This window comes from Henckelia pumila, chromosome 2 (assembly GCF_033568475.1).
Source record: "Henckelia pumila isolate YLH828 chromosome 2, ASM3356847v2, whole genome shotgun sequence".
NCBI lineage: Eukaryota > Viridiplantae > Streptophyta > Magnoliopsida > Lamiales > Gesneriaceae > Henckelia > Henckelia pumila.
This window is the reverse complement of record NC_133121.1, coordinates 104139702-104282089: the sequence shown is the minus strand read 5'-3', so window position 1 is coordinate 104282089 and position 142388 is coordinate 104139702. Positions and strand designations below refer to the sequence as shown.

The 142388-nt window shown below is 34.9% G+C and overlaps 18 protein-coding genes and 1 long non-coding RNA gene across 24 annotated transcripts; 7 read left to right on the top strand and 12 right to left on the bottom strand.

Annotated features, from left to right (window-relative positions):
* The first annotated feature begins 14749 nt into the window (after nt 1-14749).
* LOC140882462 (two-component response regulator-like APRR5) lies at nt 14750-18432 on the top strand. Its single transcript, XM_073288478.1, has 7 exons — nt 14750-15214; nt 15915-16076; nt 16167-16297; nt 16411-16566; nt 16667-17112; nt 17227-17800; nt 17998-18432. Exons 1-7 carry the CDS (start codon nt 14920-14922, stop codon nt 18109-18111), a joined length of 1878 nt encoding a protein of 625 aa, XP_073144579.1. The 5' UTR covers nt 14750-14919; the 3' UTR covers nt 18112-18432.
* A 3565-nt stretch (nt 18433-21997) lies between these two features.
* LOC140884786 (NDR1/HIN1-like protein 26) lies at nt 21998-22943 on the top strand. The gene has a single exon (XM_073291645.1). The coding sequence runs from the start codon at nt 22044-22046 to the stop codon at nt 22680-22682; it is 639 nt and encodes a 212-aa protein (XP_073147746.1). The 5' UTR covers nt 21998-22043; the 3' UTR covers nt 22683-22943.
* A 1421-nt stretch (nt 22944-24364) lies between these two features.
* LOC140877105 (uncharacterized) lies at nt 24365-27097 on the top strand. 3 transcript variants are annotated; one of them, XM_073280628.1, is made up of 2 exons: nt 24365-24438; nt 25175-27097. In XM_073280628.1, the coding sequence occupies exon 2, from the start codon at nt 25177-25179 to the stop codon at nt 26710-26712; it is 1536 nt and encodes a 511-aa protein (XP_073136729.1). In that variant the 5' UTR covers nt 24365-24438; nt 25175-25176; the 3' UTR covers nt 26713-27097. The 3 variants fall into 3 exon arrangements, with proteins under 3 accessions (XP_073136729.1, XP_073136730.1, XP_073136731.1); XM_073280629.1 differs by having other exon boundaries at nt 24388-24416; XM_073280630.1 differs by lacking the exon at nt 24365-24438 and adding an exon at nt 24477-24672.
* Nucleotides 27098-27307: 210 nt separating this feature from the next.
* Nucleotides 27308-31739, bottom strand: LOC140877104 (uncharacterized). The gene is made up of 6 exons (XM_073280626.1): nt 31626-31739; nt 30528-31420; nt 28499-30033; nt 28270-28386; nt 27970-28147; nt 27308-27901 (listed from the first exon to the last, which is right to left on the bottom strand). The coding sequence occupies exons 2-6, from the start codon at nt 31408-31410 to the stop codon at nt 27624-27626; spliced, it is 2991 nt and encodes a 996-aa protein (XP_073136727.1). The 5' UTR covers nt 31411-31420; nt 31626-31739; the 3' UTR covers nt 27308-27623.
* Nucleotides 31740-32969: 1230 nt separating this feature from the next.
* On the top strand, nt 32970-35171 carry LOC140878068 (uncharacterized). The gene is made up of 4 exons (XM_073281670.1): nt 32970-33103; nt 33261-33553; nt 33644-34191; nt 34344-35171. The coding sequence occupies exons 1-4, from the start codon at nt 32970-32972 to the stop codon at nt 35169-35171; spliced, it is 1803 nt and encodes a 600-aa protein (XP_073137771.1).
* A 15774-nt stretch (nt 35172-50945) lies between these two features.
* Nucleotides 50946-53874, bottom strand: LOC140882213 (IAA-amino acid hydrolase ILR1-like 3). Its single transcript, XM_073288059.1, has 5 exons — nt 53393-53874; nt 53156-53281; nt 52208-52522; nt 51656-51784; nt 50946-51551 (listed from the first exon to the last, which is right to left on the bottom strand). The coding sequence occupies exons 1-5, from the start codon at nt 53735-53737 to the stop codon at nt 51180-51182; spliced, it is 1287 nt and encodes a 428-aa protein (XP_073144160.1). The 5' UTR covers nt 53738-53874; the 3' UTR covers nt 50946-51179.
* Nucleotides 53875-60143: 6269 nt separating this feature from the next.
* LOC140878067 (pentatricopeptide repeat-containing protein CRR2, chloroplastic-like) lies at nt 60144-63064 on the bottom strand. Its single transcript, XM_073281668.1, has 3 exons — nt 61035-63064; nt 60565-60822; nt 60144-60436 (listed from the first exon to the last, which is right to left on the bottom strand). Exon 1 carries the CDS (start codon nt 63062-63064, stop codon nt 61307-61309), a length of 1758 nt encoding a protein of 585 aa, XP_073137769.1. The 3' UTR covers nt 60144-60436; nt 60565-60822; nt 61035-61306.
* A 2543-nt stretch (nt 63065-65607) lies between these two features.
* Nucleotides 65608-79056, bottom strand: LOC140880109 (polycomb group protein EMBRYONIC FLOWER 2). Of its 4 annotated transcripts, none has more exons than XM_073284223.1 (22): nt 78907-79056; nt 78026-78106; nt 77060-77228; nt 76835-76890; nt 76238-76352; nt 75978-76134; nt 75850-75891; nt 74690-74829; nt 74359-74424; nt 74120-74241; nt 73319-73383; nt 72391-72443; nt 72254-72307; nt 72121-72180; nt 71754-71800; nt 71483-71601; nt 70993-71164; nt 70577-70625; nt 69650-69733; nt 67154-67233; nt 66606-66695; nt 65608-65933 (listed from the first exon to the last, which is right to left on the bottom strand). In XM_073284223.1, exons 2-22 carry the CDS (start codon nt 78058-78060, stop codon nt 65819-65821), a joined length of 1890 nt encoding a protein of 629 aa, XP_073140324.1. In that variant the 5' UTR covers nt 78061-78106; nt 78907-79056; the 3' UTR covers nt 65608-65818. The 4 variants fall into 4 exon arrangements, with proteins under 4 accessions (XP_073140324.1, XP_073140327.1, XP_073140326.1 ...); XM_073284226.1 differs by having other exon boundaries at nt 70993-71161; XM_073284225.1 differs by having other exon boundaries at nt 78962-79036.
* Nucleotides 79057-80344: 1288 nt separating this feature from the next.
* Nucleotides 80345-81971, top strand: LOC140882333 (protein mago nashi homolog 2). The gene is made up of 3 exons (XM_073288278.1): nt 80345-80599; nt 80690-80866; nt 81659-81971. Exons 1-3 carry the CDS (start codon nt 80381-80383, stop codon nt 81716-81718), a joined length of 456 nt encoding a protein of 151 aa, XP_073144379.1. The 5' UTR covers nt 80345-80380; the 3' UTR covers nt 81719-81971.
* A 142-nt stretch (nt 81972-82113) lies between these two features.
* Nucleotides 82114-83252, top strand: LOC140882332 (stellacyanin-like). Its single transcript, XM_073288277.1, has 2 exons — nt 82114-82696; nt 82803-83252. Exons 1-2 carry the CDS (start codon nt 82534-82536, stop codon nt 83183-83185), a joined length of 546 nt encoding a protein of 181 aa, XP_073144378.1. The 5' UTR covers nt 82114-82533; the 3' UTR covers nt 83186-83252.
* Nucleotides 83253-83622: 370 nt separating this feature from the next.
* On the bottom strand, nt 83623-90628 carry LOC140881659 (polyadenylate-binding protein 1-like). Its single transcript, XM_073287138.1, has 6 exons — nt 90317-90628; nt 90077-90179; nt 85438-85511; nt 84423-84614; nt 84217-84341; nt 83623-83998 (listed from the first exon to the last, which is right to left on the bottom strand). The coding sequence occupies exons 1-6, from the start codon at nt 90443-90445 to the stop codon at nt 83953-83955; spliced, it is 669 nt and encodes a 222-aa protein (XP_073143239.1). The 5' UTR covers nt 90446-90628; the 3' UTR covers nt 83623-83952.
* A 4529-nt stretch (nt 90629-95157) lies between these two features.
* On the bottom strand, nt 95158-105522 carry LOC140884818 (uncharacterized). The gene is made up of 5 exons (XR_012150724.1): nt 105395-105522; nt 103862-103944; nt 102863-103556; nt 96107-96205; nt 95158-95274 (listed from the first exon to the last, which is right to left on the bottom strand). It is a non-coding gene; the product is annotated as an uncharacterized lncRNA (long non-coding RNA).
* A 1457-nt stretch (nt 105523-106979) lies between these two features.
* On the top strand, nt 106980-110522 carry LOC140880845 (metacaspase-1-like). Its single transcript, XM_073285669.1, has 5 exons — nt 106980-107471; nt 109038-109368; nt 109782-109902; nt 109991-110203; nt 110310-110522. Exons 1-5 carry the CDS (start codon nt 107075-107077, stop codon nt 110367-110369), a joined length of 1122 nt encoding a protein of 373 aa, XP_073141770.1. The 5' UTR covers nt 106980-107074; the 3' UTR covers nt 110370-110522.
* A 136-nt stretch (nt 110523-110658) lies between these two features.
* Nucleotides 110659-111702, bottom strand: LOC140880846 (uncharacterized). The gene is made up of 2 exons (XM_073285670.1): nt 110966-111702; nt 110659-110875 (listed from the first exon to the last, which is right to left on the bottom strand). Exons 1-2 carry the CDS (start codon nt 111608-111610, stop codon nt 110762-110764), a joined length of 759 nt encoding a protein of 252 aa, XP_073141771.1. The 5' UTR covers nt 111611-111702; the 3' UTR covers nt 110659-110761.
* Nucleotides 111703-112658: 956 nt separating this feature from the next.
* Nucleotides 112659-113937, bottom strand: LOC140885320 (uncharacterized). The gene is made up of 3 exons (XM_073292287.1): nt 113702-113937; nt 113304-113608; nt 112659-113223 (listed from the first exon to the last, which is right to left on the bottom strand). The coding sequence occupies exons 1-3, from the start codon at nt 113718-113720 to the stop codon at nt 112729-112731; spliced, it is 819 nt and encodes a 272-aa protein (XP_073148388.1). The 5' UTR covers nt 113721-113937; the 3' UTR covers nt 112659-112728.
* Nucleotides 113938-114483: 546 nt separating this feature from the next.
* Nucleotides 114484-120259, bottom strand: LOC140881981 (ATP synthase subunit delta', mitochondrial-like). Its single transcript, XM_073287683.1, has 2 exons — nt 119920-120259; nt 114484-115004 (listed from the first exon to the last, which is right to left on the bottom strand). Exons 1-2 carry the CDS (start codon nt 120184-120186, stop codon nt 114660-114662), a joined length of 612 nt encoding a protein of 203 aa, XP_073143784.1. The 5' UTR covers nt 120187-120259; the 3' UTR covers nt 114484-114659.
* An 850-nt stretch (nt 120260-121109) lies between these two features.
* LOC140884892 (cell division cycle 20.3, cofactor of APC complex-like) lies at nt 121110-124303 on the bottom strand. Its single transcript, XM_073291777.1, has 8 exons — nt 124039-124303; nt 123812-123913; nt 123210-123392; nt 122677-122946; nt 122490-122592; nt 122086-122402; nt 121528-121686; nt 121110-121449 (listed from the first exon to the last, which is right to left on the bottom strand). Exons 1-8 carry the CDS (start codon nt 124123-124125, stop codon nt 121306-121308), a joined length of 1365 nt encoding a protein of 454 aa, XP_073147878.1. The 5' UTR covers nt 124126-124303; the 3' UTR covers nt 121110-121305.
* Nucleotides 124304-126781: 2478 nt separating this feature from the next.
* On the bottom strand, nt 126782-129601 carry LOC140883184 (translocase of chloroplast 34-like). Its single transcript, XM_073289550.1, has 8 exons — nt 129413-129601; nt 129081-129184; nt 128575-128682; nt 128346-128470; nt 127977-128253; nt 127572-127640; nt 127324-127485; nt 126782-127087 (listed from the first exon to the last, which is right to left on the bottom strand). Exons 2-8 carry the CDS (start codon nt 129177-129179, stop codon nt 127010-127012), a joined length of 918 nt encoding a protein of 305 aa, XP_073145651.1. The 5' UTR covers nt 129180-129184; nt 129413-129601; the 3' UTR covers nt 126782-127009.
* A 6387-nt stretch (nt 129602-135988) lies between these two features.
* LOC140882480 (uncharacterized) lies at nt 135989-140512 on the bottom strand. The gene is made up of 8 exons (XM_073288518.1): nt 139850-140512; nt 138319-138466; nt 138065-138215; nt 137856-137981; nt 137679-137759; nt 137319-137511; nt 136985-137249; nt 135989-136613 (listed from the first exon to the last, which is right to left on the bottom strand). Exons 1-8 carry the CDS (start codon nt 140045-140047, stop codon nt 136348-136350), a joined length of 1428 nt encoding a protein of 475 aa, XP_073144619.1. The 5' UTR covers nt 140048-140512; the 3' UTR covers nt 135989-136347.
* Between the last annotated feature and the right edge of the window lie 1876 nt (nt 140513-142388).

The following is a 142388-nucleotide window of genomic DNA, read 5'->3' as shown; positions in this document are numbered from 1 at the left end:
TAGGCTCTTTCTAATACGCACCATTTTGAATTATTTATTAGAAATGAGTTTATTGAAATTCCAGAAATCTTTGAAAAATTTGCTCAAGCAATATACCCGAAAAGAATCGAGTTTCCTTTAATTCAGGAAACAGACATTCAAATACAAGATAAACCGGTTCTATACAGAGATCTAAAAATAGAACCCCGAAGGTTAACTTTCCAAGGTGACCGAATAACAAGTCGAAGGTGGGAAAAATCTCCTATTCAGGAAATTTCACCAGAAGAAAAGGAGTTTTCAATAATAGGAAAACTTAGATCTCCAGAAGGATGGAAAGAAGTCAAAATAGTATTCGAAATTACAAGTCACAGGAACCAATTTCCTTGTAACTCTATTTACTATTTAGAGCAGCAGGTAACAGGAACTTACCAAGGATTAATAAATATTGGAGAATTGGAATTTCAAATCTGTGGAATTCTAAGAAAAGAAGTGGATCAGCTCATTCTTGGCCTAGAGTTTCTGGAGGACCATAAACCATGAAAACGCCTTGAAAAAGGAATAGAGTTTATGGCAAAAAAAAAGACTTGGAGGATTCAATAAGAATTCTACGAGATGGAAAACCAAGAGAATTGGATAAGGAACAATCCTTTAATCAGATTCGAAAACTCTGTTTACAAACAGAGGAAGAAGCAATTGTTGAAATTAGTAAGTCATGAACATGATTTACTAGAACACATTGAAGAAGTTAAAATGAGTAACCATACTCTACCTTCTGAGGCCTTAGGAAAACTAAAAGTAAATAGTCTTAATCGGATTACTGAGTTACAACACAGTCTGTTAAAAATGGCGGGGCCATTTAGTAATCCCTTTAAAAAATGACAACAAGTCCTTTTTCCATATACATTCCAATAGGGATGTTGTATGAACAATATAAGGCTGAATATTTTGCAGCTTATATTGACTCGGGAGCAGGAATTTGTACAGCAAAAATGGGAGTCTTCCCTGAAGAATGTGAAGAAAAATTGCCAAAAATTGCTGGACAAGATTTCTCTCGAAGAATTTTAATTCTTTGCAAAGGAATAAAAAGCAGAGATCCTTATAGGAGGAGCAGGTCAAACACCTTGGTACAAGGTAAAGACACCACAAATCTATTTCCATGATACAGGAGCTGATATCCTGTTAGGAAATAACTTCTTACAAATGTTTAAGAAGTACACATAAGACAATGAGTCAAGAATACTTATGTTCACTACAATTTGTGATCATAAAATTATCGTTCAACGACTCAAAGTTGCTTTTTATCGACAAATACCGATAATATTTCGCAGCCAGCGTGGTGATAAAAGACAACTTTTTCACCCAAAAATGAAAGATCCAAGAAGGTTTGGAGAAACCATGTTGAAAATAACAACAGAACAAGAATTTCAAACAGAGGATATGTAGCTTCTCAAAGTAACTCTAAATCACAGAGATATAGAGTTAAAAAATAAAGTATCCTTTGAAGATGTCAAAAAGAGGCTCAAAGAAAGTTACAACGAGCATCCTTTGGCATGGTGGGATATAAATCAACTCAAAGCCAGTCTTACTCTAAAGAAAGGCAAAAAGTATGAATTCGTCAGATATAAGCCTATCCCAATGAACATAACATATCAAAGGGATATGAGAATGATTATCAAGGTACATTTGGACATTGGTCTAATCAAAGAAGGAGTTTCAACATATAGCAGCCCAGGTTTTTTGGTCAGAAATCATGGTGAAATAAAAAGAGGAAAACTCGGGTTAGTTATTAACTACCAAGATATTAATAAAATCCTGGAATTTGATGGGTACTTCATACCCAGTAGAGAACATCTAATTAGCTGTGTACGAAATGCTAGAGTGTTCTCAAAATTTGATTGTAAGTCTGGATTTTACCAGATTCGAATGAAAGAAGGCAGTAAGAAATTCACAGCCTTCTCTACACCACAAGGACATTATATCTGGGAAGTTATGCCTATGAGATTGGCTAATGCACCCCAAATATTTCAAATAAAGATGGATAATCTTTTTAAAGATTATTTCAACTTCGTGTTTGTTTATATTGATGATATTCTTATAGCATCAAAAAACATAGATGAACATATTAAACATTTAGAGATTTTCTCTAAAATTTGTACACAAGAAGGACTGGTTTTATCTTAAAATAAAGCAGTCATAGCAACAAGGAAAATTAAATTCCTTGGAATTGAGATTGATGAAACTGGAATAATTCTACAACCTCATATTGTGGAAAAGGTAAAGAATTTTCCAGATAAACTCAAAGATGTAAAACAACTCCAAAGTTTTCTAGGAGTAGTTAATTTTGCAGGGATGTTCATAAACAATATGGAAATGTATAGAAAGGTGTTTAGTCCTTTGTTAAAAAAGGATGCAAGGTTTATATGGACCGATGAACATACTAAAGGGGTGAACCAATTAAAGGAGATATGTAAGAATCTCCCAAAAATGGCTATACCCGTGGATGAAGATGATCTGGTGTTATTTACAGACGCCAGTGACTAATGGTGGGCAGCAGTTTTGTAGTGACCCTTACCTGGATCACCTACTAAACAGAACTTAGACATGCAATTAACTTAATTAAATGGATATCAGAATAAAACTGCGGAAACCATAAACATTATACAATCCCAAGTAAAGGAATCTGTAAATACCCAAATATTATACAACCAGATCGAACAACTGTATCATAAAACAAGAAATAAAAACCTAGGCGAAACTCCAGCTGACCAACCACCGCCTAGCCTCTCTTGGATCCACCCGCCTCATCCAAATGCAAACCTGCCCCATGGAATAGGGTGTCCAGAAATACAGAGTACGAGACGTGAGCATAAAACGCTCAGTACGAGAGTATGAGTATACATGCATGCAAAGTGAACTCCCTATAAACTTGAGGTCAAGGATCAGATAACAGAGACAGACTGGGCCCTGGTATGTAGCACGCTGTGCCGTCGCTTCAGGAGGTGGCTCCCATACCATAATACCAGTGGATATTTCGGACCCAAATCGATGGAAGTCCAACCACTAACAGGATAGGGAAAAACCCTACTAACAGACATCTCGAAGGAGATAACTCAGTATGCAAATGAATGCAGCATAAATCAATGACATATAAACCATGCAGTCACATAATACATGCATACTCAGTCAGGATATCTCGAACAGTACTTTCGTACCTCAAATCAGTGCAAGCTCTACCAACTCTAGGTCCACGCCTATAGTCTGCTCTACACTGCCAAATGATACTACTATCATTAAAGTGCTCTAAAAGTCTTAACTAAGCTATTGCATACTCCTAAATATTTATAGGAAGCAAAAGCTATACAATCGTCCGTCGTTAGCCCTTTGCTGTCGAGTGTCTCAAAACTAGGCCACAGCTCCGCTACGACGCCTGGATCGCTATGCCACTTTCGGATTCCCCACGGGACGCCTAGAATTCCCTAGATCTGAGTTAGAAGGCTAAGGAATTGAGAGAGAAGAAAGGGATCGGTGCACTAAAAAATGAGCTCGGCACCCCCTATTTATAGACGGAGTTCGGATCGTCCGAACTGGACTTCGGGTCGTCCGAACTGGGCTTCGGGTCGTCCAAACCCGATATTACGTCATTTCTTACGTCAGCATGATGACTTCATCCATGACGACTGTCAGCAGCACGTTCGGAGCGTCCGAACCACTCTTCGGATCGTCCGAACCCTGACTTCGGACCGTCCGAACCTTGACTTCGGAGCCTCCGAACTCGATGACCCTCAAACCATTTTCAAGTGTTCTAAATCCAATTCCGGACTCCGTTAACCCATTAAGAGTTTTACTTAATCATGTTTACTCTTAACTAGTAGGATTAACACTTAATCACTGATTAGGATACAGGCTACTACATTCTCCCCCACTTAAGATATTTCGTCCTCGAAATCAGATTTTAAGTACTGAATGAAATACAGAAATCAGAAACATTCTTTATTCAAATCAAACGTTTACAGAGTTTGCAACTGAATACAACTTAAAGAATGAAATCAAAACAACTCAGGATGGTCTTCACACATCCTGTCCTCAAGCTCCCAAGTAGCTTCCTCAGTGCCTCGGCGCTGCCACTGAACTAAAACCAAAGGAATAACTTTGTTCCGCAAAACCTTATCCTTATAATCTAGGATAAGAATAGGTTTCTCAACATAAGTCAAATCCTTGCTTACTTGAACCTCAGACCGCTGCAGAATATGAGACTCATCCGCCATACTGTCGTAACAGAGATACGTGGAACACGTCGTGAATACTGGAAAGATGCGGTGGCAAAGCTAGTCGATAAGCCAAATCGCCAATGCTCTCCAAGATCTCAAAAGGACCGAAAAACCTGGGAGACAACTTGCCCTTAAGGCCAAATCTGAGAATCTTGCGGAAAGGTGACACTCTCAGAAACACTTTCTCCCCGACATCGAACTGCAAAGGCCTACGCTTAGTGTTAGCATAGCTGGCCTGACGATCATGTGCAGTCTTAATCCGTTTCTTGATCTGATCAACAATGTCTATCGTCTGCTGGATAAACTCCGGTCCCTCAGCCTGTCTCTCCCCCACTTCTTCCCAGAAGAGTGGAGTACGACAACGTCGCCCGTATAACGTCTCAAAAGATGTCATCCCAATACTAGTATGATAGTTGTTGTTGTACGCGAACTCGATCAATGACAAGTGATCCTGCCAGGCTGAACCAAAATCTATGACGCACGCTCTAAGCATATCATCCAAAGTACGGATAGTGCGCTCTGACTGACCATCAGTCTTCGGATGATAGGCAGTACTCAAACTGAGAGTAGTACCCATCGCACGCTGAACACTCCCCCAGAATCTAGAAGTAAACCTGGGGTCTCGATCGCTGACAATGCTCACAGGCACTCCATGAAGTCGAACGATCTTCTGAATGTACAACCGAGCCATACGATCCACATTGTACTCCCGGCTATAGGCAATGAAATGCGCTGACTTGGTGAGTCGGTCCACCACAACCCAGATAGCATCACAGTTCCTCGGGGATACCGACAAATGGGTCACAAAGTCCATTGTGATAAACTTCCATTTCCATTCAGAAATAGGCAGACTGTGAAGCAATCCTCCAGGTCGTCGGTGCTCTGCCTTGACCTGTTGACACACCAAAAATCTCGAAACAAACTGATAAACACTGTGTTTCACCAGAAACGAGTACGTAGATCCTTGTACATCTTGTTGCTCCCAGGATGAATACTCAACTTAGTGCGATGCGCCTGAGACAAGATCTCCTCTCGCAACTCTTCATCCTGCGGAATCACAAGCCTACCAGACAAACACAGAAAGCCATCTGACTGATAATAAAATCCAGACGAGCTACCCTCGTTAGCTAGACGAGCTAAACGCTGGGTCTTTGAATCAGATATCTGAGCATCTCGAATCCGCGAATACAAAGCTGGCTCAGATAATATCGCAAACATCTGGATACTCTGCATACCTTTCTTATGCTTGAAGGTATATCCTGAAGTACAACAGTCACTGATCGCACTAGACATCGAACAAGTCTGAAGTGCGGATAGTCACACTTTGCAACTCAAAGCATCAGCGGTGAGATTAGCAGCTCTCGGATGGTACTTAATCTCGCAATCATAGTCCTTAATCAAGTCCATCCAACGTCTCTGCCTCATGTTCAATTCCGCCTGAGTGAACAAATACTTGAGACTCTTATGGTCGGTGAAGATCTCAAATTTCTCGCCATACAGATAATGACGCCAGATCTTCAAAGCGAACACAATGGCTGCTAACTCCAAATCATGGACTGGGTAGTTGTCCTCGTGAAGCTTCAGCTGTCTAGAAGCGTATGCGATCACATGCCCATTCTGAGTCAGGACACAACCTAACCCCTGAAGAGAAGCATCAGTGTACACCACATACCCTCCAGATCCTGACGGTAATGCCAACACTGGCGCAAAAGTCAACCGCCATCGAAGCTCACAAAAATTCTCTTCACACTCGGAGGACCACTCGAAATCCACACCCTTGCGGGTAAGCTACGTCAAAGGTCGAGCTAGCTGAGAAAAGTTCAGAATGAAGCGACGATAATACCCTACTAGACCCAGAAAACTACGGATCTCAACAACTGTCGTCGGACGTGACCAATTAAGTACCGCTTCAATCTTGCTTGGATCAACAAAAATCCCCTCCCTGGATATGATATGGCCAAGAAAGACCACTCGATCCATCCAGAACTCACACTTGCTCAGCTTGGCGTACATTTTCTCATCTCGAAGAGTCTGCAGTACCAACCGCAAGTGAGAAACATGCTCTTCCGTATTACACAAATACACCAAGATGTCGTCAATGAAGACCACAACAAACTTGCCCAAATACTCCCTGAAGACACGGTTCATCAGAACCATGAACATAGCCGGCGCATTAGTCAAACCAAATGACATCACTAGGAACTCGTAATGCCCATAGCGAGTATGGAATGCAGTCTTGGCTACGTCCTGATCACGGACTCTCAACTGATGATACCCAGATCTCAAGTCGATCTTGGAGTAAACTGAAGTGCCCTGCAGCTGATCAAACAAGTCATCAATACGAGGCAACAGATACTTGTTCTTCACAGTGACTCGATTCAGCTGCCGATAGTCAATGCACAGCCGAATCGACCCATCCTTCTTCTTTACAAAAAGAACAGGAGCTCCCCAAGGAGATACACTAGGAAGAATGTACCCCTTGTCCAAAAGATCCTGTAGCTGATTCTTCAATTCACGCATCTCTGACGGAGCCAGACGATACGGTGCTCGAGAAATAGGCGAAGTACCCGGCATCAACTCTATGCCAAACTCGACTTCCCTAGCAGGAGAAAAACCCGGAATCTCATTAGGAAAAACATCTGGGAATTCATCCACAACAGGAATACTCTCTATCCCAATTCTCTCAGCGGACAAATCAACTGCATAGATAAGGTAGCCTTCCCCGCCAGACTCTAGAGCTCGACAGGCTCTCAAAGCTGATACCAAGGGCATCGGGGGTCACGCTCCCTCACCATAGAAAAACCAGCTCTCACTCCCTTCCGGATGAAAGCGTACTAATCTCTGATAGCAGTCCACTGAAGCTCGATAGGTAGTCAACATATCTATTCCCAGAATGCAATCAAAGTCGTCCATCGTCATGACCATGATATTCGCTAACAGAATGTTCCCTTCGAACTCTAAAGGGCAACCCATCACTAGATGCTTAGCCAAAGCAGATTGGCCCGTCGGAGTAGAAACAGACATCACTACGTCTAGTGCAATGCATGGTAACATAAGCTTCTTAACAAAAGGTGCAGAAATGAAGGAATGAGATGCACCAGTGTCAATAAGTACAAGAGCAGGTATACCATAAAGCAGAAATATACCTGCGATGACTTTCTCATTCTCCTCCACTGCCTGATCATGTCTCAGGGCAAACACCTGGCCAGAAGCTCGTGGCCTCAAATGAGAACTCCCAGCAGGCTGTCCCTGCGTCCTCTGCTGAACGGTAGCCTGAGAACCAGATCCTGAACCAGAACCAGAACCTCCTCCCCCAGATAGTGGACAATCCCTCCGGATATGACCAGTCTCTCCACAACGGAAACAAGCTCCAAAAGCTCTACGGCAACGGTCGGTCGAATGGTTCTTCCCACAATGATCACACTTGTCCTTCTTACCGAAACGGACAACACCTCCAGAACCAGAGGAAGAAGTAGATCCAGACTTCTTGAAATATTGGGCACGGGGACCCAAAGAACTAGCAGACCTCGACTGAGGAAAAGACCTGTTTCTCCGAATGCTGTCCTCCGCCTGGTGACAACGGCTCACCAAACCCTCGTAGGACATGTCGTCGCCAACCGCCACACGGTCATGGATCTCAGGGTTAAGGCCCTGAAGGAACAGATTATACTTCATCCTAGAGCTGTCAGCAATCTCGGGACAATAGGATAGCAGATCAAAGAACTTCTGCTGATACTCATCAATAGACATGGCTCCCTGTCGCAGACTCAGTAGCTCACCTGCCTTTGACTGATGGAGTGCATGAGGAAAATACAGCTTCTGAAAAGCTGTGCGGAACTCGGCCCAGGTGGCCACTCCTCTCGCCGCAATAAAGGGTCCAGAAGTAAACCTCCACCACCTACGGGCTCGCCCATCCAGAAGATAGCCAAGGGTCTCCATCTTCTGCTCCTCGGTGCAGTGGTAAGTCTGAAAAGTCGTCTCCATACGATCTAACCAGTTCTCCGCATCCTCCGGAGACTCACCTCCAACAAGGGGCTTAGGACCCATCTGCAGAAATCTCCATACAGTGAAACGATCTTCATCACGACGACGATGATGACGGTCCCGACGACGCTCACGATCGTCATCTCCCCAACGTCCACCTCTACTACCATGGCTACTCTAGTCATCCTAGTTCGCCATCTACAAAAGCACCTCACGGTTACCTTATGCAGAGTCTAAATCCCAAGAATACTATGCATGCTCTGATACCATAAATGTAGTGACCCTTACCTGGATCACCTAGTAAACAGAACTTAGGCATGCAATTAACTTAATTAAATGGATATCAGAATAAAACTGCGGAAACCATAAACATTATACAATCCCAAGTAAAGGAATCTGTAAATACCCAAATAATATACAACCAGATCGAACAACTGTATCATAACAATAGAAATAAAAACCTAGGCGAAACTTCAGTTGACCAACCACCGCCTAGCCTCTCTTGGATCCACCCGCCTCATCCAAACGCAAACCTGCCCCATAGAATAGGGTGTCCAGAAATACAGAGTACAAGACGTGAGCATAAAACGCTCAGTACGAGAGTATGGGTATACATGCATGCAAAGTGAACTCCCTATAAACTCGAGGTCAAGGATCAGATAACAGAGACAGACCGGACCCTGGTATGTAGCACGTTGTGCCGTCGCTTTAGGAGGTGACTCCCATACCATAATATCAGTAGATATGCCGGACCCAAATCAATGGAAGTCCAACCACTAACAGGATAGGAAAAAACCCTACTAACAGACATCTCGAAGGAGATAGCTCAGTATGCAAATGAATGCAGCATAAATCAATGACATATAAACCATGCAGTCACATAATACATGCATACTCAGTCAGGATATCTCGAACAGTACTTTCGTACCTCAAATCAGTGCAAGCTCTACCAACTCTAGGTCCACGCCTATAGTCTGCTCTACACTGCCAAATGATACTACTATCATTAAAGTGCTCTAAAAGCCTTAACTAAGCTATTGAATACTCCTAAATATTTATAGGAAGCAAAAGCTATACCTTCGTCCGTCGTTAGCCCTTTGCTGTCGAGTGCCTCAAAACTAGGCCACAACTCCGCTACGACGCCTGGATTGCTATGCCACTTTCGGATTCCCCATGGGACGCCTAGAATTTCCTAGATCTGAGTTAGAAGGCTAAGGAATTGAGAGAGAAGAAAGAGATCGGTGCACTCAAAAATGAGCTCGGCACCCCCTATTTATAGACAAAGTTCGGATCGTCCGAACTGGACTTCGGGTCGTCCGAACTGGGCTTCGGGTCGTCCGAACCCGATATTACGTCATTGCTTATGTCAGCATGATGATGTCATCCATGACGACTGTCGGCAGCACGTTCGGAGCGTCTGAACCACTCTTCGGATCGTCCGAACCCTGACTTCGGACCGTCCGAACCTTGACTTCGGAGCCTCCGAACTCGATGACCCTCAAACCATTTTCAAGTGTTCTGAATCCAATTCCGGACTTCGTTAACCCATTAAGAGTTTCCCTTAATCACGTTTACTCTTAACTATTAGGATTAACACTTAATCACTGATTAGGGTACGGGCTACTACAAGTTCTTACTAAGATCACTCCGGATGGAGAAATATCATGCAGATACTGTAGCGGTCTTTTTTCATAATCTGAGGCTATCAGATGGCATATCAACGAAAAGGAATTTTATGCAGTTAAAAGGGCTTTTGAAAAATGACCATTATTTTTACTTGCTAAAAAATTCACTTTGAAGGTTGATAACACTCAGGTAAAAACTTTCCTAAGGAATAAGATTGAATCTAAACCTGATAAGGCTAGGTTATTAAGATGACAAGCTTTATGTCAAAATTATATTTTTGATATTGTTATTATTAAATCTCATGAAAATATTCTTGCAGATTTCTTAACAAGCGATGGAAGGCAGTGACGTAGATTCCATCATGAAAATGCAGAGGTATCTCAGGGAACACCTTGGGTTGCTTCAAACCGAGTTCAACCAGCTTGCCATAAGTGCAGATATGGTGGGCAGGTTATAACAAGCTGATCAGATCAAAGTATCCAATCGAATCACATGATGTATGCAAGCTCAAACTCAACTATGGGCTGCTATTCAAGGGCCAATTATGCGTGTCATAAAAAAACCACTAGTTTCTCAAAAATAAGAAATACAGCCACCTGTTGTAAAACAATATGTTGAGGATTCTAATACTCAAGAAACAAGCGCTAATCTATCATCAGCTTTTGATGATCTAGATAAAGAAACAATTGATGAGGATAACTCATCAAGTCAACCCTCCGCCTCTGGGGTAAAAGAGGAAGAGATCAATTTTAGGCCCCACACTGACAAGGGCAAATCTAATATTGATGCTAACCCAGCTGTAATTTCTCCATTTTGGGTTTATCAACAAAGATGAGAGAAATTAAGTACAAGAAGTGAAATCAACCCGATCACTTGCAGGGTTGATGTTGCAGGAATATATCCAAGGGTTTGGCTAAAAAACAATGTCAATCCTAAGGATGTAAAGCTATGGTATGAATTTGGGGCTCTAGCCTCAGTTTATACAACTTCACCAGGCTTCCAAGAAATATCACAACTACCAAAATGGATTCAGGAAGCAGTCCAAGAAACATGGGCAAATAATGATCATTTGTCAAGAGGAGATGTGCTCGAGTTATACTTCTTTAGTGCTGCTCCAGAACCAACAGGGAAAGGATCACACGAGCCCTTTCATTTCATCAAGCTAAGGAGACCTGACATGAATAATCAAAGATTTATCAAGGATCCTATATCTGAAGAAATACCATTGGTGTCCACCTTTGGAGAAAATGAAATTTCAACCAGAAGGGCATGTGGTATTTGGGTTTGTCTCACCGAGATGGATAAGGTCAAATTTCCGTTCAAATTTTATCAAAATTCTGTGAACGGATCATTTTTGTTAAACACAATGACAGGAAAACTACGGCTTTTGCGGAAGAACTCTTCGAAAAGAAGAGGAAATTTTTGTGGAACAACAAGCTGCCGGGGAGTAAAGAAACTCGCCGAAAATTTTGTAACATGGCTCATATCGAAAGATGGTCAGAGAATATCTGCCCAAAATGTCCAAACCAAAATGAGGCAGAATTCGGAAAAACCTTCAAACCCCGAACGGATCGAAATGATTTTTCCGAGACAAGCAAAGGTGGACAGGGACCACCAAAATCGTGTTTTCCCAGGGGCCCACTACAAAAGCAAAAGATGCCCCGACAACAATAAAGAAGGCATGTGAGGAGAATAAATCCAAAAGAAAAAGTCAAGCATGTGACTCCTCCACTAGTAATAGATGCCACCGGGAATGTGACTCCCACTAGCAAAAGATGTCATCAATAATGACATAAAGAATTCAAGACAGCTGTAAGATTTCCTGAAGTTTCTCGGTGAAACGAGTGGAACTTCGGCTATAAATACAGGATTTTAAGGAAGCTGAAGACATCGATCATTTCCTTCAGTTTTCTTACAAATAAAACATTGTAATATCTCTCTTTCTATTATATTAAAGTTTTACTTTTATGTATTTCAAGAACAAGGCTACTATGAGTAGCTAAACAAGTTATCTCCTCTTCTTCAAAGAATGTTGATTTATGTAATAATATGTTGTCTGAATAAATTTCCGAAACTCTTCTCTATCATGTTATTTTATTTAAAAAATTAAGCTTTTACTATACGCCCTAAGGTAAGAAACGAAATAGGGCTGTGCTAGCTGCTGCTGAAGGAGTCTGTGTCAGGAACCATCGGTTGCGATCGCGTGGTTTGATTGTGAGGAACAACCTATAAAACCCGGTGGACATAACCCGTCAACAGTGTGGTCAAAGAGGTATCCTGCTTTAATTTACTGACGGAAGCATGATGAGATTAATCCTTTAAATTTTAAATCGAGAAATAAAGGGTAGAATGAACATTATTTAGTTTTAAGGACAAATTCAAAAAACCATTTAATGAATCAGGGATATATTTGGAACATGAAAAGTGAAAGGGATATAATACGAAAAATGAAAAAGATACAGGAATATATTTAGGAATTGTCCCTAATATTTTACAAATATAATCAATTTATCAAAAAATTTCAACCTAGAAAAAATAAAAAAAAAAAGTGAAGGACTCTTATATTATTTTGAAACAAAATAATAAAACAACAAATATCCATATTCCACACTCCAACATTCTCTTCCCTTTTTTGTTGAAAATTTTAAGCTATCGAATTATGATGTGTAAAAATGAGAGACGTATTTCGAGAAAAAAAAAATCGTGCTATTATTAGTTTAGAGAAACAAATGGAATTCGAAAACTGAAAACAAACAATTGTAATTCGTTCACACTCACAATTTAAGTCAAACCCACATGCATATATAGATAGTTTGGTTCATGTCATATCTTATAAATATGTTGTTTAAATAAAATAAAACTAAACTATGGTGCTAATTTTATTTTCGCTCCTAATTGTCATAGATATAACTCCGTGATGCAATTAGTATTTTAAATTTTAAAACACACTATTCACAATCACAAGTCTATTAAATATGTGAACACACCCCTGAGATAAAAACGATATGATGAACTCTCGTTTTACATAAATATGTGTATAATTCATTTTTTTTCATACTTTTTTATTGCATATATTATTTAATCTCCTTACAAGTGAAAAAATGGATATAAATAAACTTACATCATAGATATATAACATATTAAAAATAGTATAAGATATATAAAATTATAAACTTGTGTATATATTCTCTCTTTTTTTTTTTATGAAAATAGAACCCGCGGTCGATTGTTGTCTTTCGGTGCGCACCGGATTTTACCAACGCAACCGCCTGTTAGTCAGGTAAATAGCACTAAACAACGAGTGATAAATTGGTTCAAAATGGTGTTAATTTGAAGAATCGAATTTCTGATTTTTTGTCAAAAGCTTACTTACTTCATCAACTCGATCACATGACCACATGTTTATTTTATTGGGCCTAAGGCATCATCCACAGTGTCGGTGCTGTTGGACTTTGAACAAAGCCTCTCCGTCAAAATCGAATGGTTGTGGTGGTTGCCATTTGGATAAAGAAACCACTGGATTTTTATATATATATATTTTTAAAAATCTACTACAAACTTCTTATGTTAATCTATCTATAAGATGCTCCACATTGACATGTCTCATGTGACACATTCTCTATTAAAAATTTCTCATGTCAAATGAACGAGTGTGTCATTAAAAATAAAAAAATATTTATTTTCATCAACATTTTTCGCAACTTTTAAATGCACGACTGAAGTATCATGCTGAAGAAAACATCCCATTTTATCGAGGTCCATTAACTTTTCAATAAATTTTATATATGTTGATAAATGACCTACATAATTATGGTAAGATAAAATTTTCCATCCTCCTAACACATTGCTTGGGGCTCAAATTTATGAAAATCTCCAACTTGGTGTCCACTTTCGAGCATTCAAATACCCGATTTTTAGGTAAAATATAAATCGGTCCATCCAATCACAAATGGACAACAACCATATGTCTATATCTATATATAAAAATATCATGTGCAGCGACGATAAAATATATAAAACATATCTTCTTTTATGTTTATTAAATTTAAACCATACTTGTAAAAAAAAAATAGAAAAAATATTTTCGAGAATCCCAATTTATTTATTCTGACAGAAAATAATAGTAATAAACAAGAGAAAGATCTAAAGAATTTCCACGTGTCGAAGCATTATCCATGAGATACAAAATATATAGGATTGGGACCCAATATTAAGATTTTTTCAAAAACGTGAGGCGAATACCCCCCTCTGCCTACTGGTGAAAATTCACTATCGGCTGTCGATTTCGCCAAATTTGGGCCACCAATTTTAGGTTAATTTCAAATTGCCCACACTTTTTCCAATGGGAAGACTTTGAGCCAGACAACGTGTCCAATCCCATCCCTTCCCTAGATATTTTTTGCATATTATATATTTATTTTTCATATCTACGAACATTTGCATTTGACCCCCCTTCAGCTGTGCCATTCTCCAATTTTACCAATGTATAAATAAATATCTTTTTTTTGAGCACTTATAAATAAATATCTTACTCGTGTCGTGTCTTTTTTTTCCTTTTATAAGGTGATACAATTTTGTTATAAAATAATTTTAGAATTTATTTAATATTAATTCGAGTAACTCGATCCACAAAATTAAATGATTTTAGTTATAGTTTAAAATCTCAATTGGGTCATGGCTGTACCATTGTTGGGGAGGGTGAACTTTCTATAATTTCCAACTTTAGGGGGTTGGAAACATAAATTGACAATATTAGGGGCATGGAAGTGCAAAAAAAAAAAGGGAATTTTTGTGAAGCTTGTTCGACTTCCACCTGGTGAAATAGCAAGATGCACAATAATTATTGTTAATTTTAAATAAATGTGAGCCATTGGATGTGAGGTGGTTAAAGATGAACCAGTAAAAAAGGCCGCCAATAACCATTAATGTACACAAATTCAAGAAAATGGGGTCTCCCAACTTAGATATTTTTGGTTGACGCTATTGGGCAACGATCTGTATCTTTCTACCTTCAAACTACTGTTTGCTCGTTCTTGAAGAAAGAAAGCGGAGATCTTGGGAAATGGGCAAAGTCGTGTTGAGCAGTGAAGATGAAATGGAGGAGATAATGCAAGAAACAGGGCTGAAGCAAGCTGGAAACAGGCCCAAGAAGAAGGATAGAGGGGACGGTGGTGGAGGTGGTGGTGGAGGTGGTGAAGGAGCTCGGGCGGCGGCGGGGGTTGCTACATCTTCTTCTTCTTCAGTTGTGGAGTGGGCGAGATTTCTTCCGAAAGTGGTGCTGAGGGTGCTTTTGGTCGAAGCTGATGATTCCACCAGACAGATTATTGCTGCTCTTCTTAGGAAATGCAGCTACAGAGGTTGGTTTTCGCTATTCAAATGATTTGTGGAATTTTGCGTTTTGAGGAATAAATTTTTTTAATTTATTGGAGGTTTAAAACTCTGATTGTGGATGTGTGGTGGGATTATAGGATGGTTTACTATTTGTGCTTATCGGTGCCTTTTTTTTTCAATTAGATTTCTGAGTTTTGTGTTTTATGGCTGCTAAATGAATGGATGTTTTCTCCTATGATGGTCAAAATTCAGCTTTAGATTTTAGCACGGAATCATATTTCTTTTGAATGATGTCTTGTTTTAAATCTGGGGTTGCCCGAGTTCAATACAAAGATCCTCTTTTTCTGAATTTGACATTGGTTTTAGGCATGGAAACAACCATTATCCTGTCTCGAATGCCCACAATTTTCTCTCCAACGTCGAAAGAGTAGTTTCATGGGTGATTTCAACAAGTCCACAACTCCACACTAAGTTGTGCATCAAATGCATGCTGTATATCTATGACTCTATGTTTTTGTATGTACTGCACAATAATTCTCAGTTGACGATTCAAAAAAAAAAAGCCATGATTCTGTATGTTTTAGATTACGTTTTGTTAAGCCCGAGTAAGTCCACGAGTGTTATTCGAAGGATGTGGTTCTTACTGCCATTTGAGTGTATTGCAATTGGCTTTTTTTTTTTTTTTAAATATTTTTGAAGATTTTAATTATTTTTGCTCTGTTCCAGTCACTGTTGTTTCTGATGGCTTAAAAGCATGGGAGGTGTTGAAAGGAAGCCCCGAAAACATAGACCTTATTTTGACAGAAGTTGAGCTGCCATCAATCTCTGGATATGCTCTCCTAACCTTAATTATGGAGCATGATGCCTGTAAAAATATTCCGGTTATAAGTATGTCATCTGGCAAAACTCAAGTTTGAAATAATTTCATTTAATTTTGTGGTGGAGTAGGCTTAATCGTCGTATTTTCAAACAATGCAGTGATGTCGTCGCAAGACTCAATCAGTACTGTGTACAAATGCATGTTGAGAGGCGCAGCTGACTTTCTTGTAAAGCCCGTCAGGAAAAATGAGTTGAAGAACTTGTGGCAGCATTTTTGGAGGAAACAAGCAGTAGGATCCGTTTTTAATCTCAAACATATAGATTCGTTGAAGTTTTAATTTGTCATGGTTAATAGATTCCATAATTCCATGTATTTTTTTCTTGTTTCCTGCTATGCTTTTAGTCGATTAGTGCTGGCAATGATGTGCCAGATGAGAGCGTCACTCAACAAAAGATCGAAGCTACAACTGAGAACAAGGCTAATAGCAACCATTCAAGCGGTTTCATGGCATGCATTCAAAGAAATAGGGAATGTATTGATAAAGGAAGCGATGCTCAGGTAACATGCACAAGTTTTTTCCCCATTCTTCTAAACAAGTTATGACAATGACGACATGGGGGTTTCATGGAATTTATTAAGCTTCCGTATATATCTGCAGAGCTCATGCACAAAACCCGAGTCAGACGCTGAAAAAATGGATATTGAGCATGGACATTGCCCCCAACAGACAATGAATCTACAGATTTTAAATGACCTTAATACCCCCAAGCATGAAGAATGTCATAGTTTAAGAACTCAAAGGCACAACAATGAGGGTAGAGGTCACGTTATTACCGGCGAGGAACATGCTAATGTTGATGTTCTAAACTCTGAGAACAATCTTGTTGTTGAGAATTTTTCTAGAGAAGCCATTGACTTAATTGGAGCATTTGATAATTACGGAAAAGGCATTTTTGGAAGCTCTGCTTTGAATGTTAGTGCGAACAAGTATGATAGTTTTTCTCATTTGGATTTGTCCTTGAGAAGAGTTAATCCTAGTGGACCTGTCAATCAAGTAAATGAAGAGCATATATTGAATCATTCTGATGCATCAGCTTTTTACAGGTGACTTTTTGCACTCTATATTTTGATCTTGAACTGTCTTTTTAGTGGTATCATTTACTCTAAATTCATCAAAGATGGAAAATTTCAAAAGGGATTTCATCAAACTTATTACAGGTATATTGGAAAGCAGTTGCATCCAGCACCTCGTAATCGCGATCAACAGAAAGACCAACAACCCGAGTCTGACGATGCACCATCTAAACATATCCCTCATAAGAATGAAAGCCCTCTTCCTATCCAGGTTAAGGGTATAAGATTTGAAAATGTAATAAGAACGCGCGATTTTGCAATGCCTACAGCAAACCACTCCGAATCTTTCCGAAGAATGAATCAACTCCATCCATCAAATAGTCCTTCCTCGAGTTCACAGCAAATTAAAAACCTTAAAGATCAGAAAATCGATGATGTCATTGATCTGACAGATACTAAACAGGATCAAAAATTGGAAATCATGGGTGACATGGAGGAGTTATGTCCTGAAAATGATCAGAGTGCGAATAACAGTCTTTGTGTTGGGAATACGAGCCTCCATCCTATCAATGAAGGTTCAGCTATTAAAGCAGCATCAGAACATGTCAACGAAGAGGGCTTTAATGTTTACGAGGGATCCTCTCATCGAACTTTGCAGAGAGAAGAGGCTCTTAAAAAATTTCGGTTGAAGAGGAAAGAAAGGTGCTTTGAAAAGAAGGTATAAAATGTTAGCTCCCTTGGCACAATTGGAAGATGAAAATTAGAGCTTTACTGGAACATGGAATTATCATGGATTATCACATAATTCCTATTTTTGATCATACTTACTGGAAGAAAACTTGGAGTGAAACATATTCTGTCATATTGCCATTAAAAATATTCTATCTTTAATCAGAAATTTTATATTGTACACAGGTGAGATATGAAAGCAGAAAAAAGCTGGCTGAACAACGGCCAAGAGTGAAGGGACAATTCGTTCGTCAAGTGCCTACTGATGATCTGCAGCTTGGAGACTCCTCGGCTTGTTAGACACCGTAAAAACTAATTTTTGCACGAGTTATCGGTTAGATGTCTCGTATATGGTATTCTCTAGGTTCGTTTTGTGTTAGGCATTCTGTATACAGCTTCCTCGTGCAGTTAACAGACACCATCTTTTAACTGTGTAAGATACTTTTGTTTGTTGATTTATAGCGAGTTTAGAGTTTCTTGAATGAGAAAGAGGTAAAGGGATGACTTTTATTTGGTTGATTCAATTCATGTATTGTATAGAAAGGAGATTTACTCTGATCTGTCAAAAGATATCTGCCAATTTAGCAGCATTTTGTAACATGCCTTGTTTATACTTTATATTGTCATATCCATGTTCTTGCAAGGTGCAACACATGTGAAAGGGAAATCTCAAATACCAAGAAAAACCATGAAAAAAGAAAAAGGAAATCATGTTTTTTGACATTTGGTTTGGCAAATAACACAGTCATTCTATCAATGGGGTGGAGATAACACGTCCTGACCGATTTTTTTGGTCTCCGAATCAATCAATCTCGCTCTATCCTTTTTACCTAACTCTAGGGATATATTATATGAGTCCCCGAAATTTTGAATGTATGAGTTTTAGTTTAATTCATTTATAATTGAGCTTTATTTTGAATGTATGATTTTGAGTTTGATTCATTTATAATCGAGCTTTATATAACGAATATATTCATGAATCACGAGCTTATTCGAGCTTTTATGGAGTCTAAACGATCTTAAATAAATTTACAATTTTTTTTGTTTATCGAAAAACATGTGGCATGTTATGACCGAGTTTAATTGGTGATTTAATTAAATTTTTATAAATATAATTTGAAATTTTAAATTAATTTCAGTAGAACTTACGCAATATTTTTATTAAAATAATATATTCAATAAAATTTTACATAGTTAAAATATTAAAAAATAGTTTATCACATTTATAATTTATTAATATTTTTTTCAAAATATTAAGGAGAAAATTATGTATACAAAAATCATAATTTTACCTAAAAAATATTTGTTTATTTTCTATGGTGTCAATTTATTTATTTACAGTTATTTAAATATTGTATGCCTTAATATAATTTATCTAATTTTTCTCGTTGAAATATATAATCTATTTAATCTATCTAATATAATAAATATTATGTAAAAATAAAATTTTTAATCAAATCAATTTTTACGTCTAAAATATAATATACAAATATATCTAATTAAAATTTAAAATAAAATGTGTATTTTTTTTTGTAATAAAGGGTAAATTGGACATTTTACATAAATGTTACCTGAAATTGACCGGAATCCGGTGGACATGTACCAATTAAGCCATTAACAAAAGTTCGTGTGCCAAATTGACATTTAACTAATAGTTCGTGTACCAAATTAATTTTTAATCTAGATTAAAATATTCATTAAATTTCTTAAAACTAAATTATTATTAAAATTTGTTATTTTATTCTAATAAATAAATTTAATAAACTTTTTAATCTTTGTCATAAGTAAAAGCACAAAATCTATAAATTAAATATCAAAATTATTATTTTTTAACCAAGGTCTGACTCATGAAGTTACTAACGAAATTATTCATAAGCTAATTAGTTGGATATTGTAAAGTTTTAAAGTTTGAGCTTGGTTCGTATCTTAACGAGTCTAATTATATCTTGGCATGTGATGTGTGCGTGTAAATAAATCACGTGTAAATAAATAAAAATTATATACATTATTTTTATATGATTTTTTAAATGAGAGATGGTTACTGGAATTTGGATAGGATTTTTAGGAAGAGTTTGCAATTAAAAGAAATGATTAATTATTTTTTATTGAGATAATCAGTTTTATGTGACTTAAACTCAGTTTACTTAATTTAATTGAAATTCAATAATTAGTGGTTTACTGATTCAACTTATACAAAGTGATTCTGGTGAAAAAGTTAGTATTAAAAATTAAAATAACTTATTTATAATAAAAAATTTAAAAACTACTCATTTTGATTTTATTCACTATGTTTCCAAACACTATCAGCTTCTGATTTTTCATCACTTTTATATAATTTATAAATTTAATCAATTCTCTAAAATAAGTCATTGCAATTTTGCAAACCATACAAATTTATAACGGTAACAAGGCTGAATGCTAGATAAAAAAAAAATGCAATATAATATTAACGATTATTGGAATCAAATCCAACACTATATTCTGAAAAAGAAAATTCCAAAATTATACTTGAACGTCCAAATTCCAAACAATTCACAAAATCTATAAGCAAATCAATATTCAAAATTAAATTTAAAACGCTTCCCAAATTAACCAAAAAATTTCCCAAAAAATTTCCGATTGAATCAAATTGATATCCTTTAAATATATATATATATAGGGGAAAATATCTCTTAATATTTTGAGGTCAAAAGTCAAATGATTGAAACTGGGATTGTTTAAACTTGTCCAGTTGTCCCTATCTAGGCCCACCACCAGATCTAAGTCCGTCTGTACTGTTTATTGGTCACAGGGCCCATTATAAATTAACTGTTGGGTACTAATTGACGAGCCTGGCCTTCTGGGGCACAAGGCCCGTTACACTAAAGGGACCATTTTCATTGTGTTGAGATCTAGGCCTCGTCATATTCTCTCAATTATTATAATTAATTATGTACATTTGTCAAAACAGGCTAGTGGACTGAGCATGCAAAGCTATGATGAAATTATCCCGTTGATAGTAATGTACAGTAGCCATGTCTCTAAATGAAAAATTATCCAATTTATTTATTTATTTTAAAATGCTTCTGTTTTCCCTCTTCAAAATATCTTTAATTTACTGCTGTCAATTACTACCATAAAAGCCTATTTCGATCTATTATTAAAATATATTTTCTTTTATTTCCCACTTTCTATAAATTGTCACGATTATATTATAAATTAATAATTATATTTGAGAAGCAGACAAGCTAAAAGCGAAATTCAATATGATTATTTCAAAGTTGTCACTTAATTGCAATGTATGGGACATGCTATTGCTACCTATTGGCTTGTGACAACTTTTAGCACTTTAAAAAAGTATTCAACTTTTCTTCCCAATAAATCTTAAAAAAGCATTCACCTTGGATTCCAAGAGCGAGTGACTTAGATCTCCCTAATTTTATTTTATTTTATTTTTTTGTCAAAATTTCTTTATTATTTATATATAACTCTAAAAGCATGTCTACTACATCTATAATTGTAGTGTGTGCATATTCACGAATCAAGATGGACATACACTAGGCAATGCTAAAGCGACTTGAATATTTTGATTCTTTATTTTCGTGCAAATACCATGAAATATGCTAAATGACAATGAATTTTATTTGACAGTTGTAGATTCATTTAACAATCTAGGCGAATAATTAGTTTTTCCAGTTAACCAAAATCATCAAAACCCACCCTTTAAGACATTTATATATCATCAAATTATATATTTAATTATACGGGAATTTTTTTTTTTGTTCACTAACTTGTCCATGTTTTGATTTGGGTCCATTAACTTTTTAAAGTTTTGTTTTGGTACACTAACTTTTAATTTTCAATGATTTTGATCAAAAATGCATACGTGTCAGCTAGACATTGGCCGAAAAATGATGACGTGGGCCAATGTCTAGCTGACACGTATGCATTTGGACAAAAATCACTAAAAATTAAAAGTTAGTGTACCAAAACCAAATTTCAAAAATTTAATGGACCAAAACCAAAACATGAACAAGTTAGTGGACCAAAAACATATTTCTCCTAATTATACAAGAACCATTGTTTTAAATTACTAATCCAACTATATATATAGCTATGATGATTTTATTTTCATGCATGGGTCAAAAGCAACTAAGTGCTCTCTTTATATATCAACCCTATAACTTCAACTTCTTGAGTCCCCATTTGCACACCTACCTTTGCTTAACACATCTCCCCCCCTCTCTTTGCAAATGTCTCAAATTCATGTGAAATCTCCCAAACACTGCGCTAAGAAACAAGCAATCAACTCCCACAGGTTCCACAAAAAACTCTTCTTTTACTTCACAACAATCATACTCACCCTCTTATCCCTCATACTCCTTGTTTGGCTCACCCTCCACCCCACAAAACCACAATTCTCACTTGAAGAAGCTCAGATAAACCAGCTCAACCTCACTTCTACGCCGCCTCTCGTCAACTCCTCCATACAACTCACTCTCTTGTCCAAGAATCCCAACAACCGAGTCGGGATTTACTACGACGAATTCCGGGTATATGCATCCTACAAGGGACAAAAGATCACTCCTGATTCTTCCATCTCTCCCTTCTATCAAGGGCACAAAGAAACAAACCTTCTAAGCGCGTCTTTGATCGGGAAACAGCAGCCGGTCGCCCCTTCGTTTGTATTCGAAGTTCAACACGATCAGGGCACGGGGAAGTTGGCCTTGAATTTCAAGGTGATAGGCAAACTGAGGTGGAAAGTTGGATCTTGGGCTTCAGGGAGGTATAGGTTAGCTATAAATTGTATTGCTACTTTACAATCGGGACATGTATCTTCCCTGCAACTCTTTACTTCCAAGCAAGCCACGCAGTGTTCTACCGTAGTTTGAAGATCGAAGACCTGATAAACGAGAAATATCTGAGATGATGCAGTATATATATATATATATGAATAAATCATAGTTTATAAAAATTTTTACCGTAAATTCGAGGCCAAATGCCATAACTACTACTTTAATTGTAACTAAAATGCATGGTTTTAGGTTTTCTTGTTATATAATAAAAGCTTGAATTACAGGATGATTCTATGCTACACCGGATGAAACACTCCCTGGTTTTTTTGAGATGTTCGCGCGAACATCTCCTTAAATGAAAAAAAATATCACCCTAAATGACAAAAAAATTACAGGCGGGGTCCACATGATTTTTTTTCAGCAAGATGTTCGCACGAACATCTTAACAAAAAATACCAAATGAGTATATCTTACCCGATGTAGCATAGAATGATCACCTGAACTACATATATAATATGATTTTCTCTATCATTTTCAAGACTTGGTTTTCTGTGAAATTCACCGAGTGTTTAGTAAAATCTGTATTAAAGAAGCAATTGAAAAGTTTGAAACTTTGCATGCACTATAGGTAGCTAGATTTTAATTTATCTTATCTTTCTTCTATCTGCTTTTTGCGCGCCTTTATTTTCATATTTGCATGCTTTTTACAATGGCTGCAAAAGCCTATTGCTTTGACACACAAATATAATATATATATATATATATATATATGATAATAGTTTTGCCATATTATAACTTATGTGTCCAGCATATATAAAACACTAAATTATTATATATGATGGACACAAAAGTTGACACGGTTGATCGGCAGCATATCAAAATTCGATAATACGTGTGTATACAACTTAAAGCGGGTAAAATATTTGCACCCTGTAATATTTTGCAAAATCATGAGTTGAGAAGCTGTAATGTTTGTAAAATGATCAATACAAAGGATATAGACTTAAGAAAGAGAAACAAAATTGTGGAAATTGGAAGGTGAGAGTTTTATGGGAGAGAGAACTGCTAGAAGAGGGGAGAAGTGAGTTGGAGAGTTTTTTAATGACCGTTTTACCTATAAAATTTGTGAATCTCATGGTGACTTTAAGATATTTATGTAAAATTACATTGTTGTAATTAGGTCGGACCAAAAAAATTAATACGAGACCTTATTCATTTATATAATAGAAAAAAGATATTAATTTAAGGATCTTGTAGCATAAGCCCACATGATTTAAAGTGTGATCTTTCAATTTCTATTATTGAGGTAGACTATATTTTTGTGTTTAAAAGAGTCAATTGGAGATACCTAATTTATTTTTATAATCACAACTTGTTAATAATATATTTCGTGTCCAAGATGCCAAATATAATTTCTACAAGTATTTATTGTTTAATTAACACTTGGATAAAACTATTTCGAGAGGCAAAAATAATTTTCTAGAGACCATTGATCATTAAATTTCTATCGTCTCTTTTCAACTAATAAAATTTCAGAAATTTGATTTTTTTTAAAAAAGGCTAAAGTTTACTGAAAAAATATTCAAATTGAATCAAATGGGTATCTTAATGTTTTGAAACCAAACTCAAATACGGAAAACTGTAATAGGCTAAACTCGTCTCGATCCAAGCCCATTTTGAAATATATTTATAATTCGGTTAAGCCCATTATGAATTTAGACATTTACTTATTTGGTATCAGCCCAATTAGTTTGCAATATAAACCGATTTCTTTCCCGCAGCCCTATACGCGGCCAAAATTTGCAGTTCATCTTCCATCTTCGGTCGGCGGTAGGATTTTCTCTCATTTAAGGTTGATTCATATATCTTGCTTGATATTTATCTTAGTTGATGTGTGATTTATGCATATATAATTTTCGAACTTTTGTTAGACTTTTTATTTAGCTCAGATCTTGGTTTACGTTTCTGGTTGAAAAACTTTTGAATATGGTATCGTGATTTTGCTGGCTCTGAATTGAACTATCTGGTTTTTGTTATATATGTAGGCAAACGATGAGATTTATTGGGTTTTGAAAACATTTCAAAGGTGGGTTCGGATTGGATTTGTTGAATGAATTATTGTGTACCTGTGGGACATCTCTGATATCTAGTTTAAGATTTTTCTTGTATTTTTTTGTTTTAAGATAAAGTGGTAAAGTTTTTCTCTTGTATTTTTACGGTTGAATCTATGCTTCATATGCGAAATATAGGTGTGATCCTTTATGGATTTCATGGTGATTCAGGTCCATGTTTCATATTCCTTTAGTAATTTTAGCTGTATTGGTTTATTTCTTCAAAGATCGCATTCCTTTCACTTCTCTTTGCATGCACAAACAGCTGCCGAGCTCCTGTGATAGCTGAATTTTTAGAGTTTGGCAAACTATTTGTGACTTGGAAACTCTTAAAGTCATTTTGGTTGTTTTTTATCCTCCTGAATTGCTGGAAAATTAAGAAATACATTTCTACTTCTTGGCTTATTGTTTGTTAATTGTGCAAAGTATCCTAAATCATTCATACAGTAATTTCTCTTTTATTTTTTGATTGCATAGGCATGGCACAAGACGTGGGCATGTTTACTGTGCCACAGACAATTGGTAGTGTTTTATGCTGCAAGTGTGGCATTTTGATGCAACCAAATGCTGCAAATATGTGTCCAAAATGCCTGCGGTCTGAAGTTGACATCACAGAAGGCCTACAAAAGCATGTCATTATCAACCATTGCCCTGAGTGTGACACCTATTTGCAGCCACCTCGAACTTGGATTAAAGCACAGCTGGAATCCAAAGAGTTGCTGACCTTCTGTGTGAAGAGATTGAAGAACTTGAATAAAGTCCGGTTAGTTCATGCTGAATTCGTTTGGACTGAACCTCACTCCAAGAGGATTAAGGTGAAGTTAAGGGTACAAAAGGAAGTTCTCCATGGGGCAATTCTTGAGCAAGCTTACGTGGTTGAATATGTTGTGCAAGACCAGATGTGTGAATCTTGTTCACGAGTGCAGGCAAACCCTGATCAATGGGTTGCTGCAGTGCAACTGCGGCAGCATGTTTCTCACAGACGCACCTTCTTCTATCTCGAGCAGCTTATTCTTAAGCATGCTGCTGCTGTCCGCGCAATAAGAATCAAGCAGTTGGACCAGGGGATTGACTTTTTCTTTGGTAATAGGAGTCATGGTGTTAAGTTTGTGGAGTTCTTGGGTAAAGTAGCTCCGATTAGGAGTCGGCATGACAAACAACTTGTGTCCCATGACGCAAAGAGCAATTATTACAACTACAAGTACACGTTTTCCGTTGAAATATGTCCAATCTGTCGTGAGGATTTAATCTGTCTTCCACCTAAAGTGGCTGTCAGTATGGGGAACCTCGGGCCACTGGTAGTGTGCACGAAAGTGAGCAACAGCATCGCATTATTAGACCCGTTCACTCTGAGAAGCAGCTTCATGGATGCTGATCAGTACTGGAGATCATCGTTCAAGTCCTTACTCTCCTGTAAGCAGCTCGTGGAATATATAGTGTTAGATATGGAGGTGGTTTCTTCTGAGGTCAACATTGGTGGCTCAAGGTATGTTCTAGCTGAAGCTCAAGTTGCCCGAGTATCTGATTTTGGAAAGAATGACACTATTTTCAATGTGAGAACACACCTGGGCCATCTTCTAAATCCCGGGGACTACGCTCTCGGTTATGATTTATTTGGTGCCAACAGTAATGATATTGAACTAGACAAGTACAAGGGCCTCGTACTTCCTGATGTAATATTGATCAAAAAGAGCTATGAAGAGAAACGTCAGAAGAAGAAAGGTAAGCCGCGATCATGGAAACTCAAGTCTCTCAACATGGAGGTTGATGTCACTTCTAAAGGTAGAGATAACGAAGAAAAGATTAACTCCGAGTATGAACAATTTTTGAGAGATCTGGAGGAGAATCCTGAGTTGAGATTTAATATTTCCTTATACCGGAATAAGGATTACCAGCCATCGGAAATGGCTTCTGTCACTGATGGTGAAGATGTTCCTTCCATTCCAATTGACGAACTGCTGGCCGATCTTGATATAAGTGATGCAGAATACGAAGATGGTGACATGGATGAATGAATGTTGTAGTAGCAGGGATAGGAATCAGAGGGGTGGTCGAGTCCTCCTTCCCTCAAATGCATCCTCGTGACTATCTCCATGTGAAAAAATTTGGGCTCCATCATTGAAATGGTATCAAGACCTTCTGGGACAGAAGACAGGTGAATTTGTTTAAATGAAATAAGGGTAGGGCTGGATAATTTTCTTATGTGACAATGTTATAAATTGTTATCGAGTGAGTTTTGTCTTGGTATTCAAAGGCTTCTTGTGATATCAAGAAGTTATTTTTGTACTCTTTTACCTTCTGCAACTCGTTCGCCATCTGGTCTTTCTATTGACGGGACATTCCAAGATGCCTCGGGCAATTAAAGATGGTAGTCGAGCCTTCAACTTGCAGGTTTTTGGATGATTTTGTAGCTATTTTTTGTTTTCTTGGCCCCCTTATAATATTAAGCAGTGTTTGGATGTTAACTGAGGACTAAACGATCCGGCGAGTGTCGCGTGATGAAATGATAGCCGTGTTGTGTTCGAAATTTTTTTTAGATCATACAAGCATTTTTTTCTTGACATTCGGCAGCTTTGAAAAATACTCTCAATGAGTTTTTGACATGTTAATTTTTATTACATATCAATCTTTTTTTTTCTTTTTTCCAAAAATGAAGTCCAGGTACTTTAAATAGGTTTCAGCAAAACATCCATTTATTATACAAAAATATACAGGGGACGACAAATATATTTGTAATGTCATCACCATGATTGGCAAAAGTAGAGGTTCATGCCATGATTTTACTATTTTCCGGAAACCCGTCGAAAGCCCTCTTCCAATTCTTCCTAGCTGAATGAGAGATTATCAAAATACCCACATCTACTTTGATCAGAATGCCTTATGATATGGGTGTTAAGAGCATGAATGATCCGGTTCATATCCTTTACTAAGCTATAGACAAACCGTGGTTCTCGCCAACTATTGTCTTGGATTGCTGCTCATTTTTCATATCTAATGATTTCAAGTTGTCCTCTCGAGATTTCAAGATATCGAATCTAGACATAACGGGGTCATTTTTATCATCTTGAACTGTGATAGAAACCGATGCCTTCGGACCCTGTGTGGTTAGCTTTGGAAACATGCTATCTTGAGACTCAAGGGTTAGCTTGGAAGATGTGCTCGGAGCAGGTGAAATGTGAACCTTTTGCATCGTTGCTGCGACATCTGCGTGTTCAAAAGTTCCGTGTCAGTTGAAAGCAGAACAAGATTTGATGATTTCTCTAAGATCTAACCTTTTGATGATTTGGGTTTTGCTTGTCCCAACTCAAGCTTCAATCGGTCAAAGCGAGCTTTATAGCTGATGGAACAGAGTGTAGCTTCGGCCTCGAGCCACAAGCTCTTAAAGAGAATTGCTTGAGAATCCATTTCTTCATTACTGAGGAAATTCTCCTCGAGTACCTTCTTTATGGACTATTATACAACAATAGATGATGATGATAGTGACAAATACATGTAATTTAGACATGATACTACCCACAATTCACAGCAATGCTTGCCTCGTTCAGACCTGAATATACAATGAAAGAGCGTACCTTGGTCATACCATCATCTCTTGGTAGGTCTGTATCATCCCTCAAGAAAGAAAAAACAGGTGATTTCTCCAATCTCTCGTCGTCCTTTGCATGCCCTTTTTTATAATCAACAGTACTCTGAAGAAAAAAAACATGCAAATTTATATTTAAGAAACAACTGTAAATTTACCAAAATAAAGGACTAACACGCCCCTTATGCTTGGTCATGTGTGTCCAAATAACGGCATACCATATCATGGTACTCTCCAACATTCTTGGATATGTATCCCTGAGGATCGGAAGGTTCTCGCTTATTTCTTGGCCGAGCAATTTTACTACTCATACAAGTATCAAGATTGCTGACTGTGTGATTCAGAGCCAATATGTCTTCTTCTTCCAAAGCACATGAATCGTATGACAGATGAGACAGAAGCATCTCTGAGAGATAGTGCATTGTTTTAATCATTGTTCTGATTTTCGAATCTGGTTGCACTTCAACATACTCAACGACATCTTCTTGAGAAGAAGGTGAAGCTAGGACCTTCTCAGCCACATGAAATGCAACAACACCACTACTTTCAGCTTCAGAGGCATCATTGAGATTCATCCCATCTTCATCTTTACCACTGACATGCTTCAGGTCGGGATTTTCTGCCTGAGAACCACAATTCAAGTTTTCAGGGAAGTCAAAGTTTAGCCGCGGTATCTCAAGGGCATCCCCTGTCTGAACTCCATTGCTGCTTCTTAAAGTTGAAACCATAAAATCTTCAGCATTTGCATCATCTGATAAAATCTGTTCTTTACTTTGGTAATTAGCATCCAGGATACTCCCTAATGGAAGTACTACGCTGTTTTTTACAAATATATTTTCAACATTCTCGTTGTTTTGACCAGCCTTAGCAGGAAAAGCTCTGGTTGGATCATCTACCGAACGGAAACGGAAATCTTTATGTTCATCAGAGCCAAAATTTTCATTCAATTTCCCTATAAAATTATGAGAGCTGCCAGCTTCAACATCAAATGCTGAAAATTGAGAGGATGGCGCCCCTTTCCAGCAAGGAGAATCCACGACCAGGTTGTAGTGATCTATAAAGTCCGACGAGTTCTCAACTGAGTTAACTACTTGAGCACTATTGTCAGCAATAGCCAACCCAAGGGAGAAATTCGGATCTAATATGTGAGAGCCGAATCTCTCTTCAATATTTCCCTCAAACGTATCATTGATTTGCAGTGAAGTTGAAAATTCATTTGGTGCAGATGACGAAAGAAAACCTTTGTCATTGCATTGGTTTGAAAATTTTGGGTCAAGGGAACATTCTTTGATTTCAGAGCTTGGTTTTGGGCCAGGATCTTTATTGCCTGATGGATTGGAGAGATCAAAATGCACATTGCAGACACCAGCAATATTGCCATTATCTGCAGGTTTACGAGAATCAACACGTTGTCCCAAAATATCAGGGATAGCCGGTGGTGGCATAATAACCACAGGTGAAGATCTTCTTGCTGATATAGAACTAGTGAAAGCAGAATCATCAGGTCGAACACGTTTATCATGTCGACTGCATGAGTTTTTATAGTTATGGAAATTCTTGTGCATCTCATGCGATCGACTTAGAGGGTGAGATTCTGGATAAGTCGATACGGAAACTGCGAAGCTTGGATTTTGCTCGAAACATAACTTATTGTTCACACACTCCACAGTTTGAATTCCAACTGCCCTGTCAGTAACCCAATTAGATCTTCCACATATTTCTCCAGATTTGTCTCCAAATTCAGTTCCACATCCTGCCCATTGACACAGATAATTCATGTCAGATACACATACACACTCTATGCGCGTGCTCCCAGAGGAAGTAGACTGGGTGGGGCTCAGCTTGTATTTCTGCATGAGTTTTATCATATCTAGCTAACCTTGAAACTGAGATCAAAGTAAAACAGGATATAATTTAAAAAAAAATTCCCAGACCAGAAGCATATCATGAATCAGACTTTCGCTGTGCCACCGCTAAGCATGTCACCAGAAATGCCATAATAATATCGTGTGACGTTCAGATTGATTAAACTCCTCATTAAAAACATTCCTCTATTTTATGAATTTGAACCCAAACTGAATCGAAAAAGTATCATCTAAGCTATAATCTATTCCACTAAATTTTCATTTTATTTACGTAAAGATTCAAATTCCAGAGTCAAGATGGTCGGCTGGACCCTCCGACCCTCCAACCTAAGGCTCTGCCCAAGCCAGAGATAACATTCAAAGAAAAGTTGGATGAGTACACCTTCATTAGCAGGATTTGTTTTAATGTGGGAGCCACCAATTTCTGCCCTCTCGGAAAGGAAATTCCCATCAAGCTCAGCTCTTTTATACAGTTTTCCATTGATACTCAAACTATCCATCTGCTGAGGTCTGTCCCAATCATATGCATTGTGAGTATAACTGAATTGAGAAGACGTGTCCCCAACATTTTCCACGCGTGAAGAGCAGCTTCCATCAAGTTCAACTCTTTTATATTGAATTCCATTGATATCCAAACTATCCATCTGCTGAGGCATATAATCCCGATCAATTGCGCAATGAGTATAATCAATCTGAGCTGACATGTCCCCAATTTTTTCCCTCCCAGAAGAGAAATATCCATCATCAACTCTTTTAGACTGCTGTCCACTGGTAAATTGATTAAATTCCAACCTCTGCATCCACTCAGGCCTGTAATCCTGGTCAATCACACTATGAGCATAAGCTGTTCTGTCCTCAACCAATGGGCTACTTTCGTCAACCATAGGAGGCACAGAAGGTGGATAGTAAGACTTCACTTCACCACCATAAGCAACAGTATTCCCCAAGGTTTTGGCATCACGACTAAAAGTCGTCCAATGGATAGGAGACGGACTCATAGACATAGCATCAGATAAAGGAAAGCTAGTGGTTCTGGTAGAAAGTGTATCCAGTTCAGGTTTATGGGATATTGAGTTTGTATACTTCCAAGTGTGGCTAAAGGGTTCAGTGCCATAAGACGATTCAGGATAATGCACAAGAGGATTTGAATTATGGTTTGGGTTTGATCTATCAACAGTGAACGGTGGGGCTGAAGCTGATAAATTTGAGGTTGAAGATGACGAGTTTCCTCCGGTTCCATTACCCCCACGACCCAAACCCATCATTTATTTTTCGCTGTTATAAAAAGATTAAATCAATCAAAACCCAGGAAAATTCCAAAGAGATCAATGAAAAAAAAGTAGGAACTAAGGCCCAAAATTGAACACGGAAATGATTATTTTCAAAGTTTACACGATTGAAAACAGCATATATTTGCTCATGCGAGTGAAAATTCGACATGTTGAAAATCGAAAACACGATTAATGGGGAAAAATCTAACCTGGAAAAAGGGTAAACGACAATCGAAAGAGAAGTCGTCTTCTTGTGAGCCGTGACTCTTCTTCTTCTTCGAAGCAAACCTTCTTGTGCGCAGGTTATCAAATTTATGTGTTTGGCAATTATGTCCTTTCAGTTTGGAACAATATCTTTTATGACCCTAAAAAGTAAAAACCCGTGGTGAGTGCTGAATATTAACCAAACTCGATTAAAATTTTTACCATAATCAACGGTCAATCTGGATTAAAATAAAAAAAAAATGTATCGAATACAAAAAAAAAATAGTGTTTTTTTAAACAAATAATCACAAAACACAATAGATATATTAATTTTACAAAATGGATAATTTTTGTAAATAAAAAAAGGGGTTTTTGAAGAAAAATCCCTAAACACATATACAATTTTAAATTCAGTCCCCTTGCCTTTACACTTTTGTCTGCACTCCCTAACACCACAAAATTTTATTTTTTACTCCCTATTTTAATTATTATTTACTGATTTTACACTTTAAATTTAATTAAAATAAGATATAATATAATAAAATAAAATTCAATGCCTCGGGAATATCATTTACTTCCATTCCATCGAGAATGGGTTCTCTCAGTTGCTTGAAACCCCACGGCTGAAGAAATCCATCAACTAGCGGCACCAATTGACTGAAGTTTGGAAGCGACCGACGACGAGGAACAAGCATAACCAACCGAGCAAAGGTTCGATTATTCTTCAGATGTTGGATTTATATGAACGATTCTTGGAAAAGGTTATGCAGTATTAATCAAAGATGAGTTACTGTGTAGATTTCTGAAAATTGATTAATGTATAAATTTTCAAAATTATTTATTTAAATCTTCAGCTCTAAGCTGGAAACATTAAGACAAATTTGGTATGAGTTTTAGATTGTTTATTTTCTTAAGTTTAATAGATGGATCTGGATATGGTTTTTATAGGTGCTAATGTCTCTTATATTTCATCTTAATATTTATTGATATAATTGATTTTGGTAGTTGTGAATTAATCTGTAGTGATCCATCTAAAAATGGTGTACAAATCTTTTAAATAATTTGTATATATATTTTTAATAAATTTGTGTCCATTGTAAATCTTCTTGTAAATTACATAGTTCTGAATTTTGTGTTTTATTCTTGATAGGCACAACCAACATGGAGTCCTGTTCTGGAGGAAATTCAAAATTTTCCTTTATTGGTAGTTGTCAGTACCTTAAAGGCCTTTATCTAATTTCAATCCTAATGGTGCTACGCTGATGGAGTTGTTCTAGAATCTCGGACAAAAATGTCCGAATATTAACCCTGAAACGACGACGTTGCTTTTCACAGCCCCTCACAAGAAGATGGAAGTCACTTTGATTGACAATGATGATGTGCGTAACATGATAAATCTTCATATGTGTATGAAGTTGAATATCATTGAATTGAGAGCAGAAAGAAAGACTGATCAAAGTCACCGTAGCACAAACGTTGATAGGTAATTATTTTGCATTGTTTTATTATTAATTTTTTTATAGTCACGTATTTGACTTTCATTTTTGTTGTATAATTACTTAATTTATTTGTGAAAATCTGAATAAATGGACCATGCATAGTTATATTGTCTGAGTTATATTTTGTATTGGCGTGGTAAGGGTTCAAACTGAAGATGAGACACATTCGACAAGTGGCACCCATCTCGAAGTTTGCAGTATGAGTAATTCTATTGATTCGTGGCGTCAGTGCATACGTGATGTTGGTCAAACATTTAAAGATGCAGCTAATTTCCGAAATTGTGTTAAAAACTATGCCATTGCTATCAGACGTTCATTTTCCTATGTGAAAAATGATAGTCAGAAGATCATTGTTGTGTGTAGTGATGCAAATTGTTCATGGAGAATATATGCATCTAAACATCAATCAGATAATGCATTTGGCATTAGAAATTGTAATTTAACTCATAGTTGTGGTGATGACAATTTAAGAACTAGATGACATCCTAAAGCTGATTCCTCTTGGGTATGTAACTTGGTGAAAGATAAGTTGAGGGGAGAGCCATCATATCGTCCAATTACAATGATTAAGGACATACAAAGAGATTTTGGAGTGGAAATTAAATACCACAAAGTTTGGACGGGCAAAGAAATGGCAATGAATGAAATTCATGGAACTGAGAAGGGGTCATATGATAAGTTGCGATGGTATTGTCACGCCGTTAAAGAAACCAATCCTGGAAGCTATGCTGAATATGAGATTGATACGGTGACAAATAGATTTGATCGGCTGTTCATATGTTTTCACGCTTGCCTTGTTGGTTTCGTTTGTGGCTGTAGGCCATTAATATTTTTAGATGGAACTCACATCAAGAACAAGTACAAAGGAAGTATTCTAGTAGTTGTTGCAAAGGACGCAAATGATGATCTTTTCACCTTGGCATATGCAGTTGTGGATGCAGAGAATGACTGTAACTGGCACTGGTTTTGTAATCGATTGAAAGATGTTCTAGCTTCAAAAAACGTAACGTTCTTCCATAGCTTTACTTTCTTCTCTGACAGGCATCCTGGTTTGATTAAGACTATTCAATCTGTGTTCCCTGGTAGTCATCATGCATATTGATTAAGACATTTAGTAGACAATTTTGTGAAATATGTTAGTATGACATAAATAAATATTTATTTACTGTTATGTTATATTGACTGTTTGGTTCACAATTTTAATATTATGCATATTTCTTGTAGGTATTGCGGAGGTACCCACTCCATAATAAGAAGAAATGGTCATCTGTATTGAAAAAAGCGGCATATGCCTCATCGCGACATGAGTTTTTTGAGCTTATAAAATCTATAACCGAGTCAATGCCAATTGCACAAGAGTTTATTGTGAATTCTTCACCTGATAATTGGGCAAATGCTCTATTTACGGGTAACCGATGGGGTGTGATTAACAACAATATTGCTGAAAGTTGGAATAGTTGGGTGAAACCTGCGCGCCACCTACCAATTGTGGCAATGGTAGACAATATACGCATCCAAATTATGAAAATGATGCACGAAAGAAGAGAAAAATCTTTGGTGATGGATAAAAATTTAACCCCTAGAAAAGAAAAGGATGTTTCACTTGCTTATTCTCAGTCCCGCAGCTTGAAGGTCCATAGGTCATGTGGATTGAAATTTGAGGTTATAGATGGGTATAAAACTTTAGCAGTTGATTTGAGTTCATGGACGTGTTCATGTCGAGGTTGGAAAATCTATAAACTTCCTTGCAAGCATGCATGTGCTTGCATAGAATCAAAGTCGTTGTCGGTTTATGATTTTTGTGACAAATATTTTACGATCGGAGCTTATCGTGAAAGTTATAAATGTGTCATCAATCCTATACCAACAGTTGATATGTATGAAGGTTATAATGATGAAGGTGAATCAATTTGTGCTCCTATCGTGCATAGTCAACCAGTTCGTAGACGAACTATGAGGATCCCTTCTCAAGTTGAACATCGTCTGACAGAGTGTGGAAGGTGTAAAAAGCAAGGGCATAACAGGCGTACCTGCAAAGAAGCCTTTGAATGAACAGTTGATGATTTTGTATTGTTTAGTGTATTTTGTTTCTTATCATTCATTAAAATATTTGTTTGTTTAATGAAGTTAATTGAAAACTAACTGTTTTTCTTTTATTTTGTTAGTCGTAAGAGGTTGCTACAACTCGAGCATGAAACAAGTGTTGAAGGCCATTGTAGGAGGCGTACAAGATCTGGTCGTGCTGCGTTTTGAGTTGTTTACATTATATTGGTTAAATTGTGTGTCGGAATAATTATGTAGCAGTCTATGTTGTTACTTTAAGACGCATTATGTTGTTGTTCGTATTCAAGCTTGAACTTGGATTGTGGTACTTTTGGTCAATATATAGTCGTCTACTTTTCCATGGTGCAATGGTGTTTTTATGAGAATTCGTTGGATCATTTTTTTGTTGGTTTATGGTGGTTTATCATTTTTCAAATGGGTCATGTCAAAAAAATTTAGGATGGTTGTACGAAATCAATCAATTAGAATACAAATACGGTCATATATGGAACTTGATTGATAAAATTTGGTACTAACAATAATTAAGTGGGACATGATATTATAGTTACACAATAAACTTGAAGTTTACAAGAGTTCACATCAAATTCATAAAAGTGATACATCGTAATGATTTTCAATTACAACACTAATCCACATATGCATCAGAAGTCAAGACTACCCATCTAAATGTCCCACAGATTGACAAGAGTCATACACAACTAATCAATGAGTCATTATGATAATTAACAACAAGAAAAGAACGAACATTACAAAGATAAAACAACCACATCCAAAACAGCAATTGAAACATCCTAAAACTCCTACTGAATTTTTTTTTAACAAAACTCTCTGATAATAAAATAATGAATATAAATATATATATGCCCATACATATATATATCATACATAAAAATAACTTTACTTAATTTAAAATACATAAACACAATAAATACAATAAAAGTACACATATTCAATTAAATACTTAAAATTAATTACTAAATAATCATTTATAAATATTCCATAATAAAATTCCTAAATTCCATGCATATACTGAAAATCTATAAGAATAAAACATATGCGGAAATAAACGTTCTAGTCTCAACATAAAATTCATCTTAGAGCAATGGTCACGGGTTCTAGCTGCCTGGATACTCATACGCCCTCGCCGCCAGTCGGAAACACATTATCCTTATTGACATTTTGCTCACCTGCACCATTTAAATCTAGTGAGCCTAGAGGCTTAGCACGTTCTATCCTTACATAACAAAATGAAACCACACACAAGCACACATCATATAAAATACGTGAATAATAATTATACGTGCATGATCTTAAAATTATATGCATATAAACATAAATAAATAATCATACTTCTAAATCATCATGCTATAACATAATTCATCATACTTTATAATTTTCGTAAAAATAACATATCATGATTTCTTAGTTCTCAACAGGTCGTATCCATGTCGATGGCATCATACTGAGCGATTGATCAATCTATAAACCAACGTACGCGGCGGTGGGGTTTCCACCTCTGTGCTGCCACTTCACCAGCCCTCTCAGCTGGATCCATAAGCTCATCATACTTATACATCATTAGGAAGGTCACCGGGCCCAGGTATCCCGGCCTTCAACCACATCACTTTCCACCTTCACTTCAACTTCCATAAAAAAATATATTTTTCTTAACATACATTTAAACTTATCATAAAAATTCTTACATGATGCATGAACTTAAAAAAAATCTCATTATTTCTTTATTTCATGAAAATTTGTCCGTAAATATATATTTAATTTATTTTCTTAAAAATCATATTTATATATTTAATAAAAATGCATGCATGAATTAAATATATATTTACGGATGTTTATTTTTCCATGGACTTGTTCGAGCTGCTGACCACTAGACTTAAACTCAAAAATTTTTAGACTGGTCCAAAAACCCAAAAGCCCAACCTGACCTGACCCATTAAGATTCATGGGCCTCCGAGCCCATGGAAAACTAATGGGCTCATTAAAACATAATTTAGGCTCATCAACTTATTAACTTAAGCTTGAATTAATAAAATTATTAACTAATCATTAACTTATAAATTAGATCGATAAAATTATTAAATCCGACACAGCTTGGCCCAATAATTCTCATGGATCACACGTCCCATGACAAATTAGTGGGCTCACCTCAATAATTATTATAGCCCATTAAATTAGCCTAATTAATTTAATCGAGTCCAACCCATAAATTACTAACTTAAACACTTAATTAATTAAAATAAAATACCCTAGCTCAATTAATAAAAATCTAGACCCGGACTAAAATAATTTGACCCATATATTTTTAACCCGACCCAGACCCACAAACCCAAGCCCGGCCCGCTAAGCCCAAGACCCAACCGAACTCAAGCTTTCTCACCTCTCCTACGTGCAGCCCCTTGCTACTGCCCAAGACACCCGATCCCCTCCTTCCTTGCTTCGATGCGCAGGTCACAACCCTTCCCTTTTCTGACCAGCTCCGGCCAGCACCGGCCGGAGCTCCGACACCTGGACCACCCCAGGGTCCAGGCGCAACTTTAGGACCAGGCTTGGCTCAAGCCAAGACCCTGCCTGAACCCAACGAAGCCCCCAACTCAAAATCAAGCCGCTGCGGGAAATCTGCCGAACCGAAGAAGAGTTCTCACGCCCAACTCTGGTTCCAGCCTTCTCCATGAACAAACCACCCCACTATACAGACCCTAGGGACTCTAGTTAGGACCTCCAAACTCAGGTGCAGCAGACCCGAACAGATCATGGCCAAAAACATGTAAAAACCGAGACATATATGCAAGATAACATGAAACCATGAAGAATAACGAACACAACCAAAAACACATGCCAAACTCAGATCATTCATCTTAAAAACATTGATATATGATTTAAACGGTGTTCAAGAACGGAATCAAACGTGCCTCGATGATTTCTTGATCCAAAAAGTGATAACAACACGTATCGGCGCACCGGGACGATCGAGACGTCAAATCTCCAAACTTTTCTTCAAACTTACGTGAAAGTGTGTGGTGAGTGAGAATGGTTTCTGTTGGAGGCGGCTTAGGGGTGAATTTATGTAGGGTAATGGGTAGGAGTAGAGTAGAAGATCTTAGGATAATATTTTGGGTAGTCTAGGTTAAATATTTAAATAAATACTTTGGATAGATAATTACTATAATTTAAATTTTAAAAACATACATGCTATTTTGCTAAAACTTAATAAATCCCGAAATAATAAAATAGGTGATTTTTAAAACTTAATAAAAGTCATTAAAATGATTTATTTTGGGTAAAAACGAACATCTAAATATACATATATATAAATACCATAATTTTTTTCAAATTATATCTTAAAATAGTATTTTAAGGCTCCTAACAATCTCATAAAATATTTTGGGTGAAAATAACATCTCGTCCGTCCACGGCCCCGCCTACGCGATCATAAAAATAAGATTTCTCAAATAAATTCATAAATCACATCAAACAGATTTAAATGCCGAAAGAAATTATTTAAAACATGCAAATAAATCACATAATTTAAATAATCATTCATAAAAACAATTTAACACATTTTTACATTATTTTAAAATTATTAAATTCCCTAGTTATGCATGCGGATTTACGTGACGAATTTCTGGGCGTTACAGCAACACACAAATACCATGCTTTCAGAATGTTTTCCACGGGCATCACAGTGGTCGTGCGTCATATGCGGTATAGTCGGTGCTGACCCGCGATCAGAAGAAGCTGAGGATTGCTCATTTACTGTAGAATATATCTTATTTTTCGACCGAGAACCACTGCTAAATTCTGAATTAGGTGGTTGTGTTTGTCCGCTGTAATTGTCATACCAAATAAAGCGATTTGGATGATGAAGATCTTGAGGACATATATAGTAATAAACCCCTGGACGAGTCGAGTGTGGTCCTGCTTTCCGAAGTGACATCTTGCCTTCCCCACATTGGCATTCGGGTGCCTCTTTCAACTCCATTATCTTTGAATATGGTTTTTGGGAAATAAAGATAAACACCCAAATATCAGCATTTATAAGAAATCAACTACTTTATCTTACAAACAAGCTTCTCGATTGAAGCATGATTTATACCTTATCAACTACATTATCTTCACAAATTGCTTCCGGACGAAAATAACAAAATTCAAAAAATAAAAACCCAAATGAACTCCATTAGCTTCAAGATAATATACCAGATCTAAGATATATCAAATCGATTTGTTATGGGTTAATGTAAAAAAAGTACCTTTTGAAAGTAAAGCTTGCCACAGAATGCTTGTCTCCTTCTCCACCTATAGCTTAGTTTTTAGAGTTGAGTTTTGCCGATTTTCTTCTTTTAGGGCATGTACTAGGATAAAACCCCAATTTTTAAAAATAATTCAAACAAAAAGACAAAATAGATATTTTCATAGATTCATATTGAAATTAATATCCAAACACAAAGTATTTTTTTTTATATATTGAGATACTTAAATTTGAAATCATGGTACCGTAATTTTCAAGTAGTGCTCGATTTTGTTATCATAGCGTTGAATTACGGAGGCATAATACTTAATTTACATTCAATTGTACTTAATATATAAATTAAAATATCTTGGGGATGTGCGAGCAACTCATGAAAATTATTAAATATGATATAAGTCATCATAAACATTAACTAAATATTAAATTGCCAAAGACCGTATAATTTTTCTGGTAGTGCTCGATTTTGTTATGAGAGATCTCAATTATGGTGGAATAATACTTGATTTACATTAAATTATACTTGATATATGAATTTAAGTGTCTTGTGGATATGCGAATAACTCATGAAAAAGATAAAATATGATATAATCCTAACTTCTATTTTATAGTTATGTTATGGATAAAAAGTATTGAGAATAAAGTTATTTTTGGGTTAAGTATGACATATGTTGATGTGATCTTTCATTGTGTTCAACTATATTGGTCTCTACTTGAGTATTGATCATGCATAACTAAACTATTTGATCCATCAATTGTATTATGATTTGATTTCATAATAATGTCTTACATGGATATATTTTTATTTCTTATACATGACTCATCTTCATCTGATAAGTCATCAGAATCATTAACTAAATATTAAATTGCCAAAGACCGTATAAAATTTTGAGTAGTGCTCGATTTTGTTATCATATCTCTTAATTACGGTGGAATAATACTTGATTTACATTCAATCGTACTTGATATATGAATTTAAGTGTCTTGTGGATGTGCGAATAACTCATGAAAAAGATACAATATGATATAATTCCTAACTTCTATATTATAGTTATGCATCAATATGATTACATAGTCACAGAAACATTTATAAATATTAAGTACAAAAACGTGTGTGCACGTAAAATTTTTTGGTAGTGCTCGATTTTGTTATGAGAGATCTCAATTACGGTGGAATAATACTTGATTTACATTAAATTGTACTTGATATATGAATTTAAGTGTCTTGTGGATGTGCGAATAACTCATGAAAAAGATAAAGTATGATATAATTCCTAACTTCTATATTATAGTTATGCATCAATATGATTACATAGTCACAGAAACATTTATAAATATTAAGTACAAAAACGTGTGTGCACGTAAAATTTTCTGGTAGTGCTCGATTTTGTTATGAGAGATCTCAATTACGGTGGAATAATACTTGATTTACATTAAATTGTACTTGATATATGAATTTAAGTGTCTTGTGGATGTGCGAATAACTCATGAAAAAGATAAAATATGATATAATTCCTAACTTTTATATTATAGTTATGCATCAATATGATTACACAGTCACATAAACATTTATAAATATTAAGTACAAAAACGTGTGTTCACGTAAAATTTTCAGGCAGTGCTCGATTTTGTTATGAGAGATCTCAATTATATTGGAATAATACTTGATTTACATTAAATTTTACTTGATATATGAATTTAAGTGTCTTGTGGATGTGCGAATAACTCATGAAAAAGATAAAATATGATATAATTCTTAACTGCTATTTCATAGTTATGCATCAACTACGGTGGAATAATGCTTGATTTACACTTTATATCCAAAATACAGTGTTCCCAAAACAAGCAAAGCCAAAATACATTTGTGTTCAAAAACCTCCAACACAAAACACCTTTTTTTTTTCCCAAAAAGTTGTCAACGAAATTCAATCTTTTGGCAAGATTGCTTTATCATCTGACAGTATCATAGCAACAATATGTTCTCTATAGGCTTCAATCGAACAATCCTCTTCTTGCTTCCAAAATGAAGGATCATCTCGTGCAAAGCATTCACCCCATAAACATGTGAACACACCGCAGTTTAAGTCACCTTCTTGTGCACGACTCTTTTGGAATAAGACATCACCTTTTCCATAGTCACGATGTAGCACGTTCCAAAGATATCCAGCCACAAACTTTGCCTATAAAACATTAAATTCATCGAATAATATTGGCATTAACACTTATTTTATAAACACACAAGTTGATTTATGACTTACATAAACTTTGGCGGCACCTTTGGCGAAAGGGGAGGACAATGAGTCTTTCACAATGAAATTCTTTTGAGAAGGATTAAAAACCAGTAGAAACCAGTTATTCCTATAACATATAGGGAAAAGGATGTATTTGCGGCATTCAAGAGTTTGATGTGTGAGATCTGATAGTTTCTCTCTAGTACTTCCACAAAGCTTCGACATGAATGCACCAAATTCAAGATCTTTCACCTTTTTTTCCTTCCAGGTCTCAAATTTCTCAAGCACACGAATCTGTGTTTTGTCAGAGATAATATTATTATGTTATGAGACTCTAGGTTACTTAAATATTGAAGTACACAGAGAGAAAATTACAACACTTTCCTGCACATATGGAGGCATGAAAAAAATTTCATGACCATATAATCTTCCTTTGGGGCTTAAAATAGTGAAGTACGCGAGAACCATATCTTCACGTAATTCTTCCCCAAATAAGCACTGCAATAGTTGAGCTCCATCGAGGAATACATCACTATGTTGCCAAACTATACCACTACAATAAAATAATTATGAAAAAACATATAGGATGAACTAAAATAACTTAAATTCAAGTTATTTTTTTAAAAAAACATTTATCCAAGTGTATTCCCGTTGAGAAATGATTCTATAACATTCCTTTCATCGGTACAAAGCTCTTTATGCCCAGAGTAATCAAGTCTGCCACTGTACTGGCTCAAAGTTTTCTCCACCGCACATGAAGCAATTCCAGCAACATCTAAACTTGTGTCTGACTGCACGAATTTAATACTAAATCATACGAGTATATAAAATTACCATTAAAACAAGTATGAGGTTGTTATTCACAATACCAATTCAACATGCTCCTGAGAAACTTCCTGGCAGTGCGACAAACGTTTTCTCTTTGGTTGTGGGGTGCTACTAGGATTTTCAATATTCAATTTTTCAGATCCAGCAATACCACTAGATTCATCACTATCACCTCCAACTTCCTCCACAAATAACTTTGTCAAACTGTCCAACAATGGATCTCCATCATACTCCACCTTCACATTCAAACTCTCGCCACCAAGATCTGCATTTACATCCTTATCTCTGCCAGAATAACCACTATTTTCTTTATTCACACCACAATCACCATCACCATCATCTTTACTCAAAGGAACACCACCTTGAAAGCCAGTAATTTTTTGCTTCAAAGATTTTATCTCAACCTCTAAACTTTTAACATAACACAACAAATCTGCATCCTTCGAATTATAATTTACCTTAAAAATAATTTATTCACAATAAGTTTATTATTTCACAAGCTCTCAATACAGGACATATTTTAATTATAATCAATTACCTCACCACCAATTTGCATCTCCCCAATCAGTTTTTTTTCCTCTTCAAATGCTACAATCGACACAATCTAATCACAAAAAAAGGATCTAGTTAGATTCACAATCAAATATAAACAAAAGTTTCCATACATAAATAAATAAATATATATATATATATATTACCTTGTTACAACTTATCGAATTTAACAAGGATTCAGCCATTTTAACGCTAAGTGGAAGTTCACTTTCTCCCCACTTAAAAAACCTTGGAAAACAACGTATCGCACGAGGTTTACCAAGTGATGGGACTCTTTCATAAACCCATGCCTACGACAAAAATTTATGATAATTAGTATTTAATATGAAAGTATCACAATTTTTACATACAAAACAAACTCACCATCATCCCAACAATGCAACCATCAACATATGCTTTCTTTCCTATCTTAATTTTTGAATAACCAAGATGCTCATGAATTCCTTCACGCAAGAATCTAAAGGCGGCATCTCCCCATCCATAGTCAAAGAAAGTATCCAAATCATCCAAATACGGAAAAATAAACTTTGGCGTAACATAGTTACTAACAAGAAATATAATTGTGTTGAAAATTAATAAAATATAAAATCTAATAAAATCATCCACACCAATGTCCGAATTGTCATGAACTAATTCCAAAAGCTTATCTTTTATCATTCTTCTCTTAATAGTAACCATTTTTTTAATCCAAAATGACGATAAAAAAACCCCGATCCCATTTTCAAATCAAGATTAACAGGCTGCCCAACACTAGGCAACCCTATTACGATAGAGAACTCCGGTGAAGTGAATGGAACCATCAGACTTGAGCCAAATCGGAATTTTGAGGTTTCTACTTCGAATCTTTTAAGAATTGAATCAATTCTACAAGTTCCAATGGACAGGTTGGGCATCTTCAGCCAAGGTCCAAGTGGTGTAGCCTTTATCCTCCTTATTTGCCTTTCACTTAATTTTGGGACTAATTTTTCCATAACACCTAAAAAATATGGTGGCGAACAACGTGAAAATGCTTCTTTGCCTCTTGATACAATACCAGCAATAGGGTCATCATTGTTTCTCCTTTTTCGTGACATTCTGATACAAAAAACATACAAATTCACCAATTATCTTAGATAAACAAACAATTCAGAATAGTTCTTATCAAAACTAAAACAAAAAATTAAAATTCAGTATTTCAAATTCATACAGATGATCGAAACCCCAACCAATATATCAATACAATTACAATTTTGAAAATAATAAAAAATTCAAACCAAATCCTAACATAATTCAACGCACCAAAAAAATGCATTTGGAAACAAAATAGAAGAAACTCTCACACATATACAAATACCACAAATATTTTTCTTAATTGTCACAGTCGTACAAATAACAAAACTAAAACTTTGGAAACCAAAACCTAACACTAATTTCAACTAAACAATTTCCAATAGTTTCATAGTCGAAAAAATTCATGAAATTTTTTTCGAACTACGAAAGAGCAATTTTGCCCAAAAACACAGAAATATACATTACACAACATAAAACCTAGAAATCGAACCACTAAACAACAAAAATATTGGTAGTAGTCGGTTTGAAAACCCAGTGTAAAGATGAGCTTACACTTGCTTCGTCGGCCTGTTTTCCCTTTGAGGTCGGTTGCTCGAATAAACTCGAGTTCTCCCAGCTCCGCCGGGAGTTTTCCTAGCTTTGTCTCAGCTAATCTCCGTTCAAGTCCCCGTGAATTCGAGCCGCTGTGAGTTTTCCTAGCTCTGTCTCAGCTCTGATCTCCGTTCAAGTCCCCGTGAATTTTCCCACATGCAATTTCTGTCCCGGCTCTGATCTCCTTCAAGTCCCCGTGAAGTTCCCAGATGCAATTTCTGTTCTCGATTTGAGTGGGAACAAAAATAATTAATATACTTCACAATGAAGCAGGGGTATAATAGTAAAAACCAGTTTAGGGAGTTAATGAAATAAAATACATTGCAGCAGGTAGTGCAGACAAAAAATAAATACACGGGGACTGAATCTAATTGAAACATTGGGCAGAGGGATTTAAGCCCAATTAACCCATAAAAAAAATCTAACGATACAAAGTGAATGTTATTTTGGTAAATAAATAGAACATTCAATGACTAGTAAAGAAGAATTCATATAAAATGACTAATTTTACTAATAATTTTGATTTTATTAAAAATTAAGTTATGATATAACGGTAATTTCAAATCAAACTTCACAATGGTTCACATTTTTGTTAATATATATGTAAGATTAGATATCTTGTAAGACCGATGAATTTTATCTGTGATATGAGTCAACCATGTGAATATATATTTACAATAAAAAAATAATATTTTTCCATCGATGACCCAAATAAGAGAATTTTCGCACAAAATTAACCCGTGAGACTGTCTCCTATGTGTTTTGTGTATTTGTAAGTATACTTTCGGTTACTTATTATTGATAATCAAGTTCGAATTTGAACTTAATTTAAATCAAATAAATCACATTTTTAAGTTTAATCTTAAAAAATTGGGTTAATAAATGACCAATGTCGTTTCCTACACAATAGCTTCAACTGTTTACTAAATATTTTTGTAACACGAGGTAATTGCATTAATCTTATGTGAAGAATGATGCACGTACACTGAGATAGATATATATATATATATATATATATATATATATATATATATATATATATATATATATATATATATTTCAAGTGCCCACCTTACCTATTATGCCCATCACCATGCCCACCAATGATGTGGCACTATTCTATTGGATGTGATAAATATGTGATAAACTGTATGTCCAATAGAATAGTGCCACATCATTGGTGGGCACTTGAAAAAAACTATATATATATATATATTTATAACTCTAATCTAAATATATATATGCAATACAATCAATTTTTTTTCAAAAAAAGTATATAGTCGGTCCATTCGACAAATTGGTAAACAATATGAAATAAAAAATCCCATATGGGGGGATTAGATATATAATATATTTCATTGAGGGACATCCCCCCGTTAAATGTGATTATTGTCGAATTTTAAAATTAAAATTAAAATTAATGCATAACCCCGTATAACTAAATGGGTAGATAGAGACATTTGAACCAATTCTCTTGGACCTTTTATCATCATAAGCAACAAATATCAAACTAATTCCATGCTTTTGTTTTGAAATGTCGTGTACTCCATTTCTATTCTTCCTATTTTTCAGCACATAACAACAAACAACAAATTGAATATTCGTTCCTTGTAACGATCAATACTAGCTAGCTAGATAGTAATTATCGATCTCTTTTTTGGTCATCGGAATTAGGGCCTAAAAAGGTCGAGTTTCGAATGTATTTTCGGCTCATGAAATTTTATAAATAATCAGCCTGTTCCAAACCTTCTTTTAATTTAATCAAAACCTCTCGCCTTATTAATTTTTAAATAAGGTTTTTTAACTTAATAATTTAATTTGTTTTGTAAAAAGCTACAAGTATACTCGATCTACTTGCATAATTTTTAAATAAAAATTATTTTACTATAAGTATTTATTTTAACAGTATTCTGAAAAATAAAGATAATAAAATTTCGTCCCCTCAATAAAATTTTCTAGCCCCGTCCCTGAAACCAAGTATAAATAAAGACAAAGAAAATTAAACATGCAAATGGATATTATTAACATTAAGTGTCATAATATACGTCTAATATATTCAATAATTGATAACGAAGATGGTGATAACGATACAATATTGTATGAGATACATGGGAAATTTTTTTGCTTTTACAAGAGTTTAAACGGATATGTCGATGTTGGCTTCAGAGCATTGTCCTGAAGCCAGCATCGGACGGTTCAGATCATCATTGCGCATATGTCAAATCATTTGACCTGCAAAGACATCCGGGTCGTCCGTACCCCACCCGGACACTACCCGGGTGGGGTAGCATCGACATATCCAGTTTAAACGGATGATTTTTTTAAAAGAAAGATGTTTATGTTACTTGACCACAATTATATTCGTTATCCGGAACGAATGGTGTAATTATTTAATTAGCTCAAATTTTAGTCACACGGCTAACAAATAATTTAATTTGGCACCCCCCACGACGTTGAATGAATTAAGGTAGCTAGGGGGACAAATCAACCCTATCCCACAATTAATCATCATGTGATGAAATGGTTTTTCATCTTTAATCATGAGAGACCAAAATTCAAACAGTAGATCAATCAAAGTTCAATTTGGAGTATTATTTGAGAATTGAGATATTCCTTGTTCTATATATGAAGTAATTCCTCCACTAATATCATACAAAGCTAGCTTTTATATATATACACACACCATATAAAATCAAAACGTAATTAAACCACTGTTCATTTTCTTTAAACTCCAGCATTATGTATCCAATGTGAGTTTAAAAAAAAACCCAAAAGAAATAAACAAAAAGAAAGAATAATTAATTAATTAGCTTATTTATTCTTTAAAAATACAAATAAAAGCTGAGAAAAATTCAGCAGATACATATGACATGGTCGATCATATGCATGCATAGCGAGGGAAAATTAAAAACATGACAGAAATATTATAAATAATATAAGAAAAGAAAAGGATCAAAAGAAAACAAGAAATGAAGAAGAATCAGAATCAGAATCAAGAACACTAGAAGTACTCCTCAGCAGCAACCTTGATCTTCTTGGAAATACAAAATATTCAGCCAACCGATCCCCCATTCTTCCCATTATCACACTGTATTCCGCCATTAATTCCACCATTTTATGTACATTTATCATCTCTTCTATATATAGAGAGAGAGATAAATATATAGCTAGCTAAGCTAGAGGGAGCTAGAGGTTGAGTGTATAAACAAATTTATAAGGGATTTGGATGAGGCTTTGGGGCACAATTAATGCATAGATCAGTGTGTGTCTGTGTGAAAGTAATTAATTAATGTGTGCCTAAATGTTATGTTACGTACATATATAAATGTTGAGAAGTATCTTTCTTATTATTATTATTTTTTGCTTTATAAAGAAAATAAAATTATTTCACTCAATTCGAAATTGCTTTGATCAGTCTAATGAGAGTCCAATAATAGGGAGCTTGGGACCAGAAAAAGAGAAAAAAAAAATAGAAGGGAAAAACAATCATTAAAGTGTGTTTAACGTTGAGTGGATTATTATATATATTAGTACTCTCGTGCATGCGTTATGTGTTTATGAAGTTCGATTTTTTTTTAAAAAAAACATAAAATAATAAAATGTAAAATTTTAAAATACAAAAATATAGTATTTTTCTTTAATAAATAGTCACTTAAACGCAACAAATACATCAATTTTACATGTGAGTAACATTTTTTCGTAAATAAAAAGACACCAAAGATCACAAAATTAATGTCATTTTGATAAATAAAAAAATATAAGGTCATATAGAATGAATAATTTGTCTGATAATTTTGGTTTTGTTGTGAGAATTAAATTAGGTATAATCATAATTTTATCTCAAGTTTTATCAATTAATAGAAAGTTAGTTAATTAAAATGTCTATTCTATAATAACATAGTAATATATGATACGTTACACTATTTGAAATTGTTGTCCGAAATTACTCACTTTATTGGAGAAAAATTAAAATAAAAATGTTTTTATGGAGGGGGAAAATGAGTATTTCAATTACATTAATTCAATTTCATTTTAAATGATGACAATCCTCGGGATGCGACCAACTATGTTTGGTAGATAATTAGATAAATGAGAATGATAATTTAATTAGTGGGGTGTATTCAAAGTGGGAGAAATCATGACATTTAAAGAGTCTTGTGGAATTTAAAAGTCAATAGGTATTCAATCTAGACTTTTACAAACTCTATGAAAATCTAGTGGTATCCAAAATAAAAGTCTATGGAGTTTTAAAAAGTCATGTGGTATTCAACTATGACTTTTAAAAACTCTATAAAAGTCCATAGGTATTCAAATTTCCAAGAGACTTTTAATGACTCCATGAAAGTCATTAAAGTACAAACTTTAAAGTTCAAGGTATAATAATAAAATGTCTAGAATTATCTTTGCTTGAACCCAAAGATTTGAATGGATTTCTAATTTCATTTCCCTCTTCTTTTCCTTCTTCCTCCTTAAATTTTTTCATAAAACTTTTTACAATATGAAATCAAAAAGTAAAATATTTGAAAATCCATTTTTAAAAAAATTTTGGTCGTTGAAATTTTGGAGATGATTTTTTTATTTTTAATACATAATTTATACAATTAATTGCAATAAACTATACAAAGTCATTTAATTTTTAAATAGTAAAACTTTTACGCCACAAAATGATGAAAATAATAATAAAAACAAATATTGCTATAGATATTTTTTATAAAATAAAAATTAATATTTTTTATATAATTGAAAGAATTTTTTTAAAAAATATATTAAATATAATTATATTTATTTTATAACTTCTAATATGGAAATTCTATTACGTCAAATTATAATTATGAAATTCCTTAATAAAATTATCATGTTATACATATAAAAATCATAAAATTTTAATAAGATTTTATTGTCAGAGTTGAAAGTAATAATAAATTATTTTAATAATTTAATTTATTTATTTAGTACTTATTGAACATTAATTATATATATATATATATATATATATATATATATGTTGTGCATTAATTAAATATTATAATTTCACTATATTTAAAAATTTATAAAAATATATACATAAACCAACACACACTGACACGTACACACAAACATATAATTTTATCGAATAAACATATAAAAATATTATTAACTCCACGAAAGTTTGTTATTAAAAAAAGTCAATAAATCATTGCAAATGTCTGCAAATGTCTTGCAAAAAAGTCTATAGGACTCCATATAATTCTTTTCACAAACTCTGTGAGATTTTCTAAAAGTCAATAAAAATATATCAACTCCACGAAAGTCTATAATAAAAAAAAAGTCAATGAAAGTCATTAAATCTCTGGATTGAATACACCCCTGTTAATATTTTTTGTTATACAGGGCAGAAATGTTTGTTCAATTTCCAGGAAAGAATCTACCTACTTTTGACCATCCAAAAAGAAAATCGAATTTTGTTTTAAGTTCATAATATATGTTTTATTCATACACGAATGCTATTTTTAAATCAAATAAAACTTTGTTAAAAAATTATAAGCCTTGTAGAGAGGAAGAAATTTGAAATGTTTTCCACACACGTAGGCTATGATTCGACTTGTCCGCTGCCATATGTAGCACACTAACTACATATTAAATTTGAGTTTTGGTCAAACAAATTATATTATATGACTTGATTAAAATTAATATTTAAACGTTCCTCGTTGATTAGGTTGTCACGTTGTTGTTATCACATTTTGCTTTTATAATTTTTAAAGAATATTGTATCATATGTTTCATATATTGCGCGTAACATTCAAACATTGATTAGAATGTGTATTTGGTACGTTAAGAGAAAGTAGAACTATTAGTATAGGTGTAAAATGATTTTAGTGGTAAATATATTTGAATTTTAGAAAAATATATATTGTATGTGAGAATGTAATATATAATAATAAAGTTTTTTTCCCCCGAAAAATGAGTGAAAAAATCTAGGTTAAAAATACAAATCATGATTATTATTTCTAACATTAAATTTAAGAGGTTTATGAAAAAAAAACACTAAAAAAAAGATATAGGATCGAGCATTTGTCACTTTATCAAAACCTATAGCTGAGGGTAATGGTGCAATTCAAATCTTCTAAACCGCAAGGCAACTCAAGCAACATGGTTCGATTGTTCTACCTAACAAAAACAATTATTGCATCCCAACAGAATATATTAATTTTTATTTATTATGTTAGACATGCATCGCTAATAATAAAGTTAAAAATGAGAGAAAAAGTTAGGTTAAAAATACAAATCATGATTAGCATCCCTAATATTAAATTTCAGAGGTTTTTGAAAAAAAAAAAAAATACTAAAAAGAAGATATTGGCTTGTGTTTTTTATAGTAGCAAACACGAGTTTGTATACTTCTAAGACAGAAAGTTAATGTTTCTTGAATTTAAATACAGAATCTGAATCTAACTTTCACCTTTGAGTGCAGGATAGCCACTGAAGCCTCTCACAAATATCAACTCAAAGAAGTCTCCCATCTCTCAGATAAACCTCCGCAATAGCAGTGTGTAGGGCTGCTCCAATCGGAAGCACATCCTCATCAAGAAAGAAATACGGCGAGTGCGGCGAGTGAACCGAACCCACTTTCTCGTTTCGAATTCCTATATTGAACATGGCTCCAGGAATCACTTTTTGATAGAATGCAAAATCCTCACCAGCCATAACTTTAGCAGCCTTCTTCACATTCTCTGTGCCAAGTAAGAGTTTACCAACTCTCTCAACATGTCGATGTAATCTTTCGTCGTTCACACAAGCTGGATAAGTAGGGAACTCCGCTTGTTTCATATCGACGTGAGCCTTACACCTGTGTACAGTAGCCTGCCCTTCAACGACCTTTGAATAACAGAATATATGAAAGGGTCATTATTTTTGCAAATTTCTTACTTTCAAAAAATTAAAATTGTGAGGTTATTCATGAACGGTTGAATTTGAGTCACCTCTTTCACCCTTTGCTGGAGTTGATGCAAGCCTTCAGTGGTAAGGCTCCTGAGAGTACCCCCAAACTCAACATACTGTGGGATTACATTTAATGCTGTCCCGGCTCGGACAAAAGTAACAGAAAGTACCTTCAGCAAGAACTCGATGTTAAAACATTCAAATCAAGCACTTAACACAACACAAAAGGCAATAACTTATACTAGTTCAAGTCAAATTCTTTTTTATTTTAAATACTCAAGAGCCCAAGCAGCATGTTTTGATTGCCAGGTCACATAGGTAACAAGGAAATCATGGAGTCCTCAACAATATTATTCTAGAGATACCAATTTGTTATGTTTTCAAGAAGCCTGAGCAAGAATCATGTAATGAACAAAGTTTAATCGAGAGGCTTGCAGAATTGCAGAAAGCAAGTGATGTGTTTCGGCTTTTAGATACATATCATGGGCCGTGGGCGTAGTCTTTTAGATTAATATTGATTCAATAGGTTTTGGAAAAAATTACCATTAGTTAAATTGAATGTGACAGTAAAGAAGCTATGAAGGGTGACATACTTGACTATGAAGTGGGTCTGTTTCTCTTGAAATGAGCTGTTGCAATGCCAAGATTGTAAAAGATGCGGCCAGTACTGGGTCAATGCTGTTGTGGGGCGCTGCACCATGCCCTCCTTTTCCTTCTATTTTCACTTCAAAAAAAGAGACAGCGGCTAAAAGGGGTCCAGCGATACTAGATATACTTCCCGTCGGGGATACAAAATCAACATGCATTCCAAAGATTGCTTCTGCAGCACCAAGAGCACCTTCTGTTATCATGTGAGATGCACCGGCACCTCCTTCCTCCGCAGGTTGAAATAGAAGTTTCACGGTCCCCTTAAGCATCATACAACACAAATCAAGACAGAATAACAGAACAAGTTGTATAGATTGGTGTTTTCTTATAATTGATAAAGAGAGAAACAAGAAAGGTAGAAATGATCAAATAAGTTTCTTCAAAAGCCCTAGAAGGCATCATAAATACATGAAAACTCGTAACAATGCATGCTTCGCCTTCTCAAACCCACGGTCCCACTATGAACTAACAATAGCATATCGAGATTCAAAGGACAAACAATCTTAGCGAAGAAACAAATGAAAAGCACCTATAGCTGCCTTTATCTTGCTTCAGCAGTTACCACATAAAAGGGGTCTCAAAAATGTTTAAATCAAAATTTTTTTAATCATTTATGCTACTTCTAAGCCCTCCCAATGCAGCAAAACTCCGCAAGTTTTCAACTCTATACGTGTATGATTTGCAAGCAGTTATCCATATGGAAAGGATATTTTTGTTAACTTGGAACAAAGATTGTCTGAATGCAAAGTGACCGAAGCAAAGAAAAGCACATATATGCATACAAAAAAAAAAAAAAAAAAAAACACACACACACACACACACAAAATTTAGTGACAATGAAAATTTACTGAAAAATTCATCACCATCACAAAATTTATCCAAGTTAAACTCACATTAAGCTTCTCCTTCCTTTCATTGAGTAATTTAGCAGCACCAAGAAGCATCGTGGTGTGAGCATCATGCCCACATCCATGCATTTTACCATCAACTTTGCTCTTATGCTCCCACTCCACCAGCTCCTAAAATATATTTATATGAAGAAAAAAAAAAAAAAGATTTGACAAAAAAAAGAGCATAACAATTCCACCCTTCATCCCCGACAAGAAAATTGCCAATAGATAATGACCTACCTGCAAAGGTAGAGCGTCCATGTCAGCACGCAGAGCAACAACGGGTGGAGAACCCGACCCGATCTGGGCAACCAAACCCGTTTTGGCAAATGGGTATTCATACGAAATTCCAAGTTTATCGAGTTCACTGCGGATGAGAGCACTGGTCTCGAATTCTTGGAATCGGAGCTCCGGGTTTTCATGGATTTTTCTTCTGATTGACACCAACCAATCTCTGTCTTTCTTGGCTGAGTTCAGAATCTGCTTGGCATATTCTTGAGTGTAATACTCTGCCGCCGTTGAATATTCCGCAGAAATCGTTAGAGTTATGAGCAAAATCGCCAGACGATTAGATTTATGAAACATGATTCCTTTATTCTCTTGTGAAGATTTGGTGAGATTATTTATGTTTCCACGAGATTGACTTTACTTTGAACATTTCTTTGAATTTGTAAATGTTTGTTCCACGGTTAAAAGTTGAAAAGGGTGATATTTGCGTGAATGAAAATTAGAGTGAGAATATAAAATTTTATAATTGTTGAAAAATATTATTATTATTAATATTATGTTGAATATTGAATGTTGAATGTTGAATATTGAGTTGTAAAATGTGAAAAATTAGTGTGTGATGATGTAGATGATGATGTATTTATTTTTGGACTAATCTCAAATGTGCATCTATAAATAGGTCTTCATTTGTGATGAAAAATACAATTGAATTGAGAGAAAAATATTATAAAGTGTAGAGTTTGATAAATTTTGAGTTTTGGAGTATTCACTTTTTACCGTAAATTTCTACTTTTTCACAACAAGTTATCAGCACGATCGCTCGAAGATTTCCGACGCTCCAAAACATAAAGAGAAGATAAAAATATTCAACATGTAAGAATTTTTATTTTATTGTTTATTTATTTATTGTATATATATTTAATATATATTATCATGTTATAAAAAAAAATTAGTTTTTTTTAAAAACTTGTTATAAATTCTGGGAGGATGTTAAGACGACATCCCACACTCCCGGTAAGGGATACGACAAGTATAAAAGTCTCTAAAGTTTTTAAACAATAACGTGATATGATATATGTATATATACTAACTATATCAATATATAATTTCATGTTATTATATAAAAGGTTGTCTACGACACCGACCTTATAATAATGTGATATGATATATATAATTATTTAATTATGATTATCATTATATGCATTGCATCATTATCACAAAATTTTTATTCAACACATACTCGATTTTTCTTACCCCCAACGGTCACAAACGGTCATAAACGGCTAGTTTTTTTGCCTATATATATGATCACTCAAACTCATTTTCAATCACACCAAAATTCATTCTTTCTCTCAAAATATTTTATCCTCGGTTTTTTCGAAGATGGAGATGATGACATTTATAAGGATATTTTTCATAACGACTATGATCATCATGCTCACGAGTTTTGTATTCACCGGCGATTTTCCACCACAGATTTTTTATCTATTTATATACGCACTTGTAATCTACGTTCTTCCATTATTTTGTATTGTCATACTAATAGAAATTAACTAATAAAATGCATTGTTATTTTTCTAGTACCACCATGTCAAACTTGACAAAGATTGAATTCGTTGCGCTCGATATCACCGGAAAGAATTACATGTCATGGATTCTCGATGTAGAAATGCATCTTGATTCATTGGGTCTAAGTGATACCATAAAAGAAAATAATATATCATCTTCACAAGAAAAGGCAAAGTCTATGATTTTTTTACGTAGACATCTTGATGAAGGATTGAAATGTGAGTATCTCACAGAAAAAGACCCAATGATTTTATGGAAAGGGCTGAAAGAAAGATTTGAGCATATAAGGGAAGTTATACTCCCGACCGCCCGTGATGAATGGAATATGTTAAGATTCCAAGACTTTAAAAAAGTCAGTGATTATAATTCAGCGATGTATCGAATAGTCTCACAATTGAAATTCTGTGGACTTGAAGTCACAGAGATGGAAATGCTTGAGAAAACATTTTTCACTTTTCACGCATCGAATATAACTCTACAACAACAATATAGAGTGCGTGGGTTTTCGAGATATTCCGAACTAATCGCATGTCTTCTTGTGGCGGAAAAGAACAACGAATTGTTAGTAAGAAATCATCAATCTCGACCCACTGGATCAACGACATTTTCTGAAGCAAATGTCGTAATAAAAAATGAAAACCAAAATCAAAGGCATAGACCAGATTTTGGTCGTGGACGAGGTCGAGGAAATGGGCGTGGACGTAAAAATTATCGCGGTCGTGGTCGCGGCCGTGGATATGAAAATAATCGTGATAGTTATTTTAATAACTCATCTCAAAAAAACGTCACGAACCATCCACCAAAAAGGCAGCATGAAAATACGAGTGAAAATGAAAATCACTCAAAAAGAACTGAGAGTGTTTGTTATAGATGTGGCACTCCAGGACATTGGTCACATATTTGTCGAACCCCTGAGCACCTATGTAAGCTCTATAAAGAATCGACAAAGGAGAAAGGAAAAGAGACAAATTTTGTTGAAGATAGTGACCGTTTAATTGGTTCAACTAGTTTCAATGCTGCAGATTTTTTGAATGATTTCGAAGACATTGATTAAAATATTGGTGGGACTACATTGTAACAAATTTGTATTTTTCATGCATTCTTGTATTATAAAGCATGTTATATTTTGCATTTGTATTGTACTTAATTTTTCTTTATTGCATTTTTTTGTGAAGTTTGATATGGAAAATGCTATGAGCAAACATGGAAATAATATCATGAAAATTTGCATACCAGATAGTGGTACAACACACACTATTCTGCGAGATGAAAGATATTTTTTGGAAATAAAACCAACAAAAACAATGGTGAATACCATATCAGGTCCTGTAGACTTGATTGAAGGTTGTGGAAAAGCACATTTTTTGTTACCTAATGGTACAAAATTTCTGATAAATGATGCTTTATATTCACCACAATCGAAAAGAAATTTGTTGAGTTTTAATGACATATACTCTCATGGGTATGATACTGAGACGATAACTGATGAAAATCAGAAATATATGTGTCTTACTACATATAAATCAGAAAAGAAATATGTGGTTGAAAAATTATCAATGCTCCTTACTGGATTGCATTATACATATATAAGACCAATCGAATCAAATATGGTGGTTAATAGTTATTCAATATTAACAAATTGGCATGATCGATTGGGACATCCTGGTTCAATAATGATGCGAAGAATTATTGAAAATACGCATGGTCATCCATTGAAAGACCAGAATATCTTTCAGAATAATAAGTTTCAATGTAAAGCATGTTCTCTTGAAAACTTATTATAAGACCATCGCCAGCTAAAATCCAAACTGAATCACCCATATTTCTTGAACGTATTTAGGGTGATATTTGTGGGCCAATTCATCCACCATGTGGACCATTTCGATACTTTATGGTATTGATCAATGCCTCTAGCAGATGGTCACATGTATGCTTATTGTCAACTCGGAATGTGGCATTTGCAAGATTGATGGCTCAAATAATAAAATTGTGAAATCAATTTCCCGATTATACAATCAAGAAAATAAGACTTGATAATGCTGGAGAATTTACATCCCAGACTTTCAATGATTATTGTATGTCAATGGGAATCACTGTTGAACATCCTGTAGCTCATGTTCATACGCAAAATAGATTAGCTGAATCATTGATTAAACGTCTACAACTGATTGCTAGACCAATGATTATGAAAACAAAACTCCCTATTTATATATGGGGACATGCAATTTTACATGCTGCGGCATTAATTCGCATCAGACCAAGTGCATATCATAAATTCTCCCCATTGCAACTTGCATTTGGTAAAGAACCAAATATCTCTCATCTGAGAATTTTTGGATGTATGGTGTATGTGCCTATTGCACCACCTCAACGATAAAAAATGGGTCCACAAAGAAAAATCGGTATTTATATCGGTTATGATAGTCCATCAATCATTCGATATCTTGAGCCTCAGACAGGCGATGTGTTTACAGCACGCTTTGCTGATTGTCATTTTAATGAAGAAATCTTCCCAGTGTTAGGGGGAGAAAAGAAACACATCGAAAAAGAAATCACATGGTATGTACCATTATTGTTACATTTGGATCCAAGGACCAAACAATGTGAGAAAGATGTACAGCAAATTGTGCACATGCAAAGAATTGCAAATCAAATGCCAGATGCATTTGCAGACACAAAAGGGGTAACAAAATCATATATACATGCTGTAAATGCCCCTGCTCGAATTGAAATTCCAAAGAAACAAATTGAAGACACTCATGATGTCATAAAACGCTTGAAGCGTGAAAGACCAGTCGGTTCCAAGGATAAAAATCCTCGGAAAAGAAAAGGCATAGAGAAACACGACGATCATAAAATAGAAAATGGTGTTCCAGAAGAATCACCTGATGATGAAAATATTCTGTCAGAACCACAAACTGACGAGAATCGTGAAATCTCTATCAATTATATTAATACTGGAAAAATATGGAACCGAAAAGACATAGAAGATATTGATGAGATATTTTCTTATAATGTGGCTTGTGACATCGTAAATGAAAATGAGGATCATGAACCAAAATCTTTTGGTGAATGTAAAACTCGTCATGATTGGGTCAAATGAAAAGATGTCATCCAGGTTGAATTGGATTCGCTGAATAAACGCAATGTTTTTGGACCTATAGTCCTCACACCTGAAGGTGTAAAACCTGCTGGATACAAATGAGTTTTTATTCGAAAGCGAAATGAGAAAAATGAAATAGTCAGATATAAAGCTAGACTTGTTGCACAAGGTTTTTCTCAAAGGCCTGAAATTGATTATGAAGAAACGTATTCTCCTGTTATGGATGCAATTACGTTTCGATATTTGATTAGTTTGGCAGTGTCTGAAAATTTGGAAATGTGTCTTATGGATGTTGTTACAGTTTACTTATACGGATCACTTGATAGTGATATATACATGAAAATCCCTGAAGGATTTAAGATGCCTGAAGCACAAAATTCAAAACCCAGAGAATTTTATTCTGTAAAATTGCAAAGATCATTATATGGGTTAAAGCAATCTGGCCGAATGTGGTATAATCGGCTAAATGAGCACTTGATGAAAAAGGGATATGTAAATGATCCAATATGCCCTTGTGTTTTTATCAAGAAAACAACATCCGGATGTGTAATTATTGCTGTATATGTTGATGATTTAAACATCATTGGAACGAATAAAGAAATTCAAGAAGTTATGATGTACTTGAAGGAAGAATTCGAAATGAAGGATCTTGGAAAAACCAAGTATTGTCTGGGTTTGCAAATCGAAAAAAAAAGAATGTGGAATTTTTGTTCACCAGGCAAATTATACAGAAAAGATCCTTAAACGTTTTAATATGGATAAATCAAATCCATTAAGTACTCCAATGGTTGTAAGATCATTAAACATAGAAAAGGATCCATTCCGTCCATGTGGAGATGATGAAGTTATTCTTGGTCCAGAAGTACCATATCTAAGTATCATTGGTGCTCTTATGTATCTTGCAAATTGCACTAGACCTGATATATCTTTTGCTGTAAATTTATTGGCAAGATTCAGTTCATATCCAACAAAGAGGCACTGGAACGGAATTAAACATATATTTCGTTATCTACGAGGAACAACAGATTTGGGACTTTTGTACTCAAAAGACACCAATCAAAGTATCATTGGTTATGCTGATGCTGGATATTTATCTGATCCACATAAGACACGTTCTCAAACCGGATATGTATTTACTCGTGGAGGCACCGCAATTTTTTGGCGTTCACAGAAACAAACACTCGTAACAACTTCATCAAATCACGCTGAGATTATTGCGCTACATGAAGCAAGCCGTGAATGTGTTTGACTAAAATCAATGACACAACATATCCAAACTTCTTGTGGATTATCAGTAGACAAGAAGCCTGTGACGTTGTATGAAAACAATGTTGCATGTATTGCTCAAATGAAAGAAGGATACATCAAAAGTGACAGAACAAAACATATATCCCCAAAGTTCTTTGCCTACACTCAAGAGCTTGAGAAGAATAAAGATATTGATATCTGTTATATTCAATCAAGTGAGAACTCATCAGATCTCTTCACAAAGAGACTTCCCACGACGATATTCAGAAAACATATATACAACATTGGGATGCGCAATCTGCGGAATATGTGAAGAATCACTCATGTTAACATGAGGGGGAGTTTACGTGGCTGCACTCTTTTTTCCTTACTATAGTTTTTATCCCACTGGGTTTTTCCTAGTAAGGTTTTTAACGAGGCAGTATAAAACACGTAATGAAGACAGTCATCATATCACGATCATCATCACAAGGGGGAGTGTTGAAAAATATTATTATTATTAATATTATGTTGAATATTGAATGTTGAATGTTGAATATTGAGTTGTAAAATGTGGAAAATCAGTGTGTGATGATGTAGATGATGATGTATTTATTTTTGGACTAATCTCAAATGTGGATCTATAAATAGGTCTTCATTTGTGATGAAAAATACAATTGAATTGAGAGAAAAATATTATAAAGTGTAGAGTTTGATAAATTTTGAGTTTTGGAGTATTCACTTTTTACCGTAAATTTTTACTTTTTCACAACAATAATATAGTTTATGAATTAAAGTATAACAATTTCGCAACTCGAATTATAAAAGGGTATTGCAATTTGCAATGGCCGTTGTGGGGTTGATTTTCAATTAATTCAAGCATGACTTCTTCACTCTAAAAAGTAATTTTAAATCAAATACTGAATCAAAAAACATATGATCATCTGACAGGAACTTCTCATAATTTACATTCATTAGGCCTAAAATTCGAACAAAATCTGCAACGGAGACTCCTGTTTGCTAATGTCTGGAAACAAATCACCTTCTGGAACACTCAGATAAACCTTGAATGATGTAGCATTAGATAAACAAGTTCTGCCTGCTGCTTGCACGGGGAAAACACAAGTATTCCAATATTTTTCAGATTCTGAGTTACACTGAAAAAAATTTTGCCAGAGGAAAATGAATAGGGATTATTTATTTTTTTAAGGCGATTTTGAACGACGCCACCAGGGACGAAAACATGTGAAGAAAGGAAGCTTGAAAGTTCAGTTCTCTCACTCACCAGAAGAGGTTGCTGTGCTGAAACTATTAAATTCCATTAATCAGCAATGCCGCTGTTTCTCAGATTTCAAAACTTGAAGGGTTGCATTTCAGCACGTCTACGTAACAGCGGAGTAGCTGATTCGGGTAGCTCATCTTCAACAGTGGACAGCAGTAGAAGAGGAGACATTCTCCTCAACTTTGCCTCAGTTTGGACTCTCAGCAACATAGTCTTGTTTCGAATCAGTCTTCATGAATAGATGAAAGAGCACAATGCACTCTGTTGAAATATCAAGACCAACAAATTTATTTAAATTATTTCTCTCTAACATAAACTTTGATCAAAACAATTTTCTTTGATCAATCATACCTAATCCAATGATGATAGACATTACAACAGAAGAATTAAAATGCCATTCTAATAAAAATAATAACAGGATCTTTGAAAATTTTAAAAAAATTGAGAATATATAGAAAATGATATTTTCTTACTTTTTCTCCTTTTAAAATTAGAATGATGTGTTTACAAGTGTAGGCAATTCGAGTACACTCTTCAATCAGCATGTCATGATAGACATTTATTCAAGTGTAGCTCCTCAAATTACACATTCCAACCATCATTCGCTTCATGTCAGGAGATATAATCCTACACAACCTTATCTAATAAGGCGGAAACCTAAATGAGAGCCTCTCAAACAATATGGTTTCTCTCTCTACGGGTTTCTCGTATCAGAAAGGGAAACACTATGGTTATCCCACAATAATCACCAATAATCCCTACAAGAACACACGCCATCTTTAAAATGGTGGTACCGATTCACATCCCTGACAGTGATCTCCCTCTTTTTAATCTTCGATATGAGCTTGATCACCACATGACAGTCCTCGCAAACCCGAAGATTTTTGGTTACCAGAAGTTTGGTCCCAGAAGGTGTGCTAATGAAACCAAAGGCGATGGCTAGCCTTTCACTATGGCTATTAACCATTTCAGCCTTTTCGTCATCCTCAACATCAAAAAAAACTGGGGTTGTATTTGCGACATATCCAGCCTCAGCCATTAAATCACCAATTTCTTCCAACTCGGCATGTATCTGATCAAACATAGGATGAGAAGTATCTCCAGATACAAATCCATGGATCTTATTTTTCACCTTTACCCAACTACAAGCAATGCTTTTCTTGATCTTTCTATCGGTCATCAACTTTCTTAACTTTGAAACTCCTTCCCAATTCCCAGCTCGAGCATAAATATTTGATAGGATCACGTAGTTTCCTGCATCATCTGGTTGGAGTTCAATCAATCTCTCCAACGCCAGCTCCCCTAACTCCACCTTCCCATGAATCTTGCATGAATTGAGGAAAGCACCCCAGACACCAGAATCCGGTAAAACATTCATCTCCATAATCAAATGATGCGCCTCATCAAACTGGTTACAGTGGCTGAGAAGATCAACCATGCAGGTATAATGCTGAACAGTTGGTTCGATGTGATAATCTCTAATCATCGAGTCAAAGTACATCCGCCCTTCGTGTAGAAGTCCTCCATGGTTACAGGCTGAAAGAACACCCACAAAAGTTATGTGATCAGGACGCTCTCTAGAAAGCATCATCTTAAACATATTAAGCGCTTCATAAGCATGACCATGCATCGCATAACCGGTTATCATTGCATTCCAAGAAACAAGCCTCTTCTCCAATAATTCTTCAAACAAAAGCCTTGCAAACCTCAAATTACCGCTTTTAGCATACATATCCACTAGGCTGGTGTTCACCTTGTCGTTAAGCTTAAATCCGAGTCTCCAGCTATACCCATGAAGCTCATGCCCTTGAATGATGACACCTAAATCGGCAGAAGCTGAAATAGCAGTTACCAAAGTAGCCTCACTTGGCCTAAGACCCACAAACACCATCTGACTGCACAGCTTCAAACAATCTTCCGGTTGCCCATTTTTCGAGTAAGCGGCAAGCATTGAATTCCACAATACCACATCCCTATTATCAATCTTATCAAACACTTGACGAGAATCATTCAAGCAACCACATTTGGCATACATATCAATAACTGCAGCCCCAACAAATACATCCGTTTCCCACCCGGTTTTCTTCGCTTGATCATGAATATCCCTTCCCACATTAATCGCAGACAGCCCCGAGCACGCCTTGAGCACGAAAGGGAAAGTAAAATTATCTGGCACAAGCCCATGATAAAAAATTTGGTAATATAAAGAAATCGCAACTTCATAAGGGCCATTCCACGCATACCCACGGATTAAAATGTTCCAAAGGAAAATATTTGTTTTTGGAATTCTATCAAACAAGTGGTGCGCATATGTCAAGGAGTTGCACACACAGTAAAGATTTACGAGTTTTGTGGCTAAGCTTGCATCTTGGAGTACGCCATTGACGCACAACTGTGCGTGGAGCTGCTTTCCGGGTTCAACGGTTTTTCTAGTTATACAAGACTTGAGAAGATAGGTGTAATTTCGAGTGCAGATGGGAAATTGCACTATTGACCGTTGCATTTGAAAAAGGTGCTTGTACAAATATTTAGTATTTATTATATCAAAGTATATAGGCTCAATAAAAATAACTAATTTGATTCGCGTCGTTGACTAACAAACAAATGTTCAAACATTTTATATGAAAGTTGTAACTTATGCACACACTGAGTGCACAAACAATTAATATTTTTTTGAATGATTAAATTTGATAATATTTAACTCTTTTTTTTAAAAAAAATAGACGTAATTTGTTGGTGAGACGAGAATATTATTGTCATTTGAAGGTTAGTTTGAAAATTAATTTGTTTAATGAGATTGTAGCTCAAAATTCTTTATTTCTTAAAATTAAGAAATAGAAAATGGATACAAAGTGAATTTGAGAAATTAAATAAAGATTAGTGGATGTAATCTCTAAATAATCCCTTGATTTTCCTCTTCAATGACAATTTCTTGATAGATTTGAATTTCTTGAGTATTTGATCTTCTTGAAAGACGATTTGATGTCTTGAGATTTGATTTGATGTCTTGATAAAATTAATTCGATGGGTTAACACCTTGATATCGAATTAAACTTCAAAATTTGGAAAGAATGCGATGAACTCCTTGAATCGCGCCTTGAAATTTGTTATCTTGAATTTGATGAAGAACACGATCTTCTTGATTTTGATTTATTTGTTGAAGAACATGAACTTCTTGAATTTGATGAAAAATGCGAGCTTCTTGAATTTGATTTATTTGATGAAGAATGCGAGCTTCTTGAATTTGATTTATTTGTTGAAGAATATGAACTTCTTGAATTTGATGAAAAACACAATCTTCTTGAATTTGATTTATTTGATGAAGAATGCGAGCTTCTTGAATTTGATGAAGAACACAATCTTTTTGAATTTGATTTATTTGTTGAAGAACACGAACTTCTTGAATTTGATGAATAACACGATCTTATTGAATTTGATTTGTTTGATGAAGAATACGAACTTCTTTAATTTGATGAAGAACACGATCTTCTTGAATTTGAATGAATTTAAGTATATTTGAAGAAGAACGCAATTAATCCCTTGAATCACGTCTTGATCTTCTCGAATTTGATGATTTTGAAAAAGAACGCCTTGAACTGCGTTTTGAACTTCTTAAATATGATTTGAGAGAAAATTCTTGAATTCTTCTACTTCTTTGCTTCAGTCTTCTTTGTTGTGTTTTTTTCTTGGTCATCTGCCCCCTATTTATAGCTGAAGGATGCAGATTCTTACCATTTCGATTTGATGAGGTGTCGCAATTTGATTGACTCCTCCTGATTTATTTGGTGATTATCTTCCATTAATCACAAGATTTAATTTTAAATACTAAAAATATTAGTATTTTCTTCTATTTGATGCAAGATTTGATCTCAAATACTAAAAATATCAGTATTCTCTTCCAATTTGTGTAAGATGCAATCTTGATTTAAAAATCTTGATTTGATCACAAAATATATTAAAATATCAATTAATTAACTATTTATTTTTTAGGAATTTAATCTTTCCAAAAATATCTAATTGTTTTATTGATATTTAATTATTTCGTACTTGCCATATTTGAAGGTTGACAATTTAATTGTCTACAGAGATAATTGTAGTATAAAATGGACATAACAAAAGATCAAAAAGATCCAAATAAAAGAAACTCCATCAATTGAGAGCGAAATTGATAAATTTGTTAATGAAACGTGTAAAATGTTGCCCTGATAGGAATGCAGACGAGTCTAGTATCATATTACTTGAGCTCGACTTATATCTGTCTACTCGAGCTAGAGCTCGATCGAGTAACTAATTTCATACTCGAACTCGACTCGTGTATATTTCGAGTTACTCGAGCTCGAACTCGAAAAATAAATATATATATATTTAAATAAATAAATATGAATAAATAAATAATATATATAATATTATATGCATTATTATATATATATTATCGAGTAGCTCGCGAGCTCGATCAAATCGAGCTCAAGCTCGAGTTTTGACCGAACTGCTCACGAATAACTTGACTCGTTTGCACTTCTAGTTGCCCACATGCATAAAAAATAATCTAAATGTTCTGAAGTAGTGGGTTTAAAGTACTACTCCCTCCGTCCCAATTATATTGTCCACATTTTTTTTTTGTTTGTCCCTAATATATAGTCATATATCATATTTAAAATATTTTTTTACACTTCTTTACTAATATATCCCTATTAACTACACTTTGAAAATTGTGCAATCATTTTTTAATGCATTAAATAGGGATAAAATAAAAAGTCTATATAAAATTTACTTTTCCAATAACTTTTTCTTAATCTGTGTGAAAATGAAAATAGAAAAATATATATGGGACAGAAGGAATATATATTTTACAATCAAACATGTAAATTTGTTTATGCATTTGACCCCAAACTTATACTTCCCGAGTAGCAAAAATATCCTTATATATACATGGAGGAAACACACACACACACACACACACACACACACACACATATATATATATATATATATTTCATTATCGAGATAGAAGTCATCTTTTGGAAGCGAAGCAATGTAATTGTCATATGCAACAAAGTAAATGAATATATTTGTACTCATAATGATTAAAATTGTTTTTATAACTGAAGAGTAGACATAAAAATTATAGAAATATCATCCCCAATGACTAAATAAACCTCAAGCCCAAGCTGGCCAAATTACCAAATTTGCATGTGCTCCCAATTTTAAATAAGTTAAAAGCAATCATATTATCCTACAACGAAGCTCTTTGAAATTTTCATGGATGGGTATCTTGGCTTTGGAATTGTTCCAGTATAAGATTACAGTTGTTCATGGTACGAGCATCAAGAAGACCGTGATTCCAAAGTTTGACCATAAATAATCTCCAACACCTGCCAAAACCATCAAGATACAACAAATCAATGGAACTTTTATTTTCCAAACTATATAGAACGATCGAAACATATGGTGCTTAAGTTGATATACTATATTTGATTTCCACCATTGTTACTATATAAAACTTTTGATCCAATAATATGGAACCAATCATATAAAAAAATTCATAAAGAAAAGGTTAGGTGACTGAGTCTCCATATCCAAAAGAGCTCTTGGAATGGTACTTAGAGTTTGGGAGGATACACTAGTGTCTTTTTGGTAGAGCTTCCTACTAATGTTACATAACAATGATGTATTTCTTTCGAATCCAATGTTGGTCGGCTAGCTATTCCGATAACAGAAAGTGTCTATAGTGGCCGAGCAAATGGTAGGATGTACATAGGAAACACAGACAGACCAGTGAAAGCAAGCATGTATCCACAGTTGTTAGCTTGTTAACGGGACAACTAGACAAGAAATTGGCAGTAGTGCTAAAGTTGGCGCGACTTCAGATGCTAATATATATTTTTAATTGTGTTCCAAAACCAACTATAGCCTAAAAAATGTGGCAGCACAAAACAAATGATTCATTGTACCTCATTTTTCTGAAACATTGGGGAATATGAAGAAAAGGAGAAATTACACGTAAGTTAATTGTGATCAAGAATCTGCACAGCAGGAAAAATTACCAGAGTAGTGCAGGAGCCCCAGCAAGATCCTGCCCGTGCAACTTTGAGAACGCCTCACATGCCCAAGGAACATGACCATCAGCCAGAACCCTGCATCACAAGAGAAAGTAATTGATCTAGCTAATTTCAGAGAAATACTTATATCGTGACAAACCTGAGCTTTAACAACACAATCAATATTAGTAAAAAACATTAATGCTCGCATCAACAAGAAGCTATGTCACCACGTATATATAGAGAAAAAATTTGTGCGGCATAAACATGGTAAATAATGGGAGAAAATGACAAAATGAGATTTAATAATAATATTTATGGATATATGCCTCGTTAGGGGTTTCAAGAATCACACAAAATTTGTTTAGAAGACCAAAACTAATCAGCCAAGTTATTTAGTTTGAACTAAGCCTTTTATGAGAATGATTTTGATGGACTTCGACAAAGGAAAGCCATCCGATTCTTATCATAAATGACATCAATAAGGTGGAAGACAAGTGCTATGTATTATGTGGACAGAATGAAAGGGGCAAGAAATAAACGGAGTCACTCACCTTTGCTTCCTGACAAAAGAATTCCAGAGATGCATCAGTTGCTTCTCATCTTTTGTAACATCCACAAAGTCATCAAGCATCTGCTCAGAATCCCGAAATTAGTCATGAACAGAAGTAGATAACTGACAAATCACATTGAAAAGACTGCTGTGTTTAAAGGTGCTTAATACGAAAAGAACATATTTGAGGAAATTTATCAGCCCACTGATAGTACCTAATATCACCTGGAGCTTACACTCTCCAAGACAGTAGAACAACGTTTATCATGCTACTATTTACAGCCTCTATCTTTAAAATTTCAAAACTATGAGATTGTCGCAGCCTACAAGTTTGCAAAAACTTGTGACACGTGAGATAATAATATTGCTTCCGCCAAAAACCAAGCAAGATGCGCCTGGGAGAAGGTTATCTTAAATTGTAACCATGCCATTTATCTACTACAGCAGATGTGCACGCGCATATTTAGCCCAAACCTTTACTATAATGGATTTGTCATGGTCCCAGGGTTTTGATAACATTATGGGGTGATTTAAGGGCTGATCATAATTCATGATGTTTTGAGGCTCGTTGGAGAAAACCTCACGATCTCTTAGTCTAAAGGTTCGTTAGGAGAGAACCTTAGATCTCGTAACACAATATTGTGATTAATTTTCCTGATGAATTTTATTAATAAAACACGCTCTATTTATAATAGAGTACAATTAGAGAAAATAATATCCTAACATAAATAAAATATCACTCTAACTATGGAATGATTCTATTGTTTAAAATTTAAAAAAGACAAGATAACAAAGAATTCTACAAAAGATTATAACAGAATAATCCTTTGGGCTTTTAACTTATCCATATTGGTGCAATGGAGGCTCATGACACTACTCCCCCCTTGGAGATCATGGTTGTCCTCAACCATATGAAAAGTGCAGGCTGCTGTAGGAGTATTTCAAAGATTAGGCATAGGTGGCGGTGGTTTTTAAATTCCTCCCACTGGAACCATAGACGACCTTGTTCCAGCTTTAAAAAACCAAGTTGGACATTGCTCTCAAGATAAAAAGAAGCCAATCCACCCTTTCTTTTTCTGTTGTTCGTAGATGACAAGAGAATTGTTGGCATTGGTTTAGCCCTTAGTAGATCGGACATCCCTCTGCTGGGATTGGGCACACATGTGTTGCCGTATGCTGATCCGCTCCCAGGCAGCTCCCTGATTTGCTGGTGATCCATACCTTCCATACAGCTACCATAATCCTTGTTTGACAATGCTAATGTGCTGCCATTTGTGGCTTCGCCGCCACTCAGCTCCTTAGTACTTCTGCCCTTGTCCTTACCCCTTACTGCTTCGGTTATGGTTGCAGAGATAGCTAAGGATAATGCTTCCAGCTGGGCATGGAGTTCTTGCTGCCGACGCTTGTTTGCAGCCCTATCTTCATTGTACATCTGGATAAATGCTTCGAATTGTTGCTGTAAGGTGTGAAAATCCCCCATAACAGTTGGCTCTGATACCAATTTGTCATGGTCCCAGGGTTTTGATAACATTATGGGGTGATTTAAGGGCTGATCATAATTCATGATGTTTTGAGGCTCGTTGGAGAGAACCTAACGATCTCTTAGTCTAAAGGTTCGTTAGGAGAGAACCTTAGATCTCGTAACACAATATTGTGATTAATTTTCCTGATGAATTTTATTAATAAAACACGCTCTATTTATAATAGAGTACAATTAGAGAAAATAATATCCTAACATAAATAAAATATCACTCTAACTATGGAATGATTCTATTGTTTAAAACTTAAAAAAGACAAGATAACAAAGAATTCTACAAAAGATTATAACAGAATAATCCTTTGGGCTTTTAACTTATCCATATTGGTGCAATGGAGGCTCATGACAATATAATGTTAGTTGAAATGGGAAAACTAACCCGGTTATTTTCAGTTTCTTCTACATTTTATGTCTCAATCTGTTCTACCTTTTATTTCAGCAGCACATGGGTTTCAAGTTTTTAACAGTGAAACATAAACCCATAGATTCACATGCATGTTTTCTTGAACTGAGAAAATTTCGCATGCTGAAAATAATATCAAGCTATTGGAAGGATCAGTAACACCATGGTGTTATACTAGAGCGAAAGACTTATGCTACTGGTGTCAAAACTATTTTGAAATTTTATCAAATAAAACCCTGCGCTAGGAAAGCCATTAATTCTTCACAAATGTAATGTAAAGTGAAAAAAATTGCAGAGGTACTCAAATTGGAGTATTAACATCAAATGCTTAAATTCTCTCCCTCTACAGACTCATAATAACTTGGTAATGAACAGCTTACTTCCGTAAGAATCATTTACTTTGACATGTCTAAAAAAACATAATTATTCAGTAGTCAATGCATCTCTCCACGCCAGAGAAAACTTCAGTGAATGCAAAATTAATCTTCAAAAAAGTAAATAAATATTGTAAAAATTAAAAATTAGTACTGTAGCAACCACAGAACATCCAAGCATACCCTTCTATCTTCAAGGTCCGCAACATCATCATCTACTTCATCCTCACTGTCACGATCTGATAGTACTTGCTCCAGGGCCATGGGCTTCATTCGTTTCAGATTTCACATGTAGAAAATCAACAAATAAGTTCAAACGTTACTGTAATGTACATCAGAACAATTTTGTCATGCATTCAAAATTAAAGGTCAATATGGAAATATCAGCAAAACTTTTGTATTCCAACTTCTGCCTATTCAAAATGGATACTTCAAAATAAGATCACAGGAGCACTTAAGTGATCCTGAGTTAATTGTGTCTCAACAAACTTTGAATTACCGAGGATTTATATAATAGTGCGAAATCTAAGAAAATGGAGATTTTGAACAAAGGGAGGATAAAAGAAACGGGTGTTTGAACTAGATCACTCATATGTATTCAATGGGTGCTTTCCGAACATCAAAGGGAATTTTTATGCACGCTGAAGAGAAAATTGAATGAAGGATCGAGGCTATGTATTTGAACTCCATGAATGTTCCAATACCGATTTAGACCCCAGAGAACAAAAGTAAATTTCAGAGAAAATAAAGTTACAAAAACTCTTGTGCCAACAGACTTAGAAACCCTCCCTTGTTTATACCTGCCTGAATTTTAAGTTCCAATGGAAGTTAACACAATGAGAAGTACATGCAGTATTAGATAATTTTGAAACCAACGACAATACCAAATAAAAAAGTGGGAACACTAATTATGATGATTCCTGGAACATAAAAAAATTTGACATCATCAAGGACCTATAAGTGTTGCATTACCAGAGCCCCATTGTCAAATGTTCATGATTCCTAATTCATGAATTTTACATTACATGATAACAGAAGTTTCTGAAGCATGAAAGATTCATGTCAAAAGACAAACTACAAATACATATAGTAGATCATAGTAGAACTCACTTGAGCTCTGTGCGAGTGAAAGAATTGCCGCTTTTGCAAGAGTGCACGACTGGAGAAGGCAAAAAGAAAAATTAGATATGACTCAACTCGATGTTTACATCATAAACATCACCCATATCTACAATCTATTATAGTCAGATTTGTCTGCGAATTTCAGGATGCCTGAAATCTCTTTTCCTATGACATCCCCAGAGTTGGGTTAAACTTAATTGCGAGTAAAATAAATGAGCAAAAGTAGCTTGTAAAGACGAGCCCTATTCTCATTGAAGTATGACCTTTCTATTTTCAAGACACTTAACAACATTCCACTTAGTTAGGCAAAAGTGTAAACATATTGGTGGAACAGAGGTATTGAAGCCAACACATTTATGACTTCTACTCTGTTATCTTCTATACAAATCAGTGAGTGTACTTACTTTCTGGGGTCAGAGCGTTCGACTGATAGTTTCCTTGTCTTAGCAAACTGTAGCAATGCTGGAGGTGTAAGATTGTTTCCAGGTAATGACTGAACACAATCAGGATCTGCATATGAATGTGCTGTGGCAGATGAAGCTCGGGGACTAGAGGCGTCTCGTTCTCCGCTGTCTCCTATGCCCAACAAAATATAAGACATACTTATCCATGTGATCTACATAAACTTTTACATGTGTATATAATGAGAGCATACAGTTCAATTGAATGCTAGGTTCATTCTCCTTTTGACAACTACTTAGAAAAGGTAGAAGGGAGACTCTGATGGCTGTACGTGTCAAATGATTTTCACCCTCACTTTCTAGGCAACAAAACAAAGGAATTCAATCTCTAACAGAGCTCAACTTTAACATAAAGTAAAATATGAATATCTAAACACGAAAGAAAGAACATTACAAAATGAAGCAACCAAGAAAACTTAATGGACAAGAATACCATCAGCCTTTGCCCGACCATCAGTTATCGAAGGCAATTCTGAATCTAACACGAGGGGATGCACATGACTTGATCTTTGAACTCGTCTCTTAGATTTCTTACGTTGTAGTGCTTTGGAACTGTGCAGTTAGATAATTTCGTTACATTTGATATCCATAATTCAAACAGAATATGTCAAGATACAAAGCATTTCCAAGATTCATTTGAGAAAAACAAAATATATATAAGAACAACAACAACAACAACAACAACAACAACAACAACAGCATACCAAAAGAAAAATGTCTGCTGTTTAGGATCAACACCAGCTACAACATTCTGCAGAGATAATTGCGAACAGTTATCAAATGAAGTGCTTGAAAATATTCTCCAGAAAGCCATTCTACAGACAATGTCTGCTAGGCAAGTCAACTTCAAGCTCTCTTCCTACACTAACCCCATACATTCTACAATATACCATATATTAATGATAGTAATAGATACAAAGATCCATAGAGGAACTGAAACCGGGCAGCAGAAGGGTTCGATGCTCTACTTTACACCTGATACTATATCACTATTCTATGCATACAAGTCAGTTACTAGATAAAATAATTACTGTTTACACAGAACCACTGAAGATGAAGTGGGGGCTTGACCTCAGATCTCCATGCATCTGTTTTTACGGACACATTCACAGCTTGAATCTCTTCTGTTACCTACACAGTGGGAGTGAGGACATTATCCAAATACAATAGCATAAACTTATAAAATTGATTTAGGTTTACTAACCCAGAATTCAAAGTTAAAAAGGTCGTGAGTGGAGCATAAGTGATATCTCAGACCCTGTAAATGTATAAATTACCGCAAGAATCAATTCACACATGCTTCAGAAACTAAAGGAAGTAACAGCATGAAACACAAATTACCTTAAAACTTGCACATTTGACCAAGCAAAATGGACAAGCAAAGTCCTCTGTCACTGCATGTTAAAAGACTAATTCAAGCTTCTTGTAAATCTTCGCAGAAACACAATCTTACTTTTTATCAAAGCGTAAGGCGTTGGATAATGACTGGTTTCACGCATCCAGTTCAACAAAAGAAGCAGGCACGAGACCAAAATATAATTCAGAAAGGTAGTAGACACACAAGATCTCTGTTAAGATGGAAATTACCATGAATACAATATATGGATCTGAACAACCAAACGTATGAGAACAGGATTTGATTACACAGGCTCAAGGAAGACACAAGACTGTTTTGTACTTAAAATGCAAATTAAGGAGCACAAACCTACGCACAATCTCTATATCTCATCAGTTAGTTAAATGGATATATACAACATTTTTCTGGAATATTGTAAGATAGCTATATTTAGGTCATTTACAATCCCAAAGAATTTGAAATGAAGAGTGCGTAAGCAGCTTAAGTAGTGAAAGGAAACCACAGATAAAAAATAGAAAATAATATTTTTTTAAAGGAGTTTATAGTTGAAAATGTCGTTCATTTCACTGAAAATTAGGTTGTTTATGTTACACAATATAAAAGAATTTCAACCTTTTGCTATTTCAGATTTGTATAGGGATTGGAGCTTAACTTTGAGCTAGATTTACTTGAACCTCTTTTGAGGATTAGTGGATCACTGGTCCACAATTTGTACTTTAATTATTTTAATTATTAATAATATTTATGTTTCTGATCAAAAAAAAAAAATTAGGTTGTTTGCAACCTTTCGAAACACAAAGCATAATATCAAGACATGACAATCTAGAGGCAAATGACATTGCACCCAAGACGAACGTTCAGCTGAATGTCAAGGCTCAAGTTAACTAACAAAAACAAAAGACATCAAATTACCTTCGGTCCTCTGCAGCTTATTGTTATAATATTTGTAGTTGAAAACAACATTTCCAGCCCTCAACCTAGATAGCACCAACCCAAAACATTAATGAACTCCGGAATAATTATTTAAAAGGTCAAAGTTTCAACAAAACGTCAAAAGCAATGAGCTAAGTGCATGACTTAAGAAACGAAAGAGGAATCATACTTAAAATACTTAAGAGGTGAAGAACACAGAAGCAGAACTCTGGGTAAAACTTAGGACGTTGATTCTATATTTGTCTTATTATAAAGAAAGAGAAGGGCAAGACAAAGAAGCAGAACTCCCGCAAAACTGAAGACAAGTAAACTCTGATATCATTTCATTTTCTAGTGACAAAAAAAAGAGCAAACAAGCTCGTTTTCCCCGCCGTGAGCATGCAACAAGTCAACTTTCTTTTCAAAGTACACATGACCCAAATTTAATTGCATCCGATCCACAAACGGGTGTATTCCAAATTAATACAGTTAGAAGAGATCTAAAACAAACAGAAGATCATTAGAGATGACAGTTCCTTTTCTGTTCCATATTAAAATAACATAGACCATACGTCACGAAGGATTCAAATCCTTAGTAAGTTTCATAAAATGTGATCAGATTGAATTCATTTCAGTATTGTTGAGAAAAGTTGATGACTATATTCAAATACAATGGGGACATGCGTCGGATTAAAATCATTTTCGGTTACAACCAAATGTTTTTGATGAAAATTTTGGTGATATGCATTCGCGTGCAAGAAAGAGAAGGGAGAAGGAGAGTTAGTGAGTGGTGGAATTCACCTAATGACGTGGGGTAAAGTAGAGAAAGGAAAGTCACTGTATGAGAATGAATCATAAGGAGATCTCTCCTTGGCCCCAACTTCTTCAGCTGCTATGCTGACTTGCAAATGTTGCAACATAGCCTATGATGAAGGAAATAAAAAAATAAAAGTTATTTAAAAAAATTTCAAATAGCAGAGCAACTTCCAAACGTATAAATCAAGTAAATTTCATTTTTTCGATAGATGAACAGGGAATACCACAGTTCCAGGTCCAACATTTGGATTTTGGAATGATAAGCAATTGTCTTCTCCGAAACAGCACGTCTGCAAAAAGGAGTAATTAAGATAAAGGCAAAAACACAGAGGGAGATTTCACCAGCTACAAATGAGTGTAGATCGCAACGAAGGTAATGCATACAATCACATGAAATCTAGAAAACAAGACAAGGAACATCATGAGAAATAACGAATATAGAAAGTCGATGACCTCAACCATTTTTCTAAATCCATTCTCTCACCCAGTCAAAGAAAATTACATGAATTTGCGTCATTGTTTCTGAAACCGAATCAACTAGATGCATATCATTACCCTCATGAAGCAGGAGTGTAGGTCAACAGTTGACAGCATCTCCGCCCTCTCCCCAGAACTTAAGTTTGGAGACTTCTCCCATGATAAGTGAAGTAACTCCAATGGAATCTTACCCAGGAAGCAGTGGCCACCAATATTAGCTATCACCAAGTCAGAATAATATTCAAATGAAGATGAAGATGTTTATAAAAAATGAAGACAAATAATTGAAAGTGCCAAAGTAGGGGGGTAGAACCTAGAACTACCAAGAGAAAACTAAGTAAAAGAACATGCTATTGTTAGGTTATTGCCTCTTACCAACAAGTGGTATCTTATAAACCAATTTATCTAAGTAAATTCGAGGATGTTGTTATTTAAGGAAAATCTTAGGCTTTTTGTGAAACATAGCAACCAAACGGCAACAGCGGATCCTAGTACAAACCAAACCTCAAGAAAATGAACTCCAACCTTTAAAATAAAGTCATCAAATGGTAAATCCACAAATTTCTATACATGTCTCTTTGCCGACCAACTCAGAATCAATCCTAATAAATATGTCTCAAATGTTATAGTGCATATGCTGTCCTGACTTGAATGTTCAACTCCAACCTATAACAAAATGACTCCAGATGTGAGCTTTCAAAAGCTATTCTTAAAACTTAAGCAGTTACTTTTATTAAGACTTGCTTGGTGAGGAATTATCGAAACTGCAAATCAAATGCCACTTTCTTTTCAAGGTCTCTTGTCTTGTTAGTAAGAGAAAAGTCTATTTTTATTGTACCAAGCCACCATGATGTTAATTAAAAATGTCATAGATGCAGGCCCTCAGCCTAAAATTTTGTAGAGAGGCAATTATAGAGGTAAGTATATGAAATTATAAAAGTATTCAATGCTTTCCTTCTAAACTGAGCAAAAAAGTTCAACATGTATACTATGTCAACCAAATTTTCTTGGTTATTTGCATAGCTGGGACACTGTTGGAAATGGTTGCTATACCAAACATCAGGTAGCTGACTGATCACTACCTCAGATTTTCTTAAGCAGGCAGATGCAAATATAGGTTTCTGAAATGTGTGTACATGGTGTATACAAGAAGCTTCTCTAGTGAACTTAGCTATGAAGAAAAAAATAGTGAACCCACATAACAATATCAAAGACTTCTCAAACTAACTGTAACTCACTTGGCAGTGATGATCCATCTCCATGTTCCTTAAATAACTCAGCTGCAGAAAGCAGCAAAGCCTGGGTAATTCCAAGTACCACACAGGGACACATATACAAGTTGATCGTCAAATAAAAAAAATTGTACCAGAGCTGATAAACATAATACAAAGAGATCCAGACTTGACTTCAACCGATAGCTTAGTAATGTCAGGAAGAATAAATTTTGCTTCATCTTGATTCTTCCCATCAACTCCTGTACATTTTTCCAGTCTGCATGGTCGACTGACACGATAAACCGCAGACTACAGAATCAGAAATGGTAGCAGTCTATCAGATAATGAAGATTCGCCAACTGAAAGTGGAAAAGGGAAGCGTCCAACTAAATGAACTGAACTCATAAACTACCTCAACAGTCACAGGGCTGTAAACCGGTCTTGCTAATAATATAAACAACGGAAATAGGCTTTGAATTCTTGATTCATCATTTACAGTGGATGGTAGAGAAATTTTCATTTCAATCCTAAACAGGAGGAGAACCAAATAAATTGTGTCAATAATGTACCATGATAGTGAAGCCAAAACTCCAAACAAAAGGTATGACTATATGAGACACGTGCACGATGCCCACCAACGGCTCTATCAAACAATGAAGCATTGTTAAGCGCCCGCTATACAACAAGGACTAACTAGAATAGGCAGTGAACATAAATTGTCTGAGAGAATTTATAGATAAAGTGGAGATGTCTCGCACTTCTGACAAAAGCTTTATTCCTACAGAAAACAGGAATTGTAACAAAATATTTCGCTCTCCATATAATGCCTTGATATAGACAAATGACATCTGAAAAACTTCATAAAAATACATCAAATTTTAGATGTATAATCCACATGGTGAAGAGCACAATAAGAGAAAATTTAAAGTTCTCCTGATGAAAAGCATCTGACATTCGGCTATTTAACAGAAAAAATATAAAGAGTTTCTAAAATATTCAACAGTTATACCTTTTCTTGTGTTTTGCTTGTATTTTGTATCGTAGACATCTTTGGAGGAAAGGTGGCTGCAGAAGAACTGCCTTCAGTTAAAAATGCTATACACAAACTACCAGAATCAATAACCCCTAACTTGAGCAATGATGACATACGGAGCCAAACAATCCACACGATAAATGAGAAAATCACAGTCGAATTAAATAAAAAAGGGCAGGCTGATATAAGGAAGAAAAATACATCTCTAACAGCACGACGCTGAAGAATGTTGTACAATTCAACAGGCTTGCAGTAAATTGAAAGGCTCTCCTCGGCTGCAAGTTGCTCCTCTGCAGACAAATTCACCCATGGATCTTGGTGGCACATGTGATCTGTACCTCTAGAGTGACTGCAATTGCAAGTAAAGTTCCTGTACAATGAATTAAATTACATTGATGGTCTTAGCTGATCTCTAACAATCACATTTGAGGTGCAGTGACATTACTCAATGCATATGATCCACATTCATAGTAAAGCACATTCATAGTTTGCCATTTGGCAAATTTGAAACAGAGAAAAAGATGAGCCACAAGCATGAATTCAGGTTTAAAATTCAAAGCTTGATTGAGAAGCCTCGGAACTTCATAATCTCTCTTTGAAGCACATAAAATCCATTGCATTCATACAACCCATAATTTAAAATTTAAAACACAACCACTACAAATGAATACTTTATCTGTAGCCCATGTTGAAATGTGTGTAAGATTGAGCAGTCAACCCCAAGGAGCAGGAGAGGTTACTGTATTCTAATTCGCAACATTGTTTTGTCAATCATCCGTGCAAGCAATGCAGTCGAGTTATAAATATAAAGGAAAATAGATTGAGTTGGGAAATATGTACAGTTTAAACTGGCGACATAATTGAAATGGCTGACATTTATTTTGCATTCATAAGAATAATGTGACCGACACTAGGACATGGAAAAATGGTACTTGCATTCCATTATTTTCATTATTGTTTCAGCTGTGTGATATCCAAACAATTGGTGCAAATAGTAACATTTGAATGTACCCAAAACATGAAAAAGAAAGTTTTAAGCACAAGACAAACAGCTATTGAACTTGATCATGGGTTCGACAGTTTGTGAATGTGACATGTGGGTGTCTAACATCATTATTGAAGATGCTGCAACACAGTAAAGCAGAAGTTTGTTGAATGGAGACTTACGCAGTTTCGCGAGCCACAAGAGGTATGCCAGGCATTCTTATTAGACAGGGTTGGCAAATTTACACATATTTAAACCAAAACCTGCATTGCCACCAAAAATCTACAAACGTGAGACTAGAAAACAGACTTCATAATAATTCCTTCTCTATATTATTACAGGATTCCACTCAATAAGAGTGAAAATCAAAGTAACAGACACACTACTCTCGAGAGTTCGCAAACACGATATTACATGCACTACATGCAGTCATATTAATTTTATGCTAAATATATTTACAAACCATCTAAAAAAGTGACCAATATTTGGTTCACGACCACTTAGCCAGCAAAAAGAATTGTGCTTATATCATTGTTCACAATTTTCGAAGAAGTGAACAAACAAATTAGAGAATGAGAATACATTCCAATCCGGCATACCTGTTCAAGAACTCGTACTGAGAGTCTGAGATATAGAACCAATTGCAATGGTGACTGGGGGCAGGGGAAGGGGCGGGACAAAGGTCTCCACACGTCTCATAACAGTAAGTTCGTGTAATTTACCGAAAATAAAGACCCCTTTTTTATTTAACATTTGCACCATACCTGGGTTCCACCCTCATAAATTCCCTAAACATTTTATACCTTTAACTATGCATAAACGAACTAAAATGCGAGGCTTCACAGCTTAAATCCATTGAAAAAGACGTCGTAAAAAAAGAAATCCAGAATATCAGAGCCCTAATTAAGTCTTCAATCAACATAACCAGAAAGATTCACTTCAAATCCGGGTTTTTTTTAATTAAAAAAAAACACCAAGACTCAAGATGCGGGTGATTATAGAATTTGAGTCACAAGAACAATATTATTTATGGGAATTAGCTTAAAATAAAGTGAGTACATACAGGAGCAGAGATATTCACCGAGTGGAGAGGGCAACGGGAGTAAAGTCAACCGTACCGGCGAAAAAAAGGGGCGTTTGCCCGTTCACGGCGTTTTACGTTCCAACTAATTTCTTGCCTTTTCTGGTATGAAAATCGTCTTGTAAATGTCGGGGACTGTGTTTTTTCATATTTATTGTTTTAATTTAATTTAATTAATAAAAACAACACTTTAAAGTATAACCTTTCTTCCGATATTAGAGGATTAGGGTTGAAAAATGAACTCTTTTTCTCAAAAACAGAATTAACTTTCGGATATGTATTGGACAAATATCATATATATTAGCAATAGGAGCACACACATTGCGTGTGTAACGAACAAACATCATATTTTTTTTCTCAAAAGTGAAAGACGTGGGAGGTGGAAAAGTTGAAATGTCATAAAAATCAGCATAGTGAATTTTAAGATAGTCAAATTGTGGTAGAAATTTTGATAGGAGAAAATAGTTGAAAAAAAATGTGAGTGTAAATGGTATTTTTTGGAATTTAAAAAACAGACAAAGACACCGACAAACAGTTTCTGTAAGGTGCTCAAACTTAATTAACAGTAAAAGATGCAAACTTGCAAACCAAATACATCAGATAAGTATGCATTCTGATTTGAAAAATAAACTAGTTATAATTTTTTTTAGGGAAAATTATTTTTTTCCTTATCTTTTTTTTGTGATTTTGGTCTTTTATCTTGTCAAATTTTAGTTTTGGTTTGCTATTTTTGTTTTTTGTTGACAATTTTAGTTTTTGTTTCAACATAGCCTAACATGAAACAAATGCAATGTTTATATGATGCTGAATTATAGTGTCACAAAATACTTTTTAAGAAAAATAACTAAAATTGTTGAAATTAAAAAAAAAAATAACACGATTAAAACTGAAAATTTGATGACATAAAAGACCAAAATCGCAAAATGACAAAATTATATTACAAAAAAATGCATATTTCTTATTATTTTAATATTCATTTTCGTTTTAGATACAATAATTATCTTTAAAAAATATAATTATGTAATTTTTTTTAATAATTATGTAATTTTCATATCTACAGACTACAGACTACAAATATGTTACTTTTTAAAATGTATTAAAAATAGAGTTATTAATTTTGTTCAAAGAAAAAATTAGAATTATTACTTAACTTACAAATTTTAATTTAAAAAATGAAACATAGAAAATTTACTAAGAACACCCGTCCATAAAATTTTGTTTCTAAAAACTCCTAAATAAAATTGTTCATTTCATCTAATAAATCAGATCCATGAAATTTCGATACCCAACGCCAACTTGTTTCATAAACCCCTTAGTGGGCACCATAAGAAAAAGCCCATAAATTCTTAGAAAGCCCAATAATTATAAAGGAAGAAAAAGGCCCAAATCCGGCTAAGTATGGCGGCCTATTTCTTTCTCGTATACAGACTCAAAACCTTGAATCGAACCTTTGTCAATGGCGGACGGCGAAGATATCGGCGAGTTCTACCTGCGTTACTATGTCGGCCACAAGGGGAAATTCGGCCACGAATTCTTGGAATTCGAGTTTCGACCAGATGGAAAGCTCCGTTACGCCAACAACTCGAACTACAAGAACGATACCATGATTCGCAAAGAGATATTCCTCACGCAAGCCGCCCTCAAGGAGTGTCGCCGCATAGTTTCTGAATCGGAGGCAACTATTCCTCTCGATCTCTCCATTTATTTCAGAATTATAATGGGCTATTTAGGGTTTTGAAAGCTGGTTGTTATGTTTGTGTTGCAGATAATGAAGGAGGATGATAATAATTGGCCGGAGCCTGACCGAGTGGGTAGGCAGGAGCTGGAGATTGTGATGGGGAATGAGCATATTTCGTTCACGACGTCCAAAATTGGTTCCCTCATGGATGTTCAGACCAGCAAAGATCCCGAGGGTTTACGCATTTTCTATTATCTTGTTCAGGTATGGTTTATCTGCACATTTTCTTGGAAGATTTCTTTGACTTTACTGAATTGGGTTTATTTAACATGTTAGTGGTAAAAGTGATTGTATTGTGAAGGAATAATTCTGTGCATTAGGCTAACAAACTTGACGAGATGTGGTCTTGTTTGGTTCCACCCCGGATTTTCGACTTGATATTTGATTTTTGGGAACATTTTCAAGTGCATTCTATTTGCATCCTGCAAGACTCGATATTGAATGAATTGTTCTTGCATATATATGTTGATGGATCAAATCCTGGCTACCGAATCTATTACTGTGTTGACACAAGAATTTTGAGTTATGTTTAGTTTGGTTATGAATTAAGACTAAGAATTCCCTAGGAAGAGATAAGTCAATAAGCATATTAGTCTTGTTCGTATACTGTAGTAGCTTATAGCAATTTTTGCTACGTGCATAGATTTAATTTTAAATGATATGTTAAATACATGATCCTGCATTGCCAAGCTGACCAGTTTCACTTGCATAGCCACTGATATTGTTGTGTGAAATTGTCAGCAGAATGTTGCATAAAACCTTGGTTGCTCTGGATTGAGCTTCGTATGTGTACCCCAGGGTTATGTCTCACCATTATTATCTTGTATTCTAGTGAAAATCGAAATAAAAAACTATCAAGACTCTTTTAATGGTATTTGTACTTGTTGGTTTTCAAAAAGGATGGTTCTTTATTCCTGTCCCATGATAGTCGGTACGAGTATATCTCGAGTTAGCACTACCAAATTCCATGTTTCTTATCTGGTTCACTCATTGCAGGATCTGAAATGTTTTGTCTTCTCTTTAATCTCACTCCACTTCAAGATCAAACCCATATAATGCAAGTTCAGAACTGCTGCCGGAGCCACACATGCCGTCTTAAGTTTGACCTTTTCTTTGGCGATCTTTTTGTAGTTCTTGAATGGTTTTTATGGCTTGTTTTGCTAGAGATTGTAAGGCAAGGCTGCCCAACTTTTAATTTGTTGTCCTTTGAAACGTGATTATTAGTACCATATGTTTCCTAATTTGTATCGACCTACTGGTGTTTACATATTTCTGTGTAGTCCACTGAAATACTTGGAACTTTCCTGAATCTGCTTATCAATGTTATGTTAGTCGCTCATCAGTCATCAGCTTTAGAGGGCTTCCCTTATATATGCCTACTTCTTGGAATGTTGAGCCATATAATGTTAAACCTTTGATATGGTTTCATAGCTAGCTTTAACCGATCGATGGTGGTGGTTGAGGCAATGAGGCTAACCTAGGTTATAAGGAGTTTAATTGAAGATTTGAGTATTTTTCAGATGTGGTCTCTTTCCATTCTCATACATAAAGCACAATTCAATTCAGTGTCCCCTTTTGTATTTGATACGAGTAAAGGATCGAAAGGGAAAGGTATTTTACAGTATTTATCACTGATTTGATCAGTATTTTACAAAATAAATTAAGACAAGTATCATCATTTCTCAATATTTCAGTTGGGAGGCGTTCAACTCCCTGCCAACCCACCAATCATAATTATACCTTCGAAATCTTAGCAAGATCTCGTAATAAACAAATAGCACATAATTCAAACCGGTAGCTCATCTAACATAACCAAAGCTAGCTCTCACTTATTTATAAGCATCACAAGTTCTACATATCCCTTCCAACTCATGCCAATGGCAAAACGTATAGTATTTCTAATATGCACAATTCTACTCCCATTCTACACCGTCGCAACTACATACACAGTTGGCGACAACTCGGGTTGGGATATTAGCACGGATCTTGACTCATGGCCAAAAGACAAAACTATCATGGTTGGGGATACTTTACGTAAGTCATCGCATGATCGTGTTGATTAATCTACTATTCTCTAACTCATCCAAACGTAAGTTTGATTAAGCTACTATTTTATGATGCTTCCTCGTTGATTCCGCAGTGTTCCAGTATTCGTCGTCTCATTCTGTGAGCGAGGTGACCAAACAAAACTACGAGGATTGCAACACGACCGAAGTACTACAATCGAGTAGTGATGGGAACACATCTTTTCCGCTAACCAGAGTTGGGGACATATTCTTCGTTTGTGGCAATAAGTTGCATTGCCTTGGAGGGATGAAGCTTCATGTCAATGTGGAACCAAATCAAAAGCTGGCAGCAGCAGCACCGGCTGGCGCCCCGCAGGCACAGCCAGGTGGAACTCTTCCACCGGCTTCTTCTAAGAGCAACGGCCCCACAAGTTCATCGTTTACTAACTTTGCTAGCAACAATCATACTGTTGGGGCCATTTTTGGGTTGCTTGTTTGGTTGTTTGGGATGATGTAACTGAGATTATTTTGTGTTTCACTCCTTATACATGGTGAAATGAAAGACGAGAAATGGAATGGCTCAAGTTTTGTATTTTACGGCACCATTCATCTTTTGTGCATTTTTTTTTTTAAATATGCTATTACAACAAGGATAACAACCTACATGAGAAACTAAACCACGTGCTTATTGATGTATTTATTAGTTAAAACAGGAAAAGAAAACAAGAATATCGAAGAGATGTAATGGGAAAAAAAATGTTGGCAGATGGTGATACGAATTGTAAATCGAGAGTTTAAATGGGCATTAAAATGGCTCAAGGATAAAAGGAAATTAGACCTCGAAGCAATAAACCATGTTTCGCATCTAATTTTCAAATTTTAAAACAAAATGAGAAATGAAGAACGTCATTTAATTTTGAAAATGTGAAGTTTCTAATAGAAAGAACAAGATAAGAAACAAAAGGATAAAAGTCTGAAGGCTAGAAATGGGATTGTAAGAAAATGACGACATTACAAATGGCTGATTGTTTCCTGTTTGTACTGTTCGTTGCCTCCTATAGTAAAATGCGATTGTATAGAGTAAATAGCACAAACCAATTCCCAAATAGAGTTACAAGAAGTTTGAATGTCAAACTAAGATTGATCTATAGGCATGCCAACTAATTAAAGTTGTAAAGAAAAGATGTAGTATGAGAGAGGGGAGGGGGGTGTGCATGCCAAATTGATTGTAGTTCTCAATTGATTTCCACTGTTTTGAAGCATAAAAAACTACGAGAAAATTCATCAATAAGGCCTGTATCGCATTGGACGCCTAAACCTTGGAGCCCTCCTGCATAAGAGAGCATGAAACCTCACATGTAAGACACAGAAAAAATAACAGGGAAGGGAGAGTGGGAGACTCGATAGTGTAAAGGTGAACCCGCACATACAAACATGCGAAAGTGAAAAGAACTGGAGTAGATGAGTATTTGGAAACCCATGGAACCAATCTTTTTTATAATCCGCATAAACACAAAGCAACTATAAAACAACTACAGTGTTGCTTACCCGTAACCGTAAGGAGGGTAAGCAGGAAACGCAGGAAAAAATGGCCTTCTCGATCCAAAATATGGATTCGGACGCCTTCCTCGATACTGTTTCATTCCTGGGACATTTGTTCGCTTAGCAGATACCTGCCCAACATCATAATACATTAGTGTCAGGAGTTCAATAATCATTTGTCACGATGGTGAAAATAAGATGAGTTAACGCACCTTCAGTTGACGGCCATGCAACTCTGACTCGTTCAGCAGTACAGCATTTTGAACAGCCTCAATTTCAACAAACTCTACATAAGCAAAACCTTTCGGCTGACCAAACTTGTCTGTCAAAATGGTAACCCTGTTGACTGTCCCACAAGACTGAAAATGCTGCTGCACCTCCTCAGGCGTGCAAGCGTAGTCCACCTGTAATTGGACATGAAAAGTTGCCAAGGATCAAGTAGGGAGGTCGATAGCGCACGCACGCACGCGCACACACACACACATATAATACAGAGAATATACATTAGTAACATTACAGGTGTAGATTCATAAATAAAGCTTCAGTATTGGTAAAGTAATCAGTCGAAACATCAAAGCTTTCTCTGACTTATGATTTATAAAACATCGCAATAAGTAAATCCAGCTAACTTTAGCCCTTTTTGAGGCGAGAATGGGAAAACGATGACAAGAAAAAATATATATATATATAATCCAAGATAAAGCATATTTCATTTTATTAAACCAGTAAAATCCACGTTGAACTAAAACTTTATAATGCAACCCCAGTTTCTTTAACATAGGCTGCAAAATAAAATCTAAAATTGGTTATCACAATGTTTTGATATTGTTTTATCGAGGTCTACCTTCTCACTGGAAGGATATGATGAAGAGCAACATTTTACGGGCTCAAATAGCATGGGACCACCACCCTTTAAACCTAGTAAAAGAAACCGCTGGGATAGCTAGGTAGCTAGAACAATAAATAATGGGAGTGTGTTAGGGAGGGTATTGAGTATTTACTTTTGGCAAGAGAATTCTAACTTGAACTAGAGGCAAGTGAGAAATTGTTCTCTTTTGTTAAAGGCTCTCCCCTGAGAGCATAATCTTCAACATAGAAGGTTTAGTCATAGCCTTGTATTTCTTTTGGCAAGTAATATAAATACCCATGCTTATTATTGTGGTTGTCATGATACGACAAAACTAGCATTGCTGTGGTGAAAAATCAATTAAGGGCCAAGAGACTCACATTACCAACATATATAGAGCGTGAATCCACTTCCTCCTTTTCAGCCTGAGTAGCAGAGGCACCAGTTGAATCATCTGCATGCCCACCGAATAATTTATTATAATTAGTTTGGTCACTATGAATGATGATAAAATCACACATCATGAAATAAAGGTGGGAATTCGAAAGTGAGAACAGGCCACAAGAGGTTCCAACAGACAACTCTGCATCTAAAGCCAATCATTTAAAGCCTCCAAAATAGGAGCGGGGAAGCCCTAGAAAGTAAGAACAAGCTACAGCCAACAAGAAGTTCCAAAAAGACAACTAAACATCCATTGACAAAAAATTTAAAGCCACCAGAACAGGTAAACAGCAAGAATACTTTTAAAATCATTAAGGCAGTCCAAATAAAATTTTGGGTAGGACAATTTGTTTAACACTTGTCCATGATCAAGTTCATAGACTATGGTTAATAAATGAAATACATTTCAATAAAAAATTTACCAACTTATTCCAAGTGCATATTGCTGCCTGTCTATAAAAAATAATTTGAGGAATATCAGAAAGAGAGACGTAAACATATATATATATATATATATATATATATATATATACAGCTCCGATCCCCTGCACCCTAGGGTGCAGGAAAACTGTGTGCGACCACTAAAACCCGGTAGTGGGTTTTAGTGGTTTTTGTTTTTTTTTTTTTGCACCACTAAAACCCACTACCGGGTTTTAGTGGTCGCACACAGTTTTCCTGCACCCTAGGGTGCAGGGGATCAAAATTATATATATATATATATATATATATATATTGCCAGATAACTCACCAAAACATCACTATGATATTAGATCAATTTGTTTTCATTGTAACACAAGACACAATTCAGATAGTGAAATAATTTTGAAACCATTGGTAAGCACTTGAATGAAGTAACATGATTGAAAGTAAATGTGTTCTATATTTCGAAATTGATCGGTTGAACAAGTGTATCTAGGTTACATGCAACAACAATCATAACAATCGACTGAGATAGAGTTTAGGAACGCAAAGAGACCTAGTGAGCCAAATTAGACAAACCCAATCTGCCATTAACCAAGAAATAGAAAGTCCAAAACATGATTTATCGGGCCAAAATATTTCACAATCTGCGACTTCAAATGACATCTCAGCAAAATAGCATTGTAGATCGGGGGAAATTCAAACAAGAAATCTGAGATGAAATTCTACATCAAATCATTTCATTCATCTAAACAAAAACTAGATAACGAGTGAAGGTGGATCGATTCAATCATATGACTCATTCAATTAGTAGATCTTAATAACTATTCCCCACTCATTCAATTGCTCAAGCGTTTAGGCCAGATCCAAACAGCGTAAAATGATTTGAATAAATTTTCATTGCCTTTGATGTGATTTAGATCTGACCCATACATATGCAGGAGAAAGTGATTACCTACCTTTTTTGCGAAAAGTATTCATTCGATCTTATCAATTTTTTTTTTTGCTTGTGGTGCGGAGGGGAGGGAGGCGTTTGTGTGGATGAAATGAGAGAAAAGAGCTATAAATACTCCCACGGAATAAAAAGGAAATTAGAAATCAGTGCACGCTCATTCAAAAGCTAACATCACTAAATGTGTAACACTTGTCGCACATTCAAAACTTTTGTCTCACAAATAGAATAAATAAGTGGTATGACAGTTCTTTAGATAGGAGTCATAGGACAACAGTGAGTATAACACTGAGTATAAAAAATATAGACAGTCGGAAGTAGTACAACAATTTCGACTTCGCTATTAGAAGTGCAAGGCACACCAAGATTTATAGGTATCAAAGACTAGAGCCTACACACTAAAATGGTAAAGCACAGCACATGCTTTATTGAAGTAAAGTACCCCAGATAATTATATGCTAGAATCTAAATATCTGAAGAAATTTGACCACATAAATACAATGCACATTTTAACAATTATTAAAATCAATAAACAGGATTCATTACTATATAAGCGAAAATAAATGTTCGTAATCATGCATTTCATCATGGCTTTACCATCTCTAATTTGAAAGCGCGCTTAAAAGTGGCCTCAAGCCTTTGAAGGCCTTCATGATTGAGGGACAGGCTTCATCAAAGGACTGTGTCCAAGAAAAAATTATAAGAAGCATGAGGCTTGGGAAATGCCAAGACCAAGCATCATGAATTACAAGTGTAAGCATGATTAGTCAAAAATTAAGCATGATTTACTTTTTAAAAAAATTGATACAGTTTTAATCATATCAAAAGGTACAATAAATTAAATATATAAATGTAATAAATTTAAGACTAACTATATAAATTTTCAAGCTCTGGAAAACACAAAATTCAAAATTATAATCGTTACTAGTTTTCTATAATTATATCATATACTTGTCTTAACACTTTGTTGGACTATCATTCATTCGTATCTTCTTTATGAAACTCACTTTTTGTGTCATTCAAATCTCATTGGGTTTATTTGGAGACAAATAAATGAAGATAGAATTTTTTTGAGGAAAAAAATTTAAAATATTATCAGTCAATGTGAAAGTTCAAAGATTTTTTATTCGATAAAATTATTGCAATATTAATGTTCAAACTAAAAGGCTTGCATTTTATTGACAATTGAGAATCCAACATGTTTAATGAGATGAATTATTGGCGACTATATTTACGCTTTTGCCAAATCGTTGCTTTTTAAACAAGTTTCCCACTTAATTGAAACAACTCACAGTCTAGGAGGTTATTGAAACCATCAAACTAAGTTGAGTTCTTTAATAATTACCATACAAACTTTTTTTTTCTTTTGAAGAAAGAATACTATTAATGAAGTTTGATTTTGTTTTATACAAATCACATAATTTCAGTTAAAAAAAGTTAATTTGCCTACCTATGCTACAAATATTAAGAACTTAAGATGGGTTCCTGGTTACACTTCAACATCCTGCCTTCTGTTTTTTATTTCCAAAACCGAAATTGAAAACAGTTTTCAATCCGATTTTAGGAGATGGTTTTGGCTTCTGTGCACAATCCAAAACGAACCTTGGCAAGGGATAATGTAAACATTAAAGGCACACTAGTGGATATTTTAAATTTAGCAAATTGCATGATTTGTCTAGAAATGAAAGCATTGATTCACGCCCGCATCAAAGGCATGTAAAAGACATCTGAAAAGCTCACCAACTTCATTAACAAAAAGTATAATTTGAACTTTTAATTTTACACACCCATACACTTCAGACAATTGTCTCAACAATTTAAAAATGATTTATCTCCACTGGCAACTACAACCACCCACACCATCTAGCACCATGCAAGAAACATAGACTCATATTCACAAACACATCCTGCCAGTAAAGTTACTATTTATAGAAATACCCATATTTGAATTTATTTATTGCTTAATCACACACAAATGTCACTCCCACTAAATTATGTGCTTCGATTTGAAAAAGGTACTTATTAATTAGTCACACGGAGGGGAAGGGAAGAGGCAGAACTAGAGTGAACCACGAAGGCAAAGGTGAGCACAAATGAGAACAGAAGCAAAAGTGAAATATACAATTCAAGATACATAGAAGCCATTGTTAACAGATTGCGCATGAAAAACGGTATGTTGAGCGAAAAGCTATGGTTTCGTAACTCTCATCCATCTATTCTTTAATATGCACAACATGATGACAGAAAATGTTTCAAGCAGGTGTTGTTTGGCTTATGCAAACCCATTCTCGTACACATTTAAAGGGGTATATGTGTGCTAACTTTTAGGCCTTATTTCGTTTCGGTTAATAGACGTAAAATATCTGTCTTGAAAACGTGAAAAGGCTTTTGTTTTTGTAAGACAATTCAAAATTTAATTGCACACAATATGATACAAAAATGAAGCCATACAAATTAAAATCGAGTATGACCAAGGAAAGTGGCCAAACCAGCAAGTTTGATTTTGGAATTAGTTTACATGCTGCCAACAGGATAACGGTCTGATTAGAAACACTGAGAAGTATGATACTTGACTTATATGGTCAGCACCATCCAGGTAGATGAAAAATTAGTAGCACGCGCTCAAAACGAATGATAACTATAAATATCCCAGACTTAAATGTGTGGTCATCAATAGACTTCATATCGTTCGCATCCAATGTATGACACAAACTTAATTTTTCACAGAGAAAAAACAACTCTCTTCACTATGTTAAATATTGTGGACTGCACCAAATTTAATTGCAGCTGTTATGCGGTCTATGTCATTTTACAAAAAAGTTATCCTGAACTTATTCCATGGTTTCAAATAACTATAATGTATCTAGCGTTGGTTATAAAATAGTCAAGCACGGTTCAACATATCAACAGAATTAAGCAAGCATACAGTGATTTGATGACAAAAGAATGTTGATTTTGAATTACATAACTTATCTTGAGCAGAAGTAAATAGCAATAATATACCATCCAATTTGGCATAAATTAAAACTAACATATTAAACTGCCACAAGCAAATCAAGTCAACTAACTTATCTTTATTAGCAAACACCTACATTTGTCCCAAAATCAAATTTACCCCTGAATCAGGTATTAATTTAAAACTTTTGAAAATATACACGGATAGAACATAATATAAAGGCGCCCAAAAACTCGGGGTGAGTAAAAACCTTGGGTGGCTCCCATCTCCTTCTCGACCTTTGCCTGCATATCACGAAGCGCAGATGCTTCCTCCTCAATCTCCTGCAATCTCTTCTTCATACTCTCCAACTCCTACATAATGAAAATTGAAACCCCCATGTCACACAAAACCAAATACACACTATTCATACACACACAAACCCTCATTATTCTCTTCTTCCACAGACACAAGAACTCAACAAAAAACCCATTCATATCTTCACACACACCTCAGATTTGGATTCAACATCGGCTTGAGCTTCTATCGATTGGTCGAAATCGGATTCCATGTACGCTTCCTCAGGCACATCGCCGCCGTAAAGGTCGTCTTCTTGTTCGTGAGACCCCTTGTACTCCATTCCCAACTAAATTCCTCTTTACAGCCGCTATTGGTAACTGCTTCTGATTTGGGGGCGAAAACGAAAACGAAAACGAAAGAGGAAGCGAAGAAAAGATGGGAGAGGGGACGAATGATTTAAACGACACCTCACACTGTCGTTTTTGTACTTTTTATTCTTCTGTTAGAGCCGCTGTACTTTTTCAAGGGTTCTGGTAAAAAAAAAAAAATGAGAACAACATGTCCGGGTCTAGGAGTTCGTCTTAATTTGTTTGTGTTACAAATTTCTTTTTATAACCCCTTTATGCTTTATAATTTACTATATTTAATAATTTTTTTATCATTAATATAATTAATAATTGTTTTTTATGGAATATAATTAATAATTTTTAATTGTTGATGCATACTTGGAAAAATTTGATGCTAGCATTAACGGCTCATTTTTTTTCTTTACATGAGATGCACTTTCGCCGAAGAAAATAAAGGATGGGTGAGGGAAGGCCAACGAAGGGAGCGGCGGTGCGCGATGGATGTCTGGAGGCGTGTGGGAGTTAGGTGGGAGGCTGAGAGTGCAATGAGCTAGCTAGGATAGACGAGCCGCGGGGTTGGGGCCTGTGGGTTTAGAAGTTGAAGGTCAAAATGGCGCGTGAAGACCGGAGATCTGTTGTCTAGCTAGTTCTCATCCCTAACCCATATGGCTTTGATTGAACCGCATGAAAGATATATAATGCTAGTGTGTGTTTTTAGGTCAAGAATTCTAAAATATTATATCAGATAGCAGATATCATATAATCATGTGTAAGAAGGCAAATATAATCTAATCATGTTTTCAATAATCATTGGAAAAATACTTGAAATCACAATAACAAACACTTATTTGAAATAAAATCTCTCAGTAATTTTTCAATTGTATATATATGCATGTAATTTTGATATGATAAACAACTATTGTATGTATATTTGTAAGCACCGACTAATTAAGGTAGTATCCACTTATTCGATATACAAGAAGTCATTTCAACGATAGTTACAAATATGCATATATATATATATATATATATATATGTATATATATATATATATATATATATATATGAAAGCAAAATGAATTAGGGTAATTGATGAGATGTAACTGCAAATGAGAAGGTTAAAAACTTGACAAACATAAAGGCCATTGGTCCAAGTGGCATTGGTTCCCACCATGGCGTGAGGAGTTCAAAGGCTACTAATACATTTATATTTTGAGTAGTGTCCTGTCTTGCCAATCTCGTCTAGTGATCATCTTGTTCTATATTTATTTCTGTTTTGTCTTACAAATTGATTTTTGTTGAGTTTGGATCATCTTGACGAAAAATAATATTTAACATAACCATAGCCACAAATATTTTAGATGTGATCCCTATACACGATTTAAAGACCTATATAGTTTGCTTATTGATCTCTTTTTATCATTATTTATTATGGCTTAATTAAAGTATATATATGACAACATTATAAACATAACTAATTAAATATCGCAAAAGAAATTATTAATTAGAACATTGGAAGAAGAATTCTTGGTAAACAGCATAATTTCTTTCAAAATTTATCATAAATAAATTTCTTTACGATATAATATATAATTGATAGATATCGAAGCAAAAATAAATGTTAGTCTTCATGAGATTTAACATGATATAAATGCTATATATTATAGGAAAAATTGTAATTTTCGTCCTTTATATTTGTCAGTTTGTGATTTCGGCTTCATATTTCAGTTTTAGTCCTGCATGTTTCGATTTTTGATAATTTCAATCATTTTTATTCGAAAATGCTGACGTGTCATTTGGCACGTCATCTCCACATCAGCATTATATTGGTGACACATCAGCGCCACATCAGAAAAAAGACTAAAATTGGCAAAAAAAAAATAAAGATAGCGAACTAAATTGAAATCTGAAAATATAAAGGACCAAAATCGCAAAGTAACAAACATACAGGACTAAAAAAACAATTTTTCCTATATTATTTTCCGTTAGAAAGAAAGAAAGAAAGAAACTAAATGAATTAAACTACAATTAATATGAATTAATCACGATTAATTCCACTGATGTGAAACGTTAATCAAATATAAACTATAAATACCACTCCAATATTCTTCCCCATATGCATCGATCCCAATAATATCTCACCATCTTCCCTGAATTATTAAACCTACAATGGAAGGATTCAAGTTACCATATTCAGCTCTCCCAGCAGCATTCACCCTGGTGATCTTAACCTCCGCGTTCTTCGCCGCCGCGGATCCGAGCACCGCCACCGTCGACGTGACCGACCTCCCGGCGGCGGCGGCGGCACCTTTAAATGGGATCGGGTCTGAACCGTACCCGGGATTCTACGACTTGTGGCGGAGGTGTATTCCGAAGCTGACGGATGAGTGCGGGAGGGAAGTGATAAGGGGACTGTTAATCAACAAAGAACACACGGTGAGCCCGACCTGCTGCGTGAAGCTGGTGGGGATGGGGCACGAGTGCCACATAGGGCTCATGAAGGCGCTGCTTCTGTTGCCGGATCTGACCGAGAGTAACCGGAATGAGATTGCCGCGATCGATCGTACGATTTGGAGTCAGTGTTTGAAGGTGATGATCGGCAATGTTGGACAATAGAGGATCTTGGATCCATGCATGCATATATATATATAATATATACTCTCTCTAGACCTTATTATTGTAAGAGGGAAAAAAAAAAAGAAAAGAGGCTAAATAATGTCATAATTTTAATTTGGACTTTTTTGAAAATGTGATGCATTACTCGTATAAATTTGATGTTATATAAATTAATTAGTCTCAATTTGTCAAAGAGTTATTTTTTAATATAAATAATTAACACGTACAATAACCAAATTAGATAATAAATTATACTTCTCGATCGCGCCGTGATACTTGAACTCAAGAGTCTGATGGTGATTGGTCTTATATAAGTAAGAGATCTTTGTAGGACGAGCGTTATTTAAAAGTATATATGTGATGAGATAGAGTGAAGACTGAAGAATATAATATTGAAATGTGGTGCAATGAGAACGCTTTAATTATTTGAAAGTTACATCAAATATTTTGAGGGAAAATAACTTTTGTTTCATTAAGTATTCAGATTAATTAAAGTTTGGGTTCGATGCAATAGATTATAGATTTGATTTTGTTTGGCTTTAGACCTTGTTTTATGGAGTGCCAAGACACAAGAAAATACTTATGTAACATTAAAAAATTTAAACATGCATGATACCGGAAATTATTAAGCTGTGTCCTTTATGGCTACAAACCAACAATTCATGAACAAAATAGTCGCAAATAAACATTACGGCATGAAGTCTGAAGACCAAAGTTTAACGAGTAATAAATTAATTAAAACCCAAAACTAGATAAATTAGTGCGTGAAGTAGAAATTTATTTTCCCAGATTTTCATACACACCGTATTATTCATATATTTCCATTGTATAATTAAACAAAACACACTAATAATAAGACATTAAAATTTACATAATGTGTGTGATAACTTAATCCCACATCGAATTCACCATTGTAATATATACTCAAATTCATATAAGCTAGCTAATCAGTCACATCTGGAACATGCAATATTATTCCTCATGTTGGGGGATTAATATATAAAATGATTCCTACTTCACATATACAACGAAGAAAAATAAGGCTTTGGAATTTGGAATTTGGAATTAGATTCTTAATTCTTTTTCCCCCCAAATTAGGTGTACAAGTACTGTTGCCACTACACGAGATTAATATATGCTTTGATGCATGTTTCATTCAAGAAACATATATAGCAATTTTTTTTTCTTAATATATAACATTTAATTTGATACACTCACTAGTAGAATTTTCGCTTTTTACTTCGGCTATTAACTGAAATAGTAGATAGATAACTATCGAAGTAGATGCACGTGAAGTAATAGGGTACTATTTTACTTCGCTTAAAAACCGAAGTCTTAGGCATGAATTTACCGAAGTCTTTGGTCGGTTCACGGAGTCAAAACCGGTTCATGATTGGACCGGTTCCGAAGTAAAAGGATGCCTTTTACTTCATCATTTTCATTATGTGATGAAGTAATATAATATCTATGACTTCGATATTTACATTGACTGACGAAGTAAATGCATGTATTTTACTTCGGCAGTTTCATTAAGTGACAAGTAATAGAATATATATGATTTCGGTATTTAGGATGACTGGGGCAGTAAAAGCAGTTCTTTTACTTCGGAATTTTCATTAGGGGACGAAGTAAATGCATGTATTTTACTTCCGCAGTTTCATTAAGCGACGAAGTAATAGAACATATATGACTTCGGTATTTATATTGAGTGATGCAGTAAATGCTCTATTTAACTTCAAATGCTATGTAACTTGGCGAAGTAGAAGTATGCCCTTTACTTCAGCAATTTCATTAACTAAAGTAATAAAGTACATATGGCTTCAGCTTTTACATTAGTTTGATGAAGTAAAAATATATGTACCATTAAATCAATATATATATATATATATATATATATATATATAGTTCTGAAACGTAAAATGTACTCAATAGATTGATAAATTATCCATCCAAAAACTACAAACATCCGTAAATCCACAAGTACATCTATCAATTAAAAATTATGCATCCACGAGTATTTCTTCAAAAGTAAAAGTGTTATAACAAGTAGTATATCTAATAATACATGGAAACAAAACACATATTTTTTCCAACGTGCATGACCAATTTAGGAACCTACATAGGAGTAGACAAATTCGCTCCATTCACTTCTAATTTCGTCAAATTGAGCTTGACCAAAATATTGGTTCTTGATGGATCCTGAATACTGAAATGTAAAAAAATAAAATAGATCAGATTAAAATTCAAGATCGAGGATACATATTTGCTGGTTCACAAGGGTAACAACAACATATGCGGGTACTGATCAAAGATCGTAATTGCAATAACTGATTAAATTAAAACATTACAAAATTGAAAACACAATCTATCAAGGATACATATATATTTGTTCCACAAATAAGTCCAACAGCTAGCTAGCTAAAGAAAACACTGACACCCAATTGATGTTAACAATGCAGTGAACCATAGCTTGTCCACCAAAATCAAATGTTAGTTCACTAGGAACGTCCATTACTGCAAAAAGCTAAAGAGACCATGGAGCAGTCGCACGAAATACCATTGACCCCAACGAAACTAAAACATTAATCACCAATCATCATAGAGCATTCGCAAAAGTGAGATCATGGAGCAGTCGCACGAAATACCATTGACCCCAACCAAACTAAAACATTAATCACCAATCATCATAGAGAATTCGCAAGTAATCTCAGACAGTTTTGATTCCAAAAATTATCAGCATGAAAGAATGCCCTTGTTCGTACGAGAAAATATGATATAAACCAGCGACTCAGCGAGCAAGTACAATATGTCAATATCTCTAACAAAAATTTGATTAAGAAATAATTATAAAGCACTCTCACCCTTAACAGTGCCAAGACAAAAAGTTTGGAAAGAAGGATGCCAAAAAAGCCAACTTCAAAACAGAAGCCTCTACCAAAAATGTCAACTTCAGATTCATTTCTGAGCAACTAAGCAGCAAAGAAGGATGGAAACAGATTTTCACATAAACCAAATCATAAAATGAAAAGGAAACTCACCATCTTCTCCAAATGTAGATTTTCAGATTCAACAATATCTTTCATGTACTTCATCACACAAAATCCGCATTCAACAGAACCACTTTGTTTTATATTACCCTACATGAAATAAAAAAATATTGCAACAATCACAATCCAAACAATAAGTTTTGAACACAAAAAAACTGAAATAGGTAAGAACAAATTAATGAGTAAAGCTCTCAAATATAATATAACACTAAAACACCATCCCTAGTCCCTATAGTACAATACTATAACACCGTCAAAATATTGCAACAATCACATTCATGTCTTCATATGTAAGCATAACACATACCGTCAATTGTTTAACCTTCTAGGAATACCTCTCGAGACATTGTACATCTTCACCCCACTACATTTGAAAAAGTCAAAAGTTATTTTTTTTCATATGTATAAGTGAATTGATTTGTCAACATAATCTACTACCTACTTTGTCACTATCTTTTTCCATGCTTCGTCTCGGCATCTATTAGTAGTAGAGTCCAACAAATAGATCATATTTTTATCTTCATTGACGATAGTCAAGATCCAATGATACCATGCTGTCTCTACACACTGCTTCCAACTGGTTAGCAATATGTTGAGATAAGCGACTGCCATCGCTGTCAATTGGGCATGTAGGTATGTTTCCAGGATCCACAAATGAAATACTATCAGCCCGTTCTGCTTCCTTCAAATATTTGTACAGGTGACTACAATCAAGATTACAAACTTCGGTGAGAAATATGTCCAATAGTGGACAAGTTCCAAATAAAATATTAAATATGCAAACATTGTAAGTTAAACACAACATACCCCATATAAACCAAAATATGTCTGGCACCTATCTCTTTCATCTCCATAAATGGTATGATATCTTGTCTCAGCAACCGTACGCCTTGAGGACGTCCAAACATAGCATCATCAAACTTCACGTAGATGCTGTCAATTTCATTCATCAACCTAACAACATACGAGTATATAAACTTGCATGTCATGGGTAATGTTTTTTCAACGTCCTTGAACTTCTCACGCTGGCCAGCAACATCCAAAATAGAAAATGGTTGATTTCTCTCCTTCTACAGATCAGCAAACAACTTTTGTATGTCATGGCCAAGGCATGCGCTTAAAAGAAATCATAATGCACAAGCAAAAAAGAAGATGAAAGTGAACAAAATCTTCAACTCGAAATACCTATGCCCATAAAACCGGACACTATCCATATTAATGAACAGATGACAAAGGCAATAAAATCATTTGATCTACACATGTAGAGTGCAAGTGTATTATTTAAGAGAATATTACTTATAAAACCAATAAGTATACAAATCAAGACAAAGACAATAAAATCATCTACTCTCCCAATTTTCATAATTAAAAATAAGTATACTTGGTCACAATACCTTTGTCTTTGGAAAAATTACTAACTCTTTAGGCCAGCCAACAATGGCTCCAATTGCATCACTAACGATTGTTGGTCCAGACTTAATTGGGATTGGAAGCTTTGCTGCTTCATCTAACACAACATCAACAGACACCTTGAAGTTCTCTTCCCCAAGTGGAACATTGTGAATCATGACATTTGGGCCCCCATCTGATATTATTGTGTCATACGCCACCACATTTTCACGTTTTTTGACGGCAAGGTGGCATTTTTTACCCTTTAAGAAAAATAAATTATTATATATACATATGTAAATGTGATAAAAAAAATCAAATTTACCGTGAAACATAAGAATATTGAACCTTCATTTCAGGAGGGCCGCATTCATAAAAATCTTCCAATTCCTTTGACATCTTTGGGTCCAGATCCTTCAATTGTTTTTGCTTTGGGCACTGAATTTCTGAGGACTTGTTTGATGCTACAATCTCAGAAGTTCGATCATTGATGATTGGAAAAACACTAGCAAGTTGAGCCTTCAATTTCTCCAATTCAGCCTTCAAAGTTTTAGTCTCCTCCAATTGTTCATTGAAGTTTTTGACCGTAGTTTTCGGGACTGATTCCCTCTTTTTTCTTGGAGTCTTAAAAAAAAACTTGAGGTTTTACAAATCCTCCCACACCTCAAACCCTTCCATGGTGTTCCTGGCTTCCTAAGGCAGTGGTTAACACATCATTCATTCCAGAAACCTTGAACTCTCCTTTCCCCTTCTTCTCCAATAAGTCATCCTACAGATAGAGACATAACAAATCAATCCAAAAAATTTATATATCTAGGAAATATAGAGATTGATAAAACTAAACATTTACAATTTTTCCAGCGACTTCTGATGTCTCCGGACTCGTAATATTTCCAGATTTGTCTTCACGAGCTTTACGCCAAAGAACCAATCTATCAACTTCTTCTTCTTCAGCAATTATGTTTTTTTCCCTCTAAAATTCAAAAATTATCATCTTACGAACATGAAGTACTTTCTAAAAATGAAAAAAATAGAATGATGCATAGCTTACCAGTTCAGACTCCAAGCCGATGTAACCCTTGCGAGACATTCTTTGGTGATATCTACAGTTCATGGTTTGTTGTTTTTGCTTCTCGTGAGTAACCTACATCATTTTGTTCTTTAGTTTAAGTATGAAAATTAATAATTCTTAAAAGAAACATGAAAATTCTCATCAAAGTACCTCCCATGATGGATCTAGTCTCGCATCCACAAATTCCTTCCAATCTGCTATTGGGAGTTGATACTGACTTGGTGGAGAAATCAACTTTTCAGGATATTCTCTGTTGGACCAAACAAATCTACTAGTCAATTTGTTTTTGAAATCTCGCCATTTTTGAGCTGCTGAACTCATCACAGTAGACTGACTTTGTGGCGCTAGTTTGAAGACATTCTGCAATAGAAAATGTTGGTTTTATTTCATATCCCATTAGGTGAAACTATACAATAAAATAAAAAATGTTCATAAAAAAGTTAATTAAGGTTGAAACAATTTAAAGTTATATTATTTTCCAGAATTGGTTAGCTGGATCTAATCATAAAAAACATGTTACTCTACCATTATTTTAGGAATAAAGAAGTTCCAGAAATAATCATTCAGCCACTGAAATAATATTCTACTTAAGACTAAAAAGATGCTACATTTGTCAATGGTAAATGACAAAGTAGATGCATACACATATAATGCCTAAGATTACAGCAAGAATTGTATAATGCCTAAGATTACAGTAAGAATTTTATGACGCATAACTTTCAAAATGCAGGAATGACTGAGTATAATGAATGGATGCCATTAATTTTCATATTTGCCTTAAGTTATTTGATTAAATTGTTCTTAACAAAATGAGAAATAACAGAGGAAAAAAGGTAAGGAGAAAAGAAGAGTTCTGGTCCAATTATAAAAGGCAAACAACTAAAGTCAGCGTATGGATAATCAATCAAGATTTAAATCTTGTACTCACCGAGATCTCTTCCCACACCTTTTGTTTAATGTTTTCTGGAACATCCTGCCACGACTTTATAATGATTGGCACCATGGATCTAGCAATGGATCCAATGTATAATTGTAGTGCTCTCCCATTTGCATTGTATGTTGGCCGCCCCATATCATCATAATCGATCTTCGCTTTTTTTCCCCATCTTGCAGCTGCACTTACTTTAGCCATCAATGTAGGACCTCGCTTCTTTTGAACATTTACATGATGTTCTTCTCCATCAGTAAGTCCAAGTTCCTCTTCATCTCCATGACTATCATCAACATGTTCTTCTTGAAGCTCTTCCACTGCAACTTTTTTTTTCTGTTTTCTTTGCATCATTATATATGTTTAACACTGCATAAATTTTTTGGAAACCAACGTTAAATAATAATGATAACATAAATATGGCATAAATAATAACAAGAAGTCAAAAGACACAAATAATAACAATAAGACAAAATAAATAAATAATAACAATAATAATAATAATAATACTAATAAAAGTTCATAACATATATTTTTAAAGCCCATAAAGTGTCTTTGCTTATCCATAACAAAACATGACATAAAGTATTAAACATCATTTTTTCTTGTTCGTTTCCCAGACACCCTCGTTATCCGCTCTAAAGTATCTTTCATGAACAGGTATATCATGAGTATCAACATCGTCAATTGGTCGAGAATCAGGAATACAGTTCCAACCATCGTCCTCCCCTTCATAACACCTATTTGGCACTGGGAGCACAATTGACCATCCCTTTTTTGATGGGTCATCAATATAAAAAACTTGATTCACTTGACTTGCAAGGACAAATTCATCATTCTGGTGCCCTCTTTTGTTCATGTTGACCAAAGTGAAGCCACAATTATCATTGTTTATTACTCCTTTATCATTCGCGACCCAAGCGCACTTGAAAAGAGGAACTTGAAATTGATGATAGTCTAATTCCCATATTTCTTCAATTACTCCATAGAAAGACACATCAGCAATCAAGGGATTTTTATCTTTGGCACTACAGATAAGCATGGTGCTGGCAACTAGAGAAACCCCACTGTTTTGACAAACTCTCTCATCATCCCGCTCCTTTGTTTGGTATAAGTTGCCATTTATCACGTAACTACTGTACTTAATGACTTGCGCACGTGGTTCATGAGCTAGCCATGTCAATGTCGATGTCGTTCCACCATTGCAGCTGTCTATTTCAGCAGCCACCTAACATGTATTCAATTTAAAAAAAATAATTATAATACTAAATACAACATGCTCACCGCAAATACTTTAATAAATATTTTTGCATTCAACTAACCTTTGCACGAAACCAGTCAATAAACCTTTTATTGTGAGCATCTTGTATCCATCTTTCATCTTTCTCTTTTTTCGGAAACATGGACTTCAGAAAGGTTTTATGTTCGCTATGGAAATATTTATGTATAATATTTTTTAGACAATAGATTTTGATAGAAGTGCAGAATAATTTATTAACGAGTTGAACTTACATTATGTAGGGAGATACTTCTTCCGTATTTTCCAGAACAGTCAAATGTGCTTGTTGCATATCACTTAATGGCACTACAATTGGTGTTTTGCATGCTAAGAATCCAGGAACATTGGATTTGGGGTCTCGGTTTGATTGAGGGACGCCAACAGGATCAAGTCCGTCGAGGTATTCAGAACAAAACTCAATTGCTTCTTCCGCTGAATATCTCTTAACAATGCAACCTTCAGGATGTTTTCGACTGCCAACATAATTCTTAAACACCTTCATGCATCTTTCGAATGGATACATCCACCGAAAGCAGACAGGTCCACATAATCGAACTTCTCGAACAAGGTGGACTGTTAAGTGCAGCATAATGTCGAAGAAAGATGGGGGAAAATACTGCTCCAATAAGCAGAGCGTAACAACCAAGTCAGATTGCAGCTTATCTAACTTGGATATATCTATAACCTTGCAACAAATATCTTTGAAGAAAAAACATAATCTTATGATGGCATATCTAACATGTTTTGGCAACGCATCACGAATCAGAATTGGCAGAAGATGTTGCATTAGAACATGACAATCATGGGATTTCAAGCCAGTCAACTTCAGCTCAGGCAAGCTCACAAGATTCTTCGTGTTCGATGAGTAACCTTCTGGAACTTTTATATCCATTAACGATTGGCACACTTGTAACTTCTCTTTTTTTGTAAATGAGCATGCAGCAGGAGGAATATATGTTCTTTTTTCTCCGAATTTAGGTGCCAATTCAGGCCTAACTCCCATTTGAAGCATGTCCAGCCTAGCTGCCAGATTGTCCTTAGATTTTCCTTTAACATTCATCAAAGTATTAATGAGGGATTCAAAGACATTTTTTCTCTATGTGCATCACATCGAGACAATGCCTAACATGAAGGTGTTTCCAATAAGGAAGATTGAAAAAAATTGACTTTTTCTTCCAACATTTTCTGAAATCTGTTGCCCCTAAATATTTTTCTTCTTTACTGTCTTCCACATTACTCTCCTTTGCATTCTTTCTCTTTTTACCTTTCACACTGATCTTCTTTCCAAACTCACATCTTATGTCTGCAAGCTTGTCAAACAAGGCAACCCCAGATAATGGTGTAGATTTTTCTCCATGTTCTTCCATGCCATTGAATTCCTTTGTTTGCCTTCGATAGGGATGAAACATTGGTAGGAAACGTCTATGACCAACAAATGACATTTTCTTCCCATTTACCAAATGTTTTGCACAAGTATCTTCTCCGCATACTGGACATGCATAATAACCATGTGTAGTGCATCCACTAAGGTTACCATAGGCAGGAAAGTCATTAATGGTCCATAATAAAACTGCTTTAAGGGTGAAAAACTGTCTTCGATAAGCATCATAAACGCCATAAACTCCTTCCCACAATTGTTTCAAATCTTCAACTAGCACCTCGAGGTAGACATCTATATCGTTTCCTGGTTGTTTAGGCCCTGAAATGAGCATAGATAGCATGATGAATTTCCTCTTCATACACATGCTTGGAGGAAGATTATAGGTGGTCAACATGATTGGCCAGCAACTATACCGACTACTAAGATTGCTATGAGGATTAATGCCATCAGCTGCAAGTGCTAGGCAAAGATTTCTTGGTTCACTTTCGAAGTCGGGCCACATATGATCCACCAACCTCCAAGATGGGGAATCAGATGGATGACGTAACTGACCAGCAACTCTTGTGGTTTCTGCATGCCAAGTTAAATTTTTTGATGTCTCTAAAGATTTGAACATGCGCTTAAATCTTGGTATGGGAGGGAAATACCACATCACCTTGGCAGGAATACCTTTCTTCTCAATGTTCTTCTTGTTTAACTTCCAACGCGACAAGCCACATTTAGGGCAAGCTACACAGTCTTTATATTGTTTCCTATAAAGAATGCAATCATTGGAACATGCATGGATCTTTTCATGACTCAACGACAAACAACTCAACGTTTTTTTTGCATCGTACGTTGAGGATGGTAGATTGTGATTATCTGGCAGCATATCCCCAAAATCAGTTAGTAGATCTGAAAATATAGCATCACTCATCCTATGCCTTGCTTTGGTATTGTATAGTTTCACAAGTGCACTCAACTTTGTATAACGTTTACATCCATTGTACAAAGGTTTCTCTGCTTCCTCTAAAAATTTCATAAACGCTTCTGGATTTTCTGTATAATTATCATATGCTGCCTCACACATATTAGCGGTTTCAAAGTCGTCATGATTATCACCAATTGGCTCCTGGTTGGTGCTTAAATTTACTCTATCATTTTCAGCAGACTCGCCATGCCAAATCCAATTCATATAATTCTGACTAAAACCATGGAAATAAAGATGCTCTCGAATGGACGTAATCGATCCCTTTTTCAGATTTTTACATTTGCAACAAGGACAATGCATTAAATTCGAGTCAATATGAGGATTTCGTATACAACCGCTAATGAACTGTTCCACACCCTTCTCATATTGTTTCGACCTTCTATCAGAGTGAATCCAAGATTTATCCATAATTAACAACTTACCTTCAACAAAAATTCAATAACGATCAGTTATAATAAAAAATTTTAATTACACGACAATCATGAATGATTTCCACTTCAAACACTAGTTACTACGACTCTCCAATCATTTAAGTCGCTACATAAAAAAGTAGCGAATAATATATACAAATTATGTTTTTTACAGGCATAAGAAACAAAATTCCTGACGCGAACAATGAATCATCATATAATCAAAATATTAAAAGCACACGGAGAAAATATGCGATCAGGTTTAATTTCAAAGCACATTAAAACTCCACCGAAACAGAACAAATACTGAAAAATACCTGTTGTTGTTGCGGCAGTGAAGTTTGCTGCTTATACAAGTTTCGTAGTCTTTTAACTTCTCTCTTAAGCACTTAGTGCTCCACTGCAGAAAATTCCAGAAAGTAAAATTAGATTCCATCAAAGAACTTGTCGAATGAGTAGTGCAAGAATCCATGTTCAGATTTGTTAGATTCAGGTGCGAGCGAGTAGAGCTAGGATGCTACTTTCAAGTTCAGCTATATATATTGCATACCAGCTAAATTTATTTCAACAAATTTGCAAAGATTTCTAGCAACTGAAAGGGTTTTCTTGTTTTCTAGGTACATTGATGTGAAACTGTAAAATAATAGAATTTTCAAGTTCAGTTACTTTAATTATGTTTTTTTCAAGCTACAGTACCAACAAATTCAATAAAATTTTATGAAACTGTGAAATAAACTAATTTTGTACATTTTTATTGACACAGTAGGTTACATAATACACAACTTTATAAACCCATAAATACATACTAATTTTACATTTTATGAAACAGATCTTATAATTGACTTAATCGATTAAAAATAATTACTTTTTTAATCAATAGTATTATTTTTAACCACATATATGCATCTGACCCATCGGTCACAAGACAAATAACCATGAAAAAAATATTGTTAAGTTAAATTTGTAAGTTTTAATTTCATATAACATATTCAACATAAATAACTCTAATAAAATCCAAAATAATTTTATAATACCTATACACATGATTACTATTTAATCCGGTTAATTTTACTCGTTAGTGTGCATGCAATATGTCTTCTCTTTTATCAATTAGTTTGTGGGATTAAAATAAATATTTTATAATTACTCAAATTTAATCGTTACTATAAGAAATTGGCTTGTTTTAATTTGTGCTTTCTGCCCTGCCCTTTTTCTATCACAATGATAATTAATTTGAATATTTATTTATGGGACAAATATTGAGAACGAGTGAAAAAAAAAAGGCTAAAATGTAGAAGAAATCAATTCATCAAACTTAATCCAGAATTTAATAAATTGGAGGACCAAATACTTTCATAATAGCCCTAATTATTTAAAATAACAGGCCAGATTTGAGAGGCTAACTTTTTTAAAAAAAAAATTCAGAACAATACCTTCATAATAGCCTTAACTATTTAAATAACAGGCCAGAATAGAGAGGCTAACTTTTTTTTTAAAAAAAAAAAATTTCAGAACTTTACAAAGCCGGAGTAGCAGGCAACATTGTTGCTTACGTATTATTTGTCGGTGCCGAATTAGCTTGGTTGCTGCTTGACAGACCAAATATCACAACAAAAAGAATATTTAAAACTCAAATCAACAGAGAAACCCACACATTTTTAAAAAAAAAGAAAACATTGGCATATATTTGTAATTTTCTGGATCGAAAAACAAGTAAAACGCAAAGAAAAAAGGAAAACCTGAGTTTATGTTCAAAAAAAGGGCATCTCGTATTCATGTAAAAAAAATAAAGAAAACATCTTCCAAAACATGTAAACCCTAAATTGAAACCAAAATAGAGAGATTCAGACCTTTTGCTTTCGAAATAGGGCGTTGGCGTCGGTTTCCGACGGTGGTTGATGGTGGGCGGCTGAAGAAGAAAAGGATCACCGAGCAGGGTTTCTTTTCCCGCAATGAAGAAGAAAGGGGATCGTGTTTTGTGATGTATATTTTACCAAGCGTTGAAAAAGTTAGAAAGAAAAGTCATTGAGTCAATATTTAATCCGGTTCATCCTTTTACTTCATCAATTATAATTAAAATTTTAATTTTTTACTTTTTACTTCATCAATTATAATATGATGAAGTAAAATACTATCCAAAATTATTAGTGAAGCCCGGGTTTTTTAAGTACCAAAGTAGAAGGTGCATTTTTACTTCGTCTGTATTATTAGCGAAGTTGATTGTCACATTTTACTTCGTAATTATTAATTTGCGAAGTAAAAAATGGCGAAGTAAAAAGCGATAATTCTACTAGTGATTTTGATTATATATATGTCATCGGGATTTACTATTTAGAGCACATCTTCTGTTCTTTTGCATTTCGAAAAAAAAAAGTCATAATCATAGTTGGCACAAAAACTCCATTTATTACATAAAGAAAAAGAGACATTGTGTAATTTAGCCGATTAAATTCTTAAAAAAAAATCATCATCATCATCGAACAGAATTTAGCAAAAAAAAAATTCATAATCATAGTTTCCATAAAAAGTACTCGGTTTATTAATCACCATATTGATTGCCTCGTCTATATATATATATATATATATATATATATGCATGGAACGTGTAAAGGTAAATTAAAACACTTCTCCTGATTTCCCATGCAAAATATGACAAGGTAGATTTCAACCTATCATATAGTAATTAGAAAAAACTACAAATTTGGTCATGTATATTTGTCGCTTTGCGATTTTGGTCCTCCATGTTTTCATATTTCAGTTTTAGTCCTGCATGTTCCGATTTTTGGCAATCTTGGTCCTTTTTATTCGTAAATTCTTACATGACATTGTACACGTCAGTTCCACATCAGCACTGAATTGGTGTCACGTTAACGCCACATCAAAAAAAGGTCTAAAATTGCAAAAAATTAAAGATAAAGGACTAAAACTGAAATCTAAAAATATAAAGTACTGAAATCGCAAAGTGACAAACATACATGACCAAAAAAACAATTTTTTCTAGTAATTATTAAGGTAAAATTGTATTTTTGCTGGTCTTGTATATTTATTATTTTGTAATTTTGATCATTTATGTTTTCATATTTCAGTTTTAGTCCTGTACATTTGGTTTTTTGGCAATTTAGTTTTTTTTTTCATCAAAAATTATTACGTGAAACTACACATGTCAGCTCCATATCATCACGCATTGATGTCACATCAGCACCACATCGGAAAAAGACTAAAATTGTAAAAAAAAAAAAAAACAAAGATATCAGACTAAAATTGAAATCTGAAAATATTGGGTACCGAAATCGCAAAGTGATAAATATACCATACAAAAAAAACATTTTTTCCAATTATTAATCGGAATATATATATATATTAAAATAAATAAATAATACAAGAGAGATATTAGTCAATAAAAAGCTCCCGTTTACATATTTTCCACCAACTCCATTTCCTTCCCTTTGATTTTGACTTCATCTCCATTCTCAGTTTTCTCTCCCAATTGTGATTTTACTGTACTCTCACTGAATCTCCATCGCTTCAGAATGTTGATGTTAGTAGATTGTTCCAACTGCCGGACGCCGCTGCAGCTGCCGCCAGGAGCCGCCGCCATCCGCTGTGCCGTGTGCAAGTCCATCACCCGTGTCGGCGACCCTCGCCCCAATCCACCTGCTCCTCCGCCTGCTAATCGTCCCGCAGCCTCCTCTCTCAATGGCCACTACTACCCACCACCAGCAGCACCGCCGCAGTACTACGGCTACGCGCCGCGGCCTGGTCCTCCGGCTCCCACAGCCCACCATCGGAAGAAGGCGGTGATCGTGGGTGTCTCGTATAGGTACTCGAGGCACGAGTTGAAGGGGACCATTAATGATGCTAAATGCATGAAATACTTGCTGATTAACAGGTTCAAATTCCCCGAATCATCCATTCTCATGCTCACTGGTAATTTTTATTATTTATTATTTTTTGAATCTTTCTACGATATATATATATATATATTGGATTTTTATTTTATTTTTACTTTATTATGATCTGGGTCTTATTAATTAGTTTGAATCAGTATCTGAGTTGGGAAATGTGGAGATTGATTTTATGTTGTTTGATGCCAACTTTGTCAAGATGAGTGATTTTGAGTTCAATAACTACATTTTACACTCACCATGCTCATGCTCATCCCAAATTAATTAAATTTGAGGAAAAATTGTAATTTTAATCCGGTATGTTTGTTATTTTACGATTTCAAGCTTTTATGTTTTCAGATTTCAGTTTTAGTCATGTATGTTCCGATTTTTTGGCAATTTTAATTCATTTTCATTGAAAATTCTTAAGTGTCAGCTTACACGTCAGCTCCACGTCAGTACTGCATTGGTGTCACATCAGCGCCACATCGAAAAAAGACTAAAATTTCTTAAAAAAACAACGATAGAAGAGGTGACAAATATAAAAGATCAAAAAAGTAATTTTCCCTAAATTATATTTCCGAAAATTTTTAAAAATCCACATTAAGTTATTAATCTTAATCGGCACAGAAATCATTTTTTATTGTATTTCTTTCACTTTTTTTTTTTTTTTTTACCACCGATTTATCATAGGAGCCACTGAAAGGGTGAATAGTTTGCAAGTCGTTTAACTGACATAGTAATTACATCTTCTGTTACACAGTTTGATTTGTGACACGTGTATCATACAATTTTCAAATAAGGTTATTATCATTATATGTCCCGATTAAATATAAACCGGGTAACAGGCGATGTTACACGGGTTTGTAAGAGAAGTTTATGCTCATATAAATCAAAATGAGGTGCAAAACATGCACATGTGAGGCACGCTTTTGAAGAAATTGAACCCAATTTGGGCTACTAATAGTCTAATAGTGATGCATAATTCTCAAAATCTAAAAAGTGAACCATATCCTTTGCGTTATTCTTTAGGTCCACAGATGGAAAAGAACTTTGAAATTTGCTGTCTTTGTATCAGTTTTTGTCAAGACAACAGCTCAACAAGATTCAAAAGGAATTAACTGGAGGATACACCTCTAATTTTTTTTTTATAATAAACTCACGCAAAATAAAGTGAGATCTTTCTATAGAGAGTTTAGAAATACAATAGATCGAGAGGAAATCACTAAAAAGAATAGCTTATTTTCGAAACATGAAATTGTTATCGAAATTCAGTCTTGTTTGATGGCACTTTCTAAAGGGATTAAATTCTAAAGAAGTTTGTCATCCACCAACATGATGAATATGTTGAATTGATTGTGTTACATGAAATAATTTTCGCTGAATATCGGTGAGCTATTGGTACCGAGGTAGGATCAAGGATGATCCGACGAGAACAACGTATTGATGTACGACAATCCATCAGTATTCAAAATGCATTTTAATGACAGGCTAATTTGAAAACATTCCGCAAAAGGTGGCGTATGTGGTTCAATTAGTAACAATCCGCTGTAATGCCCTGTGTCTAACATTTTTTGATGCCAGCAACCTACTTGCCTTGTTGTTTCAGAAGAGGAGGTTGATCCATACAAAATCCCAACAATACACAACATTAGGATGGCTATGTTTTGGCTTGTACAAGGTTGCCAACCTGGGGACTCCCTAGTGTTCCATTACTCCGGTCACGGTTCACAAATGAGGAACTACACAGGAGATGAAGTCGATGGATTTGATGAAACGCTCTGTCCTTTGGATTTCGAGACACGTGGAATGATCGTTGACGATGAAATCAATGCAGCCATTGTTAGGCCACTTCCTTCTGGTGTCAAGCTTCACGGGATCATAGACTCGTGTCACAGTGGCACGATGCTAGATTTACCGTTTCTTTGTAGAATGGACAGGTTTGTTAGTCGGGAACATCATATATTTTAAGCTTATATTCCTTTGGTGCTACGCCTATTTCTACTCTTATTTTCTTATGTACAAGTACTATCTTTTACTCAACCCCTCTAGTGCACTACCACTACTCCCAAAATACATTCGTACTCGCCCAAGGTTCGAGGACTGCATCTTCCTCTTGAATATTTTTATTGACTTGTACAGTTTTATTCTTATGATGACACATAGGAGATCTGCACTTATATGCTCATGAAAATATGAACCAAAATTCCCCGATTCCGCCACTATTTACAAAATAGAAGATAAAATGTGACCTTTGTTGCTGAATTTTAAGCCTAATACAGGGGTTCTGACAAATTTATCACAAAAAAAATTACAAACTTTCAATTGTTTATCCATTTATATGTGGATTCAGAACTGGGCGTTATGTATGGGAAGACCATCGTCCTAGAACAGGTACTTGGAAAGGCACTAGTGGAGGAGAAGTCATATCCTTTAGTGGTTGTGATGACGATCAAACCTCAGCAGATACATCTGTAAGATTCAATCTCCATCGTTTCATTATCGAGTTCACTTATTGGCTACGTACTTATGATATATAATACACAATCAACTGCTGGACAGGCTCTCGCCAAGGTGACTTCAACAGGCGCAATGACATTTTCGTTTATCCAAGCAGTTGAAAGAGGCCAAGTAAGTAATCCTACATATGGAAGTATCTTAAATGCAATGAGGTCTACCATTCGAAATGCCGATGATGAAATAGGAGGGGGTGTTGTTACAACACTTGTCACAATGCTTTTGACCGGGGGAAGTGCTGGCATTGGAAAGAGACAGGTATGCAGTTCTGTCATGACTTTAAATTACGAAGTATAGCATCAAAATCATATTTATACTTCTACAATTATAAACTTGTTCTACATTGTATTTCTCCTGGTTGCAGGAGCCACAGCTTAGTGCTAATGAACCATTTGATGTATATGCTAAGCCATTTTCTCTATAAGATAAAAGATTAGGAGTTCTTTTCTGTTGCAACCAAAGAGTGACACAGCGAAAGTTCGTCGTCTTTTTCACTGTTGATAAATTACAATACCTGGTTTCCAAGTAATAGAATGTTTCTCTCTACATGTAATATAAAATATTATAGATTTTGCACATAACAACCAGTACAATAAGCTTAGATGCAAACGGTTTTATAATTCGTTTTCTTGATCAGTACAACACTCATTTTGTATACTGATCCTACCTACCAAATTACTCAAAATATTCCAGAGAATTGAACAGTTCCAAGGTAAAAAATTTCCCCCTTTTTTTCATCATAAGGTAAATTAACAAACATAGAATAATAATAAACAACTTTGCGAGGTTTCTAACGCATCTAAAGTTTTTATCATCTTACTTCATGTCTTCAAGTAATCCAGACCCGGATTCTTCTTCTACATCATTCTTTAACAGCAAACACTGCCTCATGTATCTTTCATTGTCCTTCGAAGCCAAGTTCTCATATTCCTATCACCAGGTGAGTATCGACTGAGATTATTCATTCACCTAAAATCATCAAATGCTTTGATTTAAATTGCGAAAAGAAAACATGCATACCTTCTTCATGTCATTAGGGAGTCGGCACCATTTCTTACTCAACCTCTTGCTCGTTTCCTCGAAGGAAGAGCACTTAACCACGCCCCAATTTGCCATCACAAAAAAGGCATAAGAATTGCACGGCCTCAAGGGAAAACTCCGCCTTTTAAGCATTCTCTCAAACGCATTATGTCCTCTCCCTGTTTCCATCCTCGTTTTCTTCCCCGAACTGAGCCTGCCCCGAAAAGCTCCATAACTGCCACTGGCGTTATACTTCACCGGAGACAAAACCCCACTCCTCAACCTGGTCACAACGTCATCTCTCCTCTTCATCCATGATCCTTGGCTCAACCCATTCGCCCCCGCGTCACGATCTGGAGTTTCGTGACCTGAAGTTGGAGTCAATAACGATGCAGAAGGCAAGGAATCAAGGGAATCATCACCAAAGGTGCCCATTTCTTGGATATTTGCATCAGAAAAGTTGTCGGGCACGCCAGGATTCTGGTCTCTTCTTTGGATACTGAACTGGAGGGAGAATTCCAAGTCTCCCGTGTCTCCTTGCACGCGTACAGTATCGCCGGCGAGAAAACCGGATAAAGTGAGAGGAATTGAACGAGAAGGTGATAAAATTGGCGGGAATTCCGTGACGTAATCTTCTTCGGCCATTGGATTCAGGTTTCGTTGATACCTGTAATTCACAGTTTTCCTATACAGAGACAGAATCTATCTATCTACTCTACAATATAAAATAGACAGCATTTTCCTTTGCGAACCGTTGCATTTTTCAGTTGGTCGTTATAGTTTTTAACGGCTCTTTATGAAGGGGTTGGTTACCACTTACCATTTACAAATCACTACACACACAATATATTTATATTTATATTTTTTCAAATAAATATCCAAAATTTTTCAACGTCAATTCACAAAAGAAAATCTCATAATGCTTTTATTTTAGCAATGTCACGTCATCGATTTGTGTTTAAAGTAATAAAAATTAATATTTTTAGCATAAAAAATAATTTTTTTTGATTTTGGATAATGATTTATATAAGAGATGTATCTCACAAAAGTGACTCGTATAACGGTTTTCCTTGAGTTTTTGTGATATTAATATATACTATATATAACGTTATATTTTTATGTACTAAATATTTTGTAAAGTGTAATTATGTTATATATTAGAATAAATTTTGGGAAGCGTTACTTTATTTGAAAAAGTTTTTTCCAAAATACATTAAAGATATTTATGTAATTTCAAGTGTAAGTGTATAAACCAATGTATAATCCTCTGTATACATGTAGTACCCATAAATTTTTAGTAAACAAAGATTGTGCTTGAGTTGAACTCATCAATCATCGTATCTTTTTTGCATGTAAAAATATAAGGATTTTACAAGGAGATTTGCTTTGGGAAGAAATTACGGCAGTAAAGTCGGAAATAGAGAATTGTAAATAATAACATATTCTTTTTGAACATTGGAAATATAAATTGAGACAATGTTAATGAATATCACACACCCACCAATGCGTGAAATTCTTTTAAAAATTCCCTTGAACACCAAAATCCAATTCCCTTTTTTTAAAAAAAAAAATAATTAAATTAATAATTTGAACTCTTCTTATAAAATATTTGATTACCTAAATTTGGTCAAACTTTGTCGATTTGAAAATTGAATAATGAAATTGTGTCAATGTTTTCCATATCAAGAGAATGTATTACATGATCCTCCTCTTACAACTCATGAAGTCATCAAAATCTTACAAAACTATGACCCAGAGAAAGATCAATTCGACGGGAGACGCACTTCCACGCTCGTCCTCTTGACGGAGCCGCAAACCGGGCATTCCTTAACGGCGGCGTCGCATTGCACGCAGACACACACATGGCGGCAAGGCCACATCATCACCATTGCCACCCTCTCCTCACACACTTTGCACTCGAGCTTCACGGCTCCAACTCTGTCCCGGTCAGTGAAGGACGATTCCGCGTCGTCTTGCGGCGTTTCCGCGTACCGCCGAGCTTCCACCGCATCCCGGAGGCGGGACTGTAAAGATTGTGTCACTTGCTCCAAGAATTTCACCCTGCCGTGTACCTTGTCCTTTTCCGCCTTGTAGTGTGCCGCCATCTCTTTCAGTTCCATGTTTTTGCTCATGTTTACTTGCAGTTCAAGTTCTCTCTCTCTCAGTAGTTTCTTGGTCAGTCTCTCCTCCGCCCCGTTGTGGGCGATGCGGTGGTGCTCCGACAGCATCCCTCCAAGTGCATGCCTCAGATTCACTTCCTGTTCCATTAAAACTTCATCATGATTCTCATGACATCAATCATTAAAATCCCATTAAAGTAAACCAAAAAACTGATTACATGGGCTGTGATTATTTGATCAATCTGACTATCATTTCGTCTCTTGATAACATCTACGGAGAGAGGGTACTTGTCATAAGCAATGGAGTCAAACGGCGGACCCCAAGTACTCAAAGGTAAGAAACCACCCCAGGAGGAAGAAGAGAAGGGCTTTAAAGCCGGCGCCGCGGCGTTAAGAATTCGCTGAACTCGTGATTGGTAGCCGCCATTGATGGGAATATTAGGAGAAGCGAAGCGCTGTTGCTGTGTTTTGGATGGTTCTTCTGCAACTTCCTTCATTTTTCTCTTGCGTGAATCCTTCGACACTGCGAGAAACTCGAGAGTTAGAACAATAGCCGCTTGAAAAGACAAGAAATGAACTCCACAGAAAGAACCTCTTCAGAGAAAGAGAGTGGCACCTCCATTTTTAAGGATCATTGCAGAATTATTATGTTGGGGCTGAAAAGGTGGCGATGGATGAGTTTTATAAAGAGCGAAACGGTGGCAGAAGAGAAGAACACCATCCAAATATGCAATAACAGACGCAACTTTTCATCAAATCCCTTCGGAAATTAATGCTTTAATTAATATTTGAATTTGAAAATATTAAATGTGAGGATATTATATCATTCATTATTATTAGGAAGATGAGGGATTAGCGTTTTGAAAAGTTTGACGGTATATTATTAAATAATAATATCTTATCTTAGTATATAATAAACAAAAAAAATTCAATGATAGTTGTAAATTAATCGGTAGATTCTTACTATTTCCACTCAAATTTGTATACCGCGTGAACTCCTCGTTGATTTGCTATATTAATTAATTGATTAAGTAAAGTAATTGTTCTAAGAAAAGATTTTTCCATCGTCTTTGTTTTACACAATAGAAACTTCCAACATTTTTTGGATCTTTGCTTTCCCATATTTTCTTTTATGCATACAGGTGGAAGGTCTATATTTAAAAGGAAACATACATTAAGTCATTAACTAGGAGAAGAGGATTGATGGATGAGAGAAAATAACTATTTCCACACATTTCTTTTGTTAAAAGAGGAGTCTAGTGGACACATATTGAATGAACTTTTGGAGAAACAGAGGATTGATGGATGAAAGCAATTACCATGATGCATGGAACACATTTAGTAGTACGATGGGAAAATAAAACTGATACCAAATCACAAGTTCAAGAAACGTATCAGAGCCAAATTTGTCTCAAAATTTATTCAAGAAGCCCCTTAATCTCACGATTTAGAGATGATCGTTTCAACAAGAAGCTGAAAGCCAGCCACTGCGAATGGGTACAAAAAGATTCAACTCAAACAGGAAAGAAAAATGTGGATAAAAGAAACATGTCTCTATGTACTACTACTAGCTTTTAACCCGTGAGAGCGGCACTCAGAGCACTGTGTAAATCAACCCCGATTTGGGCTTCAGCTTTCTCAACATCGGTTGATGCTGAGTTTAACTTTTGTTGGAATTCGACAAGCCCTTTCTGAACCAAATCTGGATCAATGCGGTCCACAGGCGTGGCCTCAACAGCTATTATATCAGCAACAGAGTTCGCGTGGATAAAGGCAAACCCGCTGCTCAGAAAATATTTGTTTATGTCGTTACCATCATGAACTGATAAAATACCAGGTTTAAGCTCAGCGATCGTAGCTACATGACCAGGCAAAACACCCATCTGTCCAGTAGTTGCAGGGACTATGACCATATCAACCTATTATGATACAACACACCAACAAACCAACAACGTCAAGTGCCACAAATCATCTTCAGGAAAGCTATAGCAAATAAGCAACTATCAAATCAAATCATGTGAAATTTTCATGAATCAAAGCAGGCAGTTCTTGAGGGTTTAGAGCCGGAGTGTAAGCAAAATTACACCCTCAGGATTGATGAGCTATTTCTAAGTTATTTGTTCCAACCAATGTCTTAGACCTAAGTGGGAAGCTTCTAATCAAGAACATCAGTGCTTCACAAATGAAATAGCTGTACATTGAGAAATTCAGAGGTAAAAGCTTGAAAGCAAACTGAAATAAAGAAAAAATGTATTGATTAGGAAAGTCCAAACAGTACCTTCGTCTCGTTTATCAGAATGAATTAACCTATCTTCACAAACCTTATGAAACATCCTTTATAAGTAAACACAAGTGCCATAAAATGGCATAAAGGAAATAACATGACATGTTTTATTTAACTGATCAGTCTGACATAAAAACACACAAAAAACACTTTATATATATTTCAATTAGACACACCATATTAGATTTCAAGTGAAAAGTCTGAATATTTGGATCACGCTGTTGAAGGCCGCAAAATTTGAACTGCTGAAATAGCTGCATCATAATTCTATAGATACTAAAATGGTATCAGCTAATCATTTCTAAACATCTCAGTTAAACTAAACTTATTTCTACGATCTGGTAAAATATACATACAATAAGCCAAGCATGATACCTCTGTGATCAAGGACTTGAAAGCTTTATTTTTTTTCAAAAAGATCTACTCAAAATAAAAATAAACCAGAACATTTTCAAATCAAACAGATATACTTATATCCATATTAACCGGCATTCTCCCAATATAACGCACACAATTGCGAGCAGGTTTCAAAATTACATGAGCCGCTTCAATTTGTTGAAATTTTGGCAGCGGAAATTGTTAAGGGAATGTTGTATTCCGTTGGAAAAGTGTAAATATGGGAAAGCTTATAGAAGAGACACAAAGAAAATTTCCCAGAACCAAATTCTTCATTCAAATACAAGAGTTATACAAGTGATGAAATCCACTCAACTCTCTCTGAAGATTCTGTGAATGCCCACTGACTTACAAACTTCAAAACACAAGTTTTACATATCAACAAAAGATAAACTACCTAGAAGTTAAATAACTTCCTAGTCTAATTACCCACTAACCCATCACTTGAGAAACTAATTAACACTCCAGTTGACTAATTCAAAATTAAATATCTGGAATGATCTACAAATCTCCTCCTTCATTCCTGAATTCAAGAGTCTTCGATCCCTGTACTCTGTAGACAATCCTCAAACTTCTGTTCTATCCCGAGCTCCCTTAAGAATCCCTTGATCCACAAGCTTCTTTTACTGCTTCAGTTAATGATATGAACTCAGCTTCAGTTGTGGAGAGTGCTACTTCTGTCTGCAAGCTTGATCTCCAGCTTATTGCAGTCCCAAACATGGTGAATACATAAACAGAAAGTGATTTCCTGCTGTCTTTGCACCCAGCAAAATCTGAATCACTATATCCTCTGACTATTCCAGCTCCTCCATCATCGCCTAAGTCCAATTCCCTGTCTTTGGAGTCTGATCCCCCAAATCTCAGGCCATAATTCATTGTTTCCTTTAAGTATCTCAATGTCCACTTAGCAGCCTCCCAATGAATCTTCCCAGGTTTTATAAACCTGCTGATCACGCTCATTGCATATGCCAAGTCAGGTCTTGTGCATACCATGGCGTACATAATAGATCCCACAACATTTGCATATGGCACTTTATCTATATGATCCTCTTCATCCTCTGTTTTTGGTGATTGATACTTGGACAACTTGAAATGAGATGCCATTGGTATCTGAACTCCCTTGGCCTCAAGCATACTGAATTTTTTCAGTACCTTCTCCAAATATCCTTTTTGGGTGAGATACAGAAGTCCCTTTCTCCTGTCCCTCGCAATTTCCATGCCTAGGATTTTGACAGCTTCACCAATATCTTTCATCTCAAATTCTTGCTTCAATCCAGCCTTCAATCTCTGAACTAAATGGAGTATTGTCCAGGTCCCTCCCTTTCTCCTTCCTCATAGCCATTTCATCTTCCTTGAACACCATGTCTCTGCTAATTAAGCACTTCTTGTATCCAGTCTCCAGGCACCAAAGTTTGTAGCCTTTAACACCTTCTGGATATCCCAAGAAAATACACTTTAATGCCCTAGCATCCAATTTATCTTGCCTGATATGCACATATGCTAAGCAACCAAAAGTTCTTAACATACTGTAATCAGGCAGCTTCCCACTCCAGATTTCCTGAGGTGTTTTGAATTTTAATGTTGTAGAAGGGCACCTGTTGATCAAATATGTTGCTGTGACGGCAGCCTCTGCCCAGAATGTTTTTGGCAGATTTGCATCAATAAGCATGCACCGTATTCTCTCAAGCAAGGTTCTATTGAACCTCTCAGCCAAGCCCTTTTGTTGGGGATTAACTGGAACAGTCCTGTGCCTTAGTATTCCTCCTTCTGCACATAGATCCTTGAACTCCCTTGACAAGAATTTCATTCCATTGTCAGTCCTTATGGCCTTGATCCTCCTCCCTGATTGAGTTTCAATCAGTGTCTTCCATTCCTTGAACTTTTGGAAAGTCTGATCCTTGCTGGCAAGTGGAAAGACCCATAGTTTTCTGGAATAATCATCCACTATGGTCAAGAGATACACTGCACCAGCATGTGAATGAGTCTTTGTTGGTCCCCATAAGTCCATGTGTATGTAGTCCAATTTTGATCTAGTTGTATGTTGTCCAGTGTTGAATTTCACCTTGTGAGTTTTGCCAAGAGTACAATACTCACAAAATTCCAAGTCATCCTCAAGATGATCCCCCAACGCTCCTTGCTTCTTGAGTTCCTAAATACCTTTGTGACTTACATGACCCAGTCTCTTGTGCCATAAAGAAGTTGTATTCCTTCTCCCGGTCACAAGATTACAGACTGAATATGTTACAACTTTTCCCAGCAGATGATATAATCCATGTCTCAGTTCCCCCTTGTACATGACCATGGCTCCCTTGATAATCCTCAAGCTTTTGTTGTCTCCGGTAAAAGTGTATCCAGCCTTATCAAATTCACCAAGTGAGATAAGATTCCTCTTAAGCTAAGGAATGTATCTCACATCCTGCAACGTTCTTACCATGCCATCATGTAATTTGAGACTCACAGTGCCTATTCCCTCCACTGCACATGATTTATCATCTCCGAGAAGTACTTTTGGCCCGGATAAACTTTTAAAGTTTTGAAGGCATACCTTGTGGTGTGTCATATGAAACGTGCATCCGGAGTCTAAGATCCACTCCTCCATGAGATTTCCAGAGGAAGTCCTCAAAGCATCAAAAAAAGCCATGAGAGCTTCGGCTGTGTCATATCCCTCAATAACATTAGCTTCATCCTTTTGCTCATCATCCTTCGACTTCTTCTTCCTCCTCTCTGGACAATCACGTTTGAAATGTCCTTCTTTATGACACACAAAGCATTTCAGCTTTGTCTTTGACAGTGACCTTGGTCTACTTCTTTGTTTATTGATCTCCTTCTTTTGTTGCCTTCCTCTCACATTTAATCCTTCACTATTCCTGTCTCTGTCTTTTGCATCTGATTTCTTTTTTAAATCCTTAGATCTCAGTGTACTTTGGGCATCTTCCAGAGACAAACTCTCCCTTCCATACAGCAACGTGTCCACAAAATTTAAGTATGATCCTGGTAAAGAACTGATCAGTAAAAGTGCCTGATCCTCATCATCCACCGCCACTCCAATGTTTTCCAAGTCTTGGATTATTTTCTCAAATGCATCTAGTTGAGATTCGAGATCACCATCCTCCCTCATCTTGAAAGCATACAAGGATTGCTTCAAGAATAACCTGCTCACTAGAGTTTTTGTCATGTACAAAGACTCTAGTTTACTCCACACTCCAGCAGCTGTATCTTCCTTCGCCACCTTCCTCAAAACCGAATCAGACAAGTTTAAGATCAGTATGCTGTGGGCCTTGTGAAGTAAATCAGCCTTTTCTTGGGCCGATAAACTTGCTGGTAATTCTTTCTGCTCCTTCAAGGCAAGATCGAGGCCTTGGTGAACCAGCAACGCTCGCATTTTAATCCTCCATAATCCAAAATCGTTGTTTCCATTGAATTTCTCCAGATCAAACTTTGTGGACGTCATCGTTGCACCCTCAACCCTCAACCTGGCTTTGATACCAATTTGTTGAGATTTTGGCAGCGGAAATTGTTAAGGGAATGTTGTATTCCGTTGGAAAAGTGTAAATATGAGAAAGCTTATAAAAGAGACACAAAGAAAATTTCCCATCACCAAATTCTTCATTCAAATACAAGAGTTATACAAGTGATGAAATCCACTCAACTCTCTCTGAATATTCTGTGAATGCCCACTGACTTACAAACTACAAAACACAAGTTTTACATATCAACAAAAGATAAACTACCTAGAAGTTAAATAACTTCCTAGTCTAATTACCCACTAACCCATCACTTGAGAAACTAATTAACACTCCAGTTGACTAATTCAAAATTAAATATATGGAATGATCTACAATTAACAAACTTAAAATAATAAACAACCTCATAACATCAGTAGCTAAATCTAATCAATACACCCATTTCCCCTATACTGCATCCGTGATCTTTAAACATCTCAATATAATGGAAACCAACATCTACTTAGCTGACAAGTGAAGCAAAACACCTGAAACCCTAAAATCAAACTTAAAGAGTCCCATCATTTCCTGGCAACGCATCCAAAGGGGCTAAAAAAAAAGCAGAAATCCATTCAACAGAGACACTTGCAATGTCACTTAACCATCACATCAAACTACACCATAAACAAAAGTAATTGCTCACGATTGTACCTCTTTAGCAGACAAGATGGAATCATAGGGAAGAACCAAATTGACGGTTAGTTTAGAGGGTAAGGTGGATGGGACTGGGGGTCGCGGCGCCATGTAAGCACTTGGGGTCTTTGGCGGGTCAATGTTAGGTACCACTTTCTTCCACGCGTCAACGAACGTGGAGTCGCCGGAAGCCTCCGCCGGTAAATCAGAGGAGAACGGGCGGCACCACCGCATCGTTGCGGCGGAAGCTCGATCAAGGAGGAACCGTGGAGCCCGCCTCAACATTCTTGCTGGCTGAGCGCGTGTATGGCGTTAGGAGGAAATCAGAACTCAGAAGTGGAGGACTAGATGGTAGACCAGAGACAAAAGTTTCGCAATTCGGGTAATTATGTGGGTTTTATTTGGGCTCGAATTTTAGGCCCACCAATTTCTTTTGTCATAGATTTTAATTTATATTAGCATTCATGCACACGCGAAGCTCACACCATCATGTTTATCAATGATGTGACATTATTTTATTTGGATGTGATAAAAAATAGTGCTACGTCATTGGTAGGCATGATGATGGACATGGTAGGTGGGCACTTGAAAGAAACTTTATTTATATATATATATATATATATATATATATATATATATTATCGTGATTTATTTTTCACTATTACAAAATAGATGGTTAAGAAAATAACATGGAGAAGAATGTGAGAAAGTGGGGTAGTTATATGCTGGTGGGGTAATTTGGTACAACCATTAAAATGACCAAAAACGGTTATTCTAGCACCCTCATGCATTATAATATGGAATAGATAGAATAGATATATATATAATATAATATATTTAGGTAAAATTTTGATCCCCGCCCAATCTCTGAGAACTACTAAAACCCGGTAATGAATTTTAGGTAAGCGAATTTTATTTGGAATTTTTTTTTTTGTCATGTACACATTTTCACGGAATCCTCTGTGTTATGAGATTTTAATTTTTTTTGATGATTTTAATCATTTTTTTGTGTGGCGTTGATATGGTGTTAATGTAATGGCAAAGTATACACTGTTACATTAAAGTTCCGATGAAAAAAACTAAATTTGTCAAAAATAAAAAAAAAATACAAGAGAACAAGACTAGCACTAAAATTTGAAAACATAGATTATAAAAATTACAAATTGACAAATTATAAGATCAAAAATTTATTTTTTTTCCAGTTTACGTCTCTACGAAAACAAGTACATGAGACAGACTTCAAATCCATTAATCCAGAGTGTTTCGAACCCAAAAATTCAAGAAACAAAATTTTTTTAAAGAAAAAAGTCAAGAAATTTTTAAACTGACTAATAAAAGCCATTCACATGAAGCAGAAAATAACAAACAGCAAAAGTGTAGCACTTTCTGTCTTTCCATTTCAGATCATCTTATGAGTGATGTCTTGAAAGACAACAGACTTTTCAAATATGAGTCGTCGGAACTGGTATCCTGTGCTGGACCAAACACCTCCCAGAATCGCAGAGTTTCATCTGCTCCAGCCGCGACCACGGTTAGTCCATCCGGGCTCTGTACAAAATGAAAAAACGAATGACAAGTTAATTTCATTTTTTGAAATTTTGAATTACGCCAAGTGTTATATCAGACCTGGGAAAGATGAAGAACTCTAGATGCGTGGCTCGATGATTGTCCGATTTTGGACATGGATGGATACCTCCATAAACATATTTGGTTGTGACATTCAGTACCATAGCCATGTCCACTCAGTATCTCTTTATGATGACTGTTCCATATCAGCCCACATATCTGTTCAAGCAACACCCACAAAACCAAGTTTATTGAGTAATAACGAAGCAGCAAGGATGCAACTGGTAAGGAGTGGTCGCCGCTTGTCGTTACGCCTGAATATGGTATAATTTAAAAGATTTTGGGTTATAGAGTCACGAATAGCAATAAATTTTGGCACGAGGAAGACACTAAAGTCCTACATATTTGCATGTGTATTAGAAATGTAGCCTCCAGGCTCCAACCCCCAAGTTCCACACTCTTAACATTGCTATTATACATTTTGGCGAGCCCTAATAAGTAGAAATCCTAGCTTTGTTCTTGATCATCAGAAAAAGGAAATCATCAAAGATCAAATGTAAAACCACTAGTTAAAGATAGTTTAAAATCACCTGAGACGCAGAAAAGTATTTAACTTGCCTGTGCTTTAGTATTTACACTGTGAACACAGGTTCCTTTCTGCACATTCCACAACTTGAGTGTGCCGTCATCTGTGCCTCCTCCAGAAGCTAGTAAGTCATTGTTATAGGGGCACCAAGCAAGAGCCTTCACGGCTGCACAATGACTATTAAATCGGTGAATGTAATGCATTGAGCTCATTTTGCATGCATTCCATATGTACACAAGATTGTCATTGCCACCGCTTGCTAGAATATTTCCAGTGCTCGACCACGTCAAACCGCAAACTTCATGAGTGTGAACTTTCACATTACATATCAAGCTGTTCTTTGCTCTTACTGACAAACAAGATACAAACTAAAATGTGATCAAACGAACTAGGTTCATAATCTCACTTGATGTTATAAACGATCAAACTTGAATACCATCGTGATTAATAATGGATCTATCACAGCTTCCCGATGTCAATATGTGATTGTTCCATGCGATACAGCCAACCCTTCTCCGGTGACCTTTAAGACATCTCACCTGAGTGAAAAATATATACAGAACTTCAATCCAACACAAAATTCACATGGATCTGAAACCAAAGAACATATACATAGTTCTTACACGCTTAAATGTCTCAGCATCATAGAGCTCTATTGCAGAGGACCTGTATCCTGCTGCTATAGTTTTGGCATCTTCAGACCAGACAACAGCAGTAGGATAGTCATCATTGATGTTGGCTTCGGATATCAACGAAATTTTACGACTATCTGCATTCCATAGGTATAATTTTGTGCCCAAGGCAACAGCAAGAATGTTGGTTTTTCCCCAGTCCATGACGTTGAGATAGTAATCATTCTTTATATTAGGTGCATCCAGAACACAGGATTCTTGCTGCACATCGGCATATACATGTAAGCTTGCCAATGAAAAATTGATTAAAAAACATTTGCACTTGCAAATTTAGTATAATAACATAAAGATGACATCAAACAAATATATGTGATCTAAAACCAGAGAAGATGTATATATGACCAATTTTGAGAACTCGTGCTTTTGATTAAGCAACTTGCACTTGTGCAGGGAAAGGGAAGTGTGAATATGGGAAAGTAAAAATTAACAGCAGAAGTTTTAATCTCAGGCATGTCATTACGTACCTTAGGGAACTGTCGTAAGGGCTTACGATCTGAGATATCCTCGTCACTACGTCTCATCTCATTAATCATATGGGGTGATTGTGATTTTCTACTCGATTTGGGGCTGCCCCTGAAAACCAGCATCTGAAATGGCCTTCCTTCAACATTCAAAGTCAAATTTTCCAACTTCTTTCGATATGCAATCTGATTTGTATTCAGACGAGAACAAGAACTAGTAGTCACTTATCCATCTATTGAATCGAATGCCACGCTATATAATAATATCAATTTTCGTCAATAAACTGTTTAGAAATAAAAAATGTGCACCCTTCTTATTATGATTAGCTTACATATTAAAAATGCAAAATTTCTCTCCCTTATAAACAAAAGTCCTTATTGCCTGAAAATTTCTTTAGATGAACATTCTTTTCTAACGCAAAATCCAACATTAAGAAATTCTCATTTGCTTTCTCATCAAGTAAAATTACTCGTTCTGCAACAGCACCATCATGTCCAAGAGTAAAAATACCATCAAATACCCACAATATCCATTCAAGAAAACTATAAACCCTAATTTATTGACTGATTAAAAAATTAATTTAAAAACAAAAAAAACGCTCAACTCTGAAGTTAGTCTCCTTGAGGCCTGCATTATTCCTTGTTGTCAATGCACCGTGGGCTTGATCAAGATCCATCAGGCTCCTATTCGGGATAAATCTATCTCCCTAAAACACAACAATTTCAATAAAATAAGCATTAAATCTTACGAACCCCTCGATGGTTCAAGGAACTGATGTAGAAACTGGAGCGATTCTTTGAAAGAATCAAGAAAATTTTACGAAATCCGTACCGGGAAATCGTACTCCACAGGACTGTCGTGGAGGCGAGTAGGAGAGTACCAGTCGGATTGAAGTCTCCAGTCGCATTCATGATCCATGAGTTCAAAATTTTACAAAACCCAGAAACAAAATCCAGCGCACATGCACCGAAACATCTCGTCGATCAACTGTTAACGCGGTTTTTGACGAGAAATCGTACCGATTTCTTTATCTTGTTAGAGCTTCCGAACATCAATTATCTGGCGATGCTTGGCGCCAAAAAAAATGGGTCGCTTTTCCTCTGTAGGATGAAGACTTGCCGTTGGGTAATATTGAACCGTTGCCATTAATAGGAATCTTTTTTACATTGATTAATATATTGATTTTTTTTTGTTTTTATACAACATCTATCGAAATATATTAGGTCTCTTGGATCGACCAATCCCACCATATAAAATATTTGGGTTGTCCATTCCTCCACCACCAAACGATGAGGTTGGATGGTCTTGTACCGATCTAAGGCACCGTTTTGTTTGAGTGATAGGATAAGTAATACATAAATAATTAATATAATGTAAATTAAAAATAAATAAAAAAAATAATTAATACATTATTTGATTTGATGAATAGATTATAATTTATTTGATTTAATTGATGTAAAATTAATAATTAATAAATAGATAAATAATATGACGAGAATAACGCGAAATTAAATGGGATAAGTTATATATAGATTAATAATACATCAAACCAAACAATGTCTGGTTAAGTTTAATAGTGGGTTGTAGGTTGGCCCACCTCAACTCGTCAAATTATACGTAAATCCGTCAGGTTAACTCGACATGTTATCTAAAATAGGTGTGTTTACTTGATGATTTCTCAAACTGCCTAGCAGTTGCGACGGTACCCGACCCATAAGTTAAAATAAGTGAATTCAGTTGGTGTTTTTCAAACCTGCCTAAAAAGTAAGTCATCTCGTCCCACCTAATGGTAGGTTGCGATGGGCTGTGAGTCGTCTCACCTTGCTAACCTATTTTGACACTTCTGATTTTTACACAAATTAAAACTATTATTATTATTATTATTTTACGAACACACTTTTTTTATTTTATTTTTATTTAATTAAGTCGAAAAATAACTACATGTTTTTATTTTTTTGCGAGGATAACTACTTGTTTTTCAAGACATCTCTATTTAAAGATGCATGGATATCGGGGATACTATCGAGCAAGAGCTCTATGCACGTGATGGAAAATGCGAAAATGAAAGTGAAGAAATTTATAGACACCAATGGAGGATGGAACGAGGGTGCTCTTAGGAATCATTTTCCCATATTTGAAGTTGAGGAGATTCTAAACATTCTACTTAATCCGAGAGAGGAGCTGATCGGAGATTTAGGAAATGGGATCGCAAAAGAAAATATTCAGTTAAATGGGAATATCAACTTCAAATAGGGTTTTTGGACCCCATCCTTCCTCGTCGTCGCGGCCCAGTAGCTCGTGGTGGTCCAAAATTTGGAAGGTAAAAATTCCTCTCAAGGTAAAAATTTTTATTTGGCACGCTACTCATTATCTTATTCAGACCGAAGCCAATTTGGTGAGAAACCATGTGCCTATGTCTATATCTGTTTTTTGTGTAAGTCAAGACCAGCTTCTACTTGTCATTCATTGATTTATTGCCCCTTCATTAAGCCATTATGGAAGAATGGAATGTTTGAGGCTTTTCTTCATGACTATAAACATTGCTCCTTTTCTGATATACTTTTTGGGATACTGCATAAGTTTGATATGGATGCGGTGGAACTGTTTTGTGTTTTTGCCTGGGCTATTTGGGGAGAAATCTGGTCTCGAAAACATGATTCATCAAGTATTCGAAACCATTTTACGTGCAATGGGTTTCTTCCTTTCTTGCCGAGTTTCGCAATGCTCAAAATGTGATTTCTGGAAATTCTCATATTGGTCCAAAGGAGTCTAAGTTTTGTTGGGAAAAGCCAAGAATTGGTCATTTTCGGTTGGATGTAGATGCGTGTTTTGATGCTGTTAAAAGTTATTATTCGATAGGTGTCATTGTGAGGAATGCTACTGAGAATTTGGTGGGTGCTAATGCTTTCAAAATACGTTGTCCAAGTTCTGTTTTTGGGAGAGAACTTATGGCTATTTGGCATGGTTTATTATTCTGCAAGCGTCTCCTTATCTCTAATGTTGAAGCTGCCCAAGCAGTGACAGATTCAATAGATTGCTTTGGGACAGAAGGAGTCATAATTGATCAATATAAAGAGCTATTGTTGGACAGTGCGATTATAGGTATAGCTCATATTCGAAGACAAGCAAATTCGAGAGCTCACGCACTAGCCAAGTTTGTATGTTCTAATATTAATGATGAATTTTGGTGTAATGCGTGCTCTGGCCTGATGTGGCTTCTTAAAATTGTATCCAAGGATATTGGTATTTAATGATATTGTTGTTTGATTCCTATATATATATATATATATATATATATATATAGAAATGATACCCTGCACCCTAGATGTGCAGGGTAACATGAGTACCGCATACGTGGCGGTCCATGATTGGTCAGCCAGTTTTTGTAAAAAACAATTGTGTGGTTGTGGGCGCGCCACGTAGGTAGGTGCCCACAGGTGTGCAGGGTAAGGGTGTGCAGGGTATCATTACTCTTTGAACTTTTTGAACTTTAGATAAATAAACGATACTTTGTGAAAAACGATTATTTTGATCATCTAGACAATCTACACTAGTACATCAAGTCACAAGAAACTAAGAAAAATCAAAATTGAATCAGCACAAAAATCGAACTCAAAGGTACGTCATCGAGTACAACTACAGCCGGACACCATTGATGAATCAGAAATAATTAACAACTAACAGGACATATTAAAAAGCATTTCAACTAACAGGACATATCAAGATTCAAGAAAAAAAAAAGATTCAAGAAAAAATTACAGAAAATGAAACTCGAGGAGAGAAAGGCGAGTACGAATTTATGCTACCCCCATGGAGATTTAGTCTCTCTGGAGACATCCTTGCCGATCCACTTCTCGATTGTTTTTATGACAAAGAAGTACTGTTACAAGGAGAAAATAAGAATCAAGGATCACTCCGATAAGATTCGGGTTTCTCTATTTGGCAAAGATGTCATGGTATCAATTTTATCAAAACCTTGTGACCCAAAATGGCAATTTATCTTGCTGTCATGTACATCAATCAGAGATGCATTCCATAAAAAACAAATTACAATTATTTGATATATGTCTGTCAATCTTTATGCTTATATAACACAAGTGTTGGAACATCACTTACTTGGAATCCTAGAATGACAGGGATGAATAGCTTTCCTCTATCATTTGCGTTTGGTCCTTCAATCAGCTTCCGATCAACAAGAATACTCTTTCTTCCATTCAAGGTAATTTCGGTGATAGTACGAACCAAATTGGGTATCCAAGGCAAACCGGTTGGGAGGATCTACATTGCAGATAAACAATTTATGACCACTGACAAAATTGTGAAGAGTCTAAACAGGAAGTCCGGAAGTCTAAAAACAAACCGACCTTCTCATCGTACTCATTCTTGTTACATCTCCCACTATTCTCAACCAAGGCAACTGGAATGGCATAATTCTACGAAAAAACAGCAAAGAACTAAAATGAGACCACACCAGACATCTCAACGTATCTCAAGTCATTAAACAAATGGATGGCTAAATCTTGAATTGCTTTTATTTGAATAATTAGTTGAAAAACATTACAAGAAATCTTAAAACGTTTCAGAACCCGTAGAGAAATGTTTTGAGCCAAATAGTCCTTGAGAACACTAACTATTCCTAAGCACAGCTTGTCTATCAGTTCAATTTCTTTAATTGATGAAAAGTGATTCACTCCAGGTAAACGATGAAAACAATTTTTTCTTTAGAAGAAAGAAAATGAGGGTGAAAGTGGCGTAAAATTTAAGCATACTTGAGCATCTGTTTTACTAATCCTAGCTCCTTGCCGGATGCATTTCAAAAGAGACTCTGATCGTCTAGAAGAGAACTCCTCGTAGCTCAATAAGTCTGGAGGAGAGAGCTGAGCGTGTGTGAGGACAACCATTGATTTTTGCCATATATCTTTGCCAAAACCATCAGTAATGGCTTTCACAATCTGTTTGTCCAAATTATCCACTCTATATGCATCCAAACGATCCACATAAAGGAGAACATCTATTGTCTTGTTCAAAAGAAACCTGCCCAGAAAGCTACAAACAAATTTATCACGTCAAACTCGGATATTATTTTTGAATCATAAACCATCGGTAGCCACTGCCCACAAATATATTCTAATGTAAACCTTTTTATGGTCTCAAGCACTTGGTCGCTGACATATCCTCCCTCAACAAGCCCTGGGGTATCGATGATGTTCAGTGTAAATCCTGATCGTGATCGTGACACAATCACGGGCCTAGGAGTTTCCGACTGAAACAAAATGGAATGCATGCCTTAATGATTTCATTATCCTTCAAACTTAAATGATGAAATAAAAAGCAAACAAAAACCACAGGCAGATCACCACCATATACCTGAAAAGCACTAACTGTGACAACTCGTTCCCCAATGATCGAATTGACGGTGGAAGATTTTCCAACACCACCTTTCCCCATCACAAGGATTGTCAATGTATTGACATTCTACAGGAAATAACACACTGCATTATTGCCATGGATACACTTTATACATCAAGTACTTACAGATAAGACCACCCACATTTTCAAGGGAATAAACAGAACCAAACAGAAATACAGAGAACCAATTCTCGAGCTTCCACCTACTGTTCTCGGCGAACCTGGTATCTTTTGAGAGTGAAGGCCAACATCTTTGTAAAGTTTTCATTCGAAATTTGAATATTTTTCTCTCAACTGGTCGCCCCTAGTTGTTCTCATTTTGAATTCACAGTCAACAATGTTTTCACCCTATTCATGGGAACTAAACTGGTAGAAGTAGATCCTTACAATCTTAAGTTCAATCTTATTTATTGCCACAAATGATACTCAAGAACATCAATCAAGCCATGTGAAAAAAGTGGAACCTGGTTCTTTAACTTTGACAGTAAGTCAACCAATTTTTCCTGTGTTGCTGCAGGAAACTGTTGTATCGCAGTCCATTCTCTAACTAGTTGCACCGCCATCTCCACTGCCAACCATGAAAAATAATTTACCGAATCAAAATTTGCTAACACACGATAAAAATATATATATAAACATTCATGGCCAAAAAGTAGTAAAAGAAATTTTTTTTATGAATTTGAGACAAAACCCACTTGAAAAACAACAAAACAACCTTTGAACACATTACACAAGATAAACTGAAAAAAAGACAAAAGATAAAAGAAACTATCAAAAAAGTCGAAAAAAAACTTACGAAGTCACGTCCAATCTTCAATTGCCTCGAACTTCACAATAAATTCGCTGATGTAAATGGGGGAATTCAAAGAAAAAGGGAGGTTTAAGCGAACCCTATCGAGGGAAGGAACACCTTATCTTTGAGTTCGCCGCACCAACTTTATCTCCTTCGACTCGTGAAGGCTCTGAATGTTAAATTACTATAACATCCTTCGAGCTAACCTTAATCACGGATTTTGGAATTCAAACGAATTTAATTTAAACTAATATATTTGCAAACACAACGTGTGAACGAATTTTTTTTTTATATTTAATTTTAATAAAAAAAATTTAATAAATTTATAGCAATAAAAATAATTTTTTGTTAAGAATGGTTATCTTAAGTACTTAAAACACCATATCTTCTATTAGATATTTTCTATTTCATTAGTTTTTTTAAATAATTTGGAATTTGAAAATAAATAAATAAAATAATTGTATAATATATTAAATAAAAATAATTAAAAAAAAAATAGAAATAGTGGAGAGAAACAGTTTTAGTGTGTGTTATTTAAAATCTATACTATCTATACTATATTATTAAGTGTGCGTGGGTTATAAAAACTGTTTTTGGTGTCATGGTTATTTTTTAAAATTTTTCCATTATACCCCCACACCCCACAGTGCAAAAACTCTATTTATGTTCCATTTTCTCCCACTTTCTAATAGGTTTTCCCTCTAACGTATTTCCTTCTCTTTCATTTTTTTCTCTGTCAAACTCGAATTTCTTCTGTAGGCATCTTTATCAAATTAGAGTCTTTACCAAATTATATATTTACGGGACACGAATTGCGTGTGTCATGGTGGCTTGTATTTTTTAATATTTTAACATACCAAGAGACCAACTAAAGATCTCTTGCATAATAATAGTAATAGATATTTTTAGAAAATATATTGCTTAAATTTGATTTTTCGTAACTAGATGTAAAATTCATTTTACCCCAATTAACAAATAGATAATCGAGTACTCTCTCCGCTCATTTTGGCTACATTCCGTTTTTCATCGGTTTAAATATACGTATTATCAGTTAGTATTTGTATATTATTTTATTATATTAAAATATTCATTAAATAAGAGCAAAATAAAAAATTGCACTATAAAATTTATATTTCTAAACATTTTCTTAATCTGTGTGAAAACACACACAAACTTAAATGAGTGGACGGATGTAGTATAAAACTAATGCAAACATGCCTGAATAAAAAAATTCTCACAAAGATTTAATTTAATGATATTATATGCAAATGTATCCTCTTCATATTCAAATTTAAAATAACGTGCAAATATCGATTTAAATTATATTATGGGAGAGTTTGCAATCACGGTAAATAAGTGTTTCTTGGTTTTTTAGCTAAATAAAATTTGTTTTGAGTGTTTTTTTAAAAAAAATTAGATTCGGCATTAACTTTTATGTTAGAAAATCAAATATCTAAATTTCGGTGTTTAACAAAACAACTTTGCACATCAACAACAGTAGCAGAAGACCGCGAAGCAGAAGAGCTTAACAGCAGAAACAGAAGCAGAAGAGCTTAACAGCAGAAGAAAAAGCAAAAACTCAAATAACAGACATCAGATCGGAACGTGATCAGAACGCCCTATTAACCAGTCCAAACTATTATTCAAATGTCTCTAGTACACTGACTAGCGCAGCCACAATGTACCTTTCTACATAGAACTAAAGGACAAGAAAACGACTATTTTATCAACGGATATATTTGAATCAAGATGACTGTTATTTTGTACATATAAATAGAGACCACAACATACATAAGAAGGGATCGGCTTATAAGAACTCACACCACTTACAAAGAACAACTGAACACTTTCAGTTGTTACATACATTCAAGAAGAGAACGCTTATAATAAAACATCATTACAGAAGCCGAAGAATACTAGCACACACATCAAGATATATCAGATCTCTTAGGATCACTTTGTGTTATGTGTTGAGTTGTACAAACTCTTTAAACTAGTCAGTTGAGTGAACTGATCAAAACACTCTTGTAAGATTAGTCGAGAACTGATTTGTTGAATCTAGGAGTCTCAGTTGTAGGTACTAGAGAAAGTCCTAGCTGAGGTGGCCCAGGTGGGGTGTTGCAAGGGTTATAATACTCAAAGTCTTTTAGTAGTACCTTTTGGCAGAACAAGAAGAAGGGGTGACGTAGAAGCAGTTGAGTCTTCGAACATCCAGAAATAATCTACTGTGTTATTTACTATTTCACACATTCACAGATAGTTGAATCAACTAATGCATTCCAATCACCTAGTTGACCTTTCTCCGCATAAGTATAATTGTTGGTCGACATTCAAAATTCAGGAGAAAGGAGAGTTCAAGGGCTCACACTACTGAACTCACTAGCAGCTAGTAGTTACTGCCCTACCGAATCAGCTTCAGGACAGTAGTAACTCACTACTTGTCTATTCAACAGCAGTAGCAATTCGATCTTGACATTCTACTTAATTTAAGTGATCCGAAACTATTCATATGATAATTTTAATTATTCCAAAAATATATTTTAATAATAACTTGACTAGAATCACTTATTTATCAAAGATTACTCATTTTTTATTATCATTTTTTTTATTTTTGTTTCCAAATACTAATCACTTCTGATTTTTCTTGACTTTTCATAAATTCATAAATTGAATCACTTTTACAAAATTATATTTTTTTCCACAAACACTCCTTATTTATGCTATAATAAGATATTTGGAAATTTAATATCTTTTAAATAAAACTAGTGATTATATTAGAGGATATAACTTGTAAGGAGCGGCAAAATATAATCTATATATATATATAATTTTCAGTTGTCCAACCATTTATGTCCACCTCGTCCCTGATCACTAAAACTCTTTTAGTAGTTTTTTTTTAATTTTTTGTATCACTAAAACACGGTACCGGGTTTGTCGGGGACGAGTAGGGTAGCATTGGTTGGGCAGCTGAAAATTTTCATATATATATATATATATATAGGTTCGCTTTTCATTGTAAATTTACATTTTCACCTCACTTTATCTTAATTTTCATATCCTCTTTCTTTGCTTTTGAGGTTAAATCCGTAATTGCATAGTTCTCCTTGGCTGCCGTAAAACAATTCCTACGCGTATTTCCTATATATGTCGAGCTTAGTTAATTGCATTGTTGGAATTTAAATTTATTTAGCCTCATTATTTCATTTAATAATTAATATTTTTTGTCATTTCTAAGGTTTTTGAAGGTTTTTCATGTCATTTTATAGATTAGTCAAAAATAATTAATTTTGTTCATTTATTTATTCAAGGTAGATTAATTTTTAAATTTAATTCATGTCCTAAACTAAAAAAATTGTTAATTGAAAGCTACCTTAATTTTTGGTCTATAAATTTAAAAATATTATTAATTTTTGAAATTATTTCAACTTTATTATTATAGTTATATTTTTAGTTTACTATACTTTTTAACGTAATATTTTGATTATTAAACTTTAAGGAAAACAAAAAATTAAATCTAAACATTAAATCTTACAATCTGATTCAAGGCAAGTGAAAGATTATTAATTGAAATCTACCTTAATTTTTGGTCTATAATTTTTTTAAAAAATATTAATTTTTTGGACTTGTTTCAACTTTATCGTTATCGTTATAGTTATATTTTTAGTTTACTAAAATTTTTAACATAATATTTTGATTATTAAAATTTTAAGAAAAAAAATTTAATCGAACCAATAAATTTCACCATCTGATTCAAGGCAAGTGAAATTATGTCATAATTCGAGGTTTTATTTCACTTATATAGGAAATATATTCCTCTCCATTATTCAATCATTCATTTATTTTTTGGTATTTGATAATCTAGCTAGACTTTCTGTTGTTTCAGTTTTTCAGAAGAAATATTATAAAACTAATGGTGATGACTAATTGTGTAAAATTTTTGAAAATTTTAAGGACTAAAAGTAAGAACTAAAAATGTAATCAATAACATAAATATTTTCTTCTCCAAGGTAAAAAAATATACTTCTTTCATCTCACTTATTTAGGTTTGTTTGTATTTTCACATATATATTAAGAAAGTGTTTGGAAAAGTAAATTTTGTAAATTAATTTATCATTTTGCCTTTATTTAATGAAATTTTAATAAAATAAAATAAAATAATTATAAAAGTAGTTAATAATATGAATTTAATTTAATATGGATAAATTGGTAAAAGAGTAGGAAATATGATATTTAACATGAAAACTAGAATGTATAATCGAGACAGATAAAAATTAATGTGGTCTAAATAAGTGAGACATAAAGAGTATGATTATAATTAAGTTTCATTTTGATGTTTGTTCTACAATATAATGTTTAACTAATAGAATCAGTTAATGTTAATACTTATGAAATCGTAAAAATTTGCGTGACAAAAAGTAAAAAAACACACTAAACTCAAATCGATTTTTATGACAGATAAATTATTCTTATATCTAAGTTACTTAAATTTTTGAAATTATTGATTATAAAAGTTTTTAACTTGTTTAAAATATGTTTGTTCATCCTTTAAAATAAAAAAAATTCTTCACATTTTTTTTTGTATGTTCAAATTTTTATTGCAAAAAATTATCGCACTCCATATATAAATGTTTTTTATGGCTTATACAACAACATGTACTTTATATGTATATCAAATTTAAAACAACTCGTTTGATTTGTTATTGAAGAAATTAAGCAGAAAACATATTTGAGTCTTATCAAAACATTGTCGTATAAATTAATGGTTGAAAAACCATAGATAATGGGGTTAGACGACATATAATTATTTTCTCCATATACTTGATTAGATGTTCGAGAAATATAAATATAATATATCTAGACTAGAAACTATATTATTAGCGATACAATAGAAAAACATCATTTATTTCTATGACTTATAATCTCGAATAGAAATAAAAAAAGATAGTTTAAAATAATGTCACCAATCCCACCAAAGCTAAATACTCTGAGAGTTTTCTGAACAAAATATTACAAGATTTGAACAAATAAAAGTATAAATAAAAATTTGGATTGACTGTTGCATATTATATGAATTTGATTTTTGAAAATAATATTTACCACATATTAATATGTTAAATTTTAAAACAAAAGTTTGATTAACTTATGAAACAAATATGTATATATATCATTAATTAAATAATTAATTGTATAATTGAATTAAATCTTCTTGGTATGAATTTGTTAATGCTATAACACACAGAGTTTAAATTATAAAAATATTATTTTTTATATCTATAATTTTTTTAGGATATTGATTATTTTTTATACTTAATTATTATTCAATTTATATTTAAATTTGATCATCGAAGCCAAGCAAATAAATTTATTTAATAAGCTGAAAAATTATACGTAAGACATTTGAAATGTTAGTGTTAAAAATCATGATATTTTTTTTTCATTATTGTCAGTCATCTTGATGCTTCTTTTATTTTCTCTCCCTTATTTGCTTATTATTATTATTATTGGTGTTTTAAATTTTTTTCCCCTATGTTTTTCAATTCTAATTTAATATAATTGAAATTAATTTTAAGTTTTTGCATTTTTGATTCTTTTTTTTTTCTCATTCATTCGTCCCGTGTTGTGCCATGTCTTTACTATGGTGTCCATAGATTTAATTGTGAAGCTATGACTTTTTGGTGTTACGCTGACAAAATTAAGTTGGTTTGCTAGTTGTGTGCACCAAAACCAAATTTGACAATTCAATGCACTAAAAATCAAATTTGGACAAGTTAATAAATCAAAAAATCATTTTTCTGAAAGAAATTACTGTTTTTTACTTAATAATTAAAACTACCATTTAACATAAATTGTTTATGTTGGGGTGCAATAATAGTCTATGAGAGCAATCGAAACATGACGCTTGAGATTTTGTATTGTTTAAAATATTTGAATCGTATTGTTACCATAAACTATAATTTTTGGTAAAGCGAAACATATTCGGTTATACAATTAATATCAGAGTCAAAGTTATTATTTCAATTCACATTGATTGAAACTACAATTATTGATAAGATGATTTTTTTGGGTGCAATAATTGTCCTCCTGGGGTTGAACAATTGAAACATGTGTTTATTTGAACTGCTGTACGATTTAAAAGATTTGAATTGCACAATTACTACAAATTATAGCTTTTAAAAAAACACAAATATTTCGATCCTACATTTTTTTAGCAAATATATATATATATAAATTACGTTTATCAATAAATATATATCATATGTTATTGTTTTAAAGTTGTTAGTTAAAAAATAAGTCAAACTCAAAGTATAAACATATAATATCACTACGAGAAAAACATCAAACGAAAATCGAAAAATATCACAAAAAATAAAGTTGAAGATGCAATATTCCCGCTTCAGTAGCTAATTATATATTGAATCATAGTGACTGAAGTTTGAACTTGCCCATAAAAAATATAACACTTGATTTTAATAAACTTAAACATTCAAAATTTTATAACATCGGTCTCAATCAAATAAAGTTGTTACGTGCAACGCACTGCAATTTTCTAGTTTAACCAAAAAAATGAAGGCTATATTCCCACATGTATTGAACCAAAAACACGCAGCACTGCAGCAAGCTCAATTGAGAGCCTCGTTACAAAAGCACATCTACAACAGAAAAATGACATTAAATCTGAATCAGGGCAAACAACCCACAAGTTCAAATCGACAGAGGATGAATCTAGCAACGAGTTGTACGAACTCTACTATTGCCCCTTTGTGGGGGGTGGGGGGGGGGGGGGGGTGGGGTTATAACAAACTAGAAGCCAACAATCATTGTAGATAAAACAGTAGACCGAAAACCAGGGTAGGAAGGAGTATATAATGATACATTTCCAGAAATGATGATATGGTGGTGAGTGGTGGTCGCGTGGTAACCGGACAAATTAGCTGCCTTTAGTTAGACCACACGTGAACCAGGCCGAGCCTATTTCCGGTGTATATCTCGTTACGATCTTCATCGTAGAAAAGAGCCGTGATGTCTTCAAGTGCTTCTGCAACAGCGCTTCTGATTCTGGAAGTTTGGACACGCTTTCTGGAGTTGCAGTTTCTTCCACGGCAATTTGCACTGCAGTTGCATTCATTTGCAGGAACACTGTTGCTCGCCTTTATTTTCGCTAGGCACTTCCCCGTCAAGATGTTACTGATATTGATCGACCCGGCTGCATTGAAAGAATGAGACAGACATCTGGTCACTATCAAGAACTAAACATTATATGCTCGGCTCTGGGAGATTCACATTTTGAAATCATTAAAATATACACGAACATAGTAGTCAAATAAAAATAAACCTTTTAAAATTTTCAACAAAAGTGGAAGTAAAACCCTGAAAGGCACATTTCCTGGTTTCTAATTTTCGACTCTCCAAAAACATAAAAGGCAATACAAATCACTTATTTTAAAGAACCTACCTTTTACTAATATGTTGTTTTTTTTTTCAAAAACTAAAACAGTTTCTCCTTCCAAATGAGATCAAACAAATTAAACTCAATGATTTAAATTCAAAATAATATCACTTTTCTCCGTCGCATACCATTTCCATCAGATACTGGCTCATCCGAATTGCAGTATGAAATGATGAGGTCTTGATCGCTGGTGATATATATATTATTGGTATTGCAATCAGGATGCGATAATAAGTGATCCTCAAACGATGTCACGAGCTCTCCTCTGAAGTTCCAAACAGCCACGGTTCTATTTCTGAACGTCAGGAACAATTGGTTCTCATATAGAAATATAAACGCAGACGGTGTCATGAATTCAGTTCTGCTAACTTCTGTTAACTCGGAATTACGGACCTGAAAAGAGAAGTCGTCAAACTTATGGGGATAAGAACATCATGTCTAGATTATGCCTAATTAACTTACATCAAGAATCTGAAGGTTCTCGTTCTCTTGCTTGACAAGGAGCTTCTCGTTGAACTGTTCGATGAAATCCACCTTCTTGTTTCTATGAAGAAGATGGTTGAAAGACTTGAGAACAGTTCCGTCCTCTATTGATAGAATCTTTAAAGGAACACCACCACTAGTTTTTGTAAATATCAATAGCATGATTCCTGGGCTGTTTTCCAAAGTAAGGAAGAAGTCTTAGAAAAAAATAAATCATACATTAACAATCCGACATAAATGCAATCAGAATGAAAAAAACAGCTGCAACACTTTTTAAGTCCAAAGAAGATTTTCCTGACCTTGTGCTAGACAGACATTTTAGCACAGTGAAAACGATACCTGATCTTAATCTCTTGAACATTTTCATCAGAAATGGAGTACAACATTGTATAGTTTTTCAAGTCAAACACCTTGTATATACTGAAAACAAAATAGATATTAGCAAAGCAGCACTGACTATTGAAATTTAAGGAGACACCTTAGAAGATTACCACACAGAGATTATTGAATACTCACCTATCTTGTGCAGAATAGGTAAGAACCTTTCCATTGACATCATCAAATTCCACAAAACCAGGCCACTTCAACGATTCAGACTCAAATAGAGGAAAACCAGCATCAGGTTTACCCCTTCGTATGTATCTGAAAGATGCCAGATCCCTAAGTGAGAAACAGTACAAGGATGAACAGAAATCATGTTGGTAAATGGTAAAGGAATTCCATACTCAATCCTCGTGGTTCTGCATTTTAAGGAACTAAAATTATCAGAAGCATAGACTGAAACAGTGATCAGAGAATCATTATTCTTGTTGTAGAACAAGCTCCGAATAACCTCATCTGGACTGACATTGAGAAAGCATATCCTCTGGTTGGTCTCTGCATCCATCAGGAAATGTCCATTAGCATTGATTCCGATAAAATAAAAAGGAAAAAAAAAATCCATACGACTATGTATCATTTATATTAAAGATTGCCGCACCTCGACTAAATGCTGCACACACACCAGATTGGGCAAGAGCAAACACAATATCACGAGCAGCAACTATTTCAATAATTTTTGATCTCTTTTTCAGAAATGGCAACATAAGGGAACAGTATCCCTTGGGATCATGAGTATCATATTCTTCCTGAAACAAATAATATACTCGATAAGCCATCATAAATTCGCAATGAGAATATAGTAACAAGTAGCTGCCTTAATTTAATCTAGCAGCCCTATTATACCAAGCTACAGAGGTAGAGCATTAACATAGATTCTTAAAATATACTAAGATATCAGTAATTGTCCAATCACTAGGCAGATGCACTGCCTTCTTTCGAGCGGACTACCTATCATTCAGATTTCCATCATCAATACACCTCTGGCCCCTTTGAGATGACATTCTACAAATCAAAACTTTAGAGCCGTTCAATACCACAGCAAAATAAAATCATATTCATCCAAGTTGCATCTTTTAAGTTAGGAAGATTCTTGTGGTGGATATAGTTGGAGAAGTGAGTGGGTAGGTAGTTTGGCCCAAAACAGGAGTGGCAGGGAGAGTACGATAGGTATCACTACATTGCTGCACGTATATAGATGAACTGGGTGCAGAGCTGTTGATGGAGTGGTAGCAAGAAGACAGTAAGGGTTAGGGTGGTGTTTCTTTGAGTACAATTGTCCTGGTTGATCCTAAATTCTGAATCCTTCAAAGTAATAAATATTGGGATCTAGGCAAAGCAAGAAAAACTAACACCATATATCAACCACATTACGGAATGACTAGCAACTCTTCTAGTTCCATTAAACATCAATTAGCAACGGATGCATCTAAAACAACTGCTGGAAGGTAACAAAAAAGCAAGGAAATAGGTAGCGGAGACTTGGATCCCTATCGGAGGGTTTGTCTTTACTCATTCAAATTATAGCTACTCAATCTACTATAATCGCGCTCCAAAAGCTTGATGAAAAGCATTTAAAATAAAAAGCCCATGTTTTGTTAAACCTGAGCTCCAAAAAATTTATTACCAGAAAATACTTTCCAGAAAATGTTTAAACCCTGGAAAATTCGAGGAACATTCCAAATGCCAGTTGGCAAATGCCGACAAGATCGTTTTTACTTCCTAAAACGTAAATGATACTCTAAGATCTCTCTCTATATCCATGGATCATCAAGAAACAGCACTTTCTCGATTAATTTTGCTTTTTAAGCTAAAAATTGGAGGATAAATTTTGCTTTAAGACTCAGCAACGTGAATCCAAATGATTCGTGTGTAAACTGCATCTTATTCACTATGCCAAGAATTAAAATATATCAGCCATCTATCTTTATCGTACAGATCTAAGTTAATTCGTCATATAAAATAACCTAAAGAAACCTAATTAACCACACGAAACCAATTTTTCCCATACTACAACATTCAAACACAAATCAGAAATTTCACATCGTCCATAAGAACAATATAAGCTGAAATAATTTAAACCCAAAAGAAAAAGGTAAAAACCAACAAAAAATAAACAAAATCAAATGAACCTGCAAGCGAATGTGGCGGAACCGCTCTTGAGCATCACTCATACTGAAACCACGATCACGCTTTGATGAAATCTCCCTTCTCTGCAGCTTCCTCACGCTGTTAACTAGCCCGTCAAACCCACCTCGGGGCCGCTTCTTTGCCACCACTCGCCGCCCACAACATGGGCGCGGAGTTGCTGTTATTCTCCTCCCATCCATCCTAGATTATCAATCAAATCCAAACCCTTTTTTCACAAAACCCAGAAGGAATTATTCACAAGCACAGACAAACATACCAATTCAAATTTTAAAAAACCCTAAGTCTCCAGACCCGGAAAAACAAAAAAAAAGGAATTTTTTTTTTTACAAAAAAGTCGGGCCTATCTTCACTGTCCAAGGCTCAAAGACAACTCTTTTGAACAGAAATGAGAAATAAACTCAAATTCTCCCTTCTCCTGATTCTCGAACGACTCCCTCCTCCTCTTCACACACCATGAAACTCTCCCTCTACAATCTCGCGTCTCTGAAAAAGGGCAGAAGAGGAAGAGAAGTGCGGCCTTGCTCGGAGAAAAGCCTTCACGGCGAGAGAGAGAGAGTAGAGTGGAGATGGAATTTGGAAGAATTCGATTGCCGACTGCAATTCAAATCCAGATTGCGAAACCCGACGGTCTTTATTTGTTTCCGTTTTTGTGAATTATTTGGGGATTTTTCATTAGACCGTTGTTACTATATTTTATTTTTAAAAACATAGAAATTAAATTAAATTATTTTTTTTAGATAAACATTAAATTAAATTTTCAAAAACACACAAAATATTCCCATCCATGAAAAAAAATATTACTGTCATATTTTTTTCTCTTTTTGTCGGTGATTTTTTGGTATATTTTTCTTTTTTCTCAATTATTTTTTAGATTTTATTCGACCGTTATTATATTTAATTTAATTTTTTAGATACACCACATTGATTAGAATTGAACCCGATACCTTATCGATCTTAGGGTCTCGTTTTTTAGTCATTGAGCTAAGAGATCTTTGGCTTACCATATTTAATTTTAAAAATATAAAAAATACTAATGAACTTATGTCAAGATCAATTTTAATATATAGATATTCGACTCCGATTCAACTTGTAAAAAATAGTATTTCTTCCATTCAATTATATATACCAAATTTTCTATTACACTAAGGTCGATTTCTTGAAAATAAGATAGTCACACAAAAATCTATTTTTTTTAAACTACTTTTAGTCTCTGTTTGCAAAGTAATATTTAAGGTCAATTTTTTTTCCTGTTTCATAAATATTTCAATTTAATTGTAATTCATAAAAACTCATATTTGATGTCAGATGCTAGTTTCATTATAGGTCTCCTTTGGTTTCAAAAGTTAGGTCAAAAAAATATTTTTTAAAAATTAAAAAAAAGTGCGTTTTCAGCTAATAAGGTGTTTGGATGATCAAATAAGTGTTTAAAAAAGTGCTTTTTTAAGTCAAAATTAGAGTTTTTTCAGAAGCCAAAAATTATAGCTTAAAAAAGTCTTTTTTAAAAAATTATCTATCAAATCCAAACGGGCTCATAATTTGTGTTTGGCTTGAGATGAGACCTTAAATTTTGAGGTAGGAAAATTGAAGATAAGAATAATATATCTGTTGTTTTTTTTTTAAGATGCTGGATTTTATATTTCATAATAGTTTAAAAAACAGAGTAGGTTACAGGTTACTGTCACATTTTTCTTTTTCTTGTTTTTGTCATTTATTTTTGGGATTTCATTATATTGTTATAAATCAAGCTTACTTTATTTTATTTTTTATTATACAAATGGATCGAGGAAAAATCATATTTAACAACTCACATTTGTGAGAATCGAATAATAGACCTCAAGTCCGGGGTCTCACTCTTTGGTATTGGAGCAAGAGATCTTTGGCTTATTACATTTAATTTTAAAAATGCAAAAACTGCTAATGAGACTGTGAAACTATCAAGATCAAGTTTGTAAAATATAATCAAACTCCGGATCATCTTAAGAAAAAATATTATACAAAAAATTTCGTGAGGCAGTTTCACGGGACAATTGTGTGAGACATGTATTTTATTTTGATAACTTATATTTTCATATAAGAAAAATATTATTTATTATCACAAATATTAGTAAAGTTGATCTGTCTCATGAAAAAATTGTTATCAAGTATATGACGAACAACCTCAGTACGCAATCAATGGCACAACAGCAGCGAGCCGAGAGTTTAACTCTCTACCTTTAAGATAGATTTGCCCCACCTATGTGTTTACGGGTTTAGCGCAAAATGTCTCCCAAGATAGAACGCTGACAACTTTGAGTAGTAACACTACAAACTCAAAGAACTTCGAACACAAAGTGTTTTAAGAAACTCTTTAAGCAAGAGAAATGAGAGAGATCAGAACTCTCTATGCAAGACAAGAGAAGAAATGAATGAGTGAATAGGTGAGAATGAATGCAAGTGAGGTGGTCTATTTATAGACGTTGGACAGTTGCATGCGGACGGATGCATCAGTTGGATTCACACTCGGCCGAGGGGATGCACTGG

Bases quoted from the DNA above. Each gene is read 5' to 3' on its own strand.
- LOC140882462 (XM_073288478.1), top strand. From the start codon at position 14,920: ATGGGCAAAGTCGTGTTGAGCAGTGAAGATGAAATGGAGGAGATAATG. The intron at 15,215-15,914 runs GTTGGTTTTCGC...GCTCTGTTCCAG, and splicing joins TAGGAAATGCAGCTACAGAG to TCACTGTTGTTTCTGATGGC. The intron at 16,298-16,410 runs GTAGGATCCGTT...CTATGCTTTTAG, and splicing joins ATTTTTGGAGGAAACAAGCA to TCGATTAGTGCTGGCAATGA.
- LOC140884786 (XM_073291645.1), top strand. From the start codon at position 22,044: ATGTCTCAAATTCATGTGAAATCTCCCAAACACTGCGCTAAGAAACAA.
- LOC140877105 (XM_073280628.1), top strand. From the start codon at position 25,177: ATGGCACAAGACGTGGGCATGTTTACTGTGCCACAGACAATTGGTAGT.
- LOC140877104 (XM_073280626.1), bottom strand. From the start codon at position 31,410: ATGATGGGTTTGGGTCGTGGGGGTAATGGAACCGGAGGAAACTCGTCA. The intron at 30,034-30,527 runs GTGTACTCATCC...GTCAATGGGCAG, and splicing joins AACAAATCCTGCTAATGAAG to GATGTGGAACTGAATTTGGA. The intron at 27,902-27,969 runs GTTAGATCTTAG...TTGAACACGCAG, and splicing joins AAAACCCAAATCATCAAAAG to ATGTCGCAGCAACGATGCAA.
- LOC140878068 (XM_073281670.1), top strand. From the start codon at position 32,970: ATGGAAGTCACTTTGATTGACAATGATGATGTGCGTAACATGATAAAT. The intron at 33,104-33,260 runs GTAATTATTTTG...TGGCGTGGTAAG, and splicing joins CGTAGCACAAACGTTGATAG to GGTTCAAACTGAAGATGAGA. The intron at 33,554-33,643 runs GTAATTTAACTC...ACTTGGTGAAAG, and splicing joins TGCATTTGGCATTAGAAATT to ATAAGTTGAGGGGAGAGCCA.
- LOC140882213 (XM_073288059.1), bottom strand. From the start codon at position 53,737: ATGTTTCATAAATCTAATCGTCTGGCGATTTTGCTCATAACTCTAACG. The intron at 53,282-53,392 runs GTAGGTCATTAT...AATATATTTTAG, and splicing joins TGGACGCTCTACCTTTGCAG to GAGCTGGTGGAGTGGGAGCA. The intron at 51,552-51,655 runs GTGACTCAAATT...TGTTATTCAAAG, and splicing joins TCCAGCAAAGGGTGAAAGAG to GTCGTTGAAGGGCAGGCTAC.
- LOC140878067 (XM_073281668.1), bottom strand. From the start codon at position 63,064: ATGCAACGGTCAATAGTGCAATTTCCCATCTGCACTCGAAATTACACC.
- LOC140880109 (XM_073284223.1), bottom strand. From the start codon at position 78,060: ATGCCTGGCATACCTCTTGTGGCTCGCGAAACTGC. The intron at 74,830-75,849 runs GTGAGTTACAGT...ACTTGGTGATAG, and splicing joins AGATGGATCATCACTGCCAA to CTAATATTGGTGGCCACTGC. The intron at 72,181-72,253 runs GTTAGTAAACCT...CCCACTGTGTAG, and splicing joins TTTTTAACTTTGAATTCTGG to GTAACAGAAGAGATTCAAGC.
- LOC140882333 (XM_073288278.1), top strand. From the start codon at position 80,381: ATGGCGGACGGCGAAGATATCGGCGAGTTCTACCTGCGTTACTATGTC. The intron at 80,600-80,689 runs GCAACTATTCCT...TTTGTGTTGCAG, and splicing joins GCATAGTTTCTGAATCGGAG to ATAATGAAGGAGGATGATAA. The intron at 80,867-81,658 runs GTATGGTTTATC...CACTCATTGCAG, and splicing joins TTTTCTATTATCTTGTTCAG to GATCTGAAATGTTTTGTCTT.
- LOC140882332 (XM_073288277.1), top strand. From the start codon at position 82,534: ATGCCAATGGCAAAACGTATAGTATTTCTAATATGCACAATTCTACTC. The intron at 82,697-82,802 runs GTAAGTCATCGC...TTGATTCCGCAG, and splicing joins CATGGTTGGGGATACTTTAC to TGTTCCAGTATTCGTCGTCT.
- LOC140881659 (XM_073287138.1), bottom strand. From the start codon at position 90,445: ATGGAGTACAAGGGGTCTCACGAACAAGAAGACGACCTTTACGGCGGC. The intron at 85,512-90,076 runs GTTTTTACTCAC...GTGGGCATGCAG, and splicing joins GGAGATGGGAGCCACCCAAG to ATGATTCAACTGGTGCCTCT. The intron at 83,999-84,216 runs GTAAGCAACACT...TCTCTTATGCAG, and splicing joins TACCCTCCTTACGGTTACGG to GAGGGCTCCAAGGTTTAGGC.
- LOC140880845 (XM_073285669.1), top strand. From the start codon at position 107,075: ATGTTGATGTTAGTAGATTGTTCCAACTGCCGGACGCCGCTGCAGCTG. The intron at 107,472-109,037 runs GTAATTTTTATT...TTGTTGTTTCAG, and splicing joins ATCCATTCTCATGCTCACTG to AAGAGGAGGTTGATCCATAC. The intron at 109,903-109,990 runs GTAAGATTCAAT...ACTGCTGGACAG, and splicing joins AAACCTCAGCAGATACATCT to GCTCTCGCCAAGGTGACTTC.
- LOC140880846 (XM_073285670.1), bottom strand. From the start codon at position 111,610: ATGGCCGAAGAAGATTACGTCACGGAATTCCCGCCAATTTTATCACCT. The intron at 110,876-110,965 runs GTATGCATGTTT...ACCTGGTGATAG, and splicing joins TCCCTAATGACATGAAGAAG to GAATATGAGAACTTGGCTTC.
- LOC140885320 (XM_073292287.1), bottom strand. The intron at 113,224-113,303 runs GTAATCAGTTTT...TTAATGGAACAG, and splicing joins ATCAAATAATCACAGCCCAT to GAAGTGAATCTGAGGCATGC.
- LOC140881981 (XM_073287683.1), bottom strand. From the start codon at position 120,186: ATGTTGAGGCGGGCTCCACGGTTCCTCCTTGATCGAGCTTCCGCCGCA. The intron at 115,005-119,919 runs GTACAATCGTGA...GTATCATAATAG, and splicing joins CCATCTTGTCTGCTAAAGAG to GTTGATATGGTCATAGTCCC.
- LOC140884892 (XM_073291777.1), bottom strand. From the start codon at position 124,125: ATGGATCATGAATGCGACTGGAGACTTCAATCCGACTGGTACTCTCCT. The intron at 122,593-122,676 runs GTAAGAACTATG...TTTTTCACTCAG, and splicing joins ATGCTGAGACATTTAAGCGT to GTGAGATGTCTTAAAGGTCA. The intron at 121,687-122,085 runs GCAAGTTAAATA...TTGCTTGAACAG, and splicing joins GTGTAAATACTAAAGCACAG to ATATGTGGGCTGATATGGAA.
- LOC140883184 (XM_073289550.1), bottom strand. From the start codon at position 129,179: ATGGCGGTGCAACTAGTTAGAGAATGGACTGCGATACAACAGTTTCCT. The intron at 128,683-129,080 runs GTTCCACTTTTT...TATTTCCTGTAG, and splicing joins TGTCAAAGTTAAAGAACCAG to AATGTCAATACATTGACAAT. The intron at 127,486-127,571 runs GTCGGTTTGTTT...TCTGCAATGTAG, and splicing joins AGAATGAGTACGATGAGAAG to ATCCTCCCAACCGGTTTGCC.
- LOC140882480 (XM_073288518.1), bottom strand. From the start codon at position 140,047: ATGGATGGGAGGAGAATAACAGCAACTCCGCGCCCATGTTGTGGGCGG. The intron at 138,467-139,849 runs GTTCATTTGATT...TATTTGTTTCAG, and splicing joins TCCGCCACATTCGCTTGCAG to GAAGAATATGATACTCATGA. The intron at 137,760-137,855 runs GTGAGTATTCAA...TTTTGTTTTCAG, and splicing joins ACCTATTCTGCACAAGATAG to TATATACAAGGTGTTTGACT.